We start from the raw sequence: 144179 nt of genomic DNA on the forward strand, positions 1-144179 counted from the left end.
CTGTTGTTTTATATTGTTGTTGTATTGATGATTACTGTTGTTTTATATTGTTGTTGTATTGATGATTGAATTTAAAAGAATGAGAATAGAAAATGAGTTAAAGAAGAAGAGAATGAGAAAGAGAATTTAATGAACAAAATCTAGAGATTAAAATTTTAAAAGGAGAGAGATCAAAGTTTTATTTGCCATATTGGTTAGTTGTTGGCATGTTAGCATAACAAGAATTAGTTCATCTCGATTTTTTTTTATGTCGAGTGACGGATAGAAATTGTCTGAGAGACTATTATGAGTCTTTATGAATCTCAAAGTGTAACTTTAAGAATAAATTTGAGTAATTATTAGTTTTAAAAATTATTTTAAACTTTGGATATAATTTTAAGAATTATTTTAAAACTCAACTCAAAAAATTTTAATAATAAAATTCGAATTGAAATGTAATTAGAGTAAAACATGAACGCTGTACTCCTGTAACCATTTGTTACCTCTAGTGACAAGTGATACGGATACCCCATTGTCACCCCCCACGTGACAAGTGACAATATCATTTCTTTAGTTCTTTCTTACATAATACTAGAATAGTTGACTAACAAGTGAATTGCTCCACTATCCACCGCAATTTCTTTTTCGTGTGAGAGAGACGTGTATCACAGAATGGTGTGAGAAGAGAAATGTTTTATGGGTGTATTTGGTTTTGCGTTAGAAAGAAGAGAAGTACGTTTGAGTGCATTGAACGCTTCCTCTTTTTATTTGAATGTTTTTTTTTTCTTTAAACGCCAACGTGATTTTACCTTCTTAACGTGCGTTTATAAGAAGCTATAAATTGTAGCTTCTGCGTTTAGAAAATCACGTTAGGATTGAATTTATTTTGTTTTATCAATTCTACTCTTTACTTCCTTACTTGTAATCCCTTTAGTATTCAAATATTTTAAATATATAATTGTTACGTTGGGTAACCGGAGATTAATGGGCCGGATGGCGTTGGTTGGCCCAAACGTATGAAGGAGGAAGCTTTCGAGCGGATCTGTGACTCGGTGCCCTCCGTCCGACTTGTGTGCGTGGAATGGGGGGTGGTACCTGCAAAGACACTCCGATGTCTAAGTTAGCAAGGGCGTGAGCAGGTTTAGAGTGTATTGGGACTTAAAGATACCTGAGGAATGTCAGTGTATTTATAGTGGTGAACCAATAACCACCGTTGAAGTAGTTCCGCCTTTCAAGGGGAATAACCGTCCCTTTATCTTAAGGAGGTTAAGATATGGCTCCTGGAAGTGGTTAGAGAGATTTTAGGGGCAGTTATCCTCTTGAGGGAGGATTTATCTGCCAGCTAATCCTCGTACCGACTTCTTTATAGCAAGTCGTGAAGATAGCCGACTTCGAGGTATCTGGTCGGTGTGATGAAAGGCTCAACTCTTTTGGGTTGGGCCTTTTTTCTTGGATCCTGGGCCTTAGTGTTGGGTCAGGGTATGAACAGTGCCCCTACTCGAGCCCAATTTCTCTTCAAGATTTGGGTTCGAGTATTCTACTCGGGGTCGTAGCCGACTTGTTGGAGGACCGACGTGATGGTCTGTAACCGACGTGACTTTTCATGACCTTTCGGTTCTGACAGTTATGTCTACTCAAGGGTCGCGTCCGTTAGGAATTTGCGTAGGGATTGATGGCCTTGGTAACGGTGCATTCTTATTAATGACTGTTCCGCTTTTACTATTATGCCCATAGCATGTTTATAAATACTTTCCCTCTCCTTCGTTATTTCGTTTCTGCGATTTAAAATTTCCTCTTCTACTTTACTTGTTCGTGGTGCAACCTCTGTTCGAAGGCTCTCATCTTCCTTTCCTTTACACCCAGACAAAGGTTAGTCCTTTCTTCTCTTTTCTACGAAAAAATGCTTCTGGCTTTCATGCTTAGAGAGAAGTTGGTTTGTAGGTTCTGACTTCGTATTCCCCTTAGAGACCATGTTTTTTATTTTTCTTTTTCTTTTTCCTTTGTAGGTTTTTCTCACCTTTTAGGAAAAATAATGGCCTCTGTAGACATTCTTGCTCAGTGGGTTGATGTTACTGTATTAGGAGAGGAACCTTTGGTGGATGCTGAATTTATCACCCACCTTCGCACTCATCACAGGCTTTGTACGTCTGAGGAGGATGAGCCGAAATATGAGTTAGTGGCCCCGGGTCTGGAGGACCGGGTGTGTTTTGGGAGGGCCACTGAGGCGGCCCCTCATTTCTTCTTCATGTACGAGAGTATGGTTACCCGTTTGGGTGTTTTTCTTCCCTTTTCCGACTTTGAAGTTGATGTTTTATGCCACTACCGAGTTGCTCCTACTCAGCTTCATCCCAACTCTTGGGGTTTTTTGAAAATTTACCAGTTCATCAGTCATGCCCTGGAATTTCCGATGTCTTTGAGGATTTTTTTTCTATCTCTTCCATATGACCAAGCCCTTTAGTGGGCAAAATAATAAACAACAATGGGTGTTCCGAGCTATCCAAGGTCGGAGGGTTTTCACTCTTTTTGATGAATCTTTTCATGACTTCAAAAATTACTTTTTTAAAGTGCAAGTTGTAGAGGGTCACCACCCCTTTTTCCTGAATGATGACTCTTCTCCTCGCTTTCCTTTATATTGGCTGGAGGCCTCCCCCTGTGAGAAATATGGCCTGGATGACCTGGATGAAGTGGAGGCAGCCATTGTGGTCCGAGAAGCGTGGGGGAGGGCCCCATATTTGGACACTAAAAAATTTCTCCAGGGGTCTCCGACCTTTGTCCAGGCACAACTAGGTGGCTTTTACTTGTTTATTAAATTTCTGACTTGTCTGACTTACTTTCCCGACTTGTCTAATCTATTGGTTGTTACTTGTTTTTGCAGAGATGACGAAGAGGAATTCGAATGAGTCTTACCAGAGGGTGCAGGAAGCTAAAGCGAGGTCCCGGGCCAGGACTGGTGGTGCCAGGGCGGTTATCCCTCCTCCTCCCCCTCCTCCCCGAAATTTGGGGACTTCTTCAGAGCCCATTGTGATTTCAGCTTCTTCTCAGCCACCCCCCTCTCCCCGACCTTCTTCTGAGCCAGAGAGGAAGAAGCGCAAGGCTTTGGAGCCTGACTCTTCCTTGGAAGGTGAGGTTAAAATTGATGCTTTTGCATTCATCCGGAAATACATCTATCCCCATACTCGTATAGGTATGGATAATGTGTCTGTCCGGAACCACCTTACCTCTCTGGCTGAGGAGAGTATCAGGGCGGCGGGGGTCTGTACCAAGCTCTTAGATATCTTTGAGAAGGCCCCTCTTAGTTCTTTGGGTTCAACCTCGAAGGTTGAAGAGCTAGAGGGAAGACTTCTCATGTATCAGGAGCATGAGAAGGAGTTGAAGAAGGAAGTTACCAAATTGAGGGAGGAGAGAGATAGCCTTCGGGAGAAGGAGGGCAAGCTGCAGGCTCAGTGCAACATGGAGGTGGGCCTGAGAAAGACTGCCCAGGAGAGTTACCAGAGCTTGTTCGAGGACCTTGTGGGGGTTAGAAAAGATTTGTTGAATGCTCGGGCTACCTATGCTGAGTTGGAGGACTCCATTGCTGAGGGATCTGAGGAAGCTTGGAGGATTTTTAAGGATCAGGTCAGAGTCATTGCCCCCGACTTAGATCTTTCCCCTTTAGATCCCGACAAGATTGTGATTGATGGGGCCATTGTTTATCCCCCAGCTCCTCAGGTTGTCTCCGAGTCAGAGTTGAAGACTCGGGGGCAAAGAATCATTGAGTCCCCTCCTCGTTCGAAGGATGCTCCGAGTTCCTCAAAGCCCCAAGGTTCCTCATCTCCGACTCCTATGGATACTTCTCTCCCTGGCCCTGAAGCTGCTCTGACTACCCTTCCTGGTTCTGGTGGTGATCCGTCTACTCCTCTGCAAAAATAATTTTGTTGGCTATATGGGGCCCGGCCTGTGGGTCCCCCTTTTTTAAACTTTTTATGTTTGTTTGTTGGTGGTGGTGTTTGTTGAACAATTTCTTCTGGCCTTTTAAGGCCGTAAACAAAAAATACCCTTTTTGATAAGGGTTTAAGTTAACAAAATAAATACCCTTTTTTGGATGAGGGTTTAAGTTACCTTATGCGTATATGCTTTTCTGACTTCTGTTTTTTGAAAAAAAAACCTTTTTGATCTTTTCAGTTTTGAAAAACCTTTTTCCTGGCTGTCTGTCCTTTTTGGGTTCCTTTTCTCTAAGGACTTCAGGATAGTACTTATGCTTTAATAGGTTTTTCGATCTCTTTTGCTATTCCTTTTACTCAACTTTGTGATTTATTGAGTTCCTATGACTTAGGCTACTTTCGTGATTCATTTTCGTTTTACTCGGTTTCCCATTCCGGCTTATGAGTCGGGATGTTTCCGAGTTTATCATGATCAACTTCTATAACCTCTTTACACCGACTTGTACCTCGTCGTTTTATCCTGATGACCATGTAGGTCGGTTCATGGGATTTTCACGTTTTGTCGAGCTTAAGTCGGCGCGTTTCGTCGAAAGAAAGAAAAAACAAAACTAAAAAGGAATTTGCAAGAGATATATATGAAAAAGATCTTTCATTAATTGGGGAGGTACCTTATTGCTACTAAAGGTTTTTGACAATCTATTTCCCATAGTCTCTACTATGATGCCTCGTTAAAAACCCTTCTCCAGAAAAAACCCTTTGATTTTGGGAAAAAATCATGAAGTTGGGAAAAGAGTACATCAGGGAGTAGAGTTCGCTTTTAACTGTAGTACCTTTTCATATTACAAGCATGCCACGACCTTGATAACTCGGTGCCGTTCAGGTCGGTCACTCGATAATAGCCTTTCCCTAAGACTTCGTTAATCTTGTATGGTCCCTTCCAATTTGCAGCGAGTTTTCCTTCCCTTGATTTGTTGACTCCAATGTCGTTTCTGATCAATACCAAGTTGTTCGGGGCGAATGCTCTTCGAATGACTTTTTTGTTGTATCTTCTAGTCATCCTTTGCTTCAACGCTGCTTCTCTTATCTGGGCTTCTTCTCGAACTTCGGAGAGCAAGTCGAGCTCCTCTTTGTGCCCCTGTATATTTCCGATCTCGTCATGGAGAATCACTCTTGGGCTTTGTTCGTTGACTTCTATTGGGATCATGGCTTCTACGCCATAAACTAGTCGGAAGGGTGTTTCTCCAGTGGCGGATTGGGGGGTCGTCCTGTAGGCCCATAGTACTTGTGGGAGCTCTTCAGCCCAGGCTCCCTTTGCATCTTGTAATCTTTTCTTCAGCCCTGCCAGTATGAGGTGAACTGGTGTTTAATTTTCATACTGGCCACTAGGCTTCTGAAGGTAGAGTCGGTGAATTGAGTTCCATTATCTGTAGTAATGGAATAAGGTATCCCATACCTTGTGATAATATTTTTGTAGAGGAACCTCCGACTTCTTTGGGCCGTGATGGTGGCCAATGGCTCTGCTTCTATCCACTTTGTGAAGTAATCTATTCCTACGATCAGGTATCTGACTTGTCCTGGCGCCTGGGGAAAAGGACCTAACAAATCCATTCCCCACTTTGCAAAAGGCCATGGAGAAGTGATACTGATGAGCTCCTCTGGTGGAGCCACATGGAAATTTGCATGCATCTGGCATGGTTGGCACTTTTTCACAAATTCTGTGGCATCTTTCTGCAAGGTCGGCCAGTAGAATCCTGCTCGGATTACTTTCCTGGCTAGTGACCTCGCTCCGAGGTGATTTCCGCAGATCCCACTGTGGATTTCTTCTAACACTTCGGTGGTTCTTGAGGTCGGTACACATTTTAATAATGGTATTGATATCCCCCTTCTGTAGAGGATATTTCTCACCAAAGTGTAATGTTGTGCTTCCCTTCGGATCTTCTTAGCCTCCTTTTCCTCCTTGGGGAGGATGTCGAATTTCATGTATTCGACCAAGGAGTTCATCCATCCGAGGTTTAATCCGACTACCTCAAGGACCTCTTGTTTGTCTTTTTCTTTTACCACGGAGGGTTTCTGGAGAGTTTCCTGGATCAGGCTTCTGTTATTTCCTCCTGGCTTGGTACTTGCTAACTTGGATAGGGCGTCTGCTCTGCTATTTAGATCCCGAGTTATATGTTTGACCTCGGTTTCTGCAAAGCGCCCAAGATGTTCCAGAGTTTTTTTCAAGTACCTTTTCATATTTTGGTCCTTCACCTGATACTCTCCACTTATCTGGGAGGTCACCACTTGCGAGTCGCTGTATATCATCACTTTTGTAGCACCGACTTCTTCCGCCAGCTTCAATCCAGCAATCAGGGCTTCATACTCTGCTTGATTATTTGAAGCTGGGAATTCAAATTTGAGGAAAACTTCTATCTGGGTTCCCCTTTCATCCACCAATATTATGCCTGCACCGCTTCCTGTTTTTTTCGAGGATCCATCTACATAGAGTTCCCATGTAGTTGGTTTTTTCTCTTGGTCTCCTGCGTATTCTGCGATGAAGTCGGTGAGGCACTGGGCTTTAATCGCCGTCCGAGCTTTATACTTCAGGTCGAACTCGGAGAGCTCTATTGCCCATTGAACCATTCTCCCTGCAACATCCGTCTTTTGGAGGATTTGCTTCATGGGTTGGTTCGTGCGGACTCTTATTGTGTGAGCTTGAAAGTAAGGCCGTAGTCTTCGTGAGGCTACTACTAAGGAGTAGGCAAACTTCTCCAGTTTGTGGTACCTTAGCTCAGGGCCTTGTAAAACTTTACTGATGAAATATACTGGGTGCTGTCCGACCTCGTCTTTTCTGATCAGGGCCGATGAGACGGCCTTGTCTGCTACAGATAAGTATAGGACGAGGTCCTCCCCAGCTATAGGTCGGGTCAAAATAGGAGGTTGGCTTAAGAATCTTTTGAACTCCTGGAACGCCTCCTCGCATTCAGGAGTCCATTCAAACTGACATCCCTTTCTCAATAAGGAGAACAGTGGGAGGGATTTTAGCGCCGATCCTGCCAAAAATCTGGAAAGGGCTGCAAGTCGGCCATTCAGCTGTTGGACCTCTCTTAAACAAGTCGGGCTTTTCATCTCTAGGATAGCTCTACACTTGTCGGGATTAGCTTCAATCCCTCTTTGTGTTAGCATAAACCCTAGGAATTTTCCTGCCTCTACCGCGAAGGCGCACTTTGCAGGATTTAGTCTCATCCCCGCGCAACCTTATGGTGTCAAAGACTTGTGAAAGGTCAGACAAGAGGTCGACTTCTTTCTTGGTCTTTACCAGCATATCGTCGACGTATACTTCCATTAGGCTCCCTAGGTGAGAGGCAAACACCTTATTCATCAACCTCTGATATGTGGCCCCTGCATTTTTCAATCCGAATGGCATGACCACGTAGCAAAAATTAGCTCTGGGCGTGATGAATGATGTTTTCTCCTGGTCTGGCTCATACATCGGGATTTGGTTATACCCCGAGTAGGCGTCCATGAACGACAAGTATTGATACCCCGAGCTGGAGTCCACTAGGGTGTCAATACTTGGCAGTGGATAAGGGTCATTGGGACATGCCTTATTTAAGTCGGTGTAGTCGACACACATTCTCCATTTGCCATTTTGTTTTTTGACTAGCACTACATTGGCTAGCCATGCTGGGTACTTGACTTCTCTAATGAAACTGGCTTCTAGGAGCGCTTGTACTTGCTCCTCTACTATTAGGGCTCGCTCTGAGCCGAGCTTGCATCTTCTTTGTTGTACAGGTTGGGACCCCGGGTAAACCGAGAGCTTATGGGACATGAGCTCGGGGTCTATCCCAGGCATGTCGGAGGCCTTCCAGGCGAAGAGATCGGAGTTATCTCTTAGGAGCTTAGTCAACCCTCGTTTTAGGGTTTCCCCTAGGTTTGCCCCTATGTGAGTATTTTTTCCCTCCTCTTCGCCGACCTGTATCTCCTCGGTTTTTCCTCCCGGCTGTGGACGCAGCTCCTCTCTAGCCCTTGCGCCTCTGAGCTCTACTGTGTGGACTTCTCGGCTTTTTCCTCTCAGGTTTAGGCTTTCATTGTAGCATTTCCTTGCCAATTTCTGATCTCCCCTTACCGTTGCTATCCCCGCTGAAGTCGGGAATTTCATACAAAGGTGAGGAGTGGATACCACCGCTCCGAGTCGATTAAGGGTAGCTCTGCCAATTAGAGCATTGTATGCTGACCCTACATCGATGACTATGAAGTTTATGCTCAGAGTTTTTGATTTTTCTCCTTTTCCAAAAGTGGTGTGGAGGGGCAAGAATCCTAGTGGCTTTATTGGCGTGTCGCCTAGTCCATATAAGGTGTCGGGGTAGGCTCTTAATTCTTTCTCATCCAACCCTAGTTTGTCAAAAGCGGGCTTAAAAAGGATGTCCGCTGAGCTTCCCTGGTCTACTAGGGTTCTGTGGAGATGAGCATTTGCTAGGATCATAGTTATTACCACTGGATCATCGTGTCCAGGGATTATTCCTTGCCCATCTTCTTTTGTGAATGAAATGGTAGGGAGGTCGAATGACTCTCCTCCGACCTGGTAGACTTTCTTGAGATGTCTTTTGCGAGAGGATTTGGTGAGTCCCCCTCCCGCGAACCCTCTTGAGATCATATGGATATGTCTCTCCGGAGTCTGCGGTGGTGGGTCTCTTCTATCCATGTCATCTCGCTTTCTCTTCCCATGACTGTCCGACCTTTCTATGAGATATCTGTCGAGCCGACCTTCCCTAGCCAGCTTTTCTATCACATTTTTAAGGTCGTAGCAGTCGTTTGTGGAGTGACCATATATTTTATGGTACTCACAGTAGTCGCTGCTGCTCCCCCCTTTTTATTTTTAATGGGTTTAGGGGGTGGCAGCCTTTCGGTATTACAAATCTCTCTGTATACATCCCCTATGGAGACCTTTAGAGGAGTATAAGAGTGATATTTCCTTGGTCGATCGAGACCGAGTTCTTCTTTCTTCTTGGTTTCCCTCTCCCTCTCTTTTGTTGAAGGAGGGTGTCTAGGTCGCCAACTCAAGTCTCTCAGCTTAGCATTTTCCTCCATGTTGATGTACTTTTCAGCTCTCTGCTGTACATCACTTAAGGAGGTGGGGTGTCTTTTGGATATGGATTGTGAGAAGGGACCTTCTCTAAGCCCATTGACTAATCCCATTATGACTGCTTCTGTGGGCAAGTCTTGGATCTCTAAACATGCTTTGTTGAACCTTTCCATATAGGCTCTTAAGGATTCTCCGGCCTCCTGTTTTATTCCCAGGAGGCTTGGTGCATGTTTTACTTTGTCTTTCTGGATAGAGAACCTCATCAAGAACTTCCTTGAGAGGTCTTCAAAACTGGTAACAGACCTTGGGGGGAGGCTGTCGAACCACTTCATCGCTACTTTCGACAGAGTTGTCGGAAAAGCTTTGCATCGCGTAGCATCAGAAGCATCAGCCAGATACATCCGACTTTTAAAATTGCTCAGATGATGCTTCGGATCAGTGGTTCCGTCGTAGAGGTCCATATCGGGGCTTCTAAAGTTTCTCGAAACTTTTGCCCTCATTATGTCCTCACTAAAAGGATCTTCCCCCCCTAGGGGCGACTCTTCTCTACCGTCGTGGGAGTTCTGACCTTTGAGGGAGGATTCTAACTTTAAGAGTTTTCTTTCTAACTCTTTTCGTCGCTCCATCTCCTCTTTTAGGTTCTTTTCAGTTTCCTTTTGTCGCTCCCGTTCCTGTTCTAGCTGCTCGAGGCGACTGTGGACTAATCCCATGAGCTCAGTTGCATGGGATGGTCCCTCTCTCTGATTCGCGCCCTTCCGAAGAATTTACCTTCGGGTTTTTTATTCCGGAGGTGCCTTCCCTGTGTTGATCATTGGCTTCCTGGTGAAGGGTCTGGTCTGCCTCATTGTTTTCGGTGTTCAGATTCTCTTGTTCAGAATCTGTCTCTACATGACCCTCTTCAGGGAATCTATCCGCCATCTTTGGTTGATCTCTCGGGTCCCCGGCAACGGCGCCAATGTTACGTTGGGTAACCGGAGATTAATGGGCCAGATGGCGTTGGTTGGCCCAAACGTATGAAGGAGGAAGCTTTCGAGCGGATCTGTGACTAGGTGCCCTCCGTCCGACTTGTGTGCGTGGAATGGGGGGTGGTACCTGCAAAGACACTCCGATGCCTAAGTTAGCAAGGGCGTGAGCAGGTTTAGAGTGTATTGGGACTTAAAGATACCTGAGGAATGTCAGTGTATTTATAGTGGTGAACCAATAACCACCGTTGAAGTAGTTCCGCCTTTCAAGGGGAATAACCGTCCCTTTATCTTAGGGAGGTTAAGATATGGCTCCTGGAAGTGGTTAGAGAGATTTTAGGGGCAGTTATCCTCTTGAGGGAGGATTTATCTGCCAGCTAATCCTCGTACCGACTTCTTTATAGCAAGTCGTGAAGATAGCCGACTTCGAGGTATCTGGTCGGTGTGATGAAAGGCTCAACTCTTTTGGGTTGGGCCTTTTTTCTTGGATCATGGGCCTTAGTGTTGGGCCAGGGTATGAACAATAATTATATTTTTTATTAAATTTTTACTTTTGATTTTGTATAAAAAAATTTTTTTGTTTGGCTTTGTTAAAATTTGTAAGTGTAATTTTTGTATATTAATTTATTATTATAATTTTGTTATAATATAAATTATTGATCCCATTAAAAAGAAAAAAGTAAATAAAAAATTAATTATAATTAAGAATAAAGTCATAAATAATTAAAATTTATAGTTTAAAATAATATTAAATAAAAGAGTATCAAGAGTATTAAAAAAAGTATAAGTAATATAATTTAATAAAGTATATTTTGATATATTTTTCATATATTATTTTTGCTTTTGATATAAAAATATATTTTGTCAATTTTTATATATTATTTTTATTTTAGTAAGTAAATATTAATTTTATTATAAAATTAATTTATAATATCTATTTAAATATCTAAATTAAAATGACAGAATAATATAAAAAATTTATTTAAATTGATGTCTATTTTAGTAATTTTTTATCTAAAAGTAATTTTGAGTAGTGTAATCCAAACAATATTTACTTTATTATAATCTATTTTGATATAAAGATTACCAAACATAAATCACTTTAACGCAAACTAACTTTTCATCAAAATCAAGTTTGCAAAATCAATTTTATGCAAATTCCCATTTACAAACTGAGATCCAAACACACACTATATTGTTATGGGTTACATAAATCGGTGTCTCTAGTTTTTTTTATATTGTTTTGTTTTTTCAAACAAACAATCACAAATCGGACGGTCCGATTTGTGGTTTAGAAAAAAAAAATTTAATGTTAAAATCGAACCCTTCGATTTTTATTTTCAAAAATAAAAAAATTTAAAAATACAAATCGAACCCTCCGATTTAATCATCACCTTTTCCATACAAAGAACTCGCATGGTCCGAATTCTTCACACTAAAATTGAGCAAAAGCTGTCCCCACACATTAGTGTAACACTCCAAAAACCCATAATCATGCACAACACAAACCAGATTTTCATAACCAAAAAATTAAGCCTCTCTCCCTTTGTATAATAGATTCATTTTTTCATATCTTTAAAACAAGAAATAATTGTATATTTAATTGATTTAAAGTATAACTAAAATATAATAAATATTTCTTAAAAACATATTTTAAATATGTTTTAGAATTATATAATTATTTTTCAAATTAAATGGAAATAATGTAATACGTCAATTATGTAGAGTTAATCTAAACATAATATTTTACATGTAAATAAAATATGTAAAAATATTTATTTTATGTATTAAATATGTGTACAATTAAGTTTAGGTAATTGCTTGAGTGATTTGATGTTTTAATATTCCTTTTTTAATTAAATTTTTAATTTTTTGCTTTTGTAAGAAAATAATTTTTCTTAACAAACATTCAGCAACATAAAATATAATATTAATAAGAATTTATCACCATTCTATATTTAAATATAATATCAATAAATTTTGGAAATGAATGTTACTCCTACAAATACAATGCAAAAATACCATGTGTGATCATGTATAGAGTGACATTATCAAAAACATAAATACTTATATACAAGTTAAATTGAAATGCTATTAGGAATCCCTCTGCAAGTGAGTCCTGTTCTAGACCAAGAACTAGAGGTGTCAGGATATAACAGAGTGTAATCAATCTTTGCTGGTCCACGCCTGTTCTTAAGCTTAGGATCTCTATTTCTTTCCAAGATCCTTGCCTGAATCTCTTTCAATTCTTCCTTAAACTCTGCAAACCTATTTTGAATAGATTCACTGTCTATCCAACCAGGTGACAGCTGGCACCCCAAGTAGACCTCATCAGAGGTGTGCCTTGAGAGCACATCAAACAATGCTACAACAAGGCTCATCTCAAACCTATTTGGCAACATCTTTAGGAAGTATTTGTCTGGGTCCTTCAAAAACTCACCAAACTGGATTGTACCTGAATATATGAAGTATGAATCAAATTCAATTCCGGTACGTTACCAATAAGAATTTTATCATCTTCTGTCAACTCTAGTTTATGATTATGTTTAATAGAAGTGTTTTTGTGGATGTGTCTAATAAAAATATTTTTTTTATAATTATAAATGTATCTCTTAGATGTGTCTCTTTATATATGTGTTTAAAATATAATAATTAATTATTGTTGACAATAAATTAGCAAAAAGTATATTAATATCCTATACTTTTCCAATCAAATTAGAGAAGCAAGCAAAGGAGATAAGATAGTAAGACACAACAGAATTCTTGGCTTAGTTATTTAGCTAAAATGTGGAGTAAACATTTTAGCTAAACAAATTTTAAATAAGATATTTAATTTTTAATTAATTTTTATTATTTGAAAATTATCAAGAATTATTTCTATCAAATAAGATCTATATATTATTTTTAATTAAATTTTTAATATACATATTGAATAAATAAATCTCTAAAATTTTTATTATAAAATAATTAGATATTATATTATTATGAGACAAATTAATCCACTTTTATAAAGACAGAAGAACTATTCTATCTAATGACGTAATTTTCAAAAACTTTTAGAGAATAAAAATTAATTGAAAAACAAATTATCGATATGAAAATTTTTTTAAAATCAATTTAACTATTTATTCTAAAACGTATTTGTACTATTTTTTGGTACATTTTGATTTTTAAAGGATAAATGTATATGTTTGTTTTATTTTATACTCATTGTATTCTCTTATATATATATATATATATATTATGATTGAGATCAATAGTTAAAACTAATTTTATGATTGAGATCAATTATTAAAAATACTGAAATAGTTGATTTAATGATACATGTGAAATGTTTCCTAAAATAATAGTACAAATAATACATAGTATGTAGAAATATAAATAAGAAGTATATGTCTTATTATCTTCAACTTTTTAGTAAATAGAAATTGGTTTAGGATAGAATCATTTCATCTGTTTTTATATCTATTTCTTTTAAAATAGATTTATATTCTAGGGATAGTGTATTTTTTGTCTTAAGATAATTACTAAAGAACAAAAGTTCAAAACTAAAAAAGTTTGTAAAGATAAAATATGAGACTTTAATTAGCATTAGTTTTGTAGTTTTTCATCTTTTGTAGGAAAAATAGATATAAAAAGCAAACAAGATATCTTTTATTTTTAATAAAATATTATCTAATTTTCTAAAAACAGAACATAAATCTCCTGTCTTAATCTCTTTTCTTTTTTCCCTTATCTCTGCATGTTTTTTAATAAACACTCACCAAATACGACCATAAAAATAAAGAGGCATGTAAATAGAAAATAGAATCAAGTAGCTTTATATGAAATTATGTTGACCAAAATACCTTCCATTGGGACAAATTTCTTACACAATGTAGGCCTATTTGGAGGGTAGCCATTGTATGCATATTGTCCAAAGTTTATAGCGGCATGCTGGGCAGAAGCTACCCAAATTAGGATTGTTAGTGACTCAACGAGACTTGAGGTTGTGTCAATTTGGTACCACCATGTCTCATTGTGCTTGTCACCATGTCCAATGGTTCGGATCTCTGACCACCAAGATTGAAGTTCAACATCTGACCTAATTGACTCATCATCTTTGTAATAGAATGAACAGAAATCCTTCACCCATTTCTTTATGGCTACCCAAATTTCAAGCCCATCTGTTGCATAGGGATAATCTTGCAAGAGAAGTTGAACCCCACTTTGGCTGTTTTCATCTTTTATGGCCATTCCCCTGCAAAATTAATTCGGTTATTTTTATGCCTTAATTATATGTTATATTCTTAATTATAGTTTGACTAGATTTTTAATTAGATATATATAGTTTACATAAATTCAGTAAATTTTAAAAGAGCTTACTATGACCAATTTTGTTTTTAAAAATAATTTACATGTATTTCAATTACCCTAAATTCTTATTTACTATTTAGTTTTGCAAGGTCAAAAATATAACTATATTTATCAACAAAAACATTTGCAATAGTAAATTTCTCTAGGGACTTGACTACAAATTCTTTACAATGTAAGGATTTGATTAAAGGATAAGGGTAAATCCAGAGAAATAATAAAAATTAGATTGAGTAAAAACCTAATGTTTCATATATTGACATGTATAAAATTCACTATAAACCAAAGTAATTAACATGAATAAGTTTGTAATAATAATATAACATACCTTTTGATTAGATCAGCAGGAAGTCCTTGTTCATCAAATCTCCACTCTTTATAGAGCTCAGAAGATAATTGCATGGAGATTTCACCAGATGATAGTGTTCTCTCAAGAACTCCTCCTGAATTTATAAGGATAATTCTTGCTAAGGCATTTATATGCATTGTGTCTTTGAAATGAGGATTCAATAACCTATGAATTGGGTGCATCACACTTAGCCTTCTTTTGGTGGCAATGATAAATGGTTCAACAACTGCATGGGTGTGTAACCTGGAAATTTTCACGAGACATTTAAAATTAAATGCAGGAAAAGTAAATGTTGTGTGGCTAATAAGATGTCAAATAACTCACCAATGGCTAATAAGCTGATGAATGATAAACATTTTTACGTCAGCAAAAATAGAGGATATCTTTGTTAGCGTGTTAAAAAATTGAGGATGATTTTAGTAGTTTACCCATAATTTTAAAAAACAAAATATAATAATAAGAACCGAACCGAATCAATTAATTCAATTATAATTGAGAATTGACTATTAAATCAGTTAGGTTCAAAAAAAAAAATCATTTAACATTAAATTGGTAAAAAATCAAACAAATCGATTAACGTTAAATCGGTGCAATCTTTTAATGATTAACAAATTTAAAATAATAAATTATAAAAAAATTATATATTTTATATATAAATATATTATTTTATTATATCCAATTCAATTCTAATTTTAGTTGAACCTTTACTTTGAACTCTACCTCTATCACGAGGTATTCGGATTTTTTTTAAAATAAAATAAAAAATTATAATTTTCTAAAATTTTATTTTTGAACTTTAATTTTTCAAATGCAATTTTTTTTTTTGGTTTTAAAGCAAATTCGTCCCACCTATCGCACCCAGGGGAATTCTAATTACTTTTTATAAAGTTAGCCTAATTTCGACGAATTTCACTTTAAATTTAAAAAAAATGACTAACTCAAATTTTTAAACTTCATAATAGATAATGATATTATCATCACCTCTACAATACATAGGAATACACAAGAATATATAAGAATAAGTCATATTTTTATCGAAGAAATAATGATTTTTTTATTTATAATGGAAAAAAATCCTTATTAAATATGACTTATTCTTGTGCATATGTATATTTCTGAAGACATAAAAATGGTTATCTGTGTATTTTTGTGTACTCTTCCTGGATACGATGATAATGGTTAAAAATTTTGAGTTTCATGAATTTAAAAAAAAAATTACATCACCGGAAGTTATGCGAACTCTATAATAAAAAAAATGAGGAATGTTAGGAGCCAGCAATTTTGGTGTTTTGTAACCATCAATTGGGGTTTTTAATGGTGTGAGATTACATCTAATGGTAGAAAATCATTTATCTTTGTTTTGATGGTTAAGTGCTGGTCAGAAAACACAAAAGTTACTGGCCCCTAGACTTTTCCAAAAAAATATAGAGTTTGTCAGAAGTGGGCGAACTCCCTCTAAATAAAAAAAATTTAGTTGAGAAATTAAAGTTGAAATTGGGGTTTTGAAAAATAATAAATTATTATTTTTTATTTTATTTCAGTGAAAAAGTCTGAGGTATTCGGTGTTCAAACCATCGATAAAACTTGAGCATTTTCAAATAATAAGATGTTAAATAACTCACCAATGGCTAATAAGTTGATGATAAACTGTGTCGTTAGCTTGAACATGAGCCTTAGCAAGCTGCCAAAGAGCTGCTTCTATTCCCTGTTTGGCTGGGAAAAACACTCTGCAGATTCCCTTGCTTAGAGATGAGCCTGGCAAGCTAAGTTCTATAGCCATAGGCTTAAGCATGCCATCACTCCTTAAGAATAGGAATGTCCTTGATGCATAGGCACATACCCCATTTAAGTTTATTCTGTTCAGAAATGGATACAGGTACTCATGGTGATCAAGCATGAATAATCTTCCATGCTTCAGTGCCTGTCATCACTTGCGGAATGAGAAAAAGAAAGGAAACAGAAAAGAAATAACTAAGATGAGATAATCTAGACTGTTGTTACTAACCTGAGGAAGTGTCCATCCTTCAAGCCTCTGTTCTATGAATGATGGATTTATTGAACTCTGAGTTGGGAATGTCTGAAAGGTGAATTGAAAACAGCAACGATTTACCCAGCAATTTTGATTATACAACTCTTATTGAACAAACAATACAACTCTGCATGCACTGTGTTGATGAAATAGTAGCATTATTCTTGGAAAAATAGTTTTGAAGCAGAGTATTATAACCTGAAAACTTGCATCCAATATAATCCAAGGTTTTAACCAAAGTAATTAATGAAGGCCAGAATCAAATTAACTCAATTTCAGAACTAATATAATAATAATACGCACAAAATTTTGATATTACTTTGATCAAATGGAAAATTCTCCCTTCCTGAACAGATTGACATTCATCAACACAAGAGAGGAAAAATAATCTCACTCATTCATCATTTGACATCAGAATCATTTCACTCAAAATGTTGCAAAAGAGTGAACAACAAAAACAAAGCTACAAGCAATAAACACGGACATGTATGAAAAATCAAAGATCTACTACTTTCAAATTTTTCAGAGACATATGAAATATGAAAGAGCATCACCAACAACTCAGTGAATTGGTTTGACTAATTCAACGGCATTGAAAGAATCAACGTTGAAGCCAGGAGGCGGCGCTCGCAGAATGGATCCATAAATACGATCTCCAAGAACAGACGTATCGGAAATCAAGAACACATGAACAGACTATACAAAATTGCCCCCTCGCAAGTGAAGTTATCAAATGGAAGCGCGGAAAGAAGCTCAAAGAAATAATCACCATTCCAGCGAGGACGAAGTAGCCACCATCCCGTTCCAAAGTTAACCGTCAGATCCACCGCCTGGAATATCAAACCTAACTTCTCAGCAAAATCAACGGCTTCAGCATAAACAGAGTCGCTCCAAATATAACCTTCTTGCATGAAGAAACGGCTCGTGCGGCCAGCGTTTGCGGTAGGTATAACCGTTTTCCGTTTGACGGTACTGCTGACGTGGAAGTTACCAAGCTATGAGATCCTCGAACTCGAAGGAGGCTTTCTTCGTTCATATAGTCGCATTTTCGCACCTTGAGATAGGTTGATAGCATGACTTCATTGGCGAGGTGAGTGCTGAGTGGCATTTTGGTGTGCGAGAGTTACAATTTTCTCTTGGCTGAAGTAACCGTCTTTTTGAGCGCGGAGAAGGTTCTTGAGGACGGTGTCCATAAACGAAGGGGTTTTTGCAGTGTCTACGATGAGGAAAATTACCAACGTAACCTTCCAGCTCCATGATGCGATGGAATTCCGGGTTTCCAATGTTATTGGAGGGTGAGGATGCCATCTTCGGTTACTTTGGTGTTCAATCACTGACAATAAATGAGGAGTGTAATGGAATAATACAACGCAAGTGTGGCTGAAAGCTTCAGTTTAAGTGTTTAACACACTAAGGCTTGGTTTGGTAAAGCTTTTTGAAGAGTTGCTTGTACTTTTTAAAAGTTCAAGCTCCTCATTTTGTGTTTGGTAAATAAAAAAGATCATGTGCTTGTGCTTGCAGCTTTTAAAAGATCGGAGTACTTTTGAAAGCACTTAAGATAGAGCTTTTCAAAGTTGGCTTGTGCTTTTCAAAATTTAAAAGTCTAATATAACCTCATATGTTAACTAATTTTTAAATTTAATGCTTGCATTTATGTCTATTATAGTATTTTTAAATTTTAAAAGCTATTTTATCAAATATAATTGTTGTTGCTTGTGATTCTTAAAAGCAATTTTTAATTTGATTTACCAAACATAAATGCTACAACTTTTAAAAAGCCATCTTTTAAAAGTTAACTTTTATAAGCTACTTTTGAAAAGCAAAAGTTTTACCAAACTAAGCCTAAATATATAGACTAGTCTTTTTTCTTTCTTTTGGACCGAATAGAGTAGTAGCTATAGAGTTATAGTTACTAGGAAATTAGTAAACGGACAATGCGTTTTACATGGAGGAGAAGAGTCCCCATGAAGATCTAGCCGGATCAAACTCTTTTAAAATAAAAAATTCAGTAAAATAACAAAATATTTAGAAAATCTTTATTATCCCACTCCTATTCTCCTCTTTTAGTCTTTTGTCACGAATATATAGTCTCTCGGGCATGCATTAAAGCTTTTTATTTTTCTTGGAGTTGAGCAGAACATCATATATAAGATTATTCATGACAAATAAAATGATGTTTAAAGCATGGAAGTACCTTCAAACATTGGATTTTGATTGGGTGGGTTCCAGCCAGCATTTGTCTTCCAAACTCAATGTCATCTTTCCAAACCCATGCATTTTCTGAAATACAAATAATTAATGATATCTAATAATAATAGTAATATTAATATTAACATCTCTCTTACCAGATAGTATTTCAGGTATAGGAAGTTCTAATGGTTTATTCTTGATTAGACGAATAATTTCCTCTAAGTTCTGAATTGGTAACATTTTATTTAAGTTATCTCTGACCCACCCTTCAATTCTTTGGTTCCTAGAGGCAGAGAACAAGTCAAGAATATCTTCAAATGATTCAAAGCTTTTGGAACATTGTTGATGAAGTAATGGTTCTGCTGCCTTGGGTGACAAGAAATGTGCAAGAGCATGTATAGAATTTGATTTCAGTTCCTTCATTTTATTTGGACTAAATCTCTCATCTGAAGGAACATATATCTCAAAATTCCTTGGCCGGCTCTCATTTGCTGGACCTGAGATTTTCCATGGAAAATATTCAACAAAATTTTTAATGAAAATCAATGTGATAATACACTCTTAAAAGAAAAGGGGAACAAAATATAAATTGTATAAACATATCTATTGTTAATATAACCAAAAAACCATGTCACATAATTATTAGAATTACATGTGGATATTTTATCAAAAATAAAATTAAAATAAAAAATGATAGGGAAAGATCTAACACTTTTAATTAAAAAGACATAAAATTGGTTAGTATTGACAAATGTAATGTAAGACCGAGATAAGAAAAATTACCAATTATCTAATATTTTTCAATAAAAATTGATAGTAAGAGACTATTATATACTTTAAAATTTATGCTTTTTTGTTTGTTTGTTTTGGAGTGATTTATTTCTTTTTCCTTTTAGTTTCTCTTTTATAAGGTGAATATTAAAATATATTAATCTGTAAATAAAAAATAAATAAAAATGCCTACAAATGGTCACTTTTTATTGTATGTGTGAAGACAAAAATGGTGTTTCACATTTAAATTAGATTGAACAATTCGGTTGAATATTTAAGCAAATCAAATTAAAATATTAATAATAAAAAAGTAGTTGAAACTACTACTATTAAAATATTATCAGAATTGTTAGCAGTTGGCAGGGACGGATCCAGAAATATTATTCTGGAGGAACCAATAACATATATAATATTAAAAAAGATATATAAAATTATATAATGTAAAATGTATTACAAAAATATATCGATAGAGAATATATTTTAAAGTACAAAAAATATGTATGTACTTTTTATTAACGAAGTGGTCGATTCTTCGTATCATAAAATTTATCGATAATAATAGAATTTGTATTAAATTTTTCAGCAATTTTCTTTTCAATATAATTAAAAGACAATTAGCAAAAAATTAACCTTTCATTTTGTTTATGAGTTATTCTTCATAATATTCATTGCTGAAAAAGATCTCTCAGTTGTAATAGTTGAAACAGAGATAATTAATACCAAATGAATCAAGAAGGACGTTCACAAGAAGAAAAAAAAATTCACTTTATGAGATTTGAAAATTTTTATTTAATTAAAAAATATTAGTAATAATATCTTTTCAAATTTTTTTAATATTGTTACTTACTTTTTTAGATATTAAAAATCATTAATATTTAGGTTAGGTTGGACTTTTATTTATATTAGATTAAATACTAAATAAATTTTTAAAAAAATTAAACTATACTTAATAACTTATTGCTATTAATCTTTTTTTAAAAAAGTTGGGGGTCGAGGCCTCCACTCGCCCCTGTATGTCCATCCCTGCCAGTTGGAATTAAGTTAGTAATAGCCAATAATTAGTAGATAGAATATTTATAACGTTAATGAATAATATTCCTATAAATAACATGACTCTTGTATCATGTAAAAATAATTTTAATATAGCCATTTTATATATAATATTATTTTCTTATTCTATTTTTCTCCCAGAAATTTAACAACTACTTTAAATTTTAAATTGAATTAGATTAGATACTTGGAAAAAGGAAAGAGAGAAATTGTCAAGTATTTGGTAGTAAATAGAATTACCTGAGGCACTAGGCTTGCGAGCTGTTCTTAGTCTACGAGGATATGGATATAACCAAGAAGCACCCAATATAGGTCTAAGATATTCAGCACCTTTCTCAGGGTCACTAAGGTCATTATAGCAATCATATTCATATATTCTTCCCCATTCCTTCCTTTCTTCACTTTCACTACTATTTACATCTCTCTCACCCCTCAATCTTTCAAGCTCTTCCTTTCTTAATTCCATTAGTGCCCTTGGCGTTTCGCTTGGAATATAGCACTGCATGTACTCATCAACAGCTTAGAAACTCAATCATCCAACAAAGCAAACTCTAAAAATTAAAAATAAAATTATGTTGAATAACAGTATAGAATTATTTTATACTATCAATATATAAAAATTTCTGATATTATAAAAAATTATGATTTTAACAAAACAAATCTTAAAAAATATAAATAATTAAAATTAGTTATTTATTCAAAAAAGTTCAATAAAAAATGCTATTATAAGGTTGAATATCTTACAGCATTTGAGAAGAAGAGTCTATCGGATTTGGTCTTCTTGATTGGATACACCCAAGAATTGCAATCAAAGTGAATGATATGATTGTTACAAGTTTCAATTGATGCAGATTGAAGGAAGAATCTCTTCTTGTATCGGTTCTGTATCAAAAAAGCTCTTGGTGTTCCAAAATGTGAATAAACATTTATTCTAATTTTATATATCATGGTTTTTGCATCCCCATTGTCATGTTTTTTTGTCCCATCATGTTTGAGAACTGCCTTCTCACTTAGCTTCCCTTTCCCTGTTACTGTTCAATGCAAACACAACAATTTTTTAAAACATAACTTAAAATTTCTGATTATCAAAATCAATTCTACCAGAATTATTTCTATTAAAAGTGAATTTTACAAAAAAAAAAAAAAAAGAAAAAGAAAAATTTAAACATACACTAATGTAAAGAACATGTACTTACTTGGATCTACTTCTGTGCCACTGTAAATCTGAACAGAAATAAATTTTCCAGGTATTGATTTTCTTTGATCCTGAGTGAGAGTAATGAAGAACTTGCCCTTGAGTGTCAATTGTTGACCAGCATGGCAAATTGGATTCAAGTTGTTGACAATTTTGGTTTTAACAACATTGGAGCACCTCCTCATGCTAGAAACCCTTTTTAGGCCTTCCATTTCATTATTATTCATGCTTCTATAATTGTGGCTGTGCTTCTTTTACTTTCTTTTATTCTTTTATGTTATGAGTGTTTTTAGGGCCAAATCAAGTAATAATATTAATAGTGTGCTTGAAAGAGTTATTACCTTGTGTTAATAACTTGGTATCTGATACTTTGCTTGCCTTGAAGTGATGTTCTAGCTATTGGAAAATATCAATTTTATCAGGTATTGATGTCTCCCTTTTGGGGTGGCATGCAAGGTAGAATTTTACTTTTTAACTTTTGCAAGTTTCAGTTTTGGTTGAGAAATTCCTAACTAAACACAGATTAATCTTAGCTTAAAACTTGTGGTTATTAAAATAGATGAATTTCTTTAATAAATTATCCCAGTTTCATTTATCTGATAAACTAATATACCTCTCTCCATGAACCAAGTTAGAAATAACTAGCAGAAGACTGAACCTTTTTCCTTTATTTTTCAGGTCAATACACATACTAAAATCATAGATTCTTTACAACAGTTTGTAAAATAGACCGATGGTGTATATGTATAACAAAAATGTTATTTATACATCAAAATCAGTCATTAATATATCTGTATATAAATATATGCATAATTTAATTTATTTTTAATGTATATTTATATTCTAACATATATTTTATACCGATAACTGATTTTGGTGAGTAATTTATATGTGTGCATATTATATAATTTGTTCATAATTTCATATACAAACCAATGGACAAAGTGGTTTGGTTTTTTTGTTTTTGGTCATGAAGTGACAAAGTGTTGACCAAAACACTCTCAAGTCTCACCTGGAGCATTTATTTGGATTCTCCACTTCCAAATTGATGGGCCTAAGTTTTTATTTTCGTTCATGTATCTTTGGCATAATATAGGAGCTTCCAATTAAGTCTACAAGGGAAGCGGTTCAGGTGTTCCGCTGTACTTTAGCGAAACATTGATGTTACATTCATTTTAACTATGAAGATATAATGTAAATTATTTAAACGGTCCGGATACATGAAACGTTTCCTTCAATGGACTTAAGGCTGATAATTCATACCCTACCTGCAGATATCCAATCCGGTCTAACCCGTTCGAGTAGGGTAGGCTACCCTACCCGCTGCTGGTCCAACCCGTTCAAATAGGGTAGGCTACCCTACCCGCTGCGGGTAGGGTAGAGTATGGTCCGGATATGCCTGCGGGTAGGGGTAGGATACGGGTTTAGGGTGTATCTTACCCTACTCTACCTGCACCTCAAATATATATCACATATTTTATAAAAATTAAGTATATAGTGAAAGAAGTGAGAGTTAAACCTACAACCTCTCTTATGTAATGACTTACAATAAGTGAACAACTACTAAACTAATTAGTCAATTTAGTAATTTAGAGTATTAGTTTATTATTTTTTATGTTATTAATATGTATAAAATTTGAAATGATCTAATTTTATATTTACTTTGAAAAAATTTAATATATCTGCGGATAGGGTTTGGTAGGGTAGGGTAGGGTTTAGAACTTTAAGGTGCGGGTAGGGTTAGGGTTGAGAATCGGTTGAGAGATTCTCAACCCGCAAGTAAGATAAGGTAGAGTTTTAATAGAATTTTCAACCCGCGGGTAGGGTTAGAGTAGGGTTCAAACCCTACTCTACCCTACCCATTGGCAGCCCTGTGAACTTGAAACACAGAAAGTTCATGAAAGATGTGCAACCAGTTAAGTAGTTGCTCAGTACATATGCCTAGGAGATTTTTTTTTTGTCCAGCTAGAAACAAAGCTGGCTTGCCCTGTCCACCAATTCATCCCTTTTAACATTGGCTGCCTCGGTTCATATGCATATATTCCTTCTCCCATTGCCAATTTTATTTTTCTTGAAAAATTTTAATAAGACAATTAAAAAAAAACATGCAAAAAATAATTACAAGGGGAAAGAATTTGGTTTGTCCTAACTCCTAATAATTATAATTAATGGGCATTAAGCTTGAAAAAAAAAATACTCTAACAAACAGTGACTCTAGAATTAAACTTGTATTATCATAAAATTGAAAAGAAACTAAATTAAAAAAAAAAGACGAATTGAAAATTGAATAATTATTATTTTTTGTAAATATATGAAATCGATAATGGTCAAATTTTGAGAAATCATGTTCTAAATCACTCGAATCGAAAGAGCTGCAAAATAAATAGGTGGCACTAGACAATTTTAAATAAGTTTAATGCTATTTTTAACTCCAACAAACTTTATCAAAGCCTCCTTCTCAAATCAAAACTACTACCTAAATCAAAGAAAAAGTGGAAAATTATGAAAAAATGACCATAGCTTGACTAATTGTTGGATAAAATCAAGTTAGATATATATTAAAAAAAATAATAATTTACACTCAACTTTATTTACTATTCAAATTGTGCAAGTCAAATTATATGTTTTTCGCTATATTTAAATTGAAGGTTGAACGTGATCAGTATAGAGAGTACAGAAAAAAAATTTAGTAAGGTAAGATCATGGTCAATATTGCACGGTTATTAGCACAACATAGCTAAGACACTGTTTCCCTGTTAAAAATTTCATTGATTCGTGAAAAACATGACTACTATTAATGAAGAAGATGATAAAAACAACAGCACCAAGTCAATGAAATGGTTAGCTTTTCCAAAGGAACTAATGTCCCTCATATCGAAACACCTCACTACCACTGCAACTTCTTCCACTTCCACAACACCTGCTCCACGTGGCACTCCTCCATCCCTTCCTCTCTTACCACCATCACCACCACTATCACCTTTCCTCTCCTTCCAAAGACAAACACAGAGTATTTGCTTCAGTCTCAATATTCCCCAATTTGGTACCACTGGACCACCAAAGATGTACCGAAAAATGAACATCTCCTTAGTGGGATTGCAAGTATAGTTGAGCTTCGACACCAACTTAAATACTCAGCACTGAAAATTTTTTACCCCAAGCCAATATCTTTCTTTTTAAGCTTATCATTTTTGGAAAAATATTTCTTTATCAAGAGTTAGGATTGTCATTCACTTACTAACTAAAAGACAAAAAAATATAGGTTACCTGTTCGTACAAAGAACATCCGTGTTTCAATAAAGTACAACGGAACATCTGATAATTTTTCTTAAGGCCAATTACACACTGATAATTCCTTGTTGAAAGCCTCACCTGGAATATGGTCAAGATTCAAGAAGGCCTACTTAGTATACCAACAACAAGGCCTTCCCAGCACAAAAAGCCTTAGCCTAGTACTTATGATCTTTTCGTTACAATAAGTAGATCCGAATTCCAAACTTAAGACCAGTTTGGGTAAATAACTTAAATAAGTTTTTTTGGAAAAAGAGTTTAAAGTATAAGAACTTTTATTAATAATAGTTTATAAATAAGTTATTTTGTGTTTGGATTTTTAACTATAGAAATACTTATTTTAAAGTTGTAGCGTTTGGATAAATAACTCAAAAAATACAATTTTTTTAACATAAGAGAATTAATATTAAAATAACGATGATAACAAATACTTTCCATTATTAAAGATTGATTTTACATAACCAAATCACTAAGATTACAATCGATCAGGCAAATGATTCTTTATTTATTCTCTAATTAGTTCCATTTTTCTAGCACTTTCAGCATTCTGTTCTTTCCACGTAATATCATTAGAAACTGGTTCTTCTACTTCACCTTCACCTTCACCCATAAGATCAAAATTTTCATAGAATTCTTCAAATTGTTCATCGCTTGTGTCATTCTATCGAATAAAATTATATAAAACCATACAAGCACCAATGATGGTTTCAGTGGCTAAGAGAAGAGGGGTTGAATCTTAGCCCCCTTTTTTTGTTGCTAACACTTGCTGAACTCAGAGGAGACTTTTCTGTTTTTGCTCGTCACTGGACACGAGCAACTTTGTTTTGTCTCGTCCCTAGCCACGAGACTTTTCTGTTTGTCTCGTCACTTGGCACGAGATAATATTAGTTTTTGCTCCTGTGCAGTAGAAATAGAAATGTAGGAGAGAAGAGTTGAAGATTACACCCAGATATATCCTGGTTCAGCTGCTAAGTGCAGTGCAGCCTACATCCAGTCTCCATCACAAACATGATGGAATTTCACTATAATCAATCTGATTACAACTTGTAAAGTGCTAACCCAACTTACAAGGGGATTCCCACAGAATCATGAAACACAACATAGATGAACAAAGGAACTCTAAGACATCTATGGCTTTTTCTTTTAATTTTGCACTCTCTGCCTTTTTCCGCTCTATGGCTTTTTCATTACAAACCTCACTGTTTGCCTTTTACCATGAGACTCAAGACATGACAAAATTAAACAGAAAAATACAAAACTGAATACATTGAAGGAGAAGAGAAAAACTGTTAGCTTAGGTAGCTCTGAGAACTCTGTGCCTTGCACTCTCAAATTTTCTCCTTGCTTCAAACAGTGGCTGTCCACCCTTATTATAGAAGAGGGGAGTCTCCACTTATTGAAGCCAAAACCGAACCAACTTCTTCCTCCTTCAATAAAATCGGTTCGGCCACAAAGAGAGAGAAGAGATAACCATGCATTAACCAACATGCAATTACCTCTAGTCCTTTCTTGATCATCACCCTTCATCAATCCGAGCTCTCCATCCTTGGCTTGCTCTCCAAGATGGAATTCTGGCCCTTGATGCTTCATGATGATGATGACTTCATCTGCTTCAATCTCTGCCTTCAACCATCACTTTGCAACTCTAGCTACTCCCTGTGGTGGTTGAGCAGAATCAAAGACAAGCCATGCTTCAAGAATCTCCCTTGCTGGCCGAGATCTTCTTCTTTCTTTTTGAGCATGCAAAGCTCAAGATTACCTCACCAAATCTGACCACATTTGGTAAGTATCTTAGTCACAGCTCATTTTTATTTTAGTATGTTTTCTTGCCATCATTAGCTTGATGGTCTTGATGCATGCAGCTTCTTCCTTCTGTTGGTTGAAGAACATTTCTTCCATTATTTCCTGGACAAGGACCGAAGAAAGAAGAAGGAAGAGATGAGAGAGAATGTGAAGTTAAAGTAAAAGCAATTAAATGAGAGTGAAACAAGTTGATAGATTGCTTTTTACTTCCCTTGCTTTGAGTAGCGTATAGCATTAATCATAATGATTCCCATCAAATCAAAGTCAAGTTCTCTCTCATGTTTCCAATGCTAGCATAATAAGATTTGAAATCCATTCTTAGCAAAGCAATGGAGTCCGTTGGAAGCATGAAACCAATTTGCTTTCTTAGTTTTGGACCAGACTTGGAATCATTCATCACTAAAAGACTTGGGCTTCTAGTATTGAAAAATAAAGCTGGCCCAATTAGTTAACATTTGCTTTCCTGATGAATTTTGAATCCAGCATAGAATTAAGAAAGCATTTGTTTGGGCTTGCAATATTCAAATTTATTTTGGCCCATTAACAATTCAGTTTCAGCCCTTTAAAGCATGCAACAAGGCTAGTTATTGGGCTTAATCCAGAAACACATTTCTCGGCCCAATATAAAATCTGCACAACAAAATTATTAATTAAGCAAATATGAATTGAGATCAAATCAATAATTTTGTAATTAAATATTTTAATAATGTTTGTTCATCATCAAATTAAATGGGAGTTTTCCAAACTCATCAACCAATAATTCTAATTTGTGTGTCTAAGGAAAAACGATGGTATGGCACCTAAGATTTTCCATCTTGCTTTACAACATCCAAATGAGCGTTCAATTGTACATCTAAGGCTAGAATGATAATAGTTGAATACTTCATTTCTTCCTCTTGCTCTGGGACCCAATCTAAAATGCGAAAGATGGTATCTGTGACCTTTATAAGGACCTAAGAACCCCATAAAACACGGATAGCCAGAATCTACCAAGTAGTACTTATCTAGCAAAAATTTAGTACACCACAAAATCAGTTAATAAAAATAAAGAATTTAATCTAATATAAATAATATCAGTCTCATATGCTAACCTTTAGGAGGAAGAGGGAAATGAAAACTTTGTCTACGCACAGCTTGATTGAAAATTTTAGTATCGTGTGCAGATCCCTCCCAACCTGTCCATACAAATGTGAAACACATGTTAAAATCACATACTACCATCACATTTGTAGTTGTAATCCCCTTTCTATCCATGTATGGAATTTTCTTCTCAGCAGGAACAACAACAGGTATGAGTTCCATCTATTGCACCAATGTAATTTTTAAAATATAGATAATATCTTTCATCATTTTTAATTTTCACTGGAGTATCTGTGAATTGTGGATCAGTTGGTTGAATAATATGTTGAGCAAGCTTGCAAACAGCATCCAATACACAATGAAATTGTCTAGAAATAGTTTCCCTGAATGTTAGATATCCTGTTATACAAATATTTTAAACTAATATCAAATAAACATTAGTTCACATATTAAATATAAAATAGCAAACAACTATAGAAAATAATAAAAAAATATAATCATAGAAAATGTTTGTTGAACAACACATAAATATATTAAAAAGAGATATTATAGCAAAAAAAAAACTTTAAAAACCAGACACATCTGCTAAACTATGAGTCTTCAACCAACCAAGTTGTAAGGCAGAATCTTCTAGCCCCATAAAAATCTCGCTATTCGACCTTTTTGCCATTAGTCTTGTAGCTATAAGGAATATATCACTCCCCACTTCTAGCCCAGGTAATTGTTTGAGAGCAGCTAAACAAGTAGATATACTTGGTACGTTATTTCTATGAGCTATTTCGTTGGCCTTTTCTTCTTCAAATACATTAATTGTACATTCTAGTTGAGTTGAAAGTTGAGAGGCTCCAGACCCTTTTTCAACCTTTCTTCTCTTTTGTCTCATTGCACTAGGATATTAGTTGAGAGATTATATCTATCATTATAACTATCATTTATATCTTCAGAAGGTGCCAATGCACCTACACCAGTAGCTACAACATCTTCAAAAAGAAATTAAACTCTATTTCATCAAGATGTTTTGGACCTTTCTCTCTAAATTTTGCCACATCAGGATTTTCCTATGAGACGATAAAATAACAATTAAAAATCTCTCGATAAAATTGATATTTCTAAAATAGTTTTAAAAAATGCAACATACCTGCTCAGCATCCCACCAATCATCACTTGCTTGTATGGTCTTTTTAATAGAATCTCAACCAATACCGGTCTCTTTTCCTTTTAGTTTAGCCCATAGTCCCCATTCTCTTTTCATAGCCTCTCACTTGTTTTTAAATTGTTTAGACTCATAATTTAAACCAATCTCTTTCAAGAATTTTGTTTTTAAATTTGCCCAACCAACTTTGTTAAAATGTGTTCCAGGTCTATTTCCAGCCACCATCTCTTCTTTACATATTTTCATGAATATAACAGTATTTCGTTCATTCCAATCAGCTTTAAATTTTCTTTCGGACTTGCCACTTTCATGAATTTGTTAGGAAAGAACATAAAAAAAATTATAAAACTAATTATAAAAATAATAGCAAATTGTGTAAAAATAAATCACATATAAAAAAATAAAATTAAAATCACATATAAAAAAAATTAAAACTGAGATCCCATAGTATACACAATATTCAATACAAATTTAACAATAAAAATAGAATGATAAAATGATAAAAAAAATACCTGAAAGGAATATATGTTGGTTCAGATGGAACAGAAGATGGTGGTGAAGGGTCAATACTTCCAGTAGATGAATCATTACGTAAAAACGGTGGTGGAGGGCTAACACTTTCAGTAGATGGAACATTGCGTGAAGATAATGGTGGAAGGCCAGTGCTTCTAGAAGATGGAATCTTGCGTGAAAATGGTGGTGGAGGGTCAGTATTAAGAAACAAGAAACATGAAACATTTTTTCACAGGATCAAAAACAAAAGTAGATTTTTTTGTTTTGAAATCAATTTTTTTTACGAAAGTGATAAAATGACTTATGAAAAAGGAGACAAGTCATTTATTTTTACTTCTTCCAAAAGTTGTAAATTAGCTTTTCGAAAAGTTAAAAACTCTTCTTTAAAATAGTACCAAATACGCTTATCGTAACTTTTCATAATTCAAAAGTAAAAAAAAAGTAGCTTTAGAAATAAGATTTTGTTGCAAAGTTTTACAGTTGTTATTAAAAAAATAATATATTTTTATTCTTAAATTTGGTAATTTTATGTTAATTAATTTTATAAATTTTTTTTATTGTGAATAATCATATTTTTTAAAAAATAAAAAAATCAAAATCAAATTTTGTTCTAACTTTTTTATGTGTCCACTGTCCACCTTTCAAATATTTATTTAAATGTCGTATTCAGATCAAATAAAAAAATTATTTACTAAATACAAGATTTTTTTATTATTCATAAAAAATATAAGATTTATTAATTATTTTTATTATATTTTAAAGTTTTTAAGACTATTTTATGAATAATATCTTTGAAGAATCATTGAATCAATGCCTTCTTATGAGCCACCGAATCTTTTGGTACGGACGGAAAATAAATAGATTGGAGGGAACGGAAAAGAGGGAACTGCCGCACTGTGTGGGAACTGGGACAAAGAAACCCTAATCGCCATGGACAGGATCAGCAACCTGCCGGATTGCATACTGTTACACATCCTCTCCTTCCTCCCGACAAAAACCGCCTTCTTCACCGCCGTCCTCTCTCGCCGATGGACCCACCTCTGCCATGACCTCCAACACTTCGACTTCAACCAAATTCAATTTCATAACCGCAACCAAACCTGGTCAGACTTCAGTTCACGGAAGCGATTGTTCGCCACCGTTAATTGGATTCTCTCCCGCCACAAAGCGCCGCCAATTCGAACCTTTCGTCTCACCTGCAACGTAGATCAATTCGATCAAAGCACTGTGGAGTGGTTCATTAGAAAGGTTTTTGGGCCAAACCTCGAGGAATTGAACCTCCAACTCTCCCTCGTCGATCGCTCCTATCACAGAGTCTTTATTTCCAACGGCGTTCTCAGTTGCACTTCCCTCGTGACTCTCCGTTTAAACGGAGGCATAACAATCCCTTCGCCGCTTTCATCGTCGTGCCCTTATCACTTGCCATCACTCAAGACACTGCAATTGTATAATGTCGTAACCTCTGTTGGTAACTTGGAGGAGATTCTCTCTCACTGCACTGCTCTTGAGACTCTTATTCTTGACTCAATCGTTCTATCACGCGAGGGCCAAGGCCAATTGAGAATTTGTTTTCCTTCTTTGAAGAGTTTGCACTCCAAATCTTGTTTTTGGGAACCTCTTAGATTGTTTGTTATAGACACACCATCTCTTAAACGTCTTGATATCCAAGTTGAGTCGGGGTTTCGCGAGATCCGTGTTCGCAACTTGCACAACGTGGAGGAAGCCAGCATCAACCTTCCTTGGCAATTCCCTGTGCTGAAGTTTCTTGTGAAGCTTTGCAGGATAAGGATTTTGGTGCTGCGTTTATTAGTGTTTGATTGTTTACCTGATGCTCCTCCGCACCTTATTCCGGAATTTACCTGTTTACAGAGGCTAGAGCTTACTGTTAGGTGTTTCGACACCAGATACATCATGGATATGCTTCAGAAATGTCCCATGCTTAAACTTCTTGCTGTTGTTTTTAACGCTAGCCCTTATGATAAGGTATTTCATATTCTCATGGTTTATTTAACTTTGTTGTTTTGCTGGCTATTCTTTTAGGTGTATTTGTTCTTTGTTCCTAGGATCCACTTCTGTCACGAAAATGGGAACACCCAGTCAAGGTTCCTACTTGTCTTGCATCACATCTGCAACTGATTAAAATCAAGAGATATTTTGAATCCAGAGATGATAGAGATTTTTTCGCCTATGTTCTTCAACATGGACTTGTTTTGGAGTCACTTGATATTCAGGTGGATCGTGCGAGAGCTAAAGGATTTCCAGAAGAATTATTCCTTTTCCCAAGGAGTTCTAAGGCGTGCCAAATTAACTTTTGCTGGAATCAGGTACCATATGTTCTCTTTACCATTATGTGTACGTATCCTACTAATTATAAATACAAATAAGTTGGTACTTCAGAATTGGAACAAGATCATTTTAGCAACAAGGATACCATTTTAACTTTACAACATTCAGGTGAATGAAGCTCCCAAATGTGGATGTGTTGATAGATTCCAACATATCTTTTACTTCATTATTGATTTTATCTTAGGTACCTTTATCTATTGGGAAGTTCTCTGGTAACCAAGGTAGTAGTGACTAAGGGTGACTAAAGATTGACTCACAAATAAGAGGTTGACATGTGGAATGGTTGATTATAATGAGAATCATTTTAAAAATATATTTTTGTGAATTACATTAAAACAAGGAGCTATAATTTTCACAAATTTAAAAAAAAAAAAATTTGTAGGCCTTCGACAATATAAACAAAAAATGGGAAAAGCTAAATTATAAGAAAAAACAGAAAAATATAAATACACCGAAAAAAAGATAAACAAAAAACTGGGCAGTTAATAAAAATGAGAAACTAAGTAAAAAAAATAAAAAATAAAAAACTACGAAATTAATTTAAAGTTTATAAAATTTTTTGTTTATTATTTTTATATTTACGTAATTTTTTATATTTTAATTAAATGAGATTTTACTCAATTTGTTGGTTTGAAATTCAATTAGGTAAATTTAAAAATAAAAAAATAATATTTTTTTATAAACTTTAAATTAATATCATAGTTTCTTATTTTTTATTTTTTTTATTTGGTTTTTTATTTTTATTAACCGCACAGTTTTTTGTTTATCCCTTTTTTTTTCGGTGTATTTATATTTTTCTTGTTTTTTTTCTTATAATTTAGCTTTTCCAATTTTTTGTCTATATTGTCGAAGACCCACAAAATTTTTTTTGAAAATTTGTGAAAATTATGACTCCTTATTTTAATGTAATTCACAAAAACATATATTAAAAATGATTCTCATTGTAATCAACAATCCCATATGTTAACTTCTTATTTGTGGGTCAATCTTTGGTCACCCTTGACCACTATTACCTTGGTCACCAGAGAACTTCCCTTATCTATTTTATCTATGTAACAAAGATAGAATTTCTCTAGTTCTCTCCAACAAATTATAATCTATACGAACATGATAAACATGTAAGTATTTTTGTGACTAAGTTTAACTAAATCGATACAAATCCAACAAAAATCAACTTGTACATATATTACACACCTTTTTTCACACTTCATATTGATGTAGCAAAATTTTTTATATATAATATATAAATTTATTGATATAATATAAAAAATTTTACATGTAGCATAAAAAATTTTACATAGTGCATAAAATTATCGATATATCACAAAAATTTTATACATAACTAATTTGTGCTGCGTTTTAAAATTTTTATATTTAATAATTTTGTTGCATAATTCATAAATAATTCTATTGCTACTGTTTTAGAATGTATGCTATGTATCCAAATTTTTGTACTTAGTAAATTTGTTAAATATATATATAGGAGGAGGAGGAGAAGAAGAAGAAGGCGCCACGATGAGAACGACATCAATAACAATGTATTAGAATAAGAGAACGATGAATAGAGAATGGAGAAGGTGAAGAAGTAGACCAAGAAGTAGACAAGAAGGTAATAAAAAAGAGAGACCCGTGGCCACACTACAAGAAAATAGAGTTATTTTAACATTTTATTTTTTAACACCATAATTAAATGTCAAAATTAATATATATTTTTGACAAATATCACAAATGTCAAATTTTTTATGTTTTCTTGATGAATAATTTGACCGTAGAAAATTACTCCTCAATTTTGATACTCATTTGTTTTCAATTTACTCCACTATTTTCCTTCTTCTTTGAGCTCTGTTAATTTTGACATCACACTGCTCTCAGTTTAGGATTATACTACTCATTCTTTATCTTCAAAATCTCAATTTATTCTTTAGTTTCAAGATCTTATTTCATTCTTTGTTAAAATTTTTTGTTGAAAATATTTTATAATCAATAAGTGTCAAAATAAATAGTATTTTTGACAATTAATAAGTATCACAGAAAATATGTTCTCAAAATTTTTTAACAAATTATTTTTGACAGCCAATATTTATCAAAATAAGATTTAAATCTTTTCACAATCACTTATATGTTAAAAATACTATTTTTGACAAAATTTTTATTAACATATTTTCATAATTAAAATAGAATCAAAATTTATTTTTTTGACAAATTTTAATTTTTTTTACACATTATAACCTTAAAAAATAATCTATATTATTGTAGTGTGGGTAAATTTTTATTTTTAAGTACTTAGTTAAAATTGATTGTACAAAGTGTTTAGTTGTCTAATATTTTTATAATTTATATATATTTATTCAATCTGATCTTTATCTATGATCTTGAAAAAAAAATCATTCCTAGTATAATAAAAGAATAAATATTATTTCAACTCACGAAATTATAAAATATTAATAAATTTATTTAACAAAAAATATTTTATATCCATAAAAAAAATAAATTTTTATTAATAAAACTACTCAACTTCTAAAAAATTATTTAAAATTTTAAACTACATACTTTTTAGTTTAACCTAATCCTAAAATCACCCCCTCGATCTTTAATCCCGTCACCACTCAAACTCTTCTTTATTACCACTCTCTGTCTTCACCTATCATCACTGTCACCGCCATTACAACCAGTATCATTGCCTCCTATTTACTATCACTACCACTGTCACACTATCTCATCTCCCTTCTAATAACTCATCTCCCTTGTACTAACTGCCAACGAGCCTATCCTTTGCTTTATCGGGGAAGAAATAGTACAAATTTTCTTTGTCTCATATGGGAACAAATTTTTTAAATATATATATATGTTATTCTAAAACAAAAATAATATCACATAATATAAAAAATATTAATTAAAATATAAAAATATAAAATTTTATTATTAATTCAAACTTAATAAAAAATGTCTCAGACAGAATTTTGAAACGGTCCAAATATTAAACATTTTGAACCTTAAATAAAAAAATGAAAAATATTAAATTAGTATATATACCCATATTTAATTTTTTATTTTTTAAATAAAAAATACAGTAATTTTTGTTATAAAAATTTTATGTAGTTAATTAAGTTTAAAGTTTAACTATTTTTAAGATTAAAAATAATAAAATCAATGAATAATAATTTTATTTGTTTGGGTGAACTTAAAATTTTTTTATTTATCAATTATATTTAGATATAACAGTATAAAAATATTTTTTTATTTATTTATTACATAAAAAATATTAATTTTTTTTTAAAATATAAATTACAATTTTTTTAAAAAAATATTTTTTATTTTTTTAATATTTTTATTTTTATTATTAAAAATTTATCAAATAAAAATAAATAATTTTTTTTTTATTAAAATAATAGTCCAAAATAACAGAAGCTGTCACTTTTTGGTGACGAGGGTCTGCAATTCGTTGGTTGTGAATTCCATGCATGGCTCCCGTGACTCTGCTTCCAACGCAAAAACCCATATTACTCCTTAAATCACATTCGTTGGTTGTGAAATTCCTAACTAAACACAGATTAATCTAGCTTAAAACTTGTGGTTATTAAAATAGATGAATTTCTTTAATAAATCGTGCCAATTTAGAAATAAGTAGCAGAAGACTGAACCAAGTTAGAAATAACTAGCAGAAGACTGAACCTTTTTCCCTTATTTTTCAGGTCAATGCACATACTAAAATCATAGATTCTTTACAACAGTTTGTAAAATAGACCGATGGTGTATATGTACAACAAAAATACTATTTATACATCAAAATCAGTTATTAATATATTTGTGTATAAATATATATGTGGTTTAATTTATTTTTAATATATATTTATATTTTAATATGTATTTTTATACTGATAGTTAATTTTAGTGATTAATTTTAATATACAGATAGCATATTTATACATACAATGTGCATACATATATACATGTATATGTATATGTATATGTGTGTGCACGTTATATAAAGTGCATCAGCGGAATGAAACCCACAATTTGTTCATAATTTCATATACAAACCCATGGACAAAGTGGTGTTTTTTTTTTGGTTTTTGGTCATGAAGTGACGATGTTGACCAAAACACTCTCAAGTCTCACATGGAGAATTTGGATTATCCACTTCCAAATTGATGGGCCTAAGTTTTTATTTCGTTCATGTATCTTTGGCATAATATAGGAACTTCCAATTAGGTCTATAAATTAAGGCCCAATTTTACACTGATAATTTCTTGTTGAAAGCCTCACCTGGAATATGATCAAGAAGGCCTTCCCAGCACAAAAAGCCTTAGCCTAGTACTTATGATCTTTTCGTTACAACAAGTAGATCCGAATTAGAGACTTAGAAGTCTATCAGAATGAGAATGCGTTTGTTTATAAGATTTTATAAGATAAAAAAAAATTAAAATAAAAACACAAAATTATATTTGTAAGATAAAACATGAATTTTGTATTTATAAATATTAAATTAGTACATTTTATAATTATACAAAAAAATTAAGACATTAACAAAAATACAATTTATTTTTTAATTTTTTTATTATTATTATTAATTTTTTATAATTATACATTTTATTAATATATATATTTTTAAATTAAAAAAAATAAAATAAATTTTTATAATTTATTTTAATTTATTATTAAATAAAATATAAAAACATTAATTTTTATATTTTTATTATTTATATATTATTTTGTCATGTTTTAAAAATCAAACACAATTTTAAAAACAGAAATTTTGATAACAAAAATTAAAAATTTAATAATATTTTTGTTAAAAAATATTATCATTTAATTTTTTTAATTTTAAATTATCTCTTAATCTTTATATTTATTTTAAATTAAATATAATAAAAAAACTTAATTTAATCAATGTCTTTTTTGTAAATATAGTCTAAATGTATAGTATGTGTGAATATTATGACGACGGAATGCTTAGAATTTAAAATGATCTAATTCATTTTTACTGAAAAGAAAATTAAAATAATAAAGTAATTTGAATATTTAACGAAAGGAAAATACTAAATAAATAATAATCATCTTAAATAACATGAACAATTATCAATTAAATAATTTAAAAATATTGTTGATTATTTATACTTTTCCTTGCCGAGATGAGAGGGACCCAAGTCGCTAAACTTTTGAACGAGACAGCATCAATCATAACCCAGCAGAGCAGCACACACACAGGAAGCGTTTATCCTTTCACTCTCCCTCGCCATTTCCAACTTCCAACTTGCAACGCCACTTCGCCGTCGCTCATGGCGGTGGTCCTCCGTTGCCCCACCTTTCTCTCCCGCCCTCGCCCTCAACCTCATTTCTCCGACCACAACAAGCCCCACTTTACTCGTCAGTTTCTCTTCTCTCTATCTTACTTGCAAATCTTTCCTTAATTCACCTAAGCTTAGTGTGATGCAGATTTTTAAGATAGTGATAACTCTTATTTCTCAATGAATCAGGAAAATTCGTTTGCCTTTCTTTCAAACTTGTTCCTTGCCTTAAAGTTACATGTGATGATGCTTCTTGTGGAGTTCGAATTCCGATGGTTAGTGATTGAGTGACTAACACACTGTGTATTGTAATGTTTGTGAGTTCTGTTTGAAAATTGATTGGAATTGTTTGCCTAATTGCCATGCCTCTTCAGGAACACATACAACAAAGGTTCCCATCTCTCATGTTTGTGGCCACCAATGTTTTGATGTACTCTGTTCCTTCCAAAGCGTTGGCCGAAACATGTGAGGCTGATAATTCTCTATTCAATATGCCCATACTGCTAGCAGTAGCCCTCATTGGAGCTACTGTAGGAGGTAAGGTTGTATGAGCTTCCAAGTATGTTTGTCTGCGTTTCTTTCTTGGGACCGAGACCGGGAGACTGGGACTGAGTATAGTGTTTGGTGATCCAACTAAAATTTCAGTTCACGGACACAAAATTTCAGTACTTTTAAGTACCTTCAAAAAGTGGGATAGAAGACTGAAATGTTTAGGGACAGAGATTGAACTTTTATAATATTTCTTTCCAAAAATACTTTTATTTAACTTTTTAAATTCCAAATTTATCTTTAGTCTCCATATTTATCTTAAATCAACTATGATATCGAGACATAATTCAGTTCAGTATATTTTACATCAAATACAATATAAAGACTTAATTGAGTTTTTGTCTGTCTCCCGTCCAAACGTTTATGTTTTGATCTACAAGGACTTATAGAGTACAACTTCGTTGTGTTTCGAGATATTGGTTTTTATTTGTTGGTTTAGTTCATCTGCTATCGTTTTGTCTTTGTTTAAGATATACAAATACAAGAGTATGGTTTAAGAGTAATCTATATGAAGCATGAAATTTGAAATTCTTGTGTCGAATCCAGAAATTCTCGAGTGTTTGTTTTATTAGGGTAGATGGCCTACATTACACCTGTTGTGTCCGGAACTTCCCAAACCGTACGTTTACGAGGGATGCTTGTGCACCAGAGTGTGCCATTATTATACACGCCTCCATGAACACCAGATTCCTTAGAGATTCTCAAGGGATTGCCCATTGTTGGGGTTTGGGAGGTGGGACTCTGGAAGACATCACCTTGTTAGTTGAGAGGTTCTGCTGTAGACCAAAAAAGGAAGGGGGTTTCGAGGGAATCACTGGGAAATAAATGGGATTTGTGTTAAGAGAAGACACCGTAATGAAGCTAAGGGGAAAGAAAATAGGAAATAGAAGAAAAAATAAATAAAAATAATTTGATAGGAAAAAGTAACAGTAGTTTTTATCTTTTGATATGTTATTTCTGTACATCACAGTTTATACTAACTAGTGCTTTTGCTAAACTATAGTAGATGCATTTAATGTATACTCATTCATAATTGTTATACTTTGCTTTTCTTGAAACCATAAATCTTATGGCAGGGTTGCTTGCCCGGCAAAGGAAGGCAGAATTACAGAAGGTGAATGAGCAGTTGCTCCAGATCAATCAAGCTTTAAGGAAGCAGGCTAAAATTGAGTCCTACGCCCCTAGCTTGAGCTATGCTCCTGTTGGTGGTAGGATACCTGATAATGAGGTTATTGTTGACCCGAAGAAGCAGGAACTAATTTCTAAGTTGAAAAATGGAAAGAACTATCTAAGGAATCAGCAGCCAGATAAAGCATTTACTGAGTTTAAGATTGCACTTGAACTTGCCCAAAATCTGAATGATCCTATTGAGGAGAAAAAAGCTGCTAGAGGTCTAGGTTTGTTATCGTTCCTGTTTTGCTCATAAATGTTCTGTCTTTGGTTTTCCCTCTGTGTGTTCATGTGTATGTGTTTTAAACTTTTATGTGCATTATTGAGTGAATGATTTTACAAGCAGCTCCATGAACACAATGTAAATATTACATGCATATTTCAGGTGCTTCACTTCAAAGACAGGGAAAATATAGGGATGCTGTAAAGTATCATTCGATGGTTCTGGCCATCTCTGAAAGAGAAGGAGAGGACTCTGGGAACACAGAAGCTTTTGGAGCAATTGCTGATTGTTACACTGAGCTTGGAGATCTTGAAAGGGCAGGTCAATTCTATGACAAGTACATTGCAAGGCTTGAAAAGGACTAATCAGTCACTCTGAAATTCCTTACATGTACCGAATTTAGAATTAGTTTGAGTTTTCTGATGGCTAGTCACAATGTGTTTCTCAAGGATTTTGGCTCTACCAAATCCACGTTTTTCTTGACTCAGAGTTCATATGCTAAAACTGTCCATTTGAATTTGAAGTCGATGTTGTGCATACCCTTTTTGAAATCATTAAGGATGTATGGTCTACATGATCTCAAGGGAGTTAACATTAGAAGCAATAGACGAGGTTTTACATTGATTCTCCAAATCTTGTGAAACTATATTAGTGTGCTATATGCCTTGCAGGTTGAATTTTGATAGTTGTAGAAATTTGAGATCGTTGATTGTATCATGTTTGAAAGTAATTTTGTAGGCAAGTTGCTTCTTGAACTGTTTCTTAAATTCCGTTTCCTTGAGAGTTTGTAATTGAATAATTGCTTTATGCCTTAGAGGATTAATATTTCAAGTGCTCAACTCAAGGATTTGGTGTTATCTAGTTGCTCTAATCTGAAGAAGGTCAACATTATTGCTTCCAATTTATTATCATCAATATTATCATTATAGTGCCGGCATACCTTCCATGTTTTTCCGGCATTGTTCTAGTCGATTGGAAGTGAATGTGGAGCTCAACATGGAGTCTTCACATCATTCGTGCTCTTTATCTATCAACCAACTTTCGTAAGTATAAACTAGCTACTTGATTGATTCAATCATTCTGCTTGCATGTTTACCTATTTCCTTTATATTGGTCTTTATGTACTTTGTATTATGTAGAATTTTCGAAACTCATGCATTGCCAGTTTTGTCCCTCCACGGCTCCACCAAGGATCAAACACTTAGGTGTTGGGAGACATGAATATCTGGATTAGGATCTGCTTCTTGTGAAGCTCTTGCTCTCAAGATGCTGCCCAGAAAATCAGAACCTATTTCATTGAGCTTGAACCCACATTTTTTTGCAGTAAAGAATTCATCGAGGTACATTGTTGTCTCCAAGTTTATTTTCATCTTATATCAGATACATTTGATATTGCTATTGCTATGCGAATTTAAATTTTTATTATTTTCCAAGGCATAACCCCAAATCCTGGGACAGACGGTGTATAACTGCGTGCCATGTCTACACATTGAGGAAAAGTGCTCATGTATGTAGGGAATGCTAAACTTGGATTTCTTATTCAGTTATAATAATCATACTCTTTCTGATCTGTATTTATATCTCATTTCTTGAACACATAATTATTAAGAAACATGACATCAAGTGTGAAGTATAAGCTTCTAATATAATGGTGCGTTGAAGAATTACTCCGACAACGCAGCTTTTTCGTGATGTTTTAACAAACAGGCACACCAAATTAGCTAGTAAGCACACTATACATTCACACACCCAATATTAAGGGCTCTCATTTGATATTAGTCTAAGCCAAGTCTCGAACTCGGGTGCACTTATTATAAGAGATTTTTCGAAGGATTAAATATTCTTGTTAAGAGTTCCATTAACGACCTCTGTGTTGAGATTATTATAGGTCTGTCAGGATATAGGTACAAAACATCTATTGAATCTGACCTTCTCTTTTACGAATACGCCTGGATTTATCTCTGTGGTATCAGAGCCTGAAATCTTATGCAAAGAGAAAGCATATTAAAGATGATAGGAAGTAGGAGAGACCTTGAACAAATGTCTAGTTTCGAACCTAATCAGTTTGTTTTTCATAATACAGCCCTTATCATCGAAAGAGTACCCTCAACACTTAAGAAAATCTTGTCCAATAAAATTGAGAATCTCGTAGAAATTATCCATGTTCCAGAAGATTCAAAGATGCTTGTAACCTAGCAACCACTCATAAAACCATACACTTTTTACTACAGATAAAAACATTCAGCCATAACCAATATCCGTCATTTCATCACCAGAAACTCTACACCCCCTGTCAAAGAAATTATCCAGATCTCACATTTATAACAATATGGTCTTCAAGCTACAGCAGTATGTCACAATTGAGATCCCACAAGATCTTATTCGTGATTTCTTGCAACAAGGATACACTCATTTACATCTAGGAGCAATAAGGTTAATTCTGACCTTACATGGCAGGAAAGGCTTACCTGTGACAGCAAAGATTGTACTCCTAAATACCACATTTAAAGAATGGCAAAGTCTCTGGTATGATATATCAAAATATTTATACCTCTGGATCATACGTGTGTGAGTCCAATAAGAGATGCGTGTTCGTTATCGATAACCTGCAAAATCAGTCCTTTAAAAAAGTGCCACTGCAATAGCAGTGGGTCAGAAACTTTGTTTAGAAGTGGTCTTGTGAGGGTAGGAGGATTATTTGCTAATGTGATATTATTAATGGAATGTTAGGGATAAAATTTTTTGGGCCATGAACTTCGTGGGCTTAACGAAATTTTGGCCAGATTGTTGGGCGTGAAGAATATAGGAAGAGAACTGTCTATGTTTTGAAACCCATTAGAAAAGGAGAAAAAACATTTTAATGAAATAGAAAGAAAAAAGAAAAAAGAAAAAATAAGAGTGGCATGAAGATTCAATAAGATTGAAAAACAGGCATAGTGCTACATTAAAAATATGTGAACATTAAAAAATAAAAAAAATTAATAATTATAAATTTTATGTTTCTTAAGTATTTCATAATGTATTGATGTCATATCTAAATTTTAATATTTTTATTTATTTTATTGAAAATTGAATGGACTAGAAGGTCAAAAATCTAATTAAATATTACTCATCAATTAAGAGAGGTAATATATATATACATAACATTCTTATTCTCAGTTAACAGAATTATTAAAAAATGTTAACATACAAAATAAGAAGTATTTTTAGTTTCATATTATCTATTTATTCTTAATATATTATTCTTGTTCCGATAAAATTTATAAAAATAAAAGTAATTCTATTAATTATGCCCATTAACATTGTTATTACAATAACATATTTTCGTTATCTTTAATCATAAAGTTCATTAAATTTGTTGGTAATTTCTAAAGCCCATATTTATTTAAGTAATGCTATAAGGCTTTTTATGAACAAAGTCTAACTAAGTTAAACAATAAAATAAAAAGACGACATATAGCCTATAATATATTTTTATCATACTAATTTATATAAATTTATCATCGTACCAAAATAAACACCTAATTTTGTTATATTACTTCAAAGATTCATTCAAAATGGATGGCATAAATACCATTCAACTATATTTTTTTACAGCGAATTTTGCTTTCATGTTTCAATAATAACCGCGTTGATTAAAAAATATCTCATTTACAATAACATTATTTTATTTTAATATTGAATAATGGACCTTAGCAGTTATCAACAAATTTTATTTTATTTTATTATTTAATTTAGTTAGACTTAGTTCATAAAAAGACTTATAACATTACTCGTTCAAATAAATATAGACTTTAGAAATTACCAACAAATTTAATGAACCTTATAATTAAAGATAACGAAAATATTTGTTATTGTAATAACAATGTTAATGGGCATAATTAATAGAATTATTTTTTTTATAAATTTTGTCGGAGCAAGAATAATATATTGAGAATAAAGTGATAATACAAAATTAAAAATATTTTTATTTTGCATGTTAACATTTCTTAATAATTTTGTTAACTGAGAATAATAACGTTATGTATATATATAATATATTATCTCTTTTAATTGATAAATAATATTTAATTAGATTTTTGACTTTCTGGTTCAATCCATTCAGTTTTCGATAAAATAAAAAAAATATTAAAATTTAGATATGGCACCAATGCATTATGAAATACTTAAGAAATGTAAAATTTATAATTATTAAATTTTTTTATTTTCTTAATGTTCACATATTTTCAATGTAGCACTATGCCACTGTTTTTCAATTTTATTGGATCTTCAGACCACTCTTATTTTTTCTTTTTTCTTTTTTCTTTCCATTTCATTAAAATATTTTTCCTCTTTCCCTTATGGATTTCAAAACATAAACCATTCTCGTCCCATATTCTTCATGCCTAACAATCTGGCCAAAATTTCGTTAAACCCACGAAGTCCATGGCCAAAAAATTTTTATTCCTAACATTCTATTAATAATATCACATTAGCAAATAATCTTCCTGCTCTCACAAGACTACTTCTGAACAAAGTTTCTGACACACTGCTATTGCAATGACACTTTTTTAAAGGACTGATTTTGCAGGTTATCCATAACGAGCACGTGTCTCTTATTGAACTCACACACGTATGATCCAGAGGTATAGATATTTTGATATATCCATACCAGAGACTTCGCCTTAAAGAATACCAACATGCTAAGAAGGAAAACCTGTTTATGCCTCACACATTAATGTTCATTTTATATGGGATGTTGATCTAAGTATGTGTGATTCTGACTGTGACTGTGACTCATGGGGCGACTTTGAGGAAGAAGACTACTTGAAAAGAGTCAAGAAAAAAGAAAAAGAAGCAGAGCTGTACTGTTTCATTAAGATTCTACCCACCAGATGAACCTAATGAAACACCCAGATTCAATCTTAAGAAGAGATCCCAAAAAATCTTCAAAAATCACCATTTGAGCAGTCCAATTGCTCTACTGTGTGTCGCTACTATTCGACCTTATGACCAAGAGTTTCTTCCTCTTCAGGTTACCACTGATGACCAGCAAATCACACGAAGACCATATGACCCATAAGGGAGTAACTCCACAAGGCTACTAGTCAACCACGTCACAAGAAGAGGTCCTAAACTGGCAGACTGAAAATGCTGTCAGCTAAAAATAAAGTCTTGCTAAGGATTGACCATACCTTAGAAACACTTGTTGACAAAATTGACTAGTTGTCTACACAAGTGTATTCTGTGCAAGCCCAAGTCAATGAATTGAAAGAATGCCTAACTAGGCTAGCTCAACAAATTGATCAAGACCTCAAGACGTACATCCAAATTCAGTACTTTGGTCCTGAGTTTCACAAAAAAGATCAAGAGTTGACGCGCATTAAAGCACAACTCAAACAAATTGAGGAAGATAGGCTGAGATAATCCAAACCACAAGCCTTGGCCATATATCTACTATCCATGTATCCACCACCATATCCCACATATTCTCCTATCTTTACCCCTCCACAACAACCTCCTCCTAATATGCTTGATTATGATAGTATCTTCAAAACAAACTATCTTGTCCAGAGATTTCACCAAAAAGGAAAAATCACATTGTCTAACCCACAGGTCTCCAATCAAAGGGTCTCATGAACCAAGACCAAGATCACCATGGACAGCAGTAGATTTCTTTAGAGGGGAAGCTTATAGAGAAAAACCCAGCAAGACCTCTGCTAAAGAAAAAGAAATTAAAGAAGGATCGCCAACTCCTAGTAGGACCATAGGTATGCCGAGTGCACACGTAGCAATGGATGATAAATTCACTGAGGATACATCTGATACATTCAATTTATCAGATTCTTTTGATAATTCAACTGAGGAGGATCATATGGCAGATCTGTCTGCTATTGCAATGGTCAATTCTGCCCCTGAAGAACAAGACAGAGGAGAGGTTTCAGAGGTAAAAGAAGAAGAAAATAATCCACCACTACAACCTCAACAATCAGACCCCACCCAGATAAAAGCAGGCAATCACTATTTTACTTTTGACAACCTTCCTCCACACAAATATAGAGAAATGTTAAATGATTTTGGGGCATGGATTGATACTAGGATGACAGCTCCAAACACATGTATCCAGCAAGTTCTCTCTGAATTCGTCACCAGAATGACAGGCAATCTTAGAGAATGGATCAACACCCTTAGTGAGTATGAACGCCTGCAACTCATTAATGGAAGTGCTACCCAGTTCTTGGGAACATTACACAAAGAATTTCTAGGAGATATTACTATCATCCAAAAATGAAATTCTCAAGAATACTTTGAGATGAGATGCTGTTCTCTCAACAGAAAGGATCTGGATGCTCACTACAAGAAGATGGCAGTTAAGTACTATCCTCTCAGAGGGCAGAGTAATCCACTTCTTAAACAAGTATTTCTTGCCTCGCTTCCAGAAGAACTTCAACAGGAGATTCGGAGAATGATGGTTACCTCCGAAGGAGATTCTTACAACAACTCTCGAAAAAATTTACCAACTGGCTTTAGCAGCTCTTGACAAGCTTTGTGAAAAGCAACAGATGATCAAACAACTGACAAAAAAATCTCAGAAGCTGAAAGGAGCCTATAACAAATCTTATCTGAAGATCAAGTGCAAGGATGCTGATTCTTGTGATTGCCAAACAAAAAGAAGATACCACTTTAGGAGGATTTAACGACCAACTTCCGACAAAAATCACTTTGGGAGTAGAAGAAACTTCGGAAAGAAGAAACCACGTTATTTCAGAAGAAAGGACTTACGAGATAAAAAATCCAACAAATGTTTCCTTTGCGGCCAGACTAGCCATTTTGCAAAAACTTGTCCAAAAAAGAAAAACAAAAGAGAAATAAAAATGCTTCAATCTCTACAAGATGCCGTCACTTTACAAGATGATGAAGTTCTTGAGTCTATTCTTGAAGAGCAATCAGAAAAGGATGAAGACACTCAATATGTCTTGCATATCTCTGACTCTGAAAGAGTAATAGACTGAAGAAGATTATACCTACAGGCCAATCCACAGCATAACAGCTCTGATGCCTCAACAATGGATAACAGATGAGAAAGAGTTGGGATATCTAGGAAGCCTAGGATTCAGGCAAATTGATGGTACTCCTCGGCTTCGCTTCAATCTTAAAATGAAGGCATCAAAATATGATGTGCCCATAAAGACTATTGCCTTATTGGACCCAGGATCCTGCGCCACAGTTGTTAAACATGACTTGCTTCCCCCTGAAGCATGGATCCCCTTCAACAAAACATTCACTGCGGCAAACAAAGAGATCTTCACAATTGATCTCATTTCTAAAGAAAATGTTGGATTTCAGATATTCCCAGGAGTAACAACATAGCTAAGAGTCTTAGGGAGCTATCCTCCTGAACAGGACGTACTTTTCAGGTTCAATGCTTATTACCGGACACAAGGAATTTCGATATGGCTAGATGGATTAAAGTACAAAAAGAACTTCTTGCCATTCGTCACCACTCCTGGTGTCTTTGAAATCAGCAAAGTCCCTTCAGAATATGAAAATGTTCAAAAAAGATTGCTGAAAACTTGTTGTGACAGCCATGACAAGTTCGTCCACCCTCTTCCCTTGTGGAAGAATAAAAAATTTTACATCTGACTACCTTTTAAGAAGAATGAAGATATCAATCCCACAAAGGCAACTCATTCAAGAATGAATCCAGAAGATTTAAAACTAGCCAAGGAAGAATGTGTTGCGTTGCTGAACCAAGGATTGATTGAACCAACAACATCCAATTGGGCATGCCAAGCCTTCTATGTTGAGAAAAGATCAGAACAAATCCAAGCCAAAAAGAGATTAGTCATTGATTATAAACCCTTAAACACGTTCTTACAAAATGACAAATTTCCACTACCTAGAATCAATGCTATCACCTCTTGCCTCAGCGATGCCAAGGTCTTTAGCAAGTTTGATCTTAAAGTTGGATTTTGGCAGCTTGGTATTCATCCTGAAGATATATATAAAATCGAGTTTTGTATACTTGATGCACAATACCAATGGACTGTCATGTCATTTGGATTGAAGGTAGCTCCATCATTGTTCCAAAAGACCATGACCAAAATCTTTGAGCCCATTCTCCATTCAGCCTAATCTACATAGATTACATTTTCCTGTTCTCAAAAGATGGTTCAACTCATCAAACTCTCTTTGCCCAATTTGCTATCATTATTGAGAAATATGGAATCATGTTATTTGCAAAATAAAAGTCACATTGGACAGGCCCAAATTGATTTTTTGGGAATGACCTTTCAAGACGAATTTTTTCAACCAGAAAATCACATTTTCAAAGAACTGTTAAATTTTTCTGATGGCCACTTCTCAACAAAACAAGTCCAACAGTTCTTCGGCATTGTAAACTATATCCATGACTTTATTTCAGATGTGATTAGGCACACAAGTCAGCTATCAAGGATGCTAAAAAAACGACCCCCACCTTGGAGTCCTGAACAAATAGCAGCTGTCAAGCACTTAAAAGAGGTAGCTCAAAACCCCCTCCATTAAAAATCCTTAGCAAAGGACAACGCATTCTGCAAACTGATGCTAGCGATAATTACTAGGAAGCTGTTCTACTTGAAGAGATTGACGGAACAAGGCACTACTGTGCACATGCCAGTGGACAATTCAAAGAATTAGAATCAACAAAGAGATTCTTGTAGTCAAAAGAGGGATAGAGAAATTCAGTTTTCATCTGAGTCCTTACCATTTTATCGTGGAAATGGATAATACATCATTTCCATCAATGTTGGATGCCAAAGGAAAGACACTTCCAGACTCACAACTCTTGAGATGGAAAGATTGGTTTTCTCGCTATAAATTCACAGTCAAGCACATCAAAGGAAACCACAATATAATAGTTGATTATCTCTCTCGTCCTAATAAAGAATCTCCACCAAAAATCATCCACCTTTTAACAATGAGCACCATCAATCCACCAACATTTCCTTTTCCAGACTGTCCTCAAGACCATCATTTTTATAAAAGACCAGCAGAGCCTTTTCCTTTCTCAGCCAAGCCAACAAATCCCACTGAAGTAAAAACCCTGGCCCGACATTGTCTACTTTACTGGTTATATAGACTCCTCCTTGTTACACAGATAACAGCCAACCCTTGATATTTTGATATCGGCTTTTCCTACTGCATCATCCTCATCATCAAGGGACCAATTCCAGAAGAAATGTTATGGTTCATATGGGCACTCTCTGCTCAATATGACTGTGTCATAATTGTTCCCGCTCTTGCCATGTATCACCTGCTTTGTGATAGGCAATTATCGGGGTCACTCCTTAAACAACTTCTGACTTTGTTTACCCCTATCTCAACATGGCAAGGGAAACTTTACAAAGCACTGGAGAATTTTTTGTCAGTTGTTTGATCATCTGTTGCTGTTCACAAAGCTTGTCAAGAGCAGCTAAAGCCAGCTGATAAATTTTTCCGAGAGTTGTAGAAATCTCCTTTCGGAGGGTAACCATCATTCTCTGAATCTCCGGTTGGAGTTCTTCTGGAAGTGAGGCAAGAAATACTTGTTTAAGAAGTGGATTACTCTGCCCTCTGAGAGGATAGTACTTAGCTGCCATCTTCTTGTAGTGAGCTTCCAGATCCTTTCTATTGAGAGAGCAGCATTTCATCTCAAAGTATTCTTGAGAATTTCTTTTTTAGATGATAGTAAATATCTCCTAGAAATTCTATGTAATGTTCCCAAGAACTGGACAGCACTTCCATTAATGAGTTGCAGGCGTTCATACTCACTAAGGGTGTTGATCCATTCTCTAAGATTGCCTGTCATTCTGGTGACAAATTCAAAGAGAACTTGCTGGATACATGTGTTTGGAGCTGCCATCCTTGTATCAATCTATGCACCAAAATCATTTATCCTTTCTCTATATTTGTGTGGAGGAAGGTTGTCAAAAGTAAAATAGTGATTGCCTGCTTTTATCTGGGTTGGGTCTAATTGTTGAGGTTGTAGCGGTGGATTATTTTCTTCTTCTTTTACCTCTGAAACCTCTCCTCTGTCTTGTTCTTCAAGGACAGAATTGACCATTGCAATAGCAGACAGATCTGCCATATGATCCTCCTCAGTTGAATCATCAAAAGAATCTAATAAATCGGATGTATCAGATGTATCCCCAGTAAATATATCATCCATTGCTGTGTGTGCACTCAGCATACCTATGATCCTACCAGGAGTTGGCGATCCTTCTTTAATTTCTTTTTCTTTAGCAGAGGTCTTGCTGGGTTTTTCTCCAGAAGCTTCCCCTCTAAAGAAATCTGCTGTTGTCCATGGTGATCTTGGTCTTGGTTCATGAGACCCTTTGATTGGAGACCTGTGGGTTGGACGATGTGATTTTCCCTTTTTGGTGAAATCTCTGGACAAGATGATAGTTTGTTTTGAAGATACTATCATAATCAAGCATATCAGGAGGAGGTTGTTGTGGAGGGGTAAAGATGGGAGAATATGTGGGATATGGTGGTAGATACATGGATAGTGGGTCTATGGCCAAGGCTTGTGGTTTGGATTGTCTCGCCCTATCTTCCTCAATTTGCTTGAGCTGTGCTTTTATGCGCGTCAACTCTTGATCTTTTTTGTGAAACTCAGGACCAAAGTACCTAATCTGGATGTAGGTCTTGAGGTCTTGATCAAGTTGTTGAGCTTGCCTAGTTAGGCATTCTTTCAATTCATTGACTTGGGCTTGCACAGAATACACTTGTGTAGGCAACTTGTCAGTTTTATCAACAAGTTTTTCTAAGGTATGGTCAATCCTTAGCAAGACTTTATTTTGGCTGACGGCATTTTCAGTCTGCCAGTTTAGGACCTTTTCTTGTGGTATGGTTGACTGGTATCCTTGTGGAGTTACTCCCTTAGAGGTCATATATGGTCTTTGTGTGATTCGCTAGTCATCAGTGGTAACCTGAAGAGGAGGAAACTCTTGGTCATAAGATCGGATAGTAGCCACACATGGTAGAGCAATAGGACTGCTCAAACGGTGATTTTTGAAGATTTTTTGGGATTTCTTCTTTAGATTGAATCTGGGTGTTTCATCAGGTTCATCTCGTGGGTAGAATCTTAATGAAGCATTACAACTCTGCTTCTTTTTCTTTTTTCTTGACTTATTTTTCAAGTAGTCTTCTTCCTAAGAGTCGCCCCATGAGTCACAGTCAGAATCACACATACTTGGATCAACGTCTCATATAAAATGGCCATTAATGTGTGAGGCATAAATAGGTTTTCCTTCTTGGAAGTAATGGATTGGGGGATCATCCTGATCACTTGTGTGTTGGATGATAAGAGGAGAAATAATACAAATTCTCCTGAATGATGACTGTCTGGAAAAAGATGATTGTCCTTTTGTTTCTGGCCTTTGGAAGACCGTTTTGACTGTTCCATCTGGTGCTCGGCTGATGACCGGAGGCATTGTTGTATGCACATCAGGAACATATTGTGAAAAAGCTCTTTCATAGTTAGTGATCCATTCCAAAGGTACTATAGAGGAAAGTTCCTCCGTAGTAATCATTCTTGGAATGTTTACTATGGCTGGTCCATGATTCTTGTCAGTGATGAACATTAAGAGAGCATCTTCTGTAGAATTTGGGAGGTTTAGGTCTAAGGCATGATCTTGGACTCTATACAGGACTTGATGCTAGAGTGTAACCTGCTCAGCACTAGCATCTTGTGTTACTCCAATCAGTTGGACTTGTATCTTGATCCTTTGAGCAAGTGTTGGATCAGTGAGTCTTGTAAAATTCGGAGAGATTGTGAGGATCACACTTCCATTTGTCAATGTGGTGACAAGTGCTCCGATGAGAGTATGTTGGTATTCTTTAAATGTGGTATCTAGGAGTGTAATCTTTGCTATCACAGGTAAGTCTTTCCTGCCATGTAAAGTCATAATTAACCTTATTGTTCCTAGATGTAAATGAGTGTATCCTTGTTGGAGGTAATCACGAATAAGATCTTGTGGGATGATGGGATCTCAATCGTGACATACTGCTCAACCGCTGTAGCTTGAAGATCATATTGTTGTAAATGTGAGGTCTGGATAATTTCTTTGATGGGGGTGTAGAGTTTCTGGTGATGAGATGACGGATATTGGTTATGGCTGAATATTTGTCTATGGTAAAAAGTGTATAGTTTTATAAGTGGTTGTTGGGTTACAGGCATCTTTGAATCTTCTGGAACATGAGTAATTTCTACGAGATTCTCAATTTTATTGGACAAGATTTTCTTAAGTGTTGAGGGTACTCTTTCAATGGTAAGGGATGTATTATAGAAAACAGATTGATTAGGTTCGGAACTAGATATTTGTTCAAGGTCTCTTCTACTTCCTACCAAATTCGGTCTTAATCATCAAATATGTTAGACAATTTAGTGCCACGTTAACAAAATGGTTAGAAACTGAAATAAACATTAAAACATAGTAGTTTGCTTTTTCAATTTTTTGAGACTTAAAATAGGCCCTTGCATTCTTCACATTACACTACAACCTTCTCCTACCCATCACTACCACCATCACATTGCCATCACCACACCTACACAATCCCAACAATCATGATCAACAAAGAGGCCCTTCTCCCCTTTCTCTTTCTTTCTTCCTTCTTCCTTGCATCATCATGAAAATCAAACCACCCCCACTCACAACCCACCACCAGTCCACCACCATCACCACAACAAACACTCACCCTTCTCCCTCATTACACCCCTACCTTCATCCCTCTAACAACTACAACTCAAAATGTCAATATCCCTAAATTCCAAAAGAATTATTCAATTCAAACAAACGAATGCCGTGGGGAGAATATGCAATGCAGGGTGAGGACATGACGAACTTTTCAGCTATGTTAGGGAAATGTGATGAACTTTCATGCGAAGAAATGTCAGAAGATGGCTACAATATTTCACAATTCTTCCTATATCAAACACAATCGAATATTTCAAAAATATTTCACATTTTTTAACAAAAAGCAATTAATAATGACCTATTTAACATTATTTTATCTAATATAAGGACTTAATAATAAACCTCTAACTTGTAAAGGCTTAGCTGAAAAAAATGGTAAAATTATAAGTATCAACAATATTTTTGAAAGGTAATTTTATTTACAAATCATTTCTTAAGGGAAAGACAGAAAGGTAATTTTATTTTAGAAAACTAGGTTAACGAAAGTATTTCTTTTGCATCATTTGACAACTTTAAGGGGTTAAATCACAGTACTGACAGAATAGGATCAAAATTACTCATGTCAAAGTTCAAAGGAGTTATTTACAATTTTTGTTCTAATTTATATTAAAAACAAAATCACCAAGAAGGAAATTGCTATCAATAAAGCTGATTTACCAATACCTTTTAACTACTCATGAATTTGGGTGAAGCACAAATTCTTTGGCAAAGCACCCCCCCAACTTCCTCTATATTGGTTATTGAATTCTTTACACTTGAACTAAGTCAACCAAGAAATCAAAATCTAATGAAACCATGATGAGTGCTAGCTAGTGTCCAAAGGTTTTTGCACATCATTCTCAAGTTGTTTCACACACTGAACAACATGTTCAACTTTCGTTGATAAGAATTTATTTTGCTCCTCAACAGTTTCCAGAAGGGAAAGTATCAGCTTGCGATATTGCTGACATTGCTGATCTCGACGCTCGAGTTCCTTTGTGAGTTGTCGAATTCTCTTATCCTTCGATTCCTAGTAGTAAAGCAAAACATATTGTTTTTAGATTTCATAAGCTCACAAATTCAAAATGTGTAAGGAAGCTGTAGGACAAAAGATGCCAACACAAAATCATGCAAATATCAATTTAGATTCATGCCTATGGTGCACTCTCAGAAATTATATTTCCACAACAACTCAAGCTTGTTTCCTAAGAAAGATAAGTTCCGTATCGTCATCAATTTCAAAATGCACCTCAAGATTGCAGGAGAAATCCTAGAATATCTACCAAAAGTATAGCATCAGACAATGGATAAATGTAACAAAGTAGGATGGGAAGAATAATTATAATTTATAACAATATGCATAAGATGCAACGAAATCCAGACTAGATCAACTCTTTTCACTAGGGCTGTTTCAGGCTTCTACATGCGTACCAAGACTCGGTGATGGAACATGCCAATTTCTATTGTATCCATATAGAATGAAGCAGAGATATTCAACCCAGTTGATACAGACTAAGCTATCAAACAACCAACAGTCTTCAACAAGGGCAACTGAACACACTTCTGCTTGGTTTGGACATTATTTTGGTACCCAACGTTTGGGCCAAGTCCTAATTCAATCCCTAACATTTCAAACATCCTATTTTAGTTTTAAAAAGTTTCAAACGTCCTATTAAGTCCCAAAAAGTTTCAAACGGATTTAATATTGTCCTATTGTTAAATTTGACATGAACAATTAGCATATTTAAGAGCTAATAACGTTTTATTTAAACATGTAAGTAAAATCGACCCACCAACATAAAAGCTTTTCCTTTGATTCTGGAGCGTTGATGATTGATAGGGTTTGGGATTTTTTTTACAAGGAGATTGAGAAGAGAAAGTGTTACAAAAAGGTTTTGGTTATGTTTCTCTAACACAAAAGAAGATATAACTTAACAATAGTGTTGTTAATGTTCACGTCACTCATTCCGTTAACTATTCGTGTAAATTTAATGGTAGGACAACATTGAACTCATTTGAAACTTTTTGAAATAGAAATAGGACGGTTGAAACGTTAGGAGTTATGACCAAATTAGAATTTGGTCCAAACATTGGAAACCAAAATAATACTTTACCCTAGAAAAATAAGACACAAAATAAAAGGAAAGCAAAACGGTAGGAAAGCAAAACGGTTAACAGATAAAAAAGAAGTAGCAAATTGCAGCAGCTATAGACCAGGTCACAACACTCATTCAGCAATATTTCGAAATTCAGATACACACCTATGGGTTGTCACAAAACAGTTTTATCTCCTGGTGCTCATATATAGTATATTATACCACTGGTTAGGGAACATAATTTCACATGAAGGTGACATTGACTGGGGTAAAAACACACTAAGTATACTGGTATAGTGTCGGCATCAGGCTAAGTATTCCAAAACCTGATACGTGAATTGTTCTAGCACCCAAAACTAGTAAAACTGTACAACCCTGAGTTGAAACGCAATTTTAATTTTTAACAATGACAAGAATATCTCCCTGAAGTAATACCTGCAATCATGATTTACAATGGATTTAAGAAAAATATGACTTAATGGCATTCAATTTCTAACATTATAAATATAATCAACAGATAGAGAAAAATCTACTCAATGTGAGGAATTGAAGAAAGGGAAACTTACTGTTGTACGATAAGAACGAACACCAGAACCCATCAGTGGATGACTATGTTCTTTTACAAATTTAGTAACAACCCACTTCCCACATTTATTAACTTTGACCATCATCATTGCCTCGCAGCCTTCTCTTATGCTAACCCGTGGTTTCCGATAAGGGTTGACTTTATCATTTTTCCCTCTCACATGAAAACCTTCCTTATTGCAAGTAAGACGACGAGAAATAATTCTGTTGTCAATTTCAGAACGATGACATTTATCAATGCGCACAATAAACCCTTCCTGTCTTGCATATTCATCATAAAAGTTCTTGGCATCAGCTTCAGAATCAAATTCCATACCAATATATGGTTCCAAAATTGAAGCGCCCACACATGGTCCTACTGTTTTTTCAGCAGAACTTTCGTTAGCAGTTACCAGTTCAGCTTCCAACTCCACTAACCAGATAACAATAAACAATTCGTTATTCAAATAACATATTCCCTCTTGAACTTATCAACACAAAAATCTTGCATATAAAAATATATATTTTTTCCTCTAACTACTATATGGAGCCAACTTGAAAGTAATTCACACAATTGCAACATCATCAATGAGAAAATCAATGGTTCAAGACTTCAACAGCATATAAATACTAGCATGACAAAGCATAAACATCTGATATTCAAGTCACTGATTTTCTCATTAATGATTAAAAATTCTCACTTTACCGTCGAAAGTTCATGGTGAAACCACAACAAGAGATCAATAAAATCCTAAATTTTCTAATAATCCTAACTAAATTGGACCTATCTATAACATGAAACCACAAGAAGACATAACCCATTCATTACAAAGTCCAAAAATCCTTAACAAATAGACACTGTTCTAAACCCACATTGCAAAAAACACAAGACCACGCTTGACAAAGCGAGAATAATCAAACTATCCTCAGAATTTAGTCAAATTTTTTCCTCCGCAAAATTGGATTTTCCATAAAGTTCTGTTTTTGTATAATTTAACATGAAAATAACAAGGTTGGAGGAAAGGAGGTTAACGCAAAAGCTTACTTGTTAGCGTGTAGAACAGAGCAGAGAGAAATAGGTGCGTGGAAGAAGCAGGGGGCTCACTCTTTTTCTCCTAAGCATAAAAACCAAAAACGGAGTTAAAAATGAAAACGGGAAGAGAGAGAGAGAGGGAAATACGGAGTGCAAAAGTGGGTCAGGAGTTTGGCCCAAATTAAGAAGCCCATTCATCGTCGCAAAAGGTCTCAAAGCCCAATCTTCACCAGACAAAAAATAAAAATATTGTTTTGATTCAATCAACTATGGCCATTATTTGGGCTAAGGCCCGTCATATCACCAAAAGAAAAAAAATATAGTCATTGTTTGTATTTTCATTTTTCAGGATAAAAGAAGTATTATTTTTAAGATTTTTAATTTGAATGTATTGTTTGTGTCAAGCAATTTTATACGTGTATCTAATTATATAGTACTATAGTACTATGTTAGAAAAACTAAACTTTTTACACTGACTGCATAAATAGTTATCCATACGAACAAATATAATTAAATGACGAACAAATATAATTGAACGATTGTATAAAACATTTTGTATTGTCAGTATATTAAAATTAAATTTTATTATTAAAACCAAAAGTTATTTATTTTTTGAATTATTTTATTTCTGATCTTTAAGAAGGGGCCTGTATCTCCCTTAAGTAGTTATAGAGAGAAAAACTATGAAAAAAAAAAATAAATTACAAATTTATCTTTATATGGACAAATTTATTCATGTAAAATATAAAATTCTAACCATATATATAATATTGTTTAGTATTTTTAATTGAAAAATATAAAATTATATTATTTTAAACCACACCAAATGAATATAAAACAAAATGACTATAGATTTTATTTTTTTTTATTTTTAAGTTTGCTCACAAAAATACGCTTTTCGCATATATATTTATTATCAACTATATTAGGTGTACACTAAAAATCAATTGCTCGTATAAAATAAATATTAAAATATAAAATATAAATTAAAAATAAATTAAATAAAGTATATATTTATACACAAATATACGATGCATAATTTGGTGACACCTGTGCATATAGAATTTTTTATTTACTATATATGTCATCTTATTTATTAGTATTTTTTAATTGAATTAACGAGATAACACCGAATCAATTTTTAAAATTTAACACAAATAGGGGAAAAAAAGTATTAAGAACACAATTGGTATTTATACCACAAACCATCAAATTACCTTACAATAACTAATCCAAAACATTTCAATAATCAAATATTTCAATACTAACAATTTAACAATAAATAGCCAAACATTTTACCCGAATTAATCGAACATTTTAACTCAAACGACCAAACAAAATAAAGTAGGCACCCACAGCTCTTTTGTGATAAAATTAATAATTAAAATTATTAGATAATAATGTAATCAAATTTTTAAATAATTTAATAAATTTTAATTATTAATCTCATATAAAAATAATTATACGTAAATTTTTTATTAAACAATTTAATTAAATTTATTAAATTATTTAATAATTTTTTATTATTAATTTTACACAAAAATAACTCCACCTAAGTTTCATCATCAAATATCTTCCCAAAAGAACTTGATGAAATTTTGCATGTTAGCTTCCTGAAAATGCATGAAGACAAGAATAGATCCATCCATGTCTGGGCTTAGAGCCAACAATCCCCTATCAAAGGGAAACAAAGCACCTTGACCAAAGTGAACCAACCTTCCCCAACTAAAATCAGCTTCATACACCGCCATGCTCATCCAGCTTGTTGTAACTCCAAAGTTTGGATTCCCATAGAATAACACATCTTCTCTATACTCTCCTTTTTCCAAGAAAGGAGTCCTAATTCGATCCATTCGCTTTTAGCACGCAAAGAAATCCATTTGTGATCTTATGTATTCATCGTTAATTCTTTCCACTGCTTCCCTTATGTTCTTTGCAGCATAACTCAGCGGCTTTGACACGATCTCTCCGACTCGTGAAAGCTAAAGCGTTTCCAAAATAGTTTTGAGGCAGAGGAGGATTCAGCTTCTTGCGAATATCAACCACCGTCTGGAATACAGTTGGTTGATGTTTGCTAAGCTCACGAGCCTTACAAGCAGATCTCCATAGATGTGCTCCAATGGCTTCAAATCTGCTATAAGGCTCCCGGGATTGGAAGTCGTTATTATCATTATTGGCATCTTTCTTCAGTTTTTTGGACTTGTTCCCATGTGAGCTTCAATTGAAAGAAAGTTGTCTTCTTCTTTTGCTCTTCTATGGTGTTGGTTCTTCCCAGAATGAGTGGAAGAGGCTTAATCTCTGCATGATCAAAGCGTGGCGATGACAGTGGGTGTGACGGTTTTAGCAACGTTCGGTCATGAAACGGCAATTCACTTGCCTCCAATGTCTCTCCTCTACTCATCTTTATTCAGTAAATGGTGAAATCAATCATTAAATACTTGCTTTTACAAATAACAAAAATAATAAAAGAAGCTCTTCCGAGTAAGCAGATTCTAACCATTTTCGTCGGTATTTAATTAATAAAAATATTAAATAGTAAATTATTATTTATATCTATAAAAATTTTAAATGAAAATAAATTTATTCATAAAACAATAAAGTTAAAAAAATGCGCTGTAACTGGAGCACGACTCAAAATCCAAATTATTTCTTTTGATAATAACGGCCTTCTATAAAAGGAAGTGATTTCAATAAACACGCCTAAAATGTTGTCTTTTTAATATATTTTTTAAAAATTAAAATTTAATATATGTAATCGATTAAACTATATTATTTCAGTCATAATAATATTGAATAAATCGATTTGACCAAAAATTGATGAATTAAATTTTTAAACTAATTTAAATTAATTTTTATTTTTTTTATAAAAAAATAACTATAATATTTTTAATATAAAAAATAACTAAAATATTTATATATATGAAGTTTAAAAATTCTAAATCATGTCCCTATTAGGTAGCGTTTGGTGGAGAGACAGAGACAGAAAGACTAAGACTGAGAGACAGAGACTAAGAGACAGAGATTAAAATAAATTTCAGTATTCTGTTTGGTGTAAAGTGGGAGACAAAAATTAAAACAAAAATAAAATTCTAATTTAATTTGTACAAAGGATAAAATTGGAATTAATTAATTGAAATGAAGGTATTTTAGGTATAAAATGTTATTAAAGTTTCAGTCTCTATCTCTAAAAATTTTAGTCCCCTGTGTCCCTACTTTTTGAAGGTACTGAAATACTGAAATTTTAGGGACAGAGACAGAAATTTTAGTACCAGTCTTTGAACCAACAAACATGATACTGAGTCTCAGTCTCAGTCTCTGTCTCAGTACCTCAAAACAAACGCTACCCAACTTTAGAGAAAAAAAATGATTAGAAGTTAAGGTTCTCAATAAATAATAATAATAATAAAAGTATTATTGTCATTTTTAATATTTAAAAAAGAGAAATGTTAGGAGTTAGTAATTTTTGTGATTTGTAACTATCAAGTAGTCATCAATAATGTTTTTAATGGTATGAGATTTTATCCAATAGTGTAAAATTACTCATTTTTCTTTTACTAGTTACATGCTGATCAGAATTTAATAAAGTTGCTGACTCCTAGATTTTTTCTTTTAAAAAAATTGTTTTAAACGTGACTCCCTCTATAAAAACATTACTAAGTAGTAAATGATCAATTAACCCGCTAATTAAATACTAAACGTGTATAAAAATAACCTTTGCCCATGAGTTGATGAAGTGAATGCCTGCAAGGCCATCACATAAGGGATGAGACAAAGCGATTCCAATGGCGATGCCTTCTTGTAATTCTTTGAACCTTGTGATCTGTGCGAGCAACAAAGGAAGCTCCTCTATGGGGCGAGAATAATCAACGGTTGGGATGAGTTCCTTGATTGGCTGATTTGGTGAGAAGTCTCCATATTCAGCCATTGATTTGTTGGATTGGGCTTCAAGAAGCATGGCTCCTTTTGCGTTACAATCCAGTTTCAAACGATCACCTTGGATCCAATTCAACCTGCAAGCTAAGGGATAATAATGAACCAAGATGTGGCTAAGAGACTCTCGCATTCTCTCAACAAACACATTGAAATCATCTTCGGATTCTGAATGTTTTGGCTTGTAAAAATGTAGAGTGTCGGTTGGTGACTCCAACGTGGGACTTGGTCATTCTCTGCTAACCATAAGACACCATTCGGAGTTTCTTTTTTTGGTGTCACACTATAGGAACCTATGATTCTTGCCATTTTTTTGTCGGTTTCAACACTCAAGTCTCAAGGCTTGGGATGACTGTGCTTTATGCCGAATCAGTAATCACAATACATATATGACTAAAATAAAAAATATATTTTTTAGTCAATCTTATAATTTTTTATTAAATAATATAATATATTACAAAATTTATTGATATTAAATTATTAAAAAATTATATGATTAAATAAAAATTCTAATAAATATTAAAGAATTACTTGTAGTTAAACATTAAAAAAATAAAATTAAAATTAATACATTTAAAAATATTAAAAATTTTAAATTTATAATAAAAAAACAAAAAAAACTAGTAAAAAAATTAAGTTAGCGTGTGACATTTAATTTTCAAAATTAAAATAAATTACTTAATGTAAAGTTAGAAACAATTAAATGCATCTGTAAAAATAATATAATAGATAATATATGAATAAATAATATTATATATAACAAATTAATATATAAATAAATAATATTATGACATGTGATGCAATTAATGAATCGATGCATGATCGTATCGTTATACAGGACCATCACGATGATGTGATATTGATATTTGATTAAACAAAACATTTTGATATATTTTTCAATTTAAATTTGTGAAGGAGCATCAAGTTCCATGTGGATACTCTGAAGGATAATAAAAATAAAGATTGTAAATCTTTATTAGAATTAAAATGTTAGTTTGGTTAATTAGTAGTTTGTTGTTAATATTTTCTCTTGTACTAGTATATATATTAGTAGTTAACCCTTTAGAAAGGGATAGTATTGTATCTATTTCATATATCTTTAGGTATCCATAAATCAAAGAATTTTTTTTTTTGTTTTTTTTGTTTTTTTTTTATTTTTTGCTAAACTAGTTAATGTTCCAAAGCTTTTTTATGGTATTAAGAGCTTAGGTCTTTTGAAGATCTATGACTTTTTCGTTAAATGATTCTACTATCTCTGCTAATAAAGATTCAAGTGCTGCAAATACAAATTCTTCTCAGATTCCACTTCAATTCTTCAACCAAAAGCCCTTTAATCCGATTCAAGATAAGTTGGAGAAAAATAACCACAAAACATGGGAGCAACAAGCTTTGGCAGCCATTCGAGGACAAGCATTGGAAAATCACCTTTATCAAGAAAAGATCCCTACACCTTTTGAAAATTCAGAGAATCAATCTGCTGGTATTGAATCTTCTCAATACAAACAATGGATTCAACATGATCAAAACCTAATTTCATTGTTGCTGGCCTCTATGGATTCTGCTATCAAACTTAAAATGGTTGGATGTACTTATAGCTACTAGATTTGGAATAGGATTGAGGCATATTTTGCTGAGTCTACAAAACTTCGAATCAAACAATGAAAGGCACAGCTCAAGCTTATCAAGAAACACAATCTCATTACTTCAGAATATATTTCAAAGATCAAAGTCATTGCAGATTCATTAGCAGCCTTGGAAAAGCCTCTCAAACCAGAAAAATAGGTTAAAGCTATTCTTGAAGGTCTAAATGAAGATTATCAAATGCTTATGACTACCATCAATTCAAAACCAGATATGTTTACCCTATGTGAAGTTGAAACTATATTGTTAACTCATGATGAAATGTTGGACAAGTATAGAAAACCAGAGAATCTAGTGATGCAAGCTAACCTCACACAGTCCTCCTTTCCATCCATTCCAAACTTCAATCGTGGGACTGGAGGAAGAAGAGGGAGAGGAGGTGGAAGATTCACAAGAGGAGGAGGAAGATCTTTTTATAGTTCTCCTAGACCTCAGTGCCAAGTTTGTGGGCATTTTGGCCACATTGCTTGGCACTGCTTCCATCGATTTAATCAAGAAATTTTACCCCCTTCCCAGTCTCAATCCTTTAGGCCTAATAATTCTGGATACAACATTGCATTACCAGCTTCCTCTTCACAAAACAATACCCCAACTTCTACTCCTTCACCACCAACTTCATCTTTTCATAATACACAAGCTTTTCTAGCTGCACCATCTACCATTTCTGATCCAGCATGGTATCCAGATACAGGAGCCTCACATCATGTGACTCCACATCAATCAAACATGCTATCTTGCTCCGAATACTCTGGTCCTGAGCAGGTTCAAATTGGCAATGGTTCAGGTATCTCTATCTCTCATATTGGTAGTTCTTTTTTGTATTCTTTGGATTCTAAACACTGATTTTCATTGCAACAGTTAATTCACACACCTCACATTACTAAGAACCTAATTAGTGTATCTAAGTTTGCTCAAGATAATTTTGTTTACTTTGAATTTCATGCAACTTACTGTGTTATTCGTTGTCAGTTCACCCAGAAAATTCTACTACAAGATTTTAGAAGAAGAGGTTTTTATCAGTTTGTGAATGTGGGTGTGCCTCAAACTACATCAGTTTCTAACCTCCTCGTGTCTTTACTATTTCTTGTTCTATTCTTTATTTGTGGCACAAAAGTTTAGGACATTCAGCCACTAAAACAGTTCAATTAGTTCTCAATCAATGTAATATAGCTTACAATACTCTCAATTCTGATTTAGTTTCTAAGACTTGTAATAATTGTGCTGAAGCAAAAATGCATAAACTTTATTTTTCAGATTCTATTACATCTTATACTTCTCCTTTACAATTAGTTTATAGTGATGTATGGGGTCCTGCCCCATTGTGTCTCATCTTGGTTATCGATATTATGTTACTTTTATAGATGCTTTTAGTAGATACACTTGTACTTATTTGCTTGTTAATAAGTCACAAGTTTTACATGCCTTTAAACAATACAAAAATCTAATGGAAAATCTTACTAATTGCAAAATTAAGGAGTTTCAATCTGACAATGGTGGTGAATATAAATCTCTTGCTTTTGCTAATTTTATAGCACAAGAAGGCATCTTACATAGATTTTCATGTCCTTATATTCCTGAACAGAATGGCTGTGCAGAGAAGAAGCATAACCTCATTGAAATGAGTTTGTCTATGTTATCTACTGCTTTTATGCCGTTAACTTATTGGGATAAAGCTGTTATTACATCCACTTATTTAATCAATCGTTTACCCACTGTCATTTTGGCTAACAAATCACCACATGAAGTCTTATTCAATCATAAACCAGATTATAGTTTTTTAAAAAATTTTGGCTGTTCTTGCTATCCATTATTGAAACCTTACACTAATAACAAACTTGAATCTAGATATAAGAAATGCTTGTTTTTAGGTTATGCTACAAATTACAAGGGTTATAAATGTCTTGACTCCACTGGTAGAATTTATATATCTCGACATGTATACTTTAATGAGTCTGAATTTTTCTATCTTGAATTATTTCATCAATCTTCTTCTGCAAATTCATCACAGGTTCCTCTCAATACTGATCAGGTAATAAGTTCTAATTTTCCTACTTTGGTGTCACATAATAAGCTTTGCACTACTCTTAATACTCCTTTTATCAGTATAGATTCTTTTATGCCAAGTAACACTAGCACTACCACTAATATTAATGATTGTCCTTCTCGTACTACTAGAAATGATGATATAATTACTACTAATAATAATAATTTAAATCATCTTGACACTCAAACTCACCAAGATACTCTTAATACTAGAAATGATGATATAGCTACTACTAATACTGATTCTATAATACCCATATCAGATAACCACATAGCGCCTTCTTCTGTTGAGAGACAAGATGATTCCCTATCTGAGTCACAACAATCTAAACCTTCTCTAAATGTACACCCTATGGCCACCAGGTCTAAAATTGGTTCTTCTAGACCAAAAATCTTTACTACTATGATTAATACTATCACCAACAGTCTAAATTATATCCCTAAAATATCAACTATTGCTCTTAGTATTTCACATTGGCATAGAACTATGATTGAAGAGTATGATGCTCTTTTAAGAACTAAAACCTGGGATTTAGTCCCTGTACCTCAAAATACCAAAATTATTGAGTGCAAATGGATGTACACAATCAACAAGCTACCTGATGGATCAATTCAAAAATACAAAGCTAGGTTAGTGGCACAAGGATTTCATCAACAAGAGGGCTTTGATTTTGAGCAAGTTTTTAGTCCCGTTATAAGGCCAACTACCATTAGATTAGTTTTAAGTATAGCATTATCTAGAAATTGGATCATTAGGTAATTTAATTTTAATAATGCTTTTTTGAATGGTGATTTACAACACATTATTTACATGTCTCAACCAATTGAATTTGAACAAAAAAGTGATACTCATGTTTGTAAATTGAACAAGTCTCTTTATAGCTTAAAACAAGTCCCAAGAGAATGGTTTTTAAAACTCAGTAAGACTTTGAATCTATTTGGTTTTAAAAGTGCTAATTGTGACACATCTCTCTTTATTTTGACACCTCTAATCACTCGATACTACGACTACAATAACTAAAGAGGTATTTATAACATGTTATTAGGTTAAAATAAAGAAAACCCTAAAACCCACAAACATAAAGTCCAATCTAGTAACTAAATAAATAAAAATCAAAATACATCAAAATAAATTAGTAACTTTTAAATAGTATTTAATCTCTTCATATCACGAATATTTAAAGCATGTAGTATTTTTTAAAATAAGATATCGTCGGATTCTTGTTGACAATTTGATATTATGCATATGGAATTAAGTTGTAATTTTGACACACTTTTTTTTGTATTAACATTATTTTTGCACACATTATAAATAAAAAAAATAATATGTATGTGCCACATTAAGTTGGTGTAATTATGAAGTAGAAATTCAGTTAGCTTTTAGAGTTAACTGATAATTTAGTGATCAAGTTGAGATTCAAGTGAAAATAAAAGAATAATTTTGATGGGATAAGAATTGTTTTGGTCCCTAACGTTGAGTGTCAGAATCGAAACCGTTCTTAACGTAATTTTTGATTTAGAATCATCCTTAACATTTTTTTCGTATTAAAATCGTCCTTTTAACTTTTTACGGACAAAAATATCCTTTACCACTACCAACACCTTTACCACCACCAGCACCTCCCTTACTCCCATCAAATACTAATAATCAGAATCAGAATCAAATTCAGAAGCAAAAACAACATCAAATTCAATGAGTACCCAATTTAACAATATCAAATTCAGAATCAACATCAAATTCAACAACAAAATCAACACACAAAGTCAGAATTAAAAGGAGAATCAGAAGCAGAAACAAAGCAAATTAAAAGCAAATACAGAAGCAAAAGAAAATGTAGATGCAGAAGATGAAGCAGATGCAGAAGTCGGAGCAGAAGAAGAAGCAGATGTAGGCAGAAGCAAATCGAAAGCAGACGCAGAAGAAGGAGCAGATGCAGAAGTCGAAGCAGAACCACTGGCGCTTCCCCGACGGCAGCTCATGGACGAATCGGCGGCGACGCTCAGCAGCGTGGTCTCCCTCTAAGGCCCAATGACGACGCGACGGCGGCGGCGACCCCTAGCAGCTCCGGCGCATCTCCTTTCCCTCTTCTCTTCTCCCCCGTCGCAGCCCCTCTCTCCTTTCTTCTTTCTTTCGGCGCCGTCCCCCTCCCCCCTTCCCCTTCCCTTCCCCCCTTCCCCCTCTCCCTTTTTCTTTCCCCTTTTCCTCCCCCCCTCGCGCCTTTCCCCTTTTCCCCTCCTCTCCCCCCTCGCATTCTTTTGTTTTTTTATTTATTAGAATAGGGGTAATTTAGTAATAAAATTAAAAATTTTATTAAAAATGACGATTTTAATACGAAAAAAAGTTAAAGGTGACTCTAAATCATTGTTCTGAAAATCAAACCCGACTGGCCGGTTCAACTGGATTAACCGGAAATCGATCATCTAGTCGTTCGGTTGAGGTGCAAAACCGTCTGGCAGAAAATCGGTAAAAAAACCGGTTGAACCGGTGGTTAACCAGTAAACTATTTGAACCGAACGATTTTTCCCAGTTTTCAATTAAAAAAATGAAAAAAATAAAAAATATATAAACCCTTCCCCATTTTCTCTCTCTCACTCACGCACAAGACCCACCCCCTCTCTCTCTCTCCACTCCACGGAACCCTAGCCCCCTTTTCTTTCTCCCTTCCAGCCAACAGCAGCAGGAGCCACCGCCCATGCCCAACGTCGTCGTCGACGACGAACTCGTCTCCTCAGCCAGCGTCCAGCCTCGTCGTCGCCGATCCTCTTCTCCTGGATCCCATCTCCTCGCGTCGCTAGGTCTCATCGCCGAACGGATAGAGGGTGTTGTCGCCGCCGGGTGGAACTGACCGTGGTGGCATCAAGAATCGTCGCCTGTGGAAGGTGAAGGTATACTCGTCGCTGTCATCGTTTCTCTTCCCCTCGCCGTCGTCTCTCTCTGTCGCTGTCGAGCCCTCTCTCTATCTTCGTCGTCGTTGGCCACCCTGAAATCATGTCTCCGTCGGTCCGTCCTCATCATCGATCCCCCTCTCTCGCGCGTCAAGCCTGTCTTCAATCCCCTCTATCTCTGAGCTCACTTCCCCTCTTCCATCGCCGTCACTTGGATTCCTCCTTCGCCGCCGGTCTTCAATTTAATTTTGCTTGTTTTTGTACTTTTATTTGGTTTCTGATTTCTGATTCTAAGTTTAATAATTTCTTCTTAGCTTGAGTTTATGAATTTTTGAGTTTGTAAGCAGATCCCTACCATGCTTCAGTTTTCATTTTTAGGAGTTAATTGCTATTTTTTTGGATTTGGTCATGTTGATTGTTGCTTGTTTGTCTGGGTTAATTGTTGTTTTTCATTGCTATCTTCTGCATTTCATTTTTGTTGATTGCTGCTGTCTTTTGCTTTTTAGCTTTTAATTTTGTTAATTAAATGAATTAATCAAGTTTTTTATTCTGTTTTTGTAAATTTTAAATTATGTTTTAATTTTGTTCTATTTTTAATTTGTTACTACAATTTGATTTCATAATCTGTTTGTTTGATTTCATAATATTTTTGTAATTTTGTTTGTTTGTTCAAATTATGATTATGTTTGTTCAAAATTTAAATTATGATTATGTTTGCAAATTAAATGGTTAGTGGTTATTACCGATTTGTTTCAATTGTTTGTTATTTTTTATTATTAGGTTATAGATTGAAATTTTAAATTTTAAATTTTATTAGGTTAAATTTTATTGAAATTTAAATATTTAAAATTATATATTAAATTTTTAATAATTTTATTTAATATTTAATTAATCCGATCGAACTATTAAACCAGTGAACCGGTCACTTCATTGGTTTATTGACAGGTCCGGTTCTTGCAACCTTGCTCTAAAAAAAAAATTACGTTGGGAACGGTTTCGATTCTGACCCTTAATGTTAGGGACCAAAACAATACGTATCCCAATTTTGATTATACTTAATTCCTAACTATCTCACCAAACTAAGTTATATTAAATACAAAAATATCAAATAATTTCAATCTTGAATTTTTTTATAGAATAATATTTAATAATTTTATTGAACAATATTATTATTATTATTATTATTATTATTATTATTATTATTATTATTATTATTATTGAGTGAAATATATATATACTTTTTTATAGTTTTACGCAAAAAAAAATTTAATAAATATTTGAAAAATTTAGTGAGTCATGCTGGAAATGGACGGAGGACTGTTATATCTAACGAGAAAAATGTTGGGTATTGATGTGTCTATTAATTTTTTTGGGGATTAAAATGTCCGTTTTTAAAATTTTTGAGGACTGATTTGAGTAATTATTCCGCCAAAAAATAAACTGAAAACTGATTTGTCTACCGGAGTAAAATTTTAAAGATATTTTTGTATACTAATTTTTTTTGGACTAAAATTTTTTCCACTTATTCATCATCGTTTTAATCTTTTCTTTTCCTTCTTTGTCTTCACATTTTTCCTCGTCACTTTTGTTCGTCTTCACATTTTCTTTCTTATTTTTACTTCCACTTATTCGTAAATAATTCTTCAGCTACCACATCAAAGAAAAAGGGAGAATAACAAATTTATTTTGAGGGTTATCTAAAATTGGGTTGTTTTGGATCTGAATGTGAGGTTCATATTTCTTTTGGGATAGCGTCTGACATTTGCTAGTATCGAGATGCCGTTGCTCAAGTTTTTCGTGAAGAGGTGGGGGAGTGGTACCTGCAAAAGACTCCAATACTTAAGTTAGTTAGGGTTTTTGACAGGTTTTTAATAGATTTGGTTCGAAAAATACCTGAGAGCGTCAGTGTATTTATAAATATGGATGTAGAGTCAATAACTACTTTTTAGAATAGTTTCACTTTTGATAGTGAATAACTGTTCCTTTCGATTAGGGAAGTTGTTGAAATCTCTTCCTTCTAAATGAAGAGAAGAGTTTGTAGGAATCAGCTTATTAATCTAAGTAGGTAGGGCTAAGATTTGCGTAATCGAGTCCAACTTTCATAAAGTCAAATAGAATTGGGCTTTGCTCATTTTTAAGTATGGCTATATTTTGAATCAGGGTATAAATAAAACTTATTAAACAATTTTTCTCATTTTTTTTCATCTTTTTTCGTTTGAACGTGTGAGTGTTCTATTTTAATTTATTAGAGGAGAAATATAAATTTTTTTTATTCAAAACAAACTAGGGAGAAGACCAATAATCACATTAAAAACTTAGATGTGTCTCTATTTTCATAAAAGTGTAAGATTAAATTAAACAAGACTAAAAATTTAAAATTCAAATAGTATCGAGATCTTAATTACTAAAATCAAAAGGAAAAAAAAAAAAGGAGAAAAGTAGTAGACGAGTATGCTCTTGAATTTTATTACAATATCAAATCAGATAATACATAAGAATGAAGAGTAACACTAAGAGAAATGTTCCAAAACCGAATTCAAATCCATCATAATCATTGCTAGATGACATGCTTACTTGACGGTTTATACCATAATAATAATAAGAAGAAGAATAATACTTTCCAATAAAGGGAAATAAAGAAGGAAAGTGCATAAGGACATAAAATAAAAGAACAAGAAGCACCAATATGCAAGCCATGAAACTCTTCTCAACTTCGGATGCAAATTGATATAAAGATAATAGCATGTCTAAAATAGACATTACACTTGACCAGTATATTATCAATCCCAAGCTTAGAAGCAATAGAGAAGGTACCAATGGGGATGGCCCCTTTTCCATCTTCATCACATTCGTGAGTGATTTTTGTTTCCAATGTGGAAGATTAAATAATGATGTGATTTACAAGGTAGAGTGATATATGATTAAGGTCTTTGATTATTGAAGAACGTAATGATGAGTCTGATTTAATTTCAATATATTTGGTGCCTCAAATGATGGTTGAGCTATCCCAACGACTCTCAACAGAAAATTAACTGCCATATTTATTTAGACTTTAGAGTGCATCTGGTTGTGACATTTAGCCAATATTTTTTTCAGCTAAACCCATTAAATAAACTACCAACATATTTTATCTTCATGGTGCATAATAATTTCTTCTTAATTATCACCATGTTCCCAACAACAGCAAATATAGCTTAATTAATATAATAATAAACCACAAAGTAGTTCAACCGTAGAGTAATTAATGAAATTAAAAGGGGAGGAACTAGGAAGGCACTTAATTTTCAAACATAATTGCTACATATTTTGTGCCAAAAATACGATCCACAGTTGCAGCCAACCGAACTCCTGCTATGGGCAATCGATTCAAAAGGTACCACCATTTTCGTTACAACATACAACTACCACACAATTTTCCGACGGTAAGTTAGTGCCACAATATCTTGTTTTTCGCATTATTACCATCAGATTATTTTTTCAGTAAATCCGACGGTAATCTCGATTTTTTTAAAATTATTGTGACGCAATTTTTTTTAATTTTAATTTTTTTATTTAAATTTATTTTTCACACAATTAATAGTTAATTTATAAGTAATAGAAACCAATTATATAATATTAAGTAACAAATGTTCAATTAAATTAAAAGTCAAATAAATCAAATAAATACAATGAAACAGTAGTAAAATAAAGTCCTAATCATTAAAGATTCTGGTAGTCGTCGTTATCGTTCCAATGGTTCTATTGAGTCGGCGAAAAAGACGGTGATGTTTGTATTCTACCAACAGCGCACATTTAAAAATGTTTGACTATATTAAATTAATTATTGTCCATTTCTTAAACTATCATTCTTTGGTCTCAGCAGAAATCTTCTTGCAGCTCAGTGGGTATTCCTCTCTGCCTTATGAACGCATTTCGATGGATTAAGTTATTTTTGTTCTTCCATCAAGAACAAAACCTTGAAGTCTAAAGTGCCAAAGTACTAGAAATAAAACATAAAATTTTCACTTGCAAGAATAAGAGGAACAACGATATTCACTCAAAAATAAAGACAGCAACAAACACATATCAATGTAGCGAAAAATTGCAAAAAAAAAAACAAGACACAGTCACATCAAAATTTTTATGAAATATCTTATTATAAGAGTTAAAAATCATGAATCACTAAAATAAAAACTAAAATAGCTTCTCTATAATCAAAATAGGATATAAGAAGATCACTAATTATTCTATAATACGTACATATAACAAGTCAATTAATCCAAACATCAAATCTTATAAACAAGAACTAAGAAAATAAAAATATCACAAAAAATTCGACTATAGATTTTATCTAAAAAATTTGAATGGTCAAAGTAACGATTTAAGTATCTTGAACATATATACATTGTCCAAGTATAAGCTCGATCCAATGTTAATAAATTTTTAATGAATGTGATAAATAATAACCTTTATGTGTGTGAAAAAATAACTTTTTTCTCTTCCCTTCTCTCTAAGTGATTAGTTATTTTTACTTAATAAGATCCTTATGTGGGTGAGAACATTGCACTATCAATTATTAACTGATTTTCAAATTAATTAATTGGTTTAATGTTTACTCCCAATTTTTTTTATTGAAAATGTATAACTTCAAAACAAAGGAAACAATTCAATCATTTTCTTTCCTTCCGATTCTCTATTTGTTTATTTATTTACGTAGATACAATAATTTATTTAGATCACTTTTAAATTTATGTAACTAGAAAATAGAACAAGAATTTGGATTCTCATCACTGAAAAGTTGAGGAGCATAAACATAGTGAATGAAATAAGGAACACTGTCTTTTGTCTTAGTCTCATCTTTTTCCTTTGTTGTTTCACCATCTTTCTTCTTTGATGATTCACTAGATTTTCCTCCTTCTTCTTTGACTTCTTTTTTCTCCACCTTTTTCAATTCCTTTATGGAAATAACCTCTGCATTTTTGTGCACCTTTTTTTTCATGAATGATATCAACTTCTCTTCTTCAATTGTGCCTTCAACTGTAACAGTGTGAACTTTCTTGTCTATTTTAACATTGAAAATACCTACATGAAATTATAATAGCGAGTCTTAAAATAATATATTCAAATTATTTAGATGTAATTATGTAAATCCATATTTCTTCCATTTTACAATAATGGATTCAAAACAAAACAAAAAATACATAAATAGAATTAATATTATGCTTTTTTTTTTAAATATCATTATTAAGTGTAAAATTTGTTTAAAAAAATGGTAAAAACTCACATGCAATTGTCTTCATATAAAGTTGATAATTAAGAATCGTTAGATCACAATTTAGTCAACTCATCTAACAGTTCTTAGCTATCAACTCCACGTGAAGACAACTACACATGAGTTTCCACCTAAAACATTATATTACCTAAATAATATAAATGAGGAAAATATTTTAAATTATTTAAAATAAAAAATAAAACAAATATTTTAAAACTAACATAACGGTTGAATTACCTTTATGCTTCAGCAACGTGGTTCTGAGATCAGCTTCACATTTGTCACAATGCATGTGCGTCTTCACCGTAATTGTCCGTACAATTGGCTTCAAAATATAGACATGGCCTTGTGAAAAATAATTTTCGAATGAAAAAAATCTACTTAAAACATTATTAAACATAGATACACAAAAGATATATATAAAAAATACCAATAAAGAGAAAATTTAAATAAGTAAAGTTATAAGTACTAATACTCAAAAGATAAGAAGTAAACTATAAACCCAAATCACTGAGAGCTATAAATGAAAAATGTTATTTCATTTAAGAGTTTAATTCATGTGTGTCCTAAATTATTATTGGAGAACATTTTTAAATTTTTTAATAAATAAATAACAAATGTATTAAAATTTCAAATGTTGTATATTTTCAACAATTTTTTTCAATTGATTACTGGCCCTAAATAATATTTACTTTAAATGTATATTTAATAACTATTACCCATTAAAGGAATAACTTACTTCTTTCTTTTCCTTTGGCTTTGAATCCGTGGGAATATTCTCCTTGGGCTTGATCTTTGGTGATATTAATTCAACTTTTCTCTTGCTTTTCTTCTCTATAATCTTCAATATTTTCAAAGGATCTAATTTTCCTTTTGCTTTGATCTCCCCTTTCTCAGTATCTATTTCAACACTGTGCACTCCTGCTCAGAATTCACCATCTATTAAAACCATTGATCCCATTTATAAATGGTGAATATCATTAATAATTAGTAATGATTAAAAAAAACATATATACACTGCACACCACAAATTTAAAGAGAAAGAAAATGACACAAACACATGAGAAAATATTAATTATTAAATAAATGGCTAATGCTACTGTATAGATGGCCAAAAATTTCTACATCTATAGATTTGAGAATGGCTAATGCTACTGTATAGATGGCCAAAAAATTTCTACATGTATAGATTTGAGGGGTTGAAATGAGATTAGATTTTGTCTATAATAGTAGGTCCAACAAATTATTATTGATGGCCCACCATTTAAATTGTTGCAACGAAAAACAGGATGCATGTAGAAAATGTTAATCATTTTACTGCTTTTGCCTCCTTTAAATTAGATAAATAGATTTGATTAGTATTAATATTTTTTTTTTTGTGTTGGGCCATAATATTAGTTCAATTCTAGACTTGAGCTTGAGGTCATACTTTCTATGTTAATATAAAACTTTTCTTTATTTAAAAAATATTATTTGTATTGATTTTGTTAAATAAAATTTTATTATATAATATTTTTGCTATTCTTATTTTATATCGTAATTATGAATCTTTACAAAATACTATTACCTTTAAAAAAATTCTGAACAAAATTTTCTAATTATATATATAATAAAATTAGATTGATTTATTGAAGACAATTTTTTTATAATTTCAAATAATATAAATTTAATTTATCCTGAGTGACAAAAAATAAAATGAGAAGCATTTTACATTTTTTTTAAATGGTACAAATATACTATGGCTTTAAGATATTTTTTGTTACGTAAATTTAATATGATAGTAAGAAAAAAAATTAAAAAATGATAGAAATAATCATGAAATAATGTTTATTGTCTCTTTTACATGACTTATTAAAGTTTTCCTCAATTAAGTACTAATATATTTCTATATCAAAGGAACTATTATTATCGTTTTTTTGTTTTTTTTTTCACTATTACATTAAATTTATGCACGAAGAAAAAAAATAATTTTATTGAAAAATTTTACCAAACAAGATTTTAAAGTCATAGTATTTTTTGTTATACAGGATAAATTAAATTTATATTATTCAAATTGATAAAACGAAATTTCTAACAAATTAATATAATTTTATTAATTAATAATAATTTTTAAACATAAAAATTTTTATCACGGCAACAAAAAGTTGAACTAACGTAGGTTAGTCCTCAAATCCAATCTATCCAAAAATTTTCAGTAATTGGCCTAACACAAAAATTTTCATTAAATATTAATTAGAACTATTAAACTAATTTAAATGAGACACAAACTTTAAAATTTTCTGCTGGTATTAGTGTTTTTTTTTTATTTAGATCCTCTAAATTTTGAATTTCATTTTAGAAAGTAAAGTGTAATCTCTCACCATTTATTTCATAGGTAGAACCAAAAATAAATATGAGAGAGAAATCATTCAAGGGTAGAAAATGACACTTTACCCTCTAAAGTACAAATTCAAAATTTAAAGAATCCAAATCCGTTTTCTTCTTCTACAATTCAGATGGTGGACCCATCAATAATAATTTGTTCATCAATGTGGATCCCACTATTATAGGCAAAATCCACTCATTTTAACACCTCAAATCTATAAATGTAAATTTTTTTTGCCATTTACAGAGTAACATTGGCCTAAATAATAATTTAGCAATATCAAGTTAGTCAATAGTGTAGCTAAATTCAGTTTTGAGTTTGGACAACAAAGCATCCACATATCATTGAGCTGAAGTCTTTATAATAATAAGATTTGCTCATGGTAAATATTGAAATACAAAAATACTATTTATATATCAAAACAACCATCAAAATCACTTATTATGTATTTGTGCTTAATAATACATATATTATTTAATTTATTTTCAATATATATTTTATATTTTAATATTATTTTATATTACTAACTAATTTTGATATATTTTAATTAAAATAAAAATAACACTTATAATTAAAATCCATATATACCTTCAATAGTAAGGAGATGCTTCTTGATATTGCTCCCACATTTAGGGCAATGCAAATTAACTTTGTAAATAGCGGTAATTACTTCAATGATATCCTCCTTTTCTTCTTTCCCTCCTCCCATTTTCTATTGTTGCACAGAACGAATGCTCGGAATCACAAACATTAGGATTAGTTATTATTAGTAGTGCAAGTTTCTTAACCAACCTGCTTTGTTAGTTCAACTAACTAATGGTAGCTCACCACTTACTTGAAACTTGCTTACACAAAGTCATACACTATTTTCTATTTTTTTTGTTGTCTACGATATATCTTGATTTAGCAAATCAATAATTAATTCATCGCGAATTTGAGTTTTATTTAAGAATCTACTATTGGTCAATTAGTTGCTGCATATATAATGCAGGATTTGAACCCCCACGCTTAGTAACCATTCGACCAACCTAAATTAGTTTTATATCCTACTCAGACTTATACAAAATTATAATAAAAAATCTACACGAGCATTGTCCCCAAAATTTGAGAAGCACAACATAAAGGTGGAAAAGTTAAGACATGCTTACATACCATTTCATCCTTAAAGATCTTGAGGCATATCTTCCTGTTAATATAGTGGTTGGGCAAACATAACTGCTCTTAAAGTCACATTTTGTATTACCCATTATGCCCTTAGTTAACAACCCCCAACCCTAACAGCAAACACACTTCTGCTTGTCTGCTTGTCATATATCTTCACTGAATTCAACAATAATACTGAAGCCACTGGTTGGAGGGTGTAAAATTTCAATATAATCCTCAACCAATCTGTTCAATCAATAATAAGTTTCAAAAGAAAAAAAAAAAGATAGCTTCAAATAATTATAGATGATTTTGCACTAATTGAAAATTTTAATAGCATTCTAAAAGGAAATTAATGTACAAGCAGCAACATGGAAAATTTTACATAACAATCACGTGATATTTCTATTGAACCACTAATCTCTGTAAATGATCCAGAAAGACCTCGAAGCTAACATCATCTGTAAAGATAATATCTCCTCCAGGAAGAGCAGCGTCGGAGTTATAAGTAGCGGAAGGATTTAACTTTGCTAGTAAAAATCGCGCCTGCAAAAATAATTAACATGTACATGAAATCGAACATATCGAGTTACTGACAATGTCTTATGTACCAGGTTGAACTTGATACATCATGTAGTAAGGTAATTTAATAGCGTAGATTTGAACCACGAGAGAGTGGCATCCGCCATCATTCAAATCTATACCATTTGGTCATTATAGTAATATTAGCATTGTCCTGGAGTTATTCACATCCCAGTCCAAGTTCATCAGTGATAAAGATAAATGCGGTGACATTCATAAGCTATCTCAAAACAGGATGGTAATTGGTTTAGCAGCGAGGCACATACAGCGGGAGATAAAGACTACACAACAAACAAGTGGAATGCAATAAGGAATGGTGGGTCACCTGGGAACCATGCTGATCGCAAACAACTAGGCGAGGTACGGGAAATCTTTCCTTTATTATCGACTCTGCATCATCATGAGGAGCTCGTAGTAACTGAGCAAATGCCTGCAAAATGTAGTGAATTTAATGGAAGGCATTCTGTACACAAATACAATGTCAAGAGCATCAATGATACAGCTTTAAGCCAAAGACCTCAAAAGGACCCTTTGAAGCCTACAAAATCTAGAAAAGAGGTCCAACAACCTGCTTTGGTCCCTTTTTTTCTTTCTTTTTTTTATCTATTTGGTCTGAGATTTGGCGTGGGTTGACAATTTTTATACCTGAGATCTTAATAGGTCCAAATCTTTAGACGAAATAGCTTATTCAATCTACTTTCAGATGTTGCAAGCTTTAGTAGTTTAAAATTTGTATAAAATGTTGTCGAATATCTTGTCAGATGATGTCGGGTTTTATATGAAATCGAAAGGTGTCTCATGCTCTAAGGTAAATTTTACTGTATAAGATCGGACACTGAAGTGCAGAAACGAGGGCAGTAAACTGCAAAAATGAGCATAATCTAAGTGCTGCAGGAATAATGTAATAAACGAATGGGCATACAAGATCAGATCACAAACAAATGAATTAAATACAACTATAGAGAGAGTTTATAGAACCTCGATATGAAGATGGTTTGTCATGTGAGAAGACTAACAAATGCGGGTATAGGACCAAATAAAAAGAGAAAAAAAAATTAAGAAATTAAAAGCCCACCTCTAAAATGGCTTGCTAAATACTTGGTTTATGACAAAAATAAACACCATTATTCAATCAATATATAGCTCATGTTTCTCAATTAGCTGTAAGAAGTATAAAAGAATACCTGATGTTCTGGTTCATTATGATATCCAGCCTTGCGCCATTGAGCAATGGTCGAACCATGAAAAATAACAACAGTGAAAAATGAATCCAAAAGCAGGATCCTGTCAGCAGCAATGGCTGCCACATCAAGAAGAGCTGGTTCAGGACCTGAATGGAATGAATAGGTAATCAACGAAGGCTGAACCATGACAACAGAATTGGCAACATTTTCGCGGTTCAATATCATTCTAAAGTATGCAGTCTCATCTGGACTATTATTGAAGACCTGCAATAAACAAATTCAGGATGTAAACACCATTAAGTACAAAAATAAAGCTAGGGCACACATCAGCAATGCAACAGATTTAAAGAACTGAAAATAGAAAATGCATACCTGAACAAATTGAGAACGTCGTAAGTGGAACATAAATTGTGGGAATATTGACAACCTGGGAGACAAACTAAAAGAAGTTGGACTGTCCTTCTGATATTCTCCAAACCGGGAACACAAGTTTATCAATGCCTTATCCAACCATCTGATGGGATCAAATTCAGCCTAATTCCCAAAATTGCATCATGTTATACAATGGCATAATAGAAAAATTTACACAAGCCATAAAAATAAAACCATTTACACAACCAATAGTTGCTTTCTAGGACAATCGCAAGTAAGTTTTCAGTTCTCGCAACGGTTGATGCATCATATATATCAGGTGGCAAAAAGAAAAATAATGAAACATTTGCTTCTTTTGCAAACTAAACATTTATTATATTTTACTAAAGCATAATGGGTTTAGACTCCATTGTCCTTCATTTCATTTTATATGAAATGGAGACCCTGTGCCACTTCTCATGCTCGACCATTTTATTATTCCCCAGGACAATTTCATGCTCTGAAAAGCAATCAAACTACAAAATTAAAAACCAAAATCTAACAATTACTCCAATAATCTATAGTGGGCTTAAAGGACATTCTTTGTGTCCCGTTAATTAGATCACTGATGTATCACACAAATTAAACTCCAAGCCACAGTGGGATCTTGTATGACTTAGCAACACAGCATTCTATGCCCCTGATCCATATTATGGACCCAGAGCCTAAGTGAGAAAAGAAAACATGAACCAATTATGTTGAGTTTATCCAGCTAGAAAATATACAATTGACATATTTAAAGGGAATTGGACAATAGGCTAGCACATTTCTGCAAAATCTGTAAGTGCAGAAAATATCAAACATTCACCTCTGTTTCCATTTTGAAAGAGACTTGGCGTGCCATGACTATAGCCGCTGCTTCTTGGTCAAATCCAGCTATCAAGTCCTAGAATTTTACATATAAAACACTGATGAACTTTGGAAAATGACTTCATAAAAAATGAATAAAATACAAATGATATCGTGAAATATGATAACTCCAAGTTACCAAGCAAGAAAAATAAAGTGCTCAAATTACTTTATAAATCATCCAATGGAGCATTGAAGCACCATAAGCATTGACGTCATGTATGAAAAAAAGAAAAACTGAAAAAGATAAAAGACAGCAATTTTCTTATAACAACTTAAAACCAATAAAAATTTTAAAACCCATCAAGCCATCAGATGTCTCAACCTTGCAACACCTTGGGCCAATGTTAACGAGCCAAGGTGCACTTATCTCACACATAGATTCCTCTCATCCTACATCCTTTCAATTCTTCAGTGTTACAATCTTGTTAATCACGTTTCAAATATTCCTCAAACAACAAAGAATTCCATCAGCGGTAGCATGTTAATGTTACAGGGTTCTACAACTAGAGTTAAATAAGCATTTATTTATTCAAAAATAATATTGCATTACCGTAAAATTTCCTGTTTAACTTTTTCATTTTTACGGGACAAAGTTCTCTGTTAAATCTTTATAGATAGAGGTCCTAAATCATCATACCTCAACCTAAAAAAATGTCATCATTCCAAAATAAACTAAAATTAAACCGAGGGCCATCATTCCCAATGATGCAAACTCTATTACTCCTGCTACTACCATTAGCAGAAAAATGGAGAAATTAACAAGTCTTCCCATCAAAAATCACATCCCTAATGTTACACAAGTCAAACTAAGTATAATCATGTACTCTTTGTGATGAAAATAAGTTCTTGGTCTATTTGAACAAATGACTTTCAGAATTCCGAATACCGAATCAATATATATTTAGAAATAAATGGCGTTAGTGATCAAATGAACCAGATAAAATGCATCAAAGGGTAGGAGATGAAAGCTTGCCTGTGAACTTCCTGGTCCAGCAACCCATCTACGTGAAAGAGTTGTAACTCGAAGTCTCATTTCCCCGCTGTTACTCTGATAACTGAGGCAAAATATCTGTAATGAGTGAGATATAATTTATCTACACTACCATAACAGGTAATACATAACACAAAGGTGCACATGGATTATTTTCATACTAAGTCAGGAATTGGAAGTAAAATTGATTGCTTGTAGACTGCACTGTAGCATCAGGAGTTTCCTTTCTCACGACATCAAAAAACAGACACAACGATGTGGATTTGTCAAGGCCACACATCTTCCATGCACTAGTACCTCCTTGACCAATAACAGTATCTGAACACAATGGGGTTTTCTGCACCATGTACGAGGAAGGAGTTAAGCATCTTTTTTTTACCCCCGAGGGCAGAGGTTTTTCCTTTTGGGGCTGGGGTTACTATAATACAATAGTAGCACAATACAGTGTTAACCTGCTAGATGTACCTTTTCAAGAGTTGCACAAGGGCCAATAATACCTTGAACTTTCAAGTCCTTAGAGCAGTTTATCTCAAATATTCCACTGCAGAAATAAGTTAAAACAGCAAGACAAGATGATCAGAATCATCTACACTAATTAGGAGTTCAATATGTTAGAATCTTATGTAAATGCAATAAATCTATGTTTACAGCAGCATATTTGTCTATCATCCAGCATTAAATTGGTATTGGAATGAGCTTCACCTAATATGTAATAGAAAGGAACTGACTGAGTCAGCACTCAGCAGCTTGGCAGACAGAGTGCACCATGGGGTATGCTTTTGTTTCTGAAACCAATGAACGTAACTATGATCCATATACAACAATTAAGCCTTCTCCAATAAGGTAGAGTAAGTCAACAATTATATTTACATTTAAACCAACACTGGACCACTTTCATGTCCACTTTTGGTTTATCTAAATCTTCCTCTACCTCTCTAGCTACAACCTACAAGACCATACTCTATCTGATAAACTCTTCTTACTTGGGCCTCCAGAAGTCTTGTCCTTACATATCCAAATCACCTAAGGCAAAATACTACCATCTTCTATCCAATAAGCCACCACCCCAACTCTATCTCTAATACACTTATTCCTAGTTCAATTTTGTGTAGTGCATTTAATCAGCCGTTGCAGCATCCTTATTTCTGCAACATTTAACCTATCTCATTTAGCACCATTTGCTTGAAATCTGTCTATGTTAGGCTTAATTGAAAAACTAAGAAAAGGCATTCCCAACTCCCAAGGGCCAGGTGAAATAGAAAGGTTGTGCTAGGCTATCAACAGTAAACATAAAATTTCACCAAATATTTACGACAGGGATCAGAGAAGGAAGATTCATGTACCATATAAAAATTAAAAATAATGAAAATCTTTTAATACTTACTTTGATGATAGACCAAGATCATAATTAGAGGCTTGGAAAATACGCTTAAGTGAATCCTTGAAAACTGAATGACCAAAACTTTCAGCAAGTACAACAAGGCCACCAGTCCTCTCAACAGCAGTTTTAAGCTCAGCAATGCCAACCTGTGGGCAAAACAGAATGCAGAAAATTGTTAGTTTAGCAATTAAAGCCTTATCAGCCTATATAGCACAAACCTCTTAATAGTATTAGCATAACAAAACTTCCAACAGGATTGAGATTAGGTACAACACTTAAAAAATTATCCTTATAGACCATGGATCACGGACAAGAATTATAAACATGTACACTATATCTAGATATGGTAGGAGACACTTATCATTGCGTCATTGGGAGAATTCTCTCCCACATTGCCTAAAAATATAACATCACTTAGGTCATCTATAAAGAATCTTTCTTTTGTTTCTTAGAGTAAGGCATAATTCCTAACAACTGATTAAGCCTAAAATGAAAATTTTTGGACAATCAACAAAGTATTTCGGAACCACCTTTCTTACATCATTATTGTATGGCGATTATGGTTAGTCACTAGTGAAAGATTTGGGGTCTGCCTTGGTCATAGAACCAAATTTTATTAGCATTAGCGGTTTTGGTAAACTCCGTCTATCCTACACCTACGGTACATAGCCAGTCCCAAACCCGGATAAAGGAGGAGGTTTGTGTTTGACCTTCGACAGCCAACATAAAAATTTAGGTGAATCTTCATGACATGGATCAAAGATGTTATTGCGCTAAAACTAGGTCGTTGTCCGGAAGCAACGCGCTGTATGGCTCGTGTACAGTGTCAAATGAGCAAGAAACGCTGCATCGGTGCCCGGGTGTAGTGTTAAATGAGCAAGGGTTCCCGCGTTTTCATGAACAAACGAGGGTAAATAAGCTAGTTCACAAAAAAAAAAGGTAAAGGTAAAAGTCGGAGCAACAGAAGGTTGAGATTTGAGACATGAAACATAGGTACTCTAACAGAAAAATCCATGGAGGTGGTGAATACCATGCCAAGGAGGAAGATTAACATCATATACCTACAAAAAACAAAATGAGTCGGCGCAAAAGCTAAAGAGTTGGATACCTCCGGATTCAAACTTTGGCATACAAGAAAGTTGAAGAATAAGAATGGTGTAGGTATTATCGTAGATAAGCAGTGGAAGAAGGACGCAGTGGATGTCAAGAGGGTGGGTGATCGGATCATCTCTATCAAACTTGTGGTGGAAGGAGGTACTTTTCATGTGATTAGCGCCTATACACCGCAAGTGGGTTCGGACGAGCAACACAAGATAAGGTTTTGGGAGGATCTAGAAAGTTTGGTCCAAGACATACCTTCAGGAGATAAGATTTTCTTAAGAGGAGATTTAAATGACTATGTTGGAAAAGAAGTGACTTGGCATGAAAATATTCACGGAGGCCATGGTTTTGGGGTGGCCAATACCAAGGGTAAAACTATTTTGAACTTTTCCTCAACTTATGACCTTCTCATCGCAAATACATGTTTTAAAAAAAGAGACGAACATCTTATAACCTACAGGAGTGGCATGACAAGCTCTCAAATCGACTTTCTTGTTAGTCGACTGGAAATTTTGCATTAATTGTAAAATTATTACGGGAGAGTTTAACAACACATCATAGGATGCTCTTCATAGATTTTCGCGTTTAGCAAATATTGAGGAAAAGATATCATACGAAGAACCCAAGAATAAAGCGATTGCAGATGAAAGGTAAAGAACAAAGAAACTTCCTAAGACGGATAACACAAGAGGCAAAGTAGGAAAGGGATGGAAGCGCGAAGGAGATGTGGAGGGAGATAGCAGAAGTTATTAGAAGAATAGCAAAAGAAAGTTTTGGAATCTAGAAGGACAGAACCAAGAGACAATGAGTCATAGTGGTGGAATGTGAGTGTACAAAAAAAGATAAAGGCAAAAATACAGAGTGATTTTTGTACCGCAATGCAGATAATTGGGAAAATTATAAGACGGCTAAGAAAGAGACAAAAGTGGCTGTAAGTGAAGCAAGAACAATAGCATATGAGAGTCTCTACCAATCTTTAGGTACGAAAGAAGGAGAAAAAGGTATATATAGAATCGCAAAGGGCCATGAAAGAAGAACAAGAGACTTGAATCAAGTTAAGTACATAAAGAATAAAGACGGAGAGGTTTTGGCTCAATGAGAAGATTAATAAAATGTGGAAGAATTACTTCGACGAATATTTATTGAAGGACAGAAGACTCTTTCGAGCCTTGATCGGTTATGCACAAGGGAAGAAGATCAAAACGTCGACTACTGTCAAAAGATTCGAGACTTGGAGGTGAAAGAAGCTCTAAAGCACATGAAAAATGGTAGGACAGTAGGAAACAATAATATTCCGATTGAAGTTTGGAAAGACCTTGGAGATAGACACAGTTGGTTAACCAAGCTTTTTAATGAGATTTTAAGGTAAAAAATGATGTCAGATGAGTGAAAAAAAAAGCACATTGATACCTATCTACAAGAATAAGAAGGATATACAGAATTACAAAAACTATAGAGAAATCAAGCTCATGAGTTATACCATGAAATTATGAGAAATGGTGATAGAACAGATGCCGAGACAAGAGACACAAGTAAAGAACCAATTTGATTTTATGTCTGGCAGATCCACCGCTGAAACTACATACCTGTTAAGAAGGATGATGAAGAGGTATCATAGTAATAAAATGGATTTACATGTGGTGTTTATTGATTTGAAAAAAAGGGTACGATAGGGTGCCAATGGAGGTCTTATGGAAGGTTTTGGAAAGGAAGAGAGTAAGGATCGCATATATTCGTGTAATTAAAGACATGTATGATAGGGCTACAACTAGTGTAAAGATTCAAGGCGGTGTGGTAGGGGAATTTCCTATTAGTATAGGATTACACCAGGAATCATCCTTTAAGTCTATATCTTTTTACATTAGTCTTGAAAGTACTCACAGAGTATATCCAAGAGCCTGTGTTATAGGGCATGCTTTTTGCCGATGATATCATCCTTATAGAATAGTCAAGGGAAGACCTAAATAAGAAGTTAGATTTATAGAGAGAAGCTCTAAAAGTGTATGGTCTGCGCATAAGCAATAGCAAGACGGAATATATGGAATGTAAATTCGGCCGCCGAAGGGAAAACCCTAATACAGAGGTGAAGATTGGAGAAAACATCCTACGAAAGTTTAAAAGTTTTAAATATCTTGGGTGCATCATACAGGATAATGAAGAAATTGAACTGGATGTAAATCATAGGATCCAAGCAGGTTAGTTAAAATGGCGGAGTGCGTCTGGTTTTATACGTGACAAAAAAGTGCCTTTAAAATTTAAAAGTAAATTCTATTGCACTGCTATCAAACCGGCTATGCTTTATGGTACACTGTTGGATGGCCAAAGAGAAGCACGAACATAAGTTAAGTGTGGCAAAGATGAAAATGTTGAAATGAATGAGTGGTCATACCCGATTGAATAGTATAAAGAACGAAGATACAAGAGAGAGAGTTGGAGTAGTACCTATTGTGGAAAATATGGTAGAATCGCGTCTCAGGTGGTTTGGACATGTGAGAAGAAGACCGACAAAACACTCAATCAGGAGGGTGGATGAGATAGAAGATGGATAAGGGGTGAAAGGCAGAAAAAGACTTAGGAAGGCCATCCATAAAGTAATCAAACAAAATCTACATATAAACGATCTCCCTGTAGACATGATACATAATAGAACTCAATGACGTCGTTTGATTCATGTAGCCGACCCCACCTAATGGGACAAAGCTTTGTTGTTGTTGTTGTATTAGTGGTTTTGGTAGAAGTCAAGAGGACAATCTCTATACAATTTGCAACTATTATTGCTAGGATGTGGAGCATTTGATTGGAGCCTAAGATTTATATTTTAAGTTAGAAAATATTTAATTCCAAGTTTCCAACCACTGGTATTGAACAATTATAAGTCCAGGAAGGTAAATGCATGACCATAGCACATCCAAAAGTATATTCAATATACAGATAAATAAATGGGAAGTGAATGAAAATGAAAACCATTACCAAAAGACTCCTCCTCAGATTACTTAGCAGATGGGCTATCATTCAATATTATATGCTTGACAAATATTAAACAGTGAACAGTTTTCCAGGTGGAAACTAGGGAGAAAATCGTGCCAAGCACTTGCAACGTAAAAACAAGCAGAATGCTGCTCACAAATCAAAGAAGGATAATGTACAAAGTGAAAGCATTACCTGATCAAGAGCACAAGCAAAGAGATCTAGCACATGACCTTGATGTACAAGCTGCTTTGCAAGTCCATCATAAAATTTCACACATTTATGGTAATGTGGCACAGAATCTTTATCCAAATCCTTGTGGGAACGAATCGGTTCAGTAAGTTGTTTGGACACAATCTACAACGGTACATATAAGAGAATCAGCCAACCGTAATAAGCCAATCAGAGTAGGTGGAAATCATGCTTGCCCGTTAGATGAAGAGAAGTAAAATAATTATCCAACATAAAAGAACGATGTTGCAACTCTTCTGAAAGTAAATGTTAGTTTATAATATGTGCTTATGTTGTTACCTCTGTTTAGTTATATATATGAAGCCAGATAAGTCTGGACAACCCTCATCACATTCACACAACAACCAAGTTTTGTCACCATAGTGCCCCATGGTAAACTATGTAGACAATCAAACATTAAAATTTAAATCCTTTGCATTGGTTGTGCGATAGTTTCTTGGTATGCAAGAAAAAAAAACTCTCAACAAACAAATCATCTTCTACCATTGGATGAGATACCAAAGTCCAAAAGTAATAATAATAATAATAATAATGAATTAAACAATTATTACAATTAATTAATCAACGAAGAATGCTACAATTTCGTTCAAGAACCTTGGAATATTCCAAATGGTATGCTTCAACTTCCACCCAGCAATTTAGGTTTTTTTAGATTTTTAAAATTAAAATTCTCCTATTGTGAAATGAAGTAAATGATTGCCGGGTCATCAATGAGTCATAGTAATATATTTTCATACTTAGTGGCAATTCTCTAAATTAGTAATAGGACTCAAAAATTGCCATATATGCAAGTACACTAAATAGCATATACAGCATACATTAACGAGTATGATCAGCAAGTCTTACAGGAGCAGGTCCTTCAGTTGCTGGCCCACCAATGAAAGCCATAATTCTTGCGGCCGAGCCAGGAACGCATGCCCCCAACAAACTGGCTGCTATGCTCAGTGCAGTACTGGTGCACCTCGTCGCACGCTGGTCAGCAGGCACCGGCCAAGGATCCTTCTGCAGCTCCTCCAAAACCTGTCAACCAAATCACACACAATAAAAAATTAACACCAAATACACATTATCATCAGGATCCTCTCATGTTCACTTAAAATAATTGCTAAAACACCTAATTCACTCGCATTTATCAGATGGTCCTTCAACATGATATAGATTACAAAACAAGTAAAGTCATTGTGAGGGTGGCAGCATACATAGCAACACTCTATTTCACTAAGACACCAGCATTCACAAAAAGAGAAGAAAATTTCGTTATAGTATGATCCTAACCATCTCTTAGTCATCAATTATACTAATCTAATGTTCTTTCTTCCTTTCTTTTCCACTAACCTGACAGAGTCACAGAGTTGATCCTAAATTCCTAATTTCCTCCTCCAAACACACTCCAACCAGAAATTAAAATAACAAATTAGTATTACCGAATTCAGGGTGAACTCGCACTCCGAAGCAGGCACCAAGAACCGCGAAATGCTCTCCCTGGACAGGCCATCCCGGGCGCCGGCAATGACGCCGACGGCCGGCTTCGGCTTATTGGCAAAGAAGCACATCTGCTCAAGCAACTGATCCTTCGAAACATCCTTAGATCCTTTAAAAACATAAGTCTTAGGAACCTGAGCGAACCCTAACTCATGAACATGCACGAAGGTCCCAAACGTGATCAATCCCACAAGCGAATTCTCCGGCAAAAGCTCCACCGCCTGAAGCAGGGCGGAGCGTAGGTATCCAATCTCCTCCTCGATGACGCACGTGTCGACGACGAAGAGGAACACCGGCGGGACGGTGGCGGTAGGATCAGGTGTGGACGCGTACTCTATTGTTGTGTACTGTGGAAAAAGCTCAGCAGGGAGATTGTCGTCGGAGATTGAAGCGTAGTGAGGGGGGAAGTGGTTGCGCTGGAAGCAGAAGGGGCAGATCCAGATCTTGGCGGCGAAATCGACGATGCAGAAGGGGTTGAGAACGGAGCGGCAGGTGCGGCAGCGCTGGGGCTGGTATGGGAGGAGAGGGGCGGCGGATGAGGGGAAGTGTTTGATGGGAGTGTAGATTACGGCGACGGGGACGACGGCGTTGGCGGCTTCTTGCTTTGTGCCGGGGATGACGTTCCAGGGCATCCGGACGCCATCCTGGGATTCCAGATCAAGAAACTCCGCCATGAATCACGTATTCAGTGATGGATTCGGTTTCAAATTGAGATTTGGAATTGAGTTAGCTAACGATGAGGAGGAGACACAGGCGGAGAGAGTGATAAAGTGAGGAGGTTTCCAGTTTAACAATAATTTCATGTTTCATGGGTCCACACGAGTACATGACACAAAATGAGTGTATGACTACTACAATTTATGAGTAACAGTAAATTTATTTAAAAGGTTTTTCAAGAGCAATGCTAACACAATTTATTATTAACTATTAAGAAATTGAGAGGGATAAGCAAATTTTAGTAATTTTTGTCCGCGTAAATATCAAATTATTTTTAATAAATATATTTTATTAATTTATATATGTAAATTTTGATAAATATAAAAGTGAATTATATTAATTTGCATGTATAACAATAATAAATATATGTATAACTATTAGCAATGACAGAATTTTCAGGAATCAAGAATCAGGTGTTCCAATAGTTAACAGGTCCATTAAGAATTATAAAGAGTGAAGTAATATTTGATCTTTTGGGTTGTGGATAGCTTTTGTCAGAAATGATTAGGAATTAGTTTATTTTATCTGTTTAGTACTTTTCTGTTGAGACTATGATGCTCCACCTTATTGTGTTGAGCTTTTTATTTAAAAAAAAACTATAATAAATATAGATGTAAATTATGTATTTTTATATGTAAAATCAAGTTAAATTTTAAAGTGGTTCCTAAAGTTGCACTTAAGCCTTAAAGTAGTCACTGAAGTTATAATTACTCAAATTTATCTTCGAACTTGCACTCTAAAACTCAATAATTCCTAAAGCACTTTCCGTTGTTGAAAAGCTGAACGGGACGAATTGTATTTATTAAAAAAAAAAAATCATTAGCCTTCAATGTCTCCCTCCTAACTCCTTTCCCGTTCATTTTGGTCATATCCCCAAATCATATTCCAAGAGGTATTCCTACTGGATCTCTATTTTGCCATCACCAAGCTCTTCAACCGCCTCAACCTCACACGCGCCCTTATTTCTTTTGCCTTCACCTTTGGCCTTGCCAACAATAACACCATTTCCGACACCTTGAGCAGCGCCACCGTCCTTTGGGAACACGTCATCACCTAGATCCTTCTATCACAAAACTTTTTCCCTCATCTCATCGCCATCACGGCGGAGTCCTTCGATTTCCAACGTGAGCTTCTTAATATGCTCCTTCTTTTCCACGCTCTTGCTTGCAAGCTCATCCCTCTCCCTCTCCAAAGCCTCGATCCTCGACAGTTCATTGAAACCATTAGAAAAATTATATTCTACTGTCGTTTCAACCATTTAGCTTTGTAGAAACAAAAGAAACGAAAAAAAAGAATAAAATCTGAATCAACAGCACAAAAGCAAAACAAATTGAAAATACAAAAATTTTGGTCTTCAAAGATTTTCTGTACAAACAAACATCGAAATTAAAAATTGTTGAAGATTGAATAGAACCTTGAAGTGTGCGGTATGAAGAGATTGAGAAATGAATTTTCTAAAAAAATCCTTATATTCTATCCTCAGTTACTCTGTTTGGGTTGCTGAATTTTATGGATGGGTTGTAGTCTTGTTAGGTGATGTGAAAGGGTCTTCGTTTTCACGACAAACCACATTGAAAAATTTGACCCAAGTCTATTGAGAAGTGACATATTGGATGCATGTTTTCATGAGCTTCTGTTCCTTCTCTACTCTCAATATTCTTCTTAGGAACTACTTCGGTTATGAAAAAAGTGATTTGAATGGACATGTCTTAAACTCGAGATAGTTGTGGATATGACCTGAACGAATGGGGAAAGGGGTTCGAGAGGGAGGCATCGAAGGCTAATGGGATTTTTTTTATAAATACAAAATGACGTCGTTTTGGTAGGAATAAATCAAATTCAACTTTCTGACGATGAAAAGTGTCTTAGGAACTATTATGAGTTTTAGAGTGCAATTTCGAGGACAAATTTGGGTAACTAACTTTAGGGATTACTTTGAGGCCAAGTGTAATTTCAGGAACCATTTTAAAATTTAACTTATACAAAATCTTATAAATACGAGTACAAACTATTACTGGTTTAAAATGATAATATTTGCTACTAATATAATACTATGTCTGTTTTCTAGAGGATCTACTTCATGGGTTGATTAGTTCGAACCTTTATGGTGTGTGTTTGGAAGTAAGGTCAGAGCCTTCTAGATGTCAGAATTAAGGCATATGCAAATTTTTTAATTTTTTGGTACCTCAATTCTAGTCCTTGTAAGACTTTACTGGTGAAATAAATGGGATGTTGTCCGACTTCATCTTCCCGTATCAGAACTGAAGCTACCGCCTTATCAACAACGGCCAAGTACAATACAAGTTCCTCTCCTGTTTTTGGCCGAGTGAGAATGGGCGGTTTACTTAAAAAGTTCTTGAACTCTTGAAAAGCTCTTTCACATTCAGGAGTTCATTCAAATTGGCATCCTTTTTTTAGCAGTGAAAAAAAGGGCAAGGACCTTAACGCCGATCTTGCCAAAAATCTGGATAAGGCTACAAGTCGTCCATTCAGCTGTTGGACTTCTTTCAAGTAGGTCGGACTCCTCATATCTAAGATGGCTCTGCACTTGTCAGCATTGGCTTTAATTCCCCTTTGTGTGAGCATGAACCTCAAAAAATTTTCTGCTTCTACTGCAAAGGTGCATTTTGTGGGATTCAATCTCATCCCGTGCTTCCTTATGGTATTGAATACTTGTGAGAAATCGGACAGGAGATTTGCTTCTTCCTTAGTTTTTATCAACATGTCATCTACATATACCTCCATTAAATTTCCGAGGTGTGGCGAAAATATTTTGTTCATCAATCTCTGATATGTGGTACCCGCATTTTTTAAACCAAATGGCATGAGCACGTAACAATAATTCGCTCTTGGAATGATGAACGATGTCTTCTCTTGATCCGACTTGAACATCGGGAATTGATTATATCCCGAGTATGCGTCCATAAAAGATAAGTATTGATATCCTGAAGATGAATCTACTAAAGCATCAATATTGGGAAGAGGGTATGGATCCTTTGGACAGGCTTTATTGAGGTCAGTGTAGTCGACGCACATCCTCCGCTTTCCATTTTTCTTTTTTACCAACACAACATTTGCCAACCATGATGGGTATTTAACTTTCCTGATGAACCCGGCTTCTAGCAATGCTCGAACTTGTTCTTCGACCACTTGAGCTCGTTCAGTCCCGAGTTTACGCCTTTTTTGCTGACCAGGCCGGGATCTAGGATACACTGCGAGCCTGTGGGTCATGAGCTCAGGATCAATTCCAGGCATATCGGACGCTTTCCAAGCGAAGAGGTCGGAATTTTCAATAGAAGCTTGATGAGACCTTCCTTCAAATCTGCCCCTAGGTTTACTGCTATGTTAGTGGCTTTTCCGACTTCATTCCCGATCTGCACTTCCTCTGTCTTTCCTTCAGGTTGTGGTCTTAGGTCATCTCTCCCTCGTACTCCACCGAGTTCAATTGAATTGACTTCTTTACCTTTACCACGTAGATTCAAGCTTTCATTGTAGAATTTTCTTGCTAACTTTTGATCCCCTCTGATAGTAGCAATCCCTTTCTGCGTCAAAAATTCCATGCTAAGGTAAGGAGTGGAGACAACGGCTCTTAGTCGATTTAGGGTTGTCCGCCCTATCAGGGCGTTATAGGCTAAAGCTACATCAACAACAATGTAGTCGATAGTCAAGGTTTTGGACCTTATCCCTTTACCAAAGGTGGTGGGTAGGGAAATGAAGCCCAATGGTCTGATAGGCGTATCCCCTAGCCCAAAGAGAGTGTCTGGGTATGCCTTCAGCTCTTTCTCTTCTAACCCTAACTTGTTGAAAGCAGGTTTGAATAGAATGTCAGCTGAACTTCCTTGGTCCACCAAGGTCCTATGAAGATTTTCATTGGCAAGTATCATGATGATTACTATGGGGTCATCATGCCCGAGTATTATACCCTGCACATCTTCTTTTGTGAAAGAAATGGTTGGCGAATCAGGGATTTCTTCCTCCACTTGATAGACCTCCTTTAGGTGTCTCTTTTGGGATGACTTAGTGAGACCTCCTCCGGCAAATTCACCTGCTATCATGTGGATATGCCTTTCTGGAGTTCGGGTGGACCGATCTCTTCGGCCGATGTCTTCTTCATCCCTTTTTCTCTTTCCCTGAATGTCCAACCTTTCTATGAGATACTTATCCAACCGACTTTTCCTGGCCAGTTTCTCAATCACGTTTTTTAGGTTGTAACATTCATTTGTAGAATGTCCATATAGCTTATGGTACTCACAATATTTAGTACGACTTCCTCCCTTCTTATTTTTAATTGGCCGAGGAGGGAGAAGCTTCTCGGTATGGTAAATTTTCCTATAAACATCCACAAGGGAAACTCATAACGGGGTATAATTGTGGTACCTCCTTGGTTTCTCCGAGTTGTATTCCTTTCTCCTTTTCTCTAGTTTGATAATGTTGTGTTTGTCGGAGATTAGGTTCTCATAGCCTGACATTATCCTCCATATTGATTTACTTCTCGGCTCGCTCCTGTACTTCATTTAAAGACGTCGGATGCCGCTTTGAGATGCACTGGGAGAAAGGCCCCTCTCAGAGACTATTGACCAACCCATTATTACTACTTCCGTGGGCAGATTTTAGATTTCTAGGCACGCCTTCTTGAATCTTTCCATGTAGTCTCTGAGGGATTCTCCAATTTTTTATTTGACTCCTAGCAGGCTAGGTGCATGCTTGACCTTGTCTTTTTTAATTGAAAATCGGGTGAGAAATTTTCTTACGAGGTCGTCGAAGCTAGTGACCGACCTAGGTGGCAGAATGTCAAACCACTTTATAGGCGACTTGGTGAGGGTTGTTGGAAAGGCGTTGCAACGAGTCGTATCTGAGGCATCGGGCAAATATATCCGACTCTTGAAGTTGCTTAAGTGGTGCTGATGCGTAAGCATCTTATACCCATTTCTGCTTATTTTCTAGTTAAATTTAGTAAGTTTAATTATATTTTAGTGCTAAAATTCTCTTTAGATGTTACTTTGAGTTTTTTTGGTATTTTTATTATTTCAGATAAAATTCGGACGAATTTGGCAGAGTTTTGTGCAAAAACAAAGGAAGAAAGTGGATGCTGTCAACCTAATCTCCTTGCATTCTAATGAGTATAACTTGAGCTACAAAATTCCAATTGACTCGGTTCTAACGGCGTTGGAAAGCCAACTTCCAGATCTTTCCAACAATATATAATAGTTTATACTTTTCTTCTGGAATCACTGCCAATTCTGGTGCTAAACGCTGAGCCTAGCGTTTAGTGCCCAGGAAGGATAGAACCAGCGCCCAAGCATTGCAAATTCTGGCGCTGAACTCCCATTTCTGGCGCTAAATGCCAGTAATACGGGTCAACCTCACCCAAAGGAGCATCTTTAGCTGGATTTAGCTTTTAATTGTTATCTTATCTTTTATTTTTTTTTTTTATTTACAAACAAAATCTTTTAGATTTAGAATTGAATATTTTCTTTTAGTTTCAAATCAAATTATGTTAGATATAAAAGGAAAAAGATTCACCTTTTAGAGGGACCTTCAGATTTTCTCTTTTCCGCACTTTTTAGAACCCTTGTTTTTTTATAAGTCACGAGCCACTAAACCTCTTGGTTAAGGTTAGAAGCTCTGTTTATTTCTATGGATTAAATATATTATTTTTCTATTTTAATTAATATACTGATTCAATTTCAATGATTACTTTCATTCTTAATTTTATGAATCTGAGTGGAACGAGAGTATGACCCTTATTCTAGATGCATTCTTGTGATTCTTGGGAGAGGTCTCTCACCTGAACACAGCTTGAAAGTAAATTTCTCCTAAATTGCTAATTACTTGAACTAATCTGAATATGTGACATATAATCCGTTTAGCCTTGGGCAATTAGGGTTTTTGTGGCCATAAACTATATTTGAACTTAACCCTCTAATCAGAATCAAGTGACCAAGAGATTGGCGGTTGATAAAAATTAAAGGAGACTAAATCACTAAGAGATTAGGGTTTAGTCAATTACAGTTTGCCATGAAATGAATCTTGTATGATTAAAATAGTTGGTAAGAAAACTTAATCTGAAAAAGTAAACATCTTTGATACCTTAACTGTTTCTCTCATTGATTTTTACACCAAACTCATTATTTACATTATTTACTCTTGATTTATTGTTTAATGCTTTTGAAAACCCACAAAACCAACTTTTCTGTTCGCCTGACTAAGTCAATCAGTTGATCATTATTGCCCAGTTCCTTAGTCCTCGTGGGATCAACCTTCACTTACCTAAGGTATTACTTGGACGACCCGGTGCACTTTCCAGTTCAGTTGTGAATATTCTCAAATTCCGCACCAAGTGCCTCGGATTAGTCGTTCCATCATAAAGGCTCATGTCAGGGCTTTTAAAGTTTCTACGAACCTTTGCCCGCATGATGTCTTCGATGAAAGGATCTTCTCCTCCAAGTGAGGGTGTCTTCCCGAGCTGTATGTCGGTTCCTACCTTGAAGGTTGGATTCCAGCTTTAGAAGCTTTTCTTCTAACTTTCTTTGTCATTTAATTTCTTTCATCAAGTTTCTCTCTGCCTCCCTTTATCGTTCTATCTCCTGTTCTAGTGCTCAAGTTGGTCGTGATGTCCTTGCACTAGTCCAATAAGTTTGGTAGAACGGGGTTGATCTTCATCCTCTAGGTGATGAATCTCGGAATTAATTCTCCTACGGGGAGGGTTGTTCACGGTTCCTTCACCATGTGGTTCGTCTATTCTCTAAGGGGTATCACGATGGCTTGATCATCGTTGCCTATCTCTTGGTATTCTGGTTCTTATTCGGATGTTGTACGTCCGTCTTCAGAGTGATCGTCCGCCATGGGTGTTAACTTCCAGGTCTCCGGCAACGGCGCCAATGTTTCGAGGGTTACCTGAAACTAGATTGTATTTGGGTCTGAACGTGAGGTCCAAACTCCTTGTGGCGCAGCGTCCGAATTATCCTGTGTCAGGTAGCCGCCGACCAAGTTCTTCGTGAGGAAATTGGGGGAGGGGGGATACCTTCAAGACACTCCGATTATTAAGTTAGCAAGGGTATAAGCAGGTTTTTAGTCAATTGGGTTTTAAGCACACCTGAAGAATATCAGTGTATTTATAGGCGATGTGCTAATAACCACCGTTGGAATGGTTCCACCTTGGTGGTGGTTAACCGTCCCCTTTATTTGGAGTTTGTTGAGATCTCCCTTCCTGAGGTAGATGAGAGATAGTTGGGATTAATTTTGACTCTTTCAGTGGAGAGTCATCACTTTGTAATGTACGTCAACCTCTTTAGAGGTCGATAACTCGGTGGCTATCTTCTGGACTTTCTCTGATTTGGGCCTGGCTTATGTTTTGCGCCAGGGTATGAACAATAACATTCAGATGTGTGCATAAAGTTTATAAGATGTGATTATCTCAGGAAAGAATATATGTATGGCTTAAGTAGGAGATTGTTGAAAAATTATTTAATTTCCTAATTTGTTTGTGGGCAATACATATATTAATTATAATTACAAATTATGCTATGTCAAATTAAATGACTTATATAACGGTGATCTCATTTATTATTATAAATACTAAATTGAATATGTCATAATTATTTTTTATTTGAAATTAAATGAGAATAAAACCAGATATTATTTTTATTTGAGCTTGAGATATTATTTTTGTTTGGGTTTTAGAGTTTAATAGGTGTCATATTCAAATATAAATATTGACTTCAGGAGTTTTAGTCCCCAACATATCAAAGCCGCCTCCATAGCTTTTTCCCTAGCAAAGAAGAGTTGCAATTCAGCCCTATTAAAAATATCGAATGCTTTGATTAAAGAAGATCAAATAATCAAATTCTTCTAATTATTTTATGAGTATAAATCCACTTTCATATTATCATATATATTTTTGGTGTTTCAATATAAATAATCTAAATTAATATAATTATTTATTCTAACATATTTTTATATAATTTATATATTTAATCATATATTTGGCCCTCCTAATTTTTTTTTTCAAGATTCGCTACTGAATGTGAGAGTTGATGTACAAATTTATTTTCCAAACTATTCTTCATCATATACAATATATAACAAAATCATTTTGTTAACTCTAAGAATGAAGCCCATAATCTCTTGATCTTAGTATAACATATTTATCATATTAACCAATTTCAAATTTGTTATTATTAACATCTCTGTTAATTCGCTAGTAAAATATAAAGGGAAGAATTTTAATTATCAGTGTTAGAATAAGTCAAATAATGATGCACAATTTAGTTTGGCCCGAGTGAGTAATTAACAAAATGAGAAGGGTATATTGTCACAGTATTTAGTTAATTATTATATAATTATATCTAATGATTTTTTAAAATTTATTTGTTCTAAAATACCCATAGTTATGTTTATTTTTCTTTTTCTAATATATAATTAAATAATAAGATACAAATAAGAAATAACTATAAATATTATATTTGTTTAGCTATAATATGATACCATTTTCCGATTTTAACGGTTCAATAAAACTTTGTTTGAAATCTTCCAACATATGTTTCTCCACAAAACATTGATAAATTTCTTTAAAATCGTTTCAACCAAAAAAAATAATAATAATAATAAATAGATAAAAGGTCCTCTGATCCCACTAATCTTATTAGTAATCAATAATCTTCTTCTTCTTCTTCTTATTCTTCAATGGTAAAAAAAGATGGAGATGTTAGAATATATCTCATCTTTGGAATTATTTTGGCATGCATCATTGGTGGAGGTGTATTCCTTTGCATGTACCTTATTTTTCCAGGTTCAAAGTATAATCTATGGTATCTCATTGGAGGCCTGGTTTTGGTTACAATTCCATGGATGTTTTGGTTTTTTATCTATTTATATACATGTTTTAGACCTATTTTTTTCCATTTTGAAGAAGAGCACAACAACAACAACAATCATGATAAAAGTACTAAAACACCAAACCCTATTTCAATAACCACAGCTATTATTACAACCAATAACCATGTTCATTCTCCTGATGGTAGAGATTTTGATGATGTATGTTTATTGTAAAGCAGAGGATAATAGTATAAAAATCTAAGGGAGAAAAAATATATATTCTATAGTTGGTTATGGTTGAGCCTAGATAATATACTGAAATAATAATGCCTTTACATAAAGTAGGTAGGAAAATTAGAATATTAATTATTTTCATCATGTTAGTGTTTATATTATATTATGATGAAGTTTTGCATATAAGATGATGTTTTTTTTTTTTTTTTTTTTTACCAAAGATAGAAGACTCGAACCCGCAACCTCTTAATTGAGTATGGAGAGACTATGTCATTTGAGCTATTACTCATTGGCCATATAAGATGATGTTTATTGAGCAATAATTGATGAAAATGCATACATCTATGTGATTCCAAATAAATTTAACTTTTACTAGGGTGATATGTTAGCTATCCTAAGTCTCTTGTTAGAGAAAGAGATAAAGTTTAGATGTGTTTAATTTCAATACCAAATATTTTTTAAATTGATTTGATTTAATTTTAAATAAATTGAACTGAAATTCAATTATTGTATTTAGAGTTAATTATATAAAATAAGAATGAAATTCGTTTAGAAATATTTGGATTGTAAATTAATGAAAATTAATTTGATTGAATAAATGATTTTATCTTTTCATATTTTATTGATAATAAAATTCTTTATCGTTATTGGCAACCAATGGTTGTCAGAAGTTGCTGGATCATTCGAGGTCATCAAAAATTTGTCGAAAGTTATCGAACTATCAACAAAAGTTGTCAGAGATAGAAGTTATTAAACTACTGCGAAGATCGTTACCACTATTAAAAAGTTGTCAAATTAGGGGTAAGTACGATTTTGGTCCCTAAAGTTTAGCGTCAGAATCAATTTTGTCCCTCTTTTAATTTTAAATTTAAAATCGTCCTTAATATTTTTTTCGTATTAAAATCGTCCTTTTAATTTTTTTGGACAAAAATACCTTTACTACTACCAATATAATTATCTCCTCCACCACCACCACCAACTGCTACTCCACCACCATTATCAACATCATCATCACCATCATCATCATCATCATCAATACCCACTGCCACTCCACCACCACCAACACCACCACCAACGCCGCCGTCGTCCCCCTCCCCTTCCCCCCACCCCCACCCCGTGTCCCCACCCGTCCCCTCCCCCTCCCCCTCCCCGTCTTCCCTTCCCCCACCCACCCCCACCCCCACCCCCACCCCCACCTCCACACAGAGAAGTAGAAATAGAAAATCAACAAATTCAAGCACAAATTTAACACAAGTAGAAACAGAAAGCAACAAATCAGCAACAATAATATTCCACAACAAAAGAAGAAGAAATCCAGAAATTCATAGAAGAAGAAGAAGAAGCGGCGGGCGGCGGTGCGGCGGTGGGTCGGCGGTAAGAAGAAGAAGAAGAAGAAGAAACGGACGGCGATGCGGCGGCGGGAAGAAGAAGAAGAAGAAGAAGAAGAAGAAGAAGAAGAAGAAGAAGAAGAAGAAGAAGAAGAAGAAGAAGAAGAAGAAGAAGAAGAAGAAGAAGAAGAAGAAGAAGAAGCGACGGGCGGCGGTGCGGCAGCATGGCGTCCCCCTTCTCTCCCCCCTCCACCCTCCCCCACCCCCTTTCTCGGCCCCCTCTCCCCTTTGTTTCTTTCTCTCCCCAGTCCCCACTCACCCCGCTTCTCTGATCCCTTTCTTTCTTTTTTTATTTTATATTTATTTTATTTTAAAATTTTATTTTTTTAATTAAAATATGGGTAGTTTAGGAATTAAATTAAAAATTTTATTAAAAAGGACGATTTTAATACGAAAAAAAATGTTAAGGACGATTTTAAATCCAAAATTAGAAGAGGGACGAAATCGATTCTGGCATTAAACTTTAGGGACCAAAATCGTACTTATCCCGTCAAATTATCATCATTGAATTACAACTATTGTCATCGGCCAAATTCTTTTCTTTTGTATTAATGTATTAGGGATAAGAAAAAGTATAGGTAGATAATAATATTGCCGAATAATATAAACAATGAAATTAAAAAATCTAACTCCGTCAGAGCAATAAGTTTTAACCCTATCCTACCTAGCCGGTCTCTCTTCTCTCTGCTAGGGTTGAAGCCTTTTTATTCTTGTGGCATCCAAGAGGGAGGCTGCCGCCGCCACCGCTAACTTGGTAAGGTGGTGGCCTCCCTCTCCCCTTTTCCCCTCCCTTCTCTTTCTTCTTACTTTATTCTCTTTTTTTTCTTTGGTTTCTTTCAGTTTTCTTTGTTTAACTCTGTTTCTCTTCTTACTTTCTTCTTTCTCCCCCAATCCTTCTCTCCTTTCTTTATCTCCTTTGTTTCTTCCCCTACGCCTTTCTGTTTATCTTTTATTTTGTTTTAATTTTTGTTTTTTAATATCCCTATGTGGTGTATTTTCTCCCATTTTGTGGTGGTTTATTGTCCTCCCTTTATGGGTAGTGTGGCTACGTTGGTACAGATCTATCAGATCTTGGAGTATACACTGAAGTTCACTTATTGTTCATAGAAATATCTTCTGACTAGAGGAGGATTTGGCTTTAAGCAGAGAAAAAGAACAGATTTTTCAACATGTTGCATCACTTTTAGTGTTGATTTAGAAATTATAGAGATTCAAATCTGTCTATGTTTCTAGTGGTTAAGATTCTTTGTAATCAAACGTTGAACTTACTTTCAGTTTATAGTTCAGCATAGAATTTATCTAATCATCTTCTCTAATTTTAGATCTAATTTATCTCTATTATCTTTTTTTTTGGTGATTAATTTATCTCTATTATCTGTAAGTACCGTTTGACTTTTCTTTAAATGATATGTTTTTTCTGTAAAAAAAAAAACAATGAAATTAAAAAAGTAAATTAATCTCAAATTTAATGAGTGACAAGAGTAATTAATATCTAATAATAATCAAATTTAGTATATATTTAAAAAAGTCATTAATATATCAAATACTTTAGATTTCAATCAAATTCAGCTCATTTAATATTTAAGCCAAGTTTTAACTCGACTCACAAATCCATAAACTCAACTTTTCGAATTAAATCGAATCTGAATTAACTCACAAGTTGGTTTAATTCACATCTAGCTCTATTTATAAGATAAAGATTTAATTTTTTTTGAGAGCTAATTAAAAATTGATCAAAAATTGAAAAAATTGATAAATCGTTCCAACTTATTCAATTTAAAATTTTTAATGATTAACTCATTTAAAACAATAAAAATAAATAAAATGTTTAAAAAAAATCAATTTATACATAAATATATTATTTATTATATTTAATTTCATCTCGATTAAAGTTTTAAATTTTGTAAATCATAATAATTAATTTTACTATTAGAACTTTGTTAAAACTAATTTCTTCGTGAACTAAACTAAATGTTCTTTTAGTCACAAAAAAAAAAACTAAATGTTCTTTTTTTATTAATCACATAAAAATATTTTTTTAAAAAAATAGCAATTTAAATTTAAAAAAATTAATATAATACATATTAACATTTTAACAATCATTTTTAGATTTCATACAAGTAAGAAAAGGACACATGGCACAAAAATAGAGGGGTGATGACTGATGAGTGTGTTAAATATCATGAGGTCATTGTTTATTAATCGAAAAATAAAAATAAAAATAAATATAAATATAAAAGTAGTGGTGAGTGGTGACTAACGTCTAATAACAGAATCTCTTCTGATTGTGTTCATGGCTTCAACAATTGCAACTGCTACAATCCCTTTCTCTTCCCTCAAAATTCAGTGCCTTTCACAGCCTCAAGTTTTCACTAGAATCCCTGTCGCTTCTTCTTCTTCCGTTGCATTGAGATGGAGCTGCGATTCCAAGCGCGTTCATGCAAACGCTGTTTCCACCGAGAGGGAAGGATCGCAAAACGCTGTGAGCAACAAGGAACTCGTTGAAATTCGGAGTTCAGAGTCAAAGGAAAATCGCCAAAGCACGCCAGCGTCTTCAAAACTTGTTCTCGTTGTTGGAGGCTCTGGAGGAGTTGGTAAGATCGAATTGAATTTTGTTACTTCGTGAAAAATATATTAGGGTCTCTACTTGAATAAGTTGTAGTATATCAGTATGTGACAGAAAATTTACAGTTTTTGTTTGAGTAAGTTCTAATTCTTAGAACAAAACTGGTTATGTAGTAATGAAAAGGGTTGTTACTACATAACTGTGTATCAATTCACTCTTTTGTTTTTTAAAATATTTATAGAACTAATAGAAATAGAATTAGTTGAGATGACAAATTGTTTATTATTTAACTAAGTGGTTTGGGTTCAAGTTTTTGAAAATAGCAAAAGAATATTTTTTAATGGATAAATGATATTTTAGAAAAAAATTGTGTGCCATGTTTCCTAGCATCAAAATGATTTCCTTTATACTGGTGTAGGTTAGCGGAATTGTTCTTAAACTATTTTATGAAGGGGGGATTTTGTTCTTCATGATATAACATCTTAAAGAGATAGGATCTGGCTCCTTATAAAGTGTAGGTTGCACTTTAAGATAGTAAAGTGTAGCATTTGAACTGATGATAAAATCAATAGTTTCATATTCAATTATTCAGATTTTACACTTTACTCTCTGAAGTGTGACTAGCATTGCACGCTGGAGATGGAGATAAGTATTTGAGAAATTCTAGTATTGGACATAGTCACATAAGCTTTGGCAAGACTTATGAATTGAGGTGTGTATTTTGAATATGGTAAGTGAGACCTATTTTTATTGTGAGTATGCCCAAAAAGTGATGCTAAACTTGTGTTTATATAAGAATTTATCGTTCTTTTATACATTCATTTTGAAGTCGGGTAAGCTATGGAAATGGCCGGATTATTGAATAGTTATTCATGCCATAGTTTGATTTTGGAATTTTATGAAGTGGTTGTGATATCTGCTATTCAGGGCAGCTGGTAGTAGCATCACTGCTTCAGCGGAATGTTAAGTCACGCTTGATACTTAGAGATCCTGAGAAAGCCACAGCACTGTTTGGTAAACAAGATGGGGATAAATTGCAGGTATATCATTTAATCTCGATCAGCATTCAGAGAGCAAAGCTTGTGTTATTTTGGGCATAAAAAACTGAAAATAGCCAACAATATGGAAAAGATATGCTGATGTTATTGATCTTGTTATTTATTTAAAGTATATATTGATATAAAATGATCAGAGAAAACAATGAAAATTGCAAAGGTTCCATAGTGGCCTTATGTTTATATTGCTTTTCGTTATTTATTAAAAAAAGGTCTTATGGAGTTTCTGGACATGACAGGTAGTCAAAGGCGACACAAGGAAGCAGGAAGATTTGGATCCATCCATGTTTGAGGTCTACTTTCATAATTCCTTTTCAATGCCTAATACCATTTGATAATATGAAATTTTTCATTTTGCTGAGTAACTTCATTCACCAAAGGAAATGTATTGTAATAATGTTCTTTCTCTTTCTTTTTTTTCTTTGTTTACTTGCTTTATAGGGAGTTACGCATGTGATTTGTTGCACAGGAACAACTGCTTTTCCTTCCAGACGGTGGGATGATGATAATACACCAGAAAGAGTTGGTAAGAATCATATTATGAATAAATTGCATTATTTGATTCCATAAATAATCAAAATTGAAAATTATTTAGTTGATTTAAGTTTTTGAAAAATTAAGTAGATGGGTAATGCTTTTATTGAAAGTTGCTTACCACATATAAAAAAATCCATCAACTTCTCCATATTTTGATTTTGATTATAAGTATTTATTTGAAGATTGGGTGGGAGTGAAGAATCTAGTTTCTGCATTGCCTTCATCAGTGAAGAGAGTTGTTCTTGTGTCATCAATAGGTGTGACTAAGTCCAATGAATTGCCGTGGAGGTAAGCATACACGAGTAAATTCTTAAAGACAAAGTTGTACGTGACTTTGTTAAACCATCGGTTGCTTTGCTAGAATGCTGAAAGCAGAATCTTCTTTTCTTTATTTGGATTGGGTCCCTTCGAAAGTTCTAATGAAAAATTGGATGAAAACATTAATTTAACATAACCATTATGGGTTGTAAAGACTCTTCGTCACAGATGTGAATCTATGATTCCTAAAGAAGAATGAACTAAAAAATTAAAATTTACTTATATTTGTATTGTTATTTTGAATTCAAATTACCAGGTTTGCTTTCAATTGGCTATTCTTGATTGAACATTTGGTTTAAATATGTATTGTTACTATTGTGCTCCAAATTCGTATAATCAGAATAGCAATAGTTGACTTCTGTTCCTTTGTAAACTTCTAGCCTTAGGTGGCTATGACAGAGTTGTCTCACTGGAGAATCTCCGACTATATAATGGATCATGAATAGTTGATGACTTGCCTTCAGGTCTCCTACAATAGAAGGTTTTGAAAAGGGATTTGATTTTGGATGTACCTTTAACTATTAGGACTTTATGCAAGGTTAATATTTACACTAGATGGAGATTGAAACAATGCTTTCTCTAATATCAGGGTCATTTATAACCATGGGTTCGTTACCCAAAGTGGCAGTGGACAAAACTATGGTTATGTGTACACTTCTTGAAAGGGGGGCCTAGGAGGTACAGAAGACAAAATCCGGCTACAGATTACAAATTTGACACACATTCAGGAGACAAAATGAATAAGACCATTTTTTTCTGGCCTCGGTATTATTTGTTTTGAGGGGTGTAATTGGAAGTTAGAAGTTTAACTAGTGGGGATCAAAATAGGTCATAGAAAATTTTCTAGATTTGTTTAGTTTGAATTCAACTTCATTTAGTAATTGAAAGAATACGTGCTTTGAAAATTTTTCTAGATTTCTTAGTTCGAATTGAACTTTATTCATGTTCACAAGTGCAGGCTGTTTGTTAATTATGTACCATGTCACTAAGTGACAAGGAAACAGCAACAAATTCCAGCTGAACCTCTATAAATTGTTGTGTCATGAAATCATGTTACCTATCTTGGTAAAATTTCTTCTCCAAATTCTAACTCGTGTACTTGTTAATGTTGATTTTTCATGTAGCATTATGAATCTATTTGGTGTTCTTAAGTATAAGAAGATGGGAGAGGATTTTCTTCGGAGTTCTGGTATTCCATTCACCATAATCAGGTAAGATGCAAAATATACATATCTCTACCCGAAGTTCATATCTGACAAACTAAGAGTTGGAGGACGTTTAAATTGGATCATGTTTGACTGAAGTTCTTCATGTCTCATATGGGATATCTAAATGCATTTTAGACCTGGAAGATTGACTGATGGACCATACACATCTTATGATTTAAATACTTTGCTCAAAGCAACAGCTGGAGAACGACGAGCAGTTCTTATAGGTCAAGGTATGTATACAATGCTCATTATTCAAAGCAATTTTCTTTTATTTTTTAGTAAATGGACAAAAGTACACATGAAAGAATTTGAAGTGGACAAAAGTACCCACCAAAGTTTATAAATACCAAAAGTACACCCCAAAGATTGATTTTGATGGAGCTAAAGGCCTAATAACTCTGAATTGCCAAAGATTGATTCTAGCCATTAGGAGGAATTTTTGTGTATATTATGTATTGTATAAATATCTGAGTATGAGTAGGGTTTTATCTTGGAACTCAAAATAATTGATTAAGATAGTTAATTCACTTTGTTGGTGTCTTCCCTTGACTCAGTAGATGATTATACCAGATCATTTATACTTTCACTAGTATTTTTTGTCTAAAATTTTATAAAATTTGTGATGGGCTTCCAGGAGATAAATTAGTTGGAGAGGCCAGCAGAATTATTGTTGCTGAAGCTTGCATACAGGCATTGGATCTTGAAGTCACCAAGAACCAAGTATATGAAGTCAACTCTGTTGAGGTAAACTTATATGTTATTATTTTGGTAAATGAAGTTCATTTTTGGATTATGGGAATAGATCTCACATGAAAATTTTACATGATTTTGACCCGTTGATTTTCACCATTGATCAAGAAACTGGGGTCGTGTATCGACCCCATAAACCAATAGAGAAGATTAACACATGACAAGATTATGCGAAATTTTACGCATTGAGGGGATCCATTCGCATTTACACAATTTACATGTGTGTTCATATTAAAATGACCTAATATTATCTCCTACTGTTATAGTGTTAGGCAGTATTTTTCTATAACTTGAAGTAATTTCTGGATGAGACCTTTCTATGGAGATTTTGTTTTAGTACAGAGCTGAATTTTTCTCAAGTATATTACTATTTTAATCCTCGAAAGATTATTCTGCTAAGAAAAATAATCCTGCAAATATTGATAATTATCCTATGATACAGAAAGATTATATTCTTTTCCTGAGTAAAAATGTTTAGTTTTCTACCACAGTTGTCCTCACTTAATGAGAGCTTTTTATTCAGTTCATTTTTTTGCTCATATATTTTTTATGTATGGAAATTGTTATGACATAATGCATATATTTTAGGGTGAGGGTCCTGGAACTGATGCTCAGAAGTGGCAAGAACTATTCGAAGGTGCGCACTCCCAATAACTAGAATTGCAAGTAAATTTTATACCATTTGGAACATGTATATGTGGCAGACCAAAAATAAAGAGAATGTATATATGTATCATAATTAGCGAGTTCAAGATCAATCACACCATTCTAGACGTTTCTTCATTATTCCGATTTCCAAGGTGTAAGAAAAAGGGCTGAAATTCAAATATTCCTAAATTTAGAAGAATTAAAGGATGAGTTGAATTTTGTTAATCGTTATACGGGCGGGCAAATACAGGAGGATCACCCTCCAAAAACACTCTCAGGAGGATCACCCTCCAAAAACACACACACACTCTCTCTCTCTCGTTATAAATTAAAGACTTAATCACTGTTAAATCCAAGTAGTGGGGGGTATACATTTTATAAAAGTTTCAAAGAAAAACAATTATTTACACTTATAAACTTTGCAAACACTAACAAAAGTATCCATAAAAAAAACTAAGGTTATACCAATAAAAAATGAGTTTCATGCAATAAAAATATTCAAATATTAAGTTTTTGTTGATTTTTTAATAAAATTAAGAAACTACTCCCACCATTTATCTTCAACTTCAACTCTACCACTATCTTTTCTTTCTCAAATCTTAAACTTTCACATCCCTGATCCCTCCATTACTCGCACCTTCCTACCACACTATAAAATCAGTCCCTCTCACCCATTTCTCGTCACTCTCCATCACACCCACCACATCAACCCTAAATTGTATTTCACTATCCACTGCACCCCTGCAACATCCCAGACACATTCACCAACACCAACAATAGAGATGAGAGGGACAAAGAAAGTAAATTGAAGTTAAAAATTATATCAAATCAGAAGGAAAAATAGAAACATCGAAGGAGGTTGTGTGTATGTGTGTTTGAGAGAGAGGTGGCAGTGGTGATGGCCCTCACCTCCAATCTTTGTGGCTTGATCAGTTTCTTTGACCTTCGCGGTACAATCGACATCAATCTCTCTTTCATTAACGTCAATGGCACCACCTTCTCTAAAATAACTTAAGATTCCTCGATCTCTTTCTGTCATCCTTCCCTTAATCTTTTTTTTTTTTGCCGAAAAAAAATCTGAATGCTTTTTTTTGTGGTTTGATTACTTGCAGTTGTTGTTGTTAAAAGATGATGTAATTATGATTGTTACGGTAGAGAAGGAAAAAGGTGGAGTTGATAGATGGAATGGTTGAGGTAATTGATGTCAATATCGTCATGGTAGTGGTGGTGGTGGAGTAGTAGAGAATAGAGAATGTGGTTAAGGTGATGGCAATGGAAGATTCTAAAAATTTGGGATATGAGAAAGAAGAGATAGGGATAGAGTTGATATTGAAAATAAAAGGTGGGATAATTTGAGAATTCTATTTAAAAGTTAACATAAATTTAGGATTTTAGTACTTTTGTAACATAGAACCATAGTTGTCAGAACCGACCCGGTGATCGAACCGGTCAGGTCATTGGGTCACTGGGTCACTGGTTCAACCGCTGGGTTACTAGTTGAACCGGTTGACTCGGTCCTATGTAAATAAAAAATAAAAAATAGTTAAAAGTTTAAAATTAAAATTTAAAATACATATTTTTACTAACATTTTAAAATATCAAGTTATTTTAAAACAATATGGAACATGAACAATAAATATTTTATTATTTTTACTCTATCATAAATATTTTTATTTTGTTTTTATATTAAAATAACTATTATTTTTAAATTTTAATAATTTATTAATTAGTTTATATCTTTTATACTATTATATACTACAAGTATTTATTAAAAAATAATATTAATAGATATTATATAATTATAAAAAAATGAGTGAGTTTATCATTATTGTTAAATAAAAATATAATTAATTTAAGAAGGAGTGAATTTATAATTAAAATTAAAATAAATTAAATAAAAGTAAACTATTTGATAGAAGATATCTATATGTATTATAATTTGCATATGTTTTAATAGAAAACATAATGGTCTGGTGGTTGTGGAGCATTTTGGTTTCCTTGAGGACAAGGGTTCGAACCCTACCTCAAGCATTTTGGAAATATTTTCTTCCAAACGGTTCGGTCAGACCACCTCATCGGTTTTGACCGGTTCGTACCGGTTCACACCGAGTTTGACCGATTCAGTTCCTTGTGCGGTTCAAACACTGGACCGGACCGGTATAAGGTTCAGTTCACCAGTTTTCTGGTCGAACCGGCCGGTCCGATCCGGTTTTTACAACTATGCATAGAACCCATCTTTCATGGATATAACGCTTTTTTCTTTGGCGAGTGCTTTTAGCATTTGTAAAGTTATGGATACAAATGATTGTTTTTTCAAAGTTTCAAAATCAACGGTTATTAATCATTTACTTTATTACTTTAGTAACTTCCTCAATCTATAAGTATGTACAATTTTCCAAAAAAAAAATATTTTAAGATTATTAAAGAGATGAATTTAATTTTAATATACTGTCAGTGTAAAGTAGTTTTATATATGTATCTAATTATTTATCGTGACATCAGTAAAAATAACTATTTTTTATGTAGATTCGGTGAATGATATATTTAAAATAACAAATATAATTAAACAACTGTATAAAATATTTTATATTATTAATACATCAAAATTAAATTTTTAAAAAAGATAGTGTCATACAGATATCATTTTTCTTTTTTTTTTTTATCCAAATACACTCAGAAGTTAAAAATTCATTCAACTTTTTTTCTCTTTCTCTTTTCATCTCTTTACTTCTTTCCAAGTTTTCATTTAAATTTTAAACAAAGCCTAAATAATTCTCTAAATGTCCTCAAGAATAGAAGAAAATATATTTTTATATGGATGTAAATTTATTAGTTAATTATATTTTTTATTATATTATTATATTAAAAAAAATAAAATTTAAAAAAATAATTTTATTGAGAAATATTAGGTGATAAATTATTTTTACAGTTAAATTCAACCATTTTTTTGTATTTTTTCTTTTTTAACTGATTTTTATTATGTTAATAATTATTAAACTAATTTAATTATTAAAATAATTTAATCATGTAACATCACCCAATTTTATATATGTTATTTAAACTCCTTACCACAAAACCAGTCATCTCTCTTCTCTCTTGACTCTTGTTATTGTCGGCAGACATAATCGTTGACATTATTTGCATACAATGGCTGTGTTACCATGTGATGGATGAGATAAAGAAAATTTTCCAGAAAGTCACTGGTTGATCTTGAAGCTTTACATCTTAAAGGATCTATTAGTACTGGATTAATACTCAATTTTATTTCTAAAAGATCATCTATTTTTTTTAATTGGTCTCCTAAAAATTAAGTTAATCATATTAATTTTAAAAAAATATAATCATAAATTAAATTGATCTTTTTGTTAGTTAAATAATAATATATTACTTCAAATATCACTTAATATGATAATATAAAAATTAATGTCATATGTCACAAAATAATTAATTAATGTATCATGTCAGCAATACGTTACATATCACGTGTCATCTATCTACTTAATATACTAAAACTGGATTTTCCCCCAATTAATGAAGGTGACGTGACTCCGTTTTTCCTCCAAAATGCACTTTTCTATTCTCTATTCTAAATTATTTTATAAAAAATATATTTATTATAATTATATTATAATTAATATTTAATGAATAATACATAATTATACTTATTTAGGAACATATCTTTATTTTTAGAAAGTACTATTTTCATGTAATTAAAGCATTCTTCTCTCTTCTAAAATTATTTTTAAAAAAATATCTTTATTATAATTATATTACAATTAGCATTTAATGAATAATGCCTGATTATACTAATTTAGGAAAATATCTTTATTTTTAGAAAGTAATATTCTCATGTAATGAAAGCACTATTCTCTCTTATAAAATTATTTTTAGAAAAATATCTTTATTATAATTATATTACAATTAGTGATGACATGTCACCATGTCATGTTTTTCTATGCTTTTTCATATAAGAAATTGATGATTTGTGCTTAAATATCGCATTCTTTTGTGCTTAAAAGGTATATTTCCTTGATCTTTTAATTTTATAAATCTTGTTGGAAATAAGGAGAAAAATAAGCAAAGAAGCACAAAATAAGAAAAAAAAAGAGCTTTGAGACACACTTTGAAGTTGGAGCACATTTTGGAGTCTTAGGCCACGCTTTTAAAAGCGTGGCCCATGACCAAACCAAGGGAAGAAAAGCGTGTCTCACAACAAGGAGTAAAGGCACAAAGCTCTTGCCAAGAGCTTTTTCGGGCTTGCCTTAAGGAAAATGAGCTTGGAGGCAAAAATTTTCGCTAAGTTAAACTTGGGCGCTCACAGCATGACCATGCCTCATTCAAAGTGCCATAACTTGAGCTACAGATGTCCGATTGATGTGCTTCCAGTTGCGTTGGAAAGCTGACATTTAGAGCTTTCCAACAATATATGGCAATCTATATTTCGTATGAAATTGAGGCACGATTGAAAGGCATCTTTAAGGACCAAAAATGAATCAAAGTGGCTTCACCAGGATTCGAAGAGGGAGACCAAGGAAAGCAAGGAAGTAGCGCTCTCCTTGAGAGCTCTAAGCTCTCCTTGAGAGCTTTATCGTGGGTCTCCTCATGAAAATGTAAGAAAAATGGCTCACAAAATGCTTCCATCATGGTTCAAACTTGGAGTTTCTCTCCAAAACAAAGGGATGCTTCTAATAGAGCTCTTACGGAGAGCTTTGAGCTCTTGGGGAGAGCTTTGCCCTGGGAGTGTGACCCATGGTCCAAAAATCAAATTAATTCAATTCCTGCACCAAAATTTAAAAGCCCATGGACATCACTTCAAGGCACAAGAACAAGTTAGCTTAGGAATTTATTTTTAATTGTAATTTGTTTAGAATTTTATTTTCATTTTCATTTTCATTTTTATTTTGTGAAAAGCCTATAAAAAGGCATCTGCTTCATTTCTTTAGGAGGCTGGCTCTACTAGAGAGCACTAGGGGAAATTGGGATTGAGAGCTGAGTCTCTCCTCCTTGTTCTTGCTTTTGTATTTCTTACTTCTTGTCTTGGATCTTGAAAGTGAAGAGTTGAGGAAATTCTGTCTCAACCTCACCTTGAGATCTCTTTGTTTATTTTTCTGCATAATTCTAGAAACTGTAATTTGAATCCAAATTCTATTTACTGCTTTTATCTTCTACTTCTTCTGCAATTGTTTCTTTTACTTCTCTGCAATTATTATCTTGTTGGATCAAGGAAGGACTTGAGATCTAGACTTGTTTTCTAGTCTCATCCAATCCCTAAGATCTTCAACTTTCCTTTAGCTATTGCAATTGAGCTTCATTTTACTTTATGTTTCATTCTTCTTCAATTTCCTTTCTGTTTTGATCTTGAGAGCAAGTGAGCTCTTTGCTTTCTTTCTGTTTTTACTATTTCATTGAAATTGTTAGTTTCTCTTTGAGAATTAAAAATTGATCTAAGTCTTCTTGCTGATTTTCTCTTCCGCTACTTTTACTTTTCTGCAATTTCCTTTCCTGCATTCTGCACTTTCACATTTTTGTTCACATTGAGCTTGATTTAATTTCCTGCACATTTACATTTTCTGCAATTTAAATTTCCAGTTGATTAATCTATTGCTTTCTTTAATTTTCAGCACCCACTCCCCTTTACATTCACTGCAATTTACTTTTCTTGTAATTTAAGTTTCAGCTATTTTACTTTCTTGTTCTTTAAGTTACTTGCAATTTTACTTTCTACAGCTTTAAGATTCTTGTCAATTTACTTTCTGTTCTCAAAATTTCATCCAATTTCACTTCAATGTTAGCTTGACTAAACTAATCACCCACTAAAGTTGCTTGATCCATCAATCCCTATGGGATCGACCTCACTCTAAGTGAGTTTTACTACTTGATGCGACCCGGTATACTTGCCGGTGAGTTCTAGGTGTTGGAATTTCGGTTCCAACCAATCAAGTTTTTGGCGCCGTTGCCGGGGATTGATTTAGATCAACAATGATTAAGTGGGTGAGAAGTCTAGATCAAGCATTTTCTTTATTTTTTTTTCTATTTTAGATTGAAACCAAGGTGTTTGAGTTTTTGCCTCACTAAGAAATTCTCATCTCTGATATGAGTAATTTCAATTTTCCTTGGTGTTGTGTTTTCCAAAATTCAAATGGAGTTCAACTCATCTTATGATCAAACAAATTTTATGGGATATTACCCACCATCACCAATCTCTAATGGTGGCTAGAAATATCACCAAGAGAATACACATTCTAAGCACTCCAATTCATGGAGATTTGCTTCAGAGACACAAGATGAGCAAGAAAATCATATGGGATACCAACCACCACCACAAAATAATTCATATCATTATTCTCATGGTGGATGGAAGTATCACCAAGGAATGAAAGAGCATCCACCCTCACGTTCCAGTTTCTCATTTGAAAGTTCTTCATCACTTGATTATGCCTCAACACAAAGTTTCCTCCAAAATCCATACAAGTCATCCCATCAATCACACTACTCATTCCAAACCCCTCAACACAACTTCACCACAACATATTCATGTCACCAAAATTTCTCTCAACCTTCATCTCTTGAACCAGCAAATGAGGATTACCTTCAATGGTCCAAAGAACCCATAGAAAGCCGATGCCAAGCTATTGAAATACACAGAAAACTCATGGAAAGATACACACAATCTCAATCCTGGAAAGAAATCATCCTCAAGAAGATGAATGAGCCCTCAGAGCAAATAAGGAGGAACCTAGAACCATCAAACAGAGAGGATGAAGACCAATTTGTGGGTGAGGAAGTGAAAAAGTAAGATGAGGAAGCCTCTGTGTCAAGTAAAATTTCAATGGAAAAGGGGGTTGTGGAGGTGTTTGAACCTGTGGCTTCATATTCACAGAAGATAATTGAGGTGATAGAGGAACCTGAAACTTCTTTCCCAAAGAAATTAATGGAAAATCATGAAGAAGAAATGGAGGAAGATACTCAAGAGAATTCACACTCAACTGAAGCAGAGAAGTGCAAAGAGGAAAAGCTCATGGAACCACCAATGCAAAAAGCTCTTGATGAAGAAATCACTCCAACAATCACACAACCACCAAGACTTGGACTCAAGGAAGTAAAGGCAATTAACAAAAGCACCGAGAAGAGGATTGTGACCAAGCTACAAAGGACAATATTTATGAAGAAGATAAGGTCAACTACAAGCAATCCTCCCCCTGATCCAGCAAGCAAGCTCAATCAAGTCATTAACAAAAGAAAGCTTGCTGAGGAGAGACCAAGACAGGGGGTAATAGCTGAATCTTCTCATCCCTTGAGGTCATTCCTCTTAACAAACTGGAAGAAGAGGAAGAAAGTGAACAACATGTCAACCGTAGGTATAATTTCTCTTCTCTGCTTTATTTTCTTTCTTTGCTTTGTTTAAATTCAATAAATTGGCATATGGTTACATTCTAAGTTTGGTGTTGCCCTGCAACAATTTGTTTTCAATCCCTTTGAATGATTGCATCAATTCTACATGGAAGTGTTACACTAAGATTCTAAGTTTGGTGTGCCACTTATTTTTCTATGCAATTCATTCAGCAACACTACTTGTTTGCATAATCATAATGTTCTTTGCACTGTTATCTTTCTTTTAGTTAGACAATTTTAGTTTTCTCTTTGTTTTTAGTCATTTCCTTGTTTTAAATGCTTTCTTTTATTTACTATGTTTGTTAATACATTACCAAGAGAGCTTTATTCATGACAGATTCTTGGCTTGGTGATTGTATTTAACATATAATAGTTTCATTTGCTTAGTTTTTATTCAAATAAATTGATATGTGATTGCATTCTAAGTTTGGTGTTGCTATGCAACAAAATTTGGTTCCAATCCTTACTAGATACTTGCATCAATTCCAAGTAAAAGTGTCACACTAAGTTTGGTGTGCTACTTATTCTTTATGCAAAGTATTGTGCACACCTTCTTATGCTTGCAATCACAATATTTCTGTTTCTCTGTGCCTTGATTGTTATCCTTAATTTTGCTTGCTTAAAACACATGTGCTACTAATATTTCATTATGTAAGATATTCATGATCCATCTTAGCCCCATAGCCATTGTTCTAATTGTTGCTTGAGGATGAGCAAGCATTCTGAGTATTGGTATGGGAAGAAGGAAGAATAGAAGGAAAAGGACAACAATAGAGAAGAAGAATTGCAAGGTTGTAAAGTTCCTTTTTCCTCTCATTTGTTTCCAGCACTTAAATTGCATGATTGTCTTTATCTTCCCTGTTTACATGTGTGGTATAGATAAGCATAGCCTGCATCTTGATTTGTAACATGTTGCCATGCCATTATGACTATCAACTTGAGTTTTGTGAATTCAAAAGCAGTAAAGTATCATGATTATAAACAAACAAGGAATTAAAGAAGAGTTTAGCATGTGCATACAAGTATTGGAAAGCTAGTATGGTTAATTGTTGCTCAATTGCATTAGATTTTATTTAATTGAAGTTTTCATCTAGTACATTTTGTGAAATCTTTGAAAATCATGAAAACCTTGAAGAAGCAAATACAAATTTAAGCAAGAAAAGAAAAAGGGAAAAAATGAGAAAGCTGAAGGCTCTGAGTACCAATGGCAATTTATTTGTTAAGTACTTGTGGTGTTTATGTATCAAGCCAAATGCTTGAAAACAAAATACTTAGAAGTCAAGGCTAGGCTCAAGTGCAAAAGCACTCCCTCAAAGCTCAAGGTTCTGAGCATCAATGATTAGAGAGTCAAGAAAAGAAAAGAAAAATGAGCTTAATGAAGTCCTCTAATTCAAATGCTTGTGGTGCTTATGTATCAAGTGGTAATACTTGAAAACAAAGCATTTAGAATCGTAGCTTTGTTATTAACTCATGGGGCAAAGCACCCAAAAGGAGAAGCTAATAAGAAAATCAAAAGCTTGTTTCAAGAAAGAAAAATAAGGAAAAGATTTCATAAATTGAGCTAGATAGAAGCATCAGTTATTTACATTTCTTTTGTGATTGTAGCATGCTTAGAAAACTAGCTTACCATGAACATTGAGTTGCTATTCTTTTTACCTTGGATTATCAATCTTAATTGCATGATTCTTTTCTTGCTTGGGGACAAGCAAGGTTTAAGTTTGGTGTTGTGATGACATGTCACCATGTCATGTTTTTCTATGCTTTTTCATATAAGAAATTGATGATTTGTGCTTAAATATCGCACTCTTTTGTGCTTAAAAGGTATATTTCCTTAATCTTTTAATTTTATAAATATTGTAGGAAATAAGGAGAAAAATAAGTAAAGAAGCACAAAATAAGAAAAAAAAAAAGAGCTTTGGGGCACACTTTGAAGTTGGAGCACATTTTGGAGTCTTAGGCCACGCTTTTAAAAGCGTGGCCCATGACCAAACCAAGGGAAGAAAAGCGTGTCTCACAACAAGGAGCAAAAGCACAAAGCTCTTGCCAAGAGCCTAAAGCTCTTGCCAAGAGCTTTGTTTCAAAAGGCAAGGCAAAACTCAAAGCAAAGCTCTTGCCCAAAGCTCTTGCCAAGAGCTTTTTCGGGCTTGCCTCAAGGAAAATGAGTTTGGAGGCAAAAATTTTCGCTAAGTTAAACTTGGGCGCTCACAGCATGACCATGCCTCCTTCAAAGTGCCATAACTTGAGCTATAGATGTCCGATTGATGTGCTTCCAGTTGCGTTGGAAAGCTGACATTTAGAGCTTTCCAACAATATATGGCAATTTATATTTAGCATGAAATTAAGGCACGATTGAAAGGCATTTTTAAGGACCAAAAACAAGCAAAAATGAATCAAAGTGGCTTCACCAGGATTCGAAGAGGGAGACCAAGGGAAGCAAGGAAGTAGCGCTCAGCTCTCCTCGAGAGCTTTATCGTGGGTCTCCTCATGAAAATGTAAGAAAAATAGCTCACAAAATGCTTCCATCATGGTTCGAACTTGGAGTTTCTCTCCAAAACAAAGGGGTGCTTCTAATAGAGCTCTTACGGAGAGCTTTGAGCTCTTGGGGAGAGCTTTGCCCTGGGAGTGTGACCCATGGTCCAAAAATCAAATTATTTCAATCCTGCACCAAAATTTAAAAGCCCATGGACATCACTTCAAGGCACAAGAACAAGTTAGCTTAGGAAGTTATTTTTAATTGTAATTTGTTTAGAATTTCATTTTCATTTTTATTTTGTGAAAAGCCTATAAAAAGGCATCTGCTTCATTTCTTTAGGAGGCTGGCTCTACTAGAGAGCACTAGGGGAAATTGGGATTGAGAGCTGAGTCTCTCCTCCTTGTTCTTGCTTTTGCATTTCTTACTTCTTGTCTTGGATCTTGAAAGTGAAGAGTTGAGGAAATTCTGTCTCAACCTCACCTTGAGATCTCTTTGTTTATTTTTTTGCATAATTCTAGAAACTGTGATTTGAATCCAAATTCTATTTACTGCTTTTATCTTCTACTTCTTCTGCAATTGTTTCTTTTACTTCTCTGCAATTATTCTCTTGTTGGATCAAGGAAGGACTTGAGATCTAGACTTGTTTTCTAGTCTCATCCAACCCCTGAGATCTTCAACTTTCCTTTAGCTATTGCAATTGAGCTCCATTTTACTTTCTGTTTCATTCTTCTTCAATTTCCTTTCTGTTTTGATCTTGAGAGTAAGTGAGCTCTTGGCTTTCTTTCTGTTTTTACTATTTCATTGAAATTGTTAGTTTCTCTTTGAGAATTAAAAATTGATCTAAGTCTTCTTGCTGATTTCCTCTTCTGCTACGTTTACTTTTCTGCAATTTCCTTTCCTGCATTCTGTACTTTCACATTTTTGTTCACATTGAGCTTGATTTAATTTCCTGCACATTTACATTTTCTGCAATTTAAATTTCCAGTTGCTTGATCTATTGCTTTCTTTAATTTTTCAGCACCCACTCCCCTTTACATTCACTGCAATTTACTTTTTTTGTAATTTAAGTTTCAGCTATTTTACTTTCTTGTTCTTTAAGTTACTTGCAATTTTACTTTCTGCAGCTTTAAGATTCTTGTCAATTTACTTTCTGTTCTCAAAATTTCATCCAATTTCACTTCAATGTTAGCTTGACTAAACTAATCACCCACTAAAGTTGCTTGATCCATCAATCTCTGTGGGATCGACCTCACTCTTAGTGAGTTTTACTACTTGATGTGACCCGGTATACTTGCCGGTGAGTTCTAAGTGTTGGAATTTCGGTTCCAACCCATCAATTAGCATTTAATGAATAATGCATGATTATACCAATTTTGAAAAATATCTTTATTATAATTATATAAAATAATCTACTTAATATACTAAAATTGGATTTTTCCCCAGCTAATGAAAGTAAGGTGTCAATTTCTCATGAATTTATTTTCTTTTCAAAATAAAGGCACTATTCTCTCTTCTAAATTTATTTATAAAAAATATTTTTATTAGAATTATATTACAATTAGCATTTAATGAATAATGCATAATTATACTGATTTAAAAAATATCTTAATTATAATTATATAAAAAGTTAAACATAAATTTATAATTCTAATTGCTATAAATATGATACTAACGTTCATAGTGGTAAATTAATATTGCAATAATTAATTTCTATAATTATTTTTGTACTACTAAAGGCTATATATAATGTTTCTTTGTGGTTAGTGAGTCTAAATCTAAGAATCAAAGCATTTTTTTTCTAATCTGTTATTTTTTTTGATTGGGCAATTGTTTCTAAGGAGATTTGTAGGTCAAGTTCAAGTCACATTCTCTCTACGTTTTCTACGTTTGTCCAAAAATATTCGAAGTGGAGCATATAATGAGATCGGATTTCCTCAATTTAGGTTCAATTTTGAAAAATTCGTGCCACCTTGAAGATGCAATTCAAAGATTGGTACTATATTTAAATTTTTTTCTCTTAAACTTTTTGTATTAAAAATAATTTTATAACATATTATATTTTTTTAAGAAACTACCGGTCTTTTGGTGCATTAATGCAATGCCATTGAAGAGAATAAAAGTCAATTTAATTTGACAATGTTAACAAGAAGATAGTCTGAATTTGTACCGATTCTAAGTATTCGATCTTATGATATTATTTCGGTTGGTTGTTACGAGAATGACTCTAATCTATACATATCTAAGTATTAGAATAGATTAAATATTATTTAAATAATTTAGTTCTAATATTGGTAGTTGATTAAATTAGTTTTAGAGAAATTTAAATTGTTGTCTCAATTTATATATTATGACTATTCTTTATGGATATGTTATTTTTAAACTTTTTAATATGATTTTTTTTAAGTTTGTTTTTTTTATATATGTATCACCTTTTTTTTGTATTTCAGATTAGTAATGCAATTATTAAGAGAAATGTAATTCATCAATAAATTAGAATGATTAAAAGTTTAATTAAGATTAACTAACATCTGTTTTGGACACAAGATTGATTAATTAAGATTAAGGCGTGAAAAAGGAAAAAGAGTCACAATACGTGGTTTTGCTTTCTTGCTAATATATAAAAATACGTGAAAGAAAAAAAATTAAAATATCACCATTTAAAAAAAATTGTTAATCATACATATGAAAAGGGATTGGGGAATATGTATGGACATAAAAAATAAAAAATTATTACTCAATTGTAGAATAAAAAATAATCATATATATATATATATATATATATATATATATATATATATATATATATATATATATATATATAATCATAACAAAAAAATAATTAACATATGTGACTTAAATTTTTATATGTACAATTAATATATATATATATATATATAAACAAATATTTAGAATTATTTAACAAAATTAATATATATGTATAGATAAATAAAAAAATTATTATAATTTATAAAAATTGCACATACGATAACATTAATAATAAAAAATAAAAAAATTATTAAATGATTATAGACTCAAAAAAAATTAATTATGATAAAAAAATTAATTAATATATACGATTTAAATATATTTACATACAATAAATATATATATATATATATATATATATATATATATATATATATATATGAAGTATTTAGAATTATTTAAAATAATAAATATATTCTAAAAATAAAAAAATTATTAACTAAACAATTGATATATATATATATATATATATATACGAAAATTAGTATGATTTATGAATATTATTATGCATATGATGGTATTAATGGAATAACAAAATCAGTATAATTATTGTAGGCTAAAAAAATTATTTATAATAAAAAAATCAAAAAATAATTAATATATGTGACTTAATATATGTGTACTTAAATAAGGAAAGATTTAAAATTATTTAAACAAAATAAATAAATATATCCTAAGAATAAAAAAATATTGACTAATCGATTAATATATACTGGTAGTATAAATAAAAAATCATTAAATAAAAAAGAAATAGTATGTTTTCAATTTTGGGAATAAAACGTAAATAATTATAATATAATAATTTGTTTAATTATTAATATTTATAATTGTTATTTTAAATCATAAATTTAGAGAAGAAAAAGTAGATTAACAAAAACGATTAATAACTATATTAGAGTTGATACACATAACACTAGATTAAGAAAAAATAAACGCAACTACTACAATTTAAATTAAATTTAATAAAATAATTTAAAATTATAATTTCAAACTTATCACGTACATAATACGAATTATTGAACAATTTATTATCATGTACATGGCACGGATTATTAAACCATTTCTCATGTATTTTTTTTCCAAAATAAAAATACTATTTTTACTTATAATTATTATTCTTTATCAACTCTTTCATTTAAATATTAATATTATTTATTAATTTTTTTTACTTTTATTCCGTACATTTATTAAAAATTCTTTTTCAATAATTTAGGTATTAATTATACCTCAATTACAGTATTAAGACTTTGAACATAATTTTAATTTAATTTTGGACAATATCAATATATATATATATATATATAATATTAGGTATTAATTATTATTATTTATTAACTTATTTTAGGTTTTTAATTATTAAAATATTAGATATTAATTATATTCTGTTTACCATGTTAAGCCTTTAGACATAATTTCAATTTAATTTTAGACAATGTAAGAAGCAAATATATATATAATATTAAATTAGAGGAGTAGATTTTAATTTTACATAAAATAATATAATAGATATAGTATATAAATAAATTTACTTGACAAATATAATTATTCATAGTGTGATATTTTATTACGATAACATATCTTTGTGCATTAACTCCCTATCTAGCAATAATATATATATATATATATATATATATATATATTTAGTTTGTTATTTTTCTATTACATGATATATTTATTATTATATTTTAAATTTAGAGTTTCTTTGATCTAACATTGCAGTGAAAAAATAGCAAGCAAAAAAAATTTAAAAAAAATATGGGAACATTCTAAACATGATTACTGCTAATCTTTTTTTTTTAGTTTTCAAATATATTATTTATTTTATTTATTTAGAGTAATAACTAAATTTATTATAACTATAGTAAAATTATCTTTAAACTATTAGTATTATTAGTAAATTTTAAAAATTATTGACATATTATTAGTATATATAATAAGCAGTAAATTTTCTTTTATGTTTATTATTTAAAAAATTTATAATTTTCACATAGTTTTTATTCTATTTTTTTTTATACCTAATGACTATTGACTACGATCCTATTAATAGTATCACCTATAGTAGATTATACAAAGAGAAAGTATGAAAAATAAAGACAAGAATTATAAGGCTATAAAAAGTTCTATTCAAATTTGACAAAAATAAGACGGTTTACATAGAAATAGTTCTGATAGATGATAAGATTAATTGATTCATTTACTAAATTTTTTTAAGTAATGCTAAGTTCAATTTATAAATAGAGTTTAATTTTGATGCACTGACAGTGTAAAGCGTTTTACATAGTCGTGTAATCATATCCGTTATTTTGGATGACCATTCACGCGGTCAATGTGAAATGTATTTATTTTTATTGATGTGTCATTACGTAATTGGATACACGTGTAAAACTACTTTACACTCTCAGTGCATCAAAATTAAATTCTTATAAATATTTGTAGTTCATATTTTAAGTTAATTTTATAAGTACACTATTTTACAACTCAAAGACAATTCTTTTTAATAGCTTTGTAAATGCTAATAGCTTTTATATTTAATTTATTTTGCAATACGATAAAATTCATTGTTCAATCAAGTCAAAGACAATTCTTTTTAATAGCTTTGTAAATGCTAATAGCTTTGTAAATGCTAATAGCTTTTATATTTAATTTGTTTTGCAATACGATAAAATTCATTGTTCAATCAAGAATTATTTGACAAAAATATTTGAGAATGAATTGGTAGAAAGGAAAGTCTATGTCTTCTCAAATTTTGAGATTGAGAAATCAAGCGGAATATATCTTCTGACTGTACGTACACATGTGCAAAATATCTTTTAAGATGGAGTTAGGTATAGTACATTTGGTCGATGATCGTAAAATTTTGGATAATCATTTTAATTTGCTTGATCATGCTGATATATTGAAACAAACAAATGAACGATTCTACTTATTTGGTACGTAATTAATTTATATTAACCCACACAAAATTATTTTTCTTTTGATTTAAGTTTTGCCAAAAAATTGTATAATAACATCATTTTATCGATAACAAAAATTTTAACAGTTTATTTATGAAAATATTTGAAATTGTATTGTGACTTTTTTTTAAAGGTATATTCTTTTATTAATATACTATTGTTAGTTTTATCGTTTAATATAAAATAAATCAGTAAATTCTTTTTATTTTATACACGTTCGAAGTTATAATTTCTTATATTATTCACTCATTTGTCTTTAATTTGGTACTTTTAATTCAATTTTTTTGTTCAATTAGATGTTATTAGATTCTTGACTAGAAAAGAAAAACTTATATCATGGTCAAAAATAGAGAGAAGTGACCAGTACATTGTGATTGATCTTCATGATTTGCAGTATGTAAAATTTTAATATGAATATTTCTTTAGGTTATAATTATGTGTTGTGGTGCAATTTTTTTTCTTTATATATTACTACTTACTCCCTTAATTCTCGCTTTCATTCAAAAATGAGAAAAAAAATTTAATGTATACTATGAAATCAATTTACAATCCAATTACTTGATCATCTATGTGATCGCCAAGCAACCGAATACATAATTTATTCTCTAATTTATAAAATTTAACAAAGACATTGGTAAACATATTGATTTCGCATTTCTTTATATATTTTATTTATTTATGTTATATTTGTAATTATATTATATCTATTTTTATCAATATATTTTTTTTAAAAATATCGTTAGTGTTAGCACATTGTGTATTAAATAAATTAAATAATAGAAACACGCAACTATTTTCTTTTTCAGTCAAGATTAAGTAAAATACTGTATTTTAGACTTGCAATATCAACATATTAATAATAGTAAAATGAAGAAAAAATGTAATATTATATCAAAAAAATTTTTTTAATCATAATTGTAATTTATGATTGAAATCATAATTTAAATATTTTAAACGGGATAATTTCATTTAGAGAATCCATAATTCAAACATAATTTTTATACACTTAATAGCTACATTCGAGTTAATACATTTAATACTATATTTAAAAAAATACGAACAATGCACATCATATTATTTATTTATTAATTAAATTATTACAATTCAAATTAATTTTAATAGAATAATTTAAAATTATAATTTCAGTTTTATCACGTGCATGGCACAGGTTATTACACTTGTTATATATTAAAAATAAGAGAGTAATATGAAAAGTGTATTATTGAGTGTGAATCGAAAGGTAAAATGTATAAGAGTATATATAGGTGCTAGAAGAATCAAAGTAATCAAAGTACAAAATCCTACAATAAATATACAGATATGCTATATAAATATAAATGATATTAACTGATATTAATTGATCATAATTATACTCTAACATCCCCACGCAAACTCAAGTGGGAGCTAAAGATACCATCCTAAATTTGGATATTAGAGTTCGAAAACGAGTAGGATGATGAGTATTCGTGAAGATATCTACAGTTTGATCCAAAGTTCCAACAGCTATGAGACGAACAACATCAATAAAGAGACGTTGCCGAACAAAGTGACAATCAATCTCAATGTGTTTGGTGCGTTCATGAAAGAAATTATTATGGGCAATCTGATTAGCACTGCGGTTGTCACAAAAAATATCAGTCGGGGACGACTGAGGAGCAACCAAGTCTTCGAGAAGTCAACGAATTGAAACAATCTCAGTGGTGTCAGCGAGAGAACGATATTCAACTTTTGTGCTTGAGGGAGTAGTGAACATTTGCTTCTTGGTTCGCCAGGAAATAAGAGAGTCACTAAGAAACAAATAATAACTAGTAGTAGAACGACAATTAGTGGGATCACCATCCCAATCAGCATCTGAGTATGCCTGAAGGGATAAAAATGAATGGGCAGAAAAATAAAGTCCATGAAACAGAATGCCTTTGATGTAGCGAAGAATGCAAAGAACGACCGCATAGTGAGTAGTACGAGGAACTGACAAGAACTGGCTAAGAACATGAACTAGATAGGCGATGTCTGGGCATGTGACAGTCAAGTAGACGAGACATCTAACTAACTGCCGATAAACAGTAGGATTATCCAAAACAGTGCCATCCATAAAGGTAAATCGAACATTAGGCTCAAGGGGAGTAGACTCAGTGCGACTATTTATAATCCGGGCGCGAGTAAGAAGATCTGAAGCATACTTATCTTGAGAGAGATAGATACCGACATCTATGGATATGACCTCTAAACTAAGAAAATAACCGAGAGAACCAAGATCTTTCATCTCAAAAGTATGGTGAAGGGAGGCTTTGAGATCAGAGATACCATCAACATCATCTCTAGTAATGATCATGTCATCAACATACAAAAAATAGAAGAACAACTCCACATTCACTTTTACAAATAAATAGAGCATTCTCATGAGAGCTGCAAGTGAAACCGAGATTGCATATAGTGGTGTTGAACTTGTCAAACCATTCACGAGAAGCTTGCTTAAGACCATGAAGTGCCTAGCGAAGGAGACAAACTTTGCTAGGAGGACAAAGATAACTCGGAGGTGGTTTTATATAGACTTTTTTTTTCAAATCCCATTAAAAAAAAGTATTCTTCACATTCATCTGACTGAGAGACCATTTTTTGACTGCAGCAATGGCAAGGAGAGTTCGGACAGATGTGAGACAAGCAACAAGAGCAAAAGTCTCTTTATAATCAATACTATACTCTTGCGTGCAACCTTGAGCAACCAATCATGCCTTATAACGGTCAATAGAACCATCATAGCAAGTCTTGATCTTGTATACCCATCTACTACCCACAACTTTCTGATCAGAAAGAGGATCAACCAAGTCCTAATGTGTACTTTTTTAAGTGCCTGAATTTCTTCCTGCATTGCTTGCTGCCAACTTGAATTTGTGGAGGCTTCTCTGAATGACTTAGGTTCATGGTGATGAAGAATAGTAGAAAAACAATGATAATCAAGAAGATGAGGAGGTGAATTTTTTACCGTAGAAGAACGAGTGGAAGGAGGAGGCATGACAACAGGAGCAGAATGATCATCCGGTCTAGAATCATTGGGAGATGGAGAAAGTGGTAGAGTAGAAGACTATAGAGGTTGACCCGAGATAGAACCTATAGAATCATCACTAGGAAAAATTAACATTGGAATTAGTGAAAAATGGTGACTGAGTAGGAAGAATGGACTCAAATGAGGAGAACGTAGAAAATATGTGATGTTTACAAAATACAACATGACGAGATATACGAATACGTTTAGCGAGAGGATCCCAACAACGATAACCCTTGTGTTCAGTACCATAACCAAGGAAACAACACATGCGAGTCCGAGGTTCAAGTTTACTATGTTAATGAGGCTGAAGAAGAACAAAACAAACACAACCAAAAACTCGAAGAGAAATGTAATCTGGAGAGATATGATAAAAACCTTCAAAGGGAGTAATGTTATCAAAGACAAAAGAAGAAAGTCTATTGATAACATAAACAACAGTAAAAACAGCTTCACCCTAAATACGCTCAAGACACGAAGAAGAAATGATTATTGCACGAACAGAGTAAAAAATATGACGGTGTTTGTGTTCAACTCGTCCATTTTGTTGAGATGTACCAAGGCAAGAAAACTTAGACAAAGTACCCTATTCTACAAGAAAAGTTAAAAGTTTAGAGTCACGGTATTTCATAACATTATTGAGTCAAAAAATTTTAATGACCTTAAAAAATTGAATTTTAATCATAGTGGCAAAGTTAATATAAATCTGAGGTAGCTCATGGCGATTAGTCTTCAAATAAACTCAAGTAAAGTATAAATAATCATCAATAAAAATAATAAAATATCGAGACCCTCCCATAGAAGTGGTGGGAGCGGGCTCCAAACATCAGAGTGGATAAAATTAAAAAGAAAGCAAGCAAGAGATGAATTATTATGAAAAGATAAAGTAAGTTGTTTGGTAGTTTAACAAGAAATGCAATCAAAAGACTTATTATTAACCTGACCTAAAACACCTGACACAAGTGGGTGCAATTTTCCTAAGGAGCTGTGGGCAAGACGGTGATACCACAAGTGAAAGGTAGATAGAGAAGAAGCAGCATAGATATTTGACACAGGAGGAATATGAAGAGTCTCAAGTTCATCAACCTTTCGACCTTATGTCCAGTCCCGATGATTTGTCCCGTCCGACGATCCTATACACAACAACTAGAAATGAAAAATTTGACATCAAAACCGAGATTAACAAGTTGACCAATAAAAATAAGATTAAAGTTTAATTTTGGAATATAATAAGTATTAGGGATATCAAGAGTTGACTGGAAAATAGAACCTATGTGTGTCTTGTGCAAGAGGGAACCATCAGCAGCATTGACAGAAGGTGCATTTATGGTGGTAGACAAAGCCAAGAAAAGATAACGCAAAGGAGACATGTGATGAAAATAACCGGAATCAAAATACCATTTAAAATTACCTGAAGGAGTCGAAAAAGAAGCAAGAGTATTTTCAGAACGGGAGAGAAGATGCTTAAGAAGAGTCGCAATATCAGATAGAGAGACAGGAGACGGGTTGAGAGGAGCAGAATTGGTAGATTCAGTAGTAGCAGTAACAACAGAAATAGACACATTCTTGGAGAAATTGGGATGAGAATGATACTTGAGTTGATCAGGACGTGGTGGGAGAGTAGGACAGGTAGTAATCAAATATCCCGAGAGCATGTAATATAATGGCAGAACAGATGTGGACAATTGTAGCTAATGTGACCTTTCTGTTGGCATTTGCGACCTTCAATAGAAGGACAGTCTGAGAAGAGGTGTCCAAAACAGTTACAGTTTCGACAGAATTTACTCTTTCTGTCTGTGGCAGCAAAAACATCTGATTTTTCCATAATAATAGATACAGAGATCAAAGAGAGGAGAGAAAACTGCAAATTTGGGTTAGAAAACGAGAAAACGGAGGACAGAATCGGAAAGAGCTCACCAAACACTACAAGAAAAATACCCATTCAGCCACACTTTTTTTAAGCTACATTTGAAAAACGTAGCCTATTCTATGAATAGGCTACGCTTTTTTCCGTGTTGCCTTTTTATAAGAGAAAATGATACATAATTGTGGCATCATTTAAAAAGTGTAGCCTTAGATATTATAGAAATCACTTATAAAGCGTAGCCGTAGGTTGATATCTATAGATTCACTTTTTCTATCAAAGAGGGCGCTTTTAGAAGGTAGCCTATTTGTTAAATTTTGGGTGCGTTTTAAAAGTGATGCCTAATGTATCTAGAGCCAAATACACCCACAACACTTAGTAATTTTTTTCCTCCTTATCACTAAATCACATTCACGTTCCAGCACGGCAGAACCCTCACTTTCGCAACTCACCCTAACCCTAACTCACCTTCGCCACGCACCCTTTCACACACACACCCAGATCCGAGTGAATGAGTGAACCAGAGGGAGGGGAGGAGGAAGACAGAGATGAGAGCGCGAGCGAGAGACCAGAGAGTGAGAGGGGGTCACCGCCGCAACGCCGCCATCACCGTCGTGGAGGAGGGAGTCCAGAGGAGAGAGAGAGAAAGATGATTCGCAGACTAAATGGAGAGAAAGGACGAAGACGCGACGCGAGAGAGAAGGAGGCTATTCCACCGTGCACTATGGTCGCTCCTGGGGTCAATTGAAGCCGCCGCCGCTGCTAGGGCTTGCCGTGCTCCTGTCCTCACTTTCGGCTTCTACGATTTACTTCCTGTTCGTACTCCCAACCCCGCTCTCTCTCCAACTTTCATTTCATTCTCATTTCAATTTCAATTTCAATTTCGATGTCTCTGCAAGCGTTTCATCAGTGCCGTTTTCGATGCCAAGGGTGCGGATGCAATTCTCTCCTTTGAAAAGTTCTGCTGCAATCTCCCCAGACCTCTTCTTCAGGTTCCGGTTTCTATTTGGATTACTTTTCTCAATTCGATTTTGATCCATCTGCTAATTAATTGGGTTGATTAATACCAGATCATATATCTCACCATAATCAGTTCAACATATTATTTCATTGTAAAATCGTGTTTAACAGATCATATATGATTAATGTGAATGAAGAACACTAGGTTGAGTTAAATTGAATTGAATTATGGATAAGACATAAGAGCATGTTAGCTGGTTTGGAATCACTTCCAGAAGCTTATCAGCAAAGAATAGTGTCCATGATGGAACAAGTTAGCTGGTAAACATCATTGCTGGATTCTAAATAAATCAATATCTGTTATGTATCATGTTATTAAGATGTGGACACATGTATCTTATATTAACATTTTAGTCAACGTGAATAACCTTCTTATTATTATTATTATTATTATTATTATTATTATTATTATTATTATTATCAAATAGTAATGGTATATTAGTTTAGCTAAGTAATAAGTGAGTTTTTATTTTTAGTTATTTGATTACATGTTCTATCTTATAACCCCAAAATCATGTTCACCCCAATTAAATTGTACAAAGCTTGTTGCTGCGACACTGAATAAAAATATGCTATAAAAATTCAGCTAATGATAAATTCTGTCTTGTTAAATTATTTTGGATTTTGATTTTGATGCATTTACCTAATCATCCTTTTAAGTCTTGTTTGTTTATACTGATGCTTCTTGAAGGGTTAATTCATCAATAAGAATGGCTTTGCATGGTTGCTATTGTCACCATATAAAGTTGACAAATCATAGAAGAACACCAAACTCCTTCAGCTTCTCATCCTACATTTCGAATCCCAAGTTTCCAAAGAATAAAAGGGGACAGCGTGATTCATCAGAGAATGATGCATATCCCAGGTTCCTGGTTGTAATGCGTCAGACAGAATTGCCTGCATCAAATTCAAAGTATGGTACCAATGGAAAAGCTGTTAGAATGGTACCCTCAAGTGAGGTAGTGAAGAGAAGCACACTGTCAGATAATAAGGTGAAGACAGTGAATGGTGCAAAACAAAATGTTAATAGAGCAGCAACTATTGTAAAAAGAGATGTTAACCCACCCTTAACCAAGGCAGTGAAATCAAGAACCTCTGAAGAACTTCCACCGCTGGAGGAGCTCAAGGTTTTGCAGCTTGGTCCAACTTTCATCAAGCTTGGGCAGTTATCATCAACAAGGTCAGATCTATTTCCACGTGAATTTGTGGATGAGCTAGCAAAGTTGCAGGTATAGATTCTTTGACATGAAATGGTAAGTGTTGATTCTTAGATCAATGTATTCTGAATATAAGATTGTTCTTGACAGGACAAGGTCCCTGCCTTCTCTCCAAAGAAAGCAAAAAGCTTCATTGAGAGTGAATTGGGAGCTTCCATTAGCTTACTGTTTAGGGAGTTCGAAGATCGGCCAATAGCCGCTGCTAGTCTTGGTCTGGTAGCATAAGATCAGCCTACTGCTTACTTTCTCTGAGGATTGATATGATCCAGTAATGATCTTAATACTGTTTAGGTTCATCGTGCTATCCTGCATTTAATTTTATGTTCTTTGCTGATAAGCTTATCGAGCATGTTAGCTGGTTTGGAATCCTTTAAGCTATGTACCTACCTTATTTTAATTTAACTTTTTTACACAAGACAGCTATAAGAAATGCTTGATTACAAGTAAAGCAAGTTGATTCCTTAGTGCCAAACAAAGTTGGAGTTTTGGTTCCAATTTTAGAGTTGTCTTTAGGGATTATTGAGTAACTTTTTAACTTTGAATTTGCTAGTATATTTCTTATAGGAAGGGCGTCTTTGGGAATTGGGAAGGGTATATTAAATTGTGACTAAAAGGAAACCTTTTTACTAGTATACTTTGTGGCAGGATTTATTGTAACTTTGAATCTCTCAATGATTTTTATTGTTGCTTTATGATGTGGAGGCTGCTGTGAGTTATGAGATTGGAGTCATTTTCAGGTTTGATTTGCATTATTTAATTTTCTATAGCGAATGTGATTTCTTTTCAAGTAGGTGCTTCTCTATGTGGATGAGAAGAAAATAGCAGCTTGGTATAAGAAGTGAGGACCTAGAAGATTCATTGGAGTTGTTGATAAAGGCTTGTAGCATGTCCCTTTCATTTCCAAGGCTTGTGATTCCAGCAGCAATCAATGGTATTTTGGTTCTGTCCCATCAGTATTTTACCAATGATTTCTTTGATTTTCAGGTAAAATTTGAAATTTATGCTATAAAATATTTGAAGTGCACATTACTAGACAGAACACATTCTCATTTGCATTAATATATCGTTCATTTCAACTTGTGCCGGTCATATTTGGGATGTTTGTGTACAAGGCTGCAGTTCTAGTTCAAGTTTATAGAGACAATGAAGACTTGCAATTAGTATTTTCAGAAAATGACTTAATTGAATGATATTTTATTTGAAGGGAAATGAAGAAAGCTACAACCAAAGCTATTCACTGCTTAAAGTCCTTCAAATTTTAATGGTTGAGGCCATTGTTGGCATAGTTAGAGTTGGTCAATTGGTTCTAATAATTACCAGAGGATGCAGCTTTGATATGTCCAGTTTTTATTTTAATTTGTTCATTCCAATTTAAGATTCCAATCATAGTTCTCTATTAATGAACTGAGTTTGATTGAGTTGCAAAAGTATTATATGTAATGTAATATGAATGCAGGAAATAATTAGGGGTGTGACATGGCTTCTACATTATTTTTGGAATGTACACAATTAGCATGTTTATTTGATTCTCGATTTGGTAGTGAATTTGTTTGAAGTTATTTATTATGATGATGAATTATTGATTTGCTGCAGATTGAGCATTAAGATCCAGTTGCATCTGATGCATTCCATGAATGGTAACCGCCAATGATTCAGATTGAGTCTCCATTTGGAACTGGGAACACCGCCAATGCTGATCTGCTCTCTGCTCGCCCAGTCTTCGTCACTGCCTTTATAAGTAAGTGATATGCATTCAAAATACCTGAAAACTTTTAATGATGTTAAAGTTTAAGATTAATTTGAATATTGATCCATTTGCTTGATCTAAATATCTATTGACATGTTATAATCTTCTAGATGTTGTTCTTTGTTATTATTAACAAAGTCTCTGTTGCAATGGTGGATCATGTAAATTTGATTAAAGTGTTGTCAGAATTTTGTTGAAAATTGACAAAAAGAGGTAAGAATTAGGATGTTAGAATTGAGGTTGTGACTAATTGAATGATGATGATGCCGAAAATTCTGATTGTTAGAGTGCAGAATTCATGAGTAAATTCACTTTGCTTGTTTTGTTATGTTTGAAGTTGCAATTTGACTTTTCAACTGTAGTTGAATGAGTGATTTTCTTATAGTGAGAAGATTAATATGTTAATTATTTTTTTCTTGTTGCATTTTTTTCAAATGATAATCATTTTTTTATATAATTATGCAGGATAATTTTGGAGATGTGAATGAAGATTGAGATATTTATCATGATAGTTTATTGGCAAAGATAGAGTGTTCGAAATTAAAAGATGTATGGTTGATGATGATGTCTTTTATTAGAAGATACATTTATATGATATAATATTTTGGTCATTCCTAGTTTATTAGTAGTAAACTCTAAGTACATTATATGAGTATCCTTATTCTAGTTTGAGATATATGAATACTCAAAATTATGATTATCCCAATATTTTTGGTTCATTATATAATTATATTTTGTTTCAGGATAATTTTTATTATTTAAAAATTATTGTATGGTATTATTATATATGTATATTTTTATTTTATAATAATTAACTAATTTAATTAAAAATATAGGATTACATATAATTATATTCTCAAATATTATATTTTAGATAAAAACTATTAGAAATTTTTGTTTATATATATATATTTAAAAAAAAAAGAGGAACAAAAGGCTACACTTATATAGAGTAGTTATAGGTATACAAAAAAAAAGAGAGACCTAAGGCTACACTTATAAAAAGTAGCCATGGTATACAATGTGGCTACACTTTACAGGTGATGCAGTAGTGTTGAAAAGCGTAGCCTATTCTGGCAAAAATGGAAGCTGAAAAGCGTAGCCTTTGGTCCTGGATAGCATCACTTGAAAAGCGTATCCTATTCTCAAATGCCAAAAGCGTAGCCTTTGGTGCAGAAAAGTGTAGCCTTTGAGAATAGGCAACGGCCGAATAGGAATCACCCCAAAAAGTGTAGCCGTAGCCCAAAAAGCGTAGCCGTAGCCTAAGGCATCATTTTTTTTCACTTTTGGCTACACTTTTCAAATGTACTTGAATGGGTGTTTTTCTTGTAGTGAAAAAATCTTAAAGAGGATCCCACTGTCTGTCACGTCAGATGCCATGTCAGCAAGAGGCCACGTGGCAATGCGTGATAGGAGGAGGACAACGTCGAGAAATGATCGAAAAACGAGGGCAAAGAATACTGCCAAAAGAGAAAAAAAAAGGGCTATGAATGAATTTTCATAAAAAAAAAAAGAACTTATGCTCTATTGATACCATGTTAGAAATAACATAGTATTCTGAAGAGTGTATTATTGAGTGTGAGTCGAAAGGTACAATGTATAAAGGTATATATACAAGTACTAGAAGAATCAAAGTAATAAAAGTACAAAATAAAAAAATCTTACAATAAATACACAGATATGCTATATAAATATAAATGATACTGACCTTAACTGATCATAATTATACTCTAACAATATGATATATTATAAATTTATTTATCGTAAAATTAATCTTTAAAAATATACTTATAAATTATTTTTATCTTTAAAATTTTAAAAATTAAATTTTTAATATTTTTTATAATTTTAAATTTTAATATATTTTTATTTATTATTATTGTTATTGTTCTTGTTTTTATTTTATTGAAATTAAATTCATTATCATGAAATCTATGCAGGAACGTGGACGAAAATACTATGCAATTTTTGACCCCACACCAATCTATCGTCGAAATCCCAAAATGGTCCCTAGTACTATCAGATAATGATGCTGAGTTATATTGTATATATATGAAACACTAGATGACAAAACAAAATGAATTTATTTGTATACTCTGAAGAAGGAAACAACTTAGTGTCTTCATCCATCAATAATTCAATACATTATTTTACAGAATCAACCTTTAACTCATTTAATTACAATGTTAAATTATTTTCAGGGAGAAGGAAATTTAATAAATGAATAATTTCTGTTTCTAACGTATTTAATTTCAATATCTATTATAAAATTTTTTTTAGAATAAGCTAACAAAACTATGAAACAATGAGACAAGAAAAAATAAGAATATTATATTTTTTTCTTTTGAAAATTATCTGAAATAGAAAGGTATAAATATAGAAGTCGAATTAATTGTTCTATTATGTACAATTGCAATTTTATTAGCATAAAAATTTAACTATCAGTTATCAACACAAATTTAAATACATCATAATACTTAAACATTATACGAATCTGGAGTTCAAGACATGAAAAAAGCGAACCCTAAAATCACAATCGGCATTGACTTCCACCACTGACTGTTGTTTTTGTAATTGTCGGATGGTAAGACCACATTGGATTTCTTTTGTGGTTTGGTAACAACAACCTGGTTGTGGTCGACGCTGATATTAGGACGATCTTTCGTGATGCGACCGCTGAACGGCAGAGACTTCGATAGCTTTTTTTTATTAGTAGTTGGACGTGGACAGTAGCACGATGTTAATTTGGTGAAGAATTTCTTCATCTTCGAATGTGGAATTGAACTATTTGTGGACAGTAGCTCTGATACCATGATAAAACTATGAAAGAAAAAGATGAAAAAATTTTATTAATTGTTGATTGATTGAATTATGAGAGTAAAACTAAATATATAGAGAGCATTGCCTAGAAAAGATAAAAGTAAAGATAAGATAGGATAAGATAATAAATAAAGACTAAAATCGTAACTGAATTTATGTATTTTGTTGGGCTGAATTTGTGGGTCACAAAATTTTTTTATTGTTGTCATAGGTTAAGGTGGAAGAGTGTTCTAATACAATCAATAAAATATTATCCAATACAATTTTGATCTTAAAAAATAATATATATAACACAGTTAAAAGTTAAAAATATTAAGCAAAAAATTCAAAATAATGCATCTTACATCTGAATATAAATAAAATCTATAAGCTCAGTATAGTTTCTAAAAATATACCATTTATTTATCCACAAAATGTTATTTAATATTTTTGCAATAAACTTATTTTAAAATAATAACCATACAACTTTTTTCTTTCTTGCTTTTTTTCTTTAATCAAGCAAGAGAAAAAAAAAATCTCTTATTTTATATCACTTTTTTCTTTTCTTCTAAGCAATACACATACAGGACAGAGAATAGTTTTTTTTTTTCCCCTTTCTTTTTAAGGGTTTATATATTTTCTCTTGATGTGTGCTGGCACACTTATGGGATTTTACATAAAATGCCGTCTTTTCATTTATAATTAAAATAATAATATTTCATGCATTGATATTAATAAAATTCAAAATCATTAATATTTTCAAAAATTCCATTCAATATTATATTATGATATGTTTCTTAAATGTTTATTTATTTAATTAAAAATAAAATACTTGAGATCAATTTTAAAACTGCGAGAAATTTTATCCCGAAAAGTTTTAGCTAGGAGAACCCGAATGTGTTGATTCGTTAATGTTGCTCTCCAAGTCGTTGTCTTTTGTTATCCATGAAAAACACATGGCAAATATTGGTTGAAGATATCTTTTGTACATAAATATTAGTTGAAGATGAGTAATGTTATTTTAACCAATCATATTAAGTAGATATTAATCAAAATTAATCATAAAATACATATTAAAATATAAAATATATATTAAAAATATATTAAATAATATATATACTTATATATATTTATAAATAAATATATAATATATAATTATTTTTAATATTTAATTTTAATATATAAATAATATTTTTATATATTTACACCTTAATATTTGTGTTTAATTTCCGAACAGTGAATTTAATTTGGCTTTTTTTAAATTTAATTTAAACCACATTAATTATCCATTTAAAAAATTGGAGAACATTAATTAAGTTGTTTCCATTATATTATAACTCTATGAATACTAAATATTTCTTTTATTTCATAATAATGTGTCTCATTATATTTTTTAAATTTTAAAAATATTTGTCTGATCTTACAATATTATTTAGGCACTAGTTTTTTAATCTTTATTCTTAATAACTATATCACTTTAAAAATGAGAATTAGTATAATGTTAATTAAAAAATATTTTTTCTCTATATTTTCTTCTTTTTTTTTTATCAAAGATAGGAGACTCGAATCCGCAACCTCTTAATTGAGTATGGGGAGATTATGTCATTTGAGCTATTACTCATTGGCCTATATTTTCTTCTCTTGTTTAGTCATAAATATAATTTTGTATTGTTACCGAAATACCTTTTATTTTTCTTAATTCATGTGTTTTATGTTTGGAACATATATTGAAAAATGAAAAGAGTACAACTTAACTATAAAGAAATCGAGAATTAATTTAGGCAAAAATTTATATATAGTTATTTTTATTTGAAGTTAATAATTAAGAATTATTAAATAATAATTTAATTATATTTATTAAATTATCTAATTATTTTTTTAACTTCACATCAAAATAATTATACGTGAATTTTTACTATTAATTTATTAAAGTAATGAGTGCATGTCAAAATTCAAGCAAGAGTGATATAAACAGTGTACTAGAAGTTAGAACATGTGGTTAGAAAATTATTTAATTATTATCACCTCAAGTTACATAAAATCATAACCTAAAAAAATCCTCTCCGGTAATAAGTGGAATAAAGCCATACATTGTATGCAGCTCTTTCTATTGAAACAAATTTCAATCACATGAACAAAACTACACCTTACTATCCGACGCTTTTGTCTACATATGTTTCAAACAAATTTCAATCACATGAACAAAACTACACCTTACTATCCGACGCTTTTGTCTACATATGTTTCCTTCCATTAGATTCAAAAAAATCCTGATAAATGCTTACTAAAATCAATAATTAAAATTAATTATTTTTATAAAATATATATTAAAAATAAATTAAATTATATTGCATGTTCAATAAAAAAAAATCAATAAAAAAATATATTTCATGTAGTGGTGTAATTTAAAATATCTCATTTTTGTTAGGAGTTATTATATTATCCTTTTTTTTGTAGCCTATAAATTGATAGTTCATGTTGATCCTTCTTCACAAAACCTCTCCAAGAACTAAATAAAATATATAAAAAAAAATGAAGGCTACAACCACCACCAATGTCTTCGCCATTTTCATTCTCTTTGCATTCATCTCCATCCACCTACCTTCTTTAGCCACGGCTGAGTTGCTCGACACAGACGGCAACCTTATTCGAAACGGCGGCTTATACTACATCCTCCCAGTTTTTCGAGGCAACGGTGGTGGAATAGGCCGAACATCCACCGGAAATGAAACGTGTCCACTAACCGTTGTCCAACAACGCTCCGAAGTGGACAACGGATTACCAATTATAATTTCATCTCCATTCAGAATCGGTTTTCTCTATGAAGGACTTCCTTTGGACCTATCCTTTTCATTTGTTCCTTTGTGTACTCCTACTCCTTCTAAGTGGACCCTCGTTAGGGGTCTACGAGAAGGAGAAGGAGCCACGGTGAAACTCACCGGTTTTTACGAGAACGAGATGCAGGGTTGGTTTGAGATAAGAAAACACTTGGATGACCATAAACTTACCTTCTGTGCTTCTTCAAATAATAATTGCATGGATATTGGGGTTAAACGTGATGATGAGGGAAATAGGCTTTTGGTTGCAACGGAAGATAACCCTTTTGTGGTTGTGTTTAAGAATGCTACGTCGTCGTCTTATTCTGCTTGAAGATCCATGCATAATAGTAAGCAAGTAATTAAGCCATGGGTGAAAAAAATCTTGTATATGCTTTCTTATCTAGCGGGTAAGATATTATGTATGTGCAAGATGAAAATAAACTCTTGTAAGAATAATCACAGAGATGACTTACGTGAAGATATCTTTATCTATTTAAAGATATTTTTACGTGAAAATGATAATTAATATATTTAAATAAACTATTTAATATAAAATTAGCAAGAGGTCCGTGTATATGCGCGGGTGGGTGATTGAGTTTATAAAATTAATAACAAAAATATAAAAATAACATATAGAAATTAGATAATAATACGTTTATTATATACATTTATTGAGTTTGGAAATATGATTACAATAATATAACTAATAATTCTAAATCATTATTAATTAAACATGCTTAATTCAACGATTGCATGAATTGAGTAATCAAAATTTGTAATTAAGAGTTTAAGACGTATAGACATTTCATTGTATTCATTTTCTGAATGTGCAAGCTTTCTTTCTATCAAATCAAGGATCCATTATATAGATTCTCTTTGTTCTATTGAAAACCTTAATCTCATATTCTAAAGTTAATAACTTATATTCATGCCATAGATAAAAAGAACCAATTGATGCATTAATAATATCTTGTCAAAATTCATTTGTTATCACAGGAAGAATTTGAACATATGATAATATAATGTAATACTTATTTTAATAATTTGATTTTGTATTTGTGAAAATTTTGAAGGTATAATTTTAAACAGACTTAGACTTAATTTAGTAAAACTTTTTGAAGAGATGCTTCTGCTTTTCAAAAGCATAAGCACCTCATTTTGCATTTGATAAATCAAAAGCTCATGTGATTATACTTGCAACTTTTAAAAGTTAGGGATACTTTTGATGAGCTATTATTCAGAGTGAATTATCAGTTCTATCCAAAACATCTATTAATTTCAAGAAGAGATTCTCAAAACTCCAACTATAATTCATGATGTATAATTTACGACAGGATAACATTAAATCACTTTCATAAATGTTAGTAATACAAATAAGACAATTTAAATGTTAGAAACACAAATAAGATTTTACTCCAAATGTTGGAGACAAAAACAATACTTTACTCGATTAATAAATATTCGATAGTATTTGCATCATCATATGTGAAATTCACAACTAAAAAAAACAATAGCCTTTACTTTTAATGTGATTTATCAGCATCTCAACAAAAGTTATATGGCTTGTTGCTTACCTGAAATTAATTGAAAATGAATTTGTAAAAAGAATATAGTACTTTTAGTTTGTACATACATGGGTTACATTCATCATAGTTAAAAAAAATCAAAGTCGCCACTTTATGCTGGTGCCTAGTTATCCTCAACCATCTATTACTTTTATAGGTTTAAAAATAGCAAATACACTATATTTTGAATCATAAATCCATAACAGTATATTAAATAGTATTTGAAGGCATATTGTTGTCCAGTACAAAACAGCGAAAATAATAACAGAAAACAAAAATTCACTTGAATGTAAAACTATTTTGAAGATCTAAATTGTTACTTAATCTCATTACTACATTATAAAAGTCCCTTATAGCCAGCTTATAAACAATTTATTCATAATAACAGATCTCTTTGCACAAAGTATTTATTCATTATAATTTAGATCAATTAAAAGCAAATTAGGTAAATATTCAATCACCTAAACTAGTAATGAAAAAGAAAATTATTCAAAATTTAAGAAAACAATTTCTAGTAAAAATAAGAAAAGTAAGAATCTAACAAATTCTATACAATAAAAACTGTAAAAGCATGGAATTTAAATATAAAATTGTACATGAGTAACCTTCTTTAAATATATTATCCTCTTTGCTCTATACTTTTTTTTTGTGTAATTCTCCTTGTTCTAAAATTCCATTACAAACTCACTTAACTGCAAGTTGAACAACTTGGAATTAGAAACATAATATCATTGGAGTCAAAGCTTTTAAAGTCATTACATGATGTGAAATGATATAGCTTTCTAAAGAATTATAGATAATAAACTGCATAGTTTCTTATGATTTGTTACACCTAGTCCTAAACTTAAAATAAAATGACGAATCCAGAGGCAGCAAGTAATTCAAAAAAAGAAAAAACATCATGATTTTTCCATTTCTCCTACTACTTAAAAGTGATAGACTTACTTCCACTACAATTGCATCGCCAAATCCAAAACCACGCGCTACTGATTAGCACCAAAAGTTGAGAACAAATTATCATAACAGTTACCACCACAAATAGCTTACAGATTTAAAAATTAAGGACAAAAACAAATTAAGTATCTAAAAGATATTCACATTCACACTTCTCATAGGAAATATATTAACCAAAATACTTCAAATTAAACCCTAAACTCAATGACTTTATTTTTATTTTACATCATTTGAAAAATTCAATGGATGTAAGATGATACTAATGAAATTAAATTCATTTCATATTACCAATATATAGTTCAACAGATCAAGTTAATAGTACTTATTCACCACCTTCTCCTCTGCCATCTCCCTTCATCACCCTTAAATAAGTCACCTCATTCAATAATATTCTCAAAAAATGGAAAAACTACCGTTTATTATGGACAATTTTAATTACTACTTTCTCAAGGTCAATTGAATAGTCTTAAAAAAGACCAGTTGAAAAATAACACACAAAAAACCACCTTTCTCCTATGATATTTTAGCATTTTCTGTAATATATATATATCAAAACCTTTTGAAGTACTACAAAAAGAAATGCTCACCAACAACAGCCCATTGAGGAACTTCACCAAATTATGGAAGGAGAAGAATCTTTTCAAAATCTGAAATAAATTAACTATCATTTGTAAATTCCTATAGATCTAAAATGAGATGTTTCTCTTAGTAAACAGGAAAAGCTTAGTTTCATGTATAGTGGAACTCATCCAAGCAAGCGGGATTCACCATATTAGAAGAAATAAAAATATGTTTGTTTATGATGAAGATTTTTAATTGCTCTTTTAGCAAAGCTTATACAAAAAGAATATTTGAAAAGAATATCCAAGTTAATGTACCATGGATGAGCAGTAAAATGTAACCAATCTTCATTGAGATAATCTTTTTTAATGACTTCAGCAAATTGCAACAAATGTTGAAAATCAAATTAAAATTGCCGGCAAACAATAACAAAAAATATAAAATTGCATAGAAAAAAAATGCTTGGTCTACAAAAATGTAGTGAGAATACTTATCCAGTATCAGCTTTTTGGCATCACCATCTTGTTACAGAGCTGTTGCCTTAACACTATAGCAGCAACACCAACGCCGCTGAGCCTCTCTTTTAATGGGTAGCAAACACAACAGAATGGATATTAGCTCTCATGAAAGAGTTAGAGCAGTTGCATTCCTAACCAACAACACCTGAAAGAGCAACCCCCAATATGCACCACTGTTTCAGCATCTAAGAAAGAAAGAAAATTAATGATTTAAAATGAAACATTGGCATTAATTTCTCCCCAAAGTTCACATAGACAAATATACAAACATCTTATAAGTAAGGGGATTAATTCATCACAAACAATTATGAGATTGTTGCACACATATATTACTACCCTCTAAAAGGGAAAAAGACAAATTTTAGCAATGACTTAACAATTCGAAAATCGGAATAAGCATTGTTATTCACTAAAATATGGCTCTGATGAAGGCAAAACATGTAGTAAAAACAAAATTTCGTCTTACCCAGTGTATGCTTCAGGTCAAGCGCTACAACAGAGGTGGGTAGTATTTGTTCAACACCTTCACCTCTCCCATCTTCTCTCTTTTGTGTTTGATTATGTTTCAGCCACTGAAACAACCACAAATATTCAAACTTGAAATTAATAATTTAAGTAAAGATTGAAAGATAGAAAATTAAAATTCTCAATACCATGTAATAATTCAATAATTTTTTAAACAATAAAATTGAATGTAATCTTCATCTTCATATTTTCTAATTATAATCATCCTTATCACTTAAAAAACTCATACATATTCGAAGAATTTGTGGTTTGCATTATAGCAGTCAATTTACGTAAATTTATTAGAAAAATATACGTGTACAACTAAATTTCTAAAAAGCAAAAATAGATTCAATCCCATGAAAAAATCAATGATATATTTGATTCGAAAATATAGCAAGAAAACAGCCCTTTTAAATGAGCTTTTAGTTTTAATATTTTTAAATTTGCCCACTGAATCCTTAAACAAACTCTAGAAACACTACTACATTTACGTCTTTATATGTAGGCTTAATCTTATCGTCATCCCCTGAAAAAAGAAAGAATTCAAGGAGGCATGGAGCTTTGACTTTGAAGAAAATAATTTGACAAAAAAAAATGACAATAATAAAATTAGTAGTCACTATAAAAAAAAACGCTATTACAGAACAAAAGAAGGAGTTCTTATAAGTCATTTTAAATTCTTTTTGCATAAAACACACCTTCAAATCCATTGGAAACTAATTAAAAAATTTCATGTAATAGATTAATTTCCCAATGTCTCAATTTAGTAAGTGTAATAGTAGTAGTAGGTACCTCCAATGTAGAAATCTCAAAAGTTGGAGTTGATGCAGAGGGAGTGTGGATTCTGAAATAGCATCATCTTCAAAAGAGAACTGTGTCATCTTCCCTCTTGAGACCATCATATTAAATTAGAATCTCTTTGATTGGAATGTATCTATTTGACATAAAATATAAATAATTAATGAAAATTATTTATGAGCTGATCTTTAAAAAAAACACACAAAAAAAATGGAAGATTGATTTTATAAAAAAAGGGTCTATGGATAAAATAACATACTTGATAAGTGTTTCAGGCTGAGCAACCACAATGACATAATAAATGCAATGTAACTTGTCAACTGAGTTGAAAATCACAAATATGGCACTCCCAAACTTAAAAAATATCATTAAATAATTAGTGCAATAATAATAATTTGTCCTTCCTGCAAGACTATTTCTTCTTCTTTTGCTTCTAATTCTCTTTTAGTCACTAAAACAATCACAAAGATTTAGACATGAAATAGATAATTTGATTGAAGAAGGAAAGAGAGAAGAATAGAATCTTCAATGGTTGGGTGTGGGAAAGTTTTTGAATTTGAAATCAGGGTGCACAAAATAATCATGTATTGGAGATTCTAATTTATACTAACCTTTGAAGAGTCACCAGCCAACTTCCAACTGTCTCCCCTTCTTCTTCCGCCTTGGCCGATCCGTTTCCCTTCCGCAAGAAGACATGCAATTGAAGAAGCAGCTGAACTCAGAACCAAACGATAATCTAAATTAGTGAAAAAAAAGATGGAAATATACATTAATTATAAGTTTTGGCCAATTTCAATTACTGATCCAATAAAGCTGTAAGCCAATATAAAAAAGAAGAAAAAAAGGACTCCATGTTCAACTAACTGCTAGAGTCAAGACAAAGGTATCCACTGCTAGCTTGCTCTTATATTAGTCAGTAATCTATCACTTTGAATTATAGTCATGCAATAGTTATTTTGAAGTAGAAAAAGCTAAATCTTTTTTAATCCTTTTGTAATTGAAGAAATAAAAATAAAAATATGGACTAACCTTTGAGTCACCGGCCAATTTCTAACTACTGCTTCTTCTTCTTCTGCCTTGACTGAATGTTTTCTCCCTCCGCAAGAAGACTTGCAATTGAAGCAGCAACTAAACTCAGAACCAAATGCTGACTAAATTGGTGAATTCAATTATATTAAAAAAGCATATAGTAATATACGTTATAAGTTTGCCCAATTTCAATTACTGATCCAATAAAGCTATAAACCAATATGAAGAAGAAGAAAAATGGGGTCTAGTGAACAACTAACTGCTATGGTCAAGATACAGACATCCCCTGCTCTAATGTTAGTCAGTAATCTATTACTTGAATTATAGTCATGTAATAGTTATTCTCAAATGGAAAAGACTAAATCTTTCCTCTGTTGTTGTAATTGAAGAAATGAAAATAAAAATTATCAAGTGAATTATTAGAATTAGAAATTCTATGATACTTATGAAAACTATTTTCGTCGGGATTTAAATGAAAGGAATCATCCAGTTGCAAACTCTTTTAACATTTACCTTCAAATTGTGAGTTAATTAGGATAAAGAAGGTCACTTTTATTAATATAAGGATGTTAAACCTCTTGCGAATAACAGATTCTGCTCTTTTAAACTAATTTACCTCACTTCTCACTTATCTTATGTAGCACAGAATTGGATATAAATTTTTTTTATGCATAAAACAAACATCATATAACAACATATCTTATCATGTTCATCCACTTTATATACTAAAGAAAAATAAAAATAAAACACTAAGCAAAAAGAAAGAAAGAAAAAATACTAAGCTATTGTGAGAACTGAGAAGAACTAATAAAAATTTTGGATACAATTAATTTAATTACTCTCTCACAAAAAAAAATGTGTTACAACAAAAATAAAGAATGTTTAAAAGAAGTGGTCAAAACAAAAAAACTGAGTGAAATATTTCTCATAAATGTTAAATATCTTGCCTCTTTAGAATAGCTAACTACTCCTTAAAGTACCCAAGTACTCTTTAGAGTATCTTATCTCTTTAAGAAATAAAAATTTTAGGAATGCACATACACACACACACATATATATATATATATATATATATATAAATAAATAATAAAAAGAATTAAAGTCATTTTCAACACAATAAAATGATTTAAAATTATATATATATATATATGAGATGGAGGAAAATGGATAAACTTGGCCTCAAAGAATCATGTGTAGTAAGTAAATGTTACTCAAACAAACACACTTACATTTCCTTTAAAAGAAAAAAAAAGGGATAAAACATGTGCAAATACATCTATACACAGAAAATTTATGCAATAGACACCATTACACTTACATCTAATCACTCACCATTGTAATTTATCACCGAATGAAACCAAAGTAACCCAATTCTTTTCTATTACTCTGTCCACCAAACATGAAAAATCTGCAAAACACTGGGTAAAATATAAGGGACAATGACATTTGCTTTAAAATATAGATATCAAACATTTATTATAGTTAAAAGAAAAAAGAAAAAATTAGTACTCAATAATAAAAAAAATTAACTGGTCATCATTAAGTGTAATCAAACAATTCATTACCAATCTTCAGCAAATAATTCCACAAAAGAAGATAACAACAATATAATTAGTAGCCAAAGGCTTGCTAAGCGTACAGTATGCATCAATCACCCTTGCAGATTGCTCAACATCGAAATCCCTTTCTTTCAAAACAAATGATAGGATTAAACAAAAAATATTAGCTTCTCCTATAACTCATTCAAATACACAAACTTTCAAACTATTCACCAAAGAGGTAAAGCAAAAAAGTGCAAAGAAAAATATATTCTAAGGAAAAAACTTTGCACTGCAAAAGCAAAGGAATTAAACTACACAAATATATTCTAAAAAAAAAAACATCATATTTGGTACTTTCTATCAAATAGAGATCATTTTTGGAGAGCCAAAATATCATTTTTTTTTCTTTTAAAACTATTATGTCAAAATTTTTAGGTGTCTTGGGGAGGTCAAAATAACAGTATACTTACATTATTTATTTGGTGGCCAGTGCTCTTTCTCTTTTTTTATTCCGTAAATTCGCACATATCAATTGCTAAATTTGTTTTCTTTATTTTAAATCAACAATGATGAGAAGACTCAAAAAAGGAAATTTAGAAAATAATAGAAACAATGCAATAATCTAAATAAGGACCATTCTTGCCTTACAGCAAATTATACTACTTTCACCATTAATATAACAATAAAGAGACACTACCACCTTTGCCACTATTAAATGATCAAACCTGATTTGGTTTTGCTCTTTTGCCAGAACTATTTGATCATTTTTCTTATCATGACATTTGATATGGCCTGTGGAAAATAGGAACCACTCTCACTACATATTATTACCACCTATCACTGTTATGTTATTATAATGAAATACCATGCTTATTAAGCACACACCCATATTATCCCCAAGAGATTTTAGCTTCGGTTTTGGTATTCAAGCAATGTAGAATGATAATAAACATAAATACGAAATCAGATGAAAACTGCAAGAATCCTATGCTTACTTGTTTTTACCCATGAATTACAGAATTAATTACAACAACTCTTTAAGCTGCAACTTGTTGGTATATGTGCAAAACCTATACAGCAAAACAAAAATGACAAAAAAAATCATGCTTGAAGCAATCAGCAAAAGAAAAGAACTCTAATGTTGAAAACTGAAGCCCAATAGTGTTAAAAAAGAAAGAGTGAAACTGTATAAGGTGATTAAGTTACCCAAAACTGACCATCTTTAGAGACCTTGAGTGATGAAGAACTTCTCAAAGCTCAATGAACAACAGCAACAGTGTCTTCGAAAATCTCATCAGCCTTCACATTACCAAGAGATCCATAACCCGAACCAAAGTTTGAAAACGCAGCAGCTATTCCACCGAAACACTAAGTATGTAAAATCAAAAGAAACACAGCGTCGTGCTTCGGTTAAACACGACTCCTAAGGCAAAACCCGCCGCTGCTATTGCAGGGTCTCAGCCTCCTCTCCCACAGAAGGATTCGTTCACCAACCTCAACATGCATACCAACCAACTACAACACCGTCAAACTCGTAGACCTTTCCTTTTTCTCTCTTATTCAACTCACGCCTTTTCCAGTCTTCCTTTTTGCTTCTGTATTTTCTCTAATCGTGAATGGTTGTGAGATTGAATTGAGAGATAAACAAATTAAGGAAAAAGAGAGAGGGAAAGAGAGAGAAATGATGAATTCAAAATTTTTTTAAAGAAGATTAAAAGTTTAAAACTCATTCAAAAATTTTTGCGAGAAAATTCCCGCTCATGAGTTTTGTTTAGAATTTGAAATAAAAACATTTGGCTGATCAGTGAAAGGCAATCCGTGTGATGGTGTTATCAGCCAATCAAATGCTACGATTATCCACTGCATGTCACTGAAGAAAAAAACAAAACTACAGAACAGTTGTCACTCTCTTAGAAATCATTTAACAGTGCTAAATAGTGTGTGAATTTACTGTTTGGCTAGTTAACCATTATATATTAATAGATATATCAATATTTTAACTTATTTTTATATAAAAATATTTTTATATTAATAACTATTATTATTAAATATTTTGTTAAAAAAATTAATTTGAATTAATCAAGTGGTCAACTTAATTACTCATCTACTTTAATAAATGAAAGATAGTTCTAATCATACTTTGTATATGCAGTAAATTATTAGTCAATCACAAATTTTTAAATAGAATTTAGATTTATGATAGATTAATTTTTGACTTGACAAATTAAAAAATACCCTATGAAAAATAAATTTGCTAAAA

The 144179-nt window shown here is 32.8% G+C and overlaps 9 protein-coding genes and 1 pseudogene across 32 annotated transcripts; 5 read left to right on the forward strand and 5 right to left on the reverse strand.

Annotated features, from left to right (window-relative positions):
- Nucleotides 1–11904: 11904 nt before the first annotated feature.
- On the reverse strand, nt 11905–22148 carry LOC112779871 (linoleate 9S-lipoxygenase). Its single transcript, XM_025824225.3, has 10 exons — nt 21865–22148; nt 21413–21699; nt 20909–21167; nt 19003–19344; nt 18852–18937; nt 16634–16705; nt 16251–16549; nt 14608–14871; nt 13775–14166; nt 11905–12381 (listed from the first exon to the last, which is right to left on the reverse strand). Exons 1-10 carry the CDS (start codon nt 22088–22090, stop codon nt 12005–12007), a joined length of 2604 nt encoding a protein of 867 aa, XP_025680010.1. The 5' UTR covers nt 22091–22148; the 3' UTR covers nt 11905–12004.
- Nucleotides 22149–30504: 8356 nt separating this feature from the next.
- On the forward strand, nt 30505–33883 carry LOC112779695 (FBD-associated F-box protein At4g10400). The gene is made up of 3 exons (XM_025824030.3): nt 30505–31686; nt 31767–32027; nt 33533–33883. The coding sequence occupies exons 1-3, from the start codon at nt 30634–30636 to the stop codon at nt 33566–33568; spliced, it is 1350 nt and encodes a 449-aa protein (XP_025679815.1). The 5' UTR covers nt 30505–30633; the 3' UTR covers nt 33569–33883.
- Nucleotides 33884–37185: 3302 nt separating this feature from the next.
- LOC112777059 (protein FLUORESCENT IN BLUE LIGHT, chloroplastic) lies at nt 37186–40136 on the forward strand. The gene is made up of 5 exons (XM_029295890.2): nt 37186–37416; nt 37527–37612; nt 37712–37874; nt 38963–39283; nt 39442–40136. The coding sequence occupies exons 1-5, from the start codon at nt 37329–37331 to the stop codon at nt 39642–39644; spliced, it is 861 nt and encodes a 286-aa protein (XP_029151723.1). The 5' UTR covers nt 37186–37328; the 3' UTR covers nt 39645–40136.
- Nucleotides 40137–52511: 12375 nt separating this feature from the next.
- Nucleotides 52512–55764, reverse strand: LOC112779315 (protein FAR1-RELATED SEQUENCE 5). 2 transcript variants are annotated; one of them, XM_025823558.2, is made up of 3 exons: nt 55662–55764; nt 54619–55049; nt 52512–52986 (listed from the first exon to the last, which is right to left on the reverse strand). In XM_025823558.2, coding segments are annotated over exons 1-3 (636 nt in total). In that variant the 5' UTR covers nt 55663–55764; the 3' UTR covers nt 52512–52782. The 2 variants fall into 2 exon arrangements, with proteins under 2 accessions (XP_025679343.1, XP_029151837.1); XM_029296004.2 differs by having other exon boundaries at nt 54619–54995; nt 55662–55746.
- Nucleotides 55765–57202: 1438 nt separating this feature from the next.
- Nucleotides 57203–60002, reverse strand: LOC112776960 (hydroxycinnamoyl-CoA:piscidic acid hydroxycinnamoyltransferase-like; annotated as a pseudogene).
- A 10805-nt stretch (nt 60003–70807) lies between these two features.
- LOC112775308 (heavy metal-associated isoprenylated plant protein 4) lies at nt 70808–74923 on the reverse strand. Its single transcript, XM_025818875.3, has 4 exons — nt 74354–74923; nt 72140–72321; nt 71638–71725; nt 70808–71210 (listed from the first exon to the last, which is right to left on the reverse strand). Exons 1-4 carry the CDS (start codon nt 74472–74474, stop codon nt 70885–70887), a joined length of 717 nt encoding a protein of 238 aa, XP_025674660.1. The 5' UTR covers nt 74475–74923; the 3' UTR covers nt 70808–70884.
- A 193-nt stretch (nt 74924–75116) lies between these two features.
- LOC112775307 (protein transport protein SEC23 C) lies at nt 75117–87011 on the reverse strand. The gene is made up of 12 exons (XM_025818874.3): nt 86054–87011; nt 85476–85649; nt 84573–84734; nt 80313–80455; nt 79394–79469; nt 79090–79265; nt 78911–78992; nt 77894–77971; nt 77047–77208; nt 76675–76938; nt 75816–75920; nt 75117–75454 (listed from the first exon to the last, which is right to left on the reverse strand). Exons 1-12 carry the CDS (start codon nt 86783–86785, stop codon nt 75314–75316), a joined length of 2295 nt encoding a protein of 764 aa, XP_025674659.1. The 5' UTR covers nt 86786–87011; the 3' UTR covers nt 75117–75313.
- Nucleotides 87012–99473: 12462 nt separating this feature from the next.
- Nucleotides 99474–104490, forward strand: LOC112777656 (uncharacterized protein At5g02240). Its single transcript, XM_025822035.3, has 9 exons — nt 99474–99861; nt 100761–100873; nt 101128–101181; nt 101330–101414; nt 101608–101713; nt 102868–102954; nt 103087–103184; nt 103589–103698; nt 104293–104490. Exons 1-9 carry the CDS (start codon nt 99561–99563, stop codon nt 104356–104358), a joined length of 1020 nt encoding a protein of 339 aa, XP_025677820.1. The 5' UTR covers nt 99474–99560; the 3' UTR covers nt 104359–104490.
- Nucleotides 104491–125163: 20673 nt separating this feature from the next.
- LOC112775809 (protein ACTIVITY OF BC1 COMPLEX KINASE 7, chloroplastic) lies at nt 125164–129576 on the forward strand. Of its 23 annotated transcripts, none has more exons than XM_072226436.1 (8): nt 125235–125659; nt 125755–125836; nt 125976–126125; nt 126556–127093; nt 127172–127349; nt 127873–128012; nt 128675–128819; nt 129294–129576. In XM_072226436.1, exons 3-5 carry the CDS (start codon nt 126052–126054, stop codon nt 127304–127306), a joined length of 747 nt encoding a protein of 248 aa, XP_072082537.1. In that variant the 5' UTR covers nt 125235–125659; nt 125755–125836; nt 125976–126051; the 3' UTR covers nt 127307–127349; nt 127873–128012; nt 128675–128819; nt 129294–129576. The 23 variants fall into 23 exon arrangements, with proteins under 23 accessions (XP_072082540.1, XP_025675463.1, XP_072082543.1 ...); XM_025819674.3 differs by having other exon boundaries at nt 125258–125659; nt 125774–125836; nt 127873–128065; XM_072226437.1 differs by having other exon boundaries at nt 125258–125659; nt 125774–125836.
- A 4457-nt stretch (nt 129577–134033) lies between these two features.
- LOC112779894 (factor Xa inhibitor BuXI) lies at nt 134034–135001 on the forward strand. The gene has a single exon (XM_025824252.3). The coding sequence runs from the start codon at nt 134160–134162 to the stop codon at nt 134775–134777; it is 618 nt and encodes a 205-aa protein (XP_025680037.1). The 5' UTR covers nt 134034–134159; the 3' UTR covers nt 134778–135001.
- Nucleotides 135002–144179: the final 9178 nt, after the last annotated feature.

This window comes from Arachis hypogaea, chromosome 19, assembly GCF_003086295.3.
Source record: "Arachis hypogaea cultivar Tifrunner chromosome 19, arahy.Tifrunner.gnm2.J5K5, whole genome shotgun sequence".
Lineage (NCBI taxonomy): Eukaryota > Viridiplantae > Streptophyta > Magnoliopsida > Fabales > Fabaceae > Arachis > Arachis hypogaea.

Excerpts from the sequence above, each read along its gene's own strand:
- LOC112779871 (XM_025824225.3), bottom strand. The coding sequence starts at position 22,090 with ATGAATAATAATGAAATGGAAGGCCTAAAAAGGGTTTCTAGCATGAGG. Across the intron at positions 21,700-21,864 it reads TGGCACAGAAGTAGATCCAA|TAACAGGGAAAGGGAAGCTA; the intron begins GTAAGTACATGT and ends TGCATTGAACAG. Across the intron at positions 19,345-20,908 it reads TCGCAAGCCTAGTGCCTCAG|GTCCAGCAAATGAGAGCCGG; the intron begins GTAATTCTATTT and ends GGAAAATCTCAG.
- LOC112779695 (XM_025824030.3), top strand. The coding sequence starts at position 30,634 with ATGGACAGGATCAGCAACCTGCCGGATTGCATACTGTTACACATCCTC. Across the intron at positions 31,687-31,766 it reads ACGCTAGCCCTTATGATAAG|GATCCACTTCTGTCACGAAA; the intron begins GTATTTCATATT and ends CTTTGTTCCTAG. Across the intron at positions 32,028-33,532 it reads TTAACTTTTGCTGGAATCAG|GAGGAGGAGGAGAAGAAGAA; the intron begins GTACCATATGTT and ends ATATATATATAG.
- LOC112777059 (XM_029295890.2), top strand. The coding sequence starts at position 37,329 with ATGGCGGTGGTCCTCCGTTGCCCCACCTTTCTCTCCCGCCCTCGCCCT. Across the intron at positions 37,417-37,526 it reads CAACAAGCCCCACTTTACTC|GAAAATTCGTTTGCCTTTCT; the intron begins GTCAGTTTCTCT and ends TCAATGAATCAG. Across the intron at positions 39,284-39,441 it reads AAAAGCTGCTAGAGGTCTAG|GTGCTTCACTTCAAAGACAG; the intron begins GTTTGTTATCGT and ends TGCATATTTCAG.
- LOC112779315 (XM_025823558.2), bottom strand. Across the intron at positions 52,987-54,618 it reads TTCGTTCTTATCGTACAACA|GAATCGAAGGATAAGAGAAT; the intron begins GTAAGTTTCCCT and ends CTTTACTACTAG.
- LOC112775308 (XM_025818875.3), bottom strand. The coding sequence starts at position 74,474 with ATGGGAGGAGGGAAAGAAGAAAAGGAGGATATCATTGAAGTAATTACC. Across the intron at positions 71,726-72,139 it reads AGCCAAAGGAAAAGAAAGAA|CCAATTGTACGGACAATTAC; the intron begins GTAAGTTATTCC and ends TATATTTTGAAG. Across the intron at positions 71,211-71,637 it reads CACGTTGCTGAAGCATAAAG|GTATTTTCAATGTTAAAATA; the intron begins GTAATTCAACCG and ends AATTTCATGTAG.
- LOC112775307 (XM_025818874.3), bottom strand. The coding sequence starts at position 86,785 with ATGGCGGAGTTTCTTGATCTGGAATCCCAGGATGGCGTCCGGATGCCC. Across the intron at positions 79,470-80,312 it reads GATCTTGGTCTATCATCAAA|TGGAATATTTGAGATAAACT; the intron begins GTAAGTATTAAA and ends TTATTTCTGCAG. Across the intron at positions 75,455-75,815 it reads GCGATCAGCATGGTTCCCAG|GCGCGATTTTTACTAGCAAA; the intron begins GTGACCCACCAT and ends TTATTTTTGCAG.
- LOC112777656 (XM_025822035.3), top strand. The coding sequence starts at position 99,561 with ATGGCTTCAACAATTGCAACTGCTACAATCCCTTTCTCTTCCCTCAAA. Across the intron at positions 102,955-103,086 it reads ATTCCATTCACCATAATCAG|ACCTGGAAGATTGACTGATG; the intron begins GTAAGATGCAAA and ends AATGCATTTTAG. Across the intron at positions 103,699-104,292 it reads ATGAAGTCAACTCTGTTGAG|GGTGAGGGTCCTGGAACTGA; the intron begins GTAAACTTATAT and ends CATATATTTTAG.
- LOC112775809 (XM_025819669.3), top strand. The coding sequence starts at position 126,052 with ATGTTAGCTGGTTTGGAATCACTTCCAGAAGCTTATCAGCAAAGAATA. Across the intron at positions 126,126-126,555 it reads ATGATGGAACAAGTTAGCTG|GGTTAATTCATCAATAAGAA; the intron begins GTAAACATCATT and ends TGCTTCTTGAAG. Across the intron at positions 127,094-127,171 it reads ATGAGCTAGCAAAGTTGCAG|GACAAGGTCCCTGCCTTCTC; the intron begins GTATAGATTCTT and ends TGTTCTTGACAG.
- LOC112779894 (XM_025824252.3), top strand. The coding sequence starts at position 134,160 with ATGAAGGCTACAACCACCACCAATGTCTTCGCCATTTTCATTCTCTTT.